This window comes from Ovis aries, chromosome 20, assembly GCF_016772045.2.
Source record: "Ovis aries strain OAR_USU_Benz2616 breed Rambouillet chromosome 20, ARS-UI_Ramb_v3.0, whole genome shotgun sequence".
In the NCBI taxonomy this organism is placed as follows: Eukaryota; Metazoa; Chordata; class Mammalia; order Artiodactyla; family Bovidae; genus Ovis; species Ovis aries.
In genome coordinates, this window is record NC_056073.1 from 27,715,819 (window position 1) to 27,828,630 (window position 112,812).

Here is a 112,812-nt window from a genome sequence, read left to right on the forward strand (position 1 = left end):
TCAGCTCTGTATTTTGGTGGTAAACTGTACTTATGTTTTCGGTGTTTTTCTGAAATTACATGTATCAGTTCAGTTCAATTCTGTTCAGTCATTCAGTCATGGCAGACTCTTTGCAACCCCATGGACTGCAGCAAGCCAGGCTCCCTGTCCATCACCAACTCCCGGAGTTTACTGAAACTCATGTCCATCTAACCATCTCATCCTCGGTTGTCCCCTTCTCCTCCTGCCTACAATCTTCCCCAGCATCAGGGTCTTTTCAAATGAGTCAGCTCTTTGCATCAGGTGGCCAAAGTATTGAAGTTTCAGCTTTAGCATCAGTCCTTCCAATGAATATTCAGGATTGACTTCCTTTAGGATTGGCTGGTTGGATGTCCTTGCAGTCCAAAGACCTCTCCAGAGTCTTCTCCAACACCACAGTTCTAAAACATCAGTTCTTCAGCTCTTAGCTTTCTTTATACTCCAATTCTCACATCCATACAGTATGGTGTGACTCAAGTACAGGTGGAAGAAGGGAAAAGAGATAAGGAGAGTGCAGGGATTAAAAGAATACCTTTCTTCCAGAGAAATACCCCCACCTCAGTCCCCACTCCACACACCCCCATACACGATGCTGGGGGAGGGGTGGGGCAGGGAGACACTAGGAAGGGAGAGCCCATCCTTAACTCACAGGGGCTACTGGGACATTGTCCACTTACTTGCTAAAACAGCGGGGACCACTGTGTCAGAAAGACTGGCCCAATGGCTTGGGAAAAGACCTGCCCAGCTGGTGGCCATGAAGATGGTTCCTGGAGACCAAAGGACAGGACCTGGAGGAGAGCCTGGAGGCCACAAGGGTGACAAGATCAGGCATGAGTCTGGGCCAGGGGTCCCCCTAACATTTTCCAGAGGCAGGAAAATGACCTTCTGCCTCCCTAGACCTACACTCAAGGACACCAAGGGTTGTTTCTCTCCTCTCCAGGCATCACACACCTCCCACCCTTTGAAGCTTGGAAGAGTATTCCTCTGCCCTGAGTCCTAAGAGCCCAGACCCCCAGCCTCCTGCCTCTTCATCCCCTTCGTGGACCTAATAGACAGAGACCTGATGTCTGAGTCCCTGAGGCCTGATCCCTCCGCTTTCAAATCCAACTCTGGCTCGGATAATGACACAGGGTTTGGGGTCAGGGGTCCCAGAGAAGGAGGCTCCCAGGCCCCCACAGGCCGCAGCTGAGCCAGGCCTCCAGCTGCGCAGAATCAGCCGATTCTGGAACAAAACCCGAAAAAGAAAAAACAAAAAACGAACAAAAGCACTGCAGGCTCCTCTTAGCCGCGGTGTGTGTGGGGTCTGTCGCAGGGGAGGGTGGCCTGGGGGAAATCCGCCTTTCTTGGGGGTCCTGCGCCTCCGCGGGCAGTCCTCTGCTCCTCCCCCTTGCAGAGCATCCCTCCCCCAGATTTTGGGTCAGAGGCAGGGACTCTGAGAGCAGCGGAATTCTTGAATTCCTAAAGCCTCTACCATCTGAATCCGAGGAGAAAATCAGCGCAGGCAGATCGGTAGAGACCCTAAAACCAAAGAAGGGCTCTGATTGGCTTCTAGAAACCAGAACTGGGAACTCGTCATGAGTATCCAGGCAGAAAGGCCCGACACAGTTTGAGAGAAGACAAAGTGAAACTCCAGAGAGGTGGGGAACCCCTCCCCCTACTCGACACTTGCCTCCCCATCCCCTAGACATCCCCTTCTGGCCTAGGATCCTGATCGCCTTGCTCGGGGACCTGCGACTTTGCCCTGATCCTGCTGCTCCTGCCTGGAGGACCCTGTTACACTGTCTCCCTGACTCCTGGCCCAGTGGCTGGGTAAGTCAGCAGTTTACAGAACTCGCGGTCTCAGAATCTGTCTATGGGCCTAGGACCTGGGACCTCAAAGACAATACCATTTATGAGGGTTACATCTGTGAACATTTACCGTGTTAGAAATATAAACAGAAATCTATTGATTCAACTATTATATTAATAACCCATTAGTGAAAAGACATTTTATGAAAAAAATCACTATTTTCAAAATAAAACAGTATAGTGAGAAGTGATCTTTTCTAGATTTTACATTCTTTCAAAAGTTTACATTCTTTTCTTGTATCTCATTAAAAGACTGAAGACTTTGCATATCTGCTTCTTTTTGATTGAGTATATTAAAAAATCTAGCCTCACACAAATAGGTAACGGAAGTATCTTGAATAACGTTTTCAGATAATTGTGGTTCCCACTTTGATACAACACTAAACAAGTGGTAGTGGCTTACAGGTAGCGTCTTATTTTCAGTGATAACCCGTAACTGTCTTGAGTATTTCCAAATCTGTTGCATACGAATATAAGGTCTGTCCTGAACATTGAATGAATATTGTACTAATGCGTGATTTTTTTTAAGTAGTGTATTGTTTCACCAAGTTGTATAGATTTTAAAGTGTTAACATTTAAGATTATCAAACAATCACATTTATTAATTTCACCACAGTTGACACTAGAAAAGTTTGTCAGTACTTGGAAGCTGTCAAGATTGATTTTCTCATGAGAGCTTGCACTTTATCATCGGCAAAAAATCGTGTGAGTTGCTGTTCTGGAAGGGAGAAGCTCCCATTCATTATGCCAAAATAACTAAATGTAAACAATCGTAGTTTTCCTGTTCTTCATTCTCAAGGTGAAAATGGCATTCCATAAAAAAAGAAGCTAATCAACTCAGAGTAATGATTTTCCTTGGGACATGGCACTTTAGAATATAGCAGAAGGACTTTATGTGTACTTCCCATTTCATCCTATCAAATATTCTAAAATGTGGACTTAAGATTGGTGACTGTAGCAACTTAATAATTTTTAATACTACAACCTGGATATTTTTCAGTGAAACTTGCTTTTCTATTCTGCAACTGAATGGTGGTGAAGAATACAATAACTGCTATTGCTGTTCGGTGAAATAACCCTTATTTCTGTTAAGTTTTACCTCGGGGCAAATGTCAGCCCAGTGAAAAAGGTAGGGGCTTCCCTGGTAGAGCAGTGGTTACTAATCTACCTTCCAATGATAAGGGACATGAGTTCAGTCTCTGTTGGGGAACTAGGATCCCATGTGCCACAGGGCAACTAATGAGCCCATACACTCTAGAGCCCAGGCTCTGCAACTAGAGAAAGCCCCAATGCCTCAATGAAGACCCTGTACAGCCAAAATATAAATAAATAAACTAAAAAAAAGGTGAATAAAGTTTTGGTAATGTTATGAAAGTAGTTTTGACCCATAATTGGATCTCAGAGACTTCAAGGTTTCCATATACCACACTTTGAGACTTTCTGTTCTGAGTAAAGCAGGGAGACTACAAGCTGGTGGCTTCCCTTGTAGCTCAGTTGGTAAAGAATCTGCCTGCCATGCAGGAGACCCAGGTTTGATTCCTGGGTCGGGGAGATCCCTTGGAAAAGGAAATGGCAGCCCACTTCAGTATTCTTGCCTGGAGAATCCCATGGACCCAGGAACCTGGAAAGCTACAGTCCATGGTAAACCGCTACCATAAGCTGCCACCCCCCTCTTTGCCTCCTCTTCACTTCTGAGAATACCTCTTCCAGAACTGGACTCCCTGCCTCCCAAACCTGTACTTATTAGGGCTCTGCCTCTTGGCTCTTCTAAAAGAGAACTTACCCCTAGAAATTTGATGCCAGAGTGTCTCCATATAGACAGGGAGTTGGATGACAGGTGTTTCCCCTTTGGAATGGGAATAGTTTGTGCCTGAAGACAAGAGAGAGAAATTCATTCATGACCCATTTTGAATTTGTTCATTTCCATTCAGTTCAATCACTCAGTCGTGTCCAACTCTTTGCGACCCCATGGATTGCAGCAGTACATCAGACCTCCCTGTCCATCACCAGTTCCCGGAGTTTACTCAAACTCATGTCCATTGAGTCAGTGCTGCCATCCAACGACCTCATCCTCTGTCTTCCCCTTCTCCTCCCACCTTCATTCTTCCCCAGCATTAGGGTCTTTTCCAATGAGTCAGTTCTTCACATCAGGTGGCCAAAGTATTGGAGTTTCAGCTTCAGAATCAGTCCTTCTAATGAATATTCAGGACTGATCTCCTTTAGGATGGTTGGATCTCCTTGCAGTCCAAGGGACTCTCAAGAGTCTTCTCCAACACCACAGTTCAAAAGCATTGATTCTTTGTGGCTCAGCTTTCTTTATAGTCCAACTCTTACATCCACAGATGACCAGTGGAAAAACCATAGTCTTGACTAGATGGACCTTTCTTGGCAAAGTAATGTCTCTCCTTTTTAATATGCTGTCTAGGTTGGTCATAAATTTTTCTTCCAAGGAGCAAGCATCTTTTAATTTCATGGCTGCAATCACCATCTGCAGTGATTTTGGAGCCCCAAATATAAAGTCTGACACTGTTTCCACTGTTTCCCCATCTATTTGCCATGAAGTGATGGGACCAGATGCCATGATCTTAGTTTTCTGAATGTTGAGCTTTAAGCCAACTTTTTCACTGTCCTCTTTCACTTTCATCAAGGGGCTCTTTAGTTCTTCTTTGCTTTCTGCCATAAGCGTAGTGTCATCTGCATATCTGAGATTATTGATATTTCTCCTCACAATCTTGATTCCAGCTTGTACTTCTTCCAACCAGTGTTTCTCATGATATACTCAGCATATAAGTTAAGTAATGAATTTGTTGATGCCAGCTTAATATTGATCCATATCCCAGACAGAAATGTGATCTGTGTGAGAAATAATATTGGCCCTTTGGTTTTAAATGGGTCTAATGCACCTTATTTGAATAGCAAAAATGATAGTGCTACGCAAAGTTCTAGGTCTGCACTTTCCATGTGGTCGGTGCTAGCTACTGAGCTACTGAGCACTTTAAATGTGGCTAATGTCACTGAGCAGTTGAATTTTTATTTAATTTCATTTAAATGTAAATAGCCACATGTGGCTAGTGGGCTTCCCTGGTGGCTCAGACGGTAAATAATCCTCCTGCAGTGCAGGAGACCAGGGCTCCACCCCTGGGTTGGGAAGATCCTCTGGGGAAGGGAATAGCTGCTCACTTCAGTAATGTTGCCTGGAAAATTCCAAAGACAAGAGGAGCCTGGTGGGCTACAGTACATGGGGTCACAAAGAGTTGGACATGCCTGAGTGACTTACACACACACACACGTGCCTCGTAGCTACCATAGCTGACAGAACATATCTAAGTGTTTTAGTTTCCATTCTCCCCAGATACTGTATGAGTCACAGATTGAAGTACACTGAAATTATCTTTATACATTTATTTTTGTGGGTCTTAGACATCACCTTGAAGTACAGAAGTCCAGAAAATTTAATCTGCCTGCAATGCAGGAGACCTGGGTTCCATTTCTAGGTTGGGAAGATCCCCTGAAGAAGGGAATGGCTACTCACTCCAGTAATCTTGACTGGAGAATTCCAAGGACAGAGGAGCCCGGCAGGCTACAGCCCAGAGGGTTGCAAACAGTCGGATATGATAGAGCGACTAATGCTTTCATTTTCTTTAACACCTAGAGTGCACAGACATTAACCAAAATATAATCTATAACTTCAAGTTCATCACTTTTCAAAAACACCCAACATTGGAGCCAATTTTGGTCTGTATTACAGAGACTCTTGATGTCATTTTTGCTAACCTGGTAAACATAAGCAAGCACTTATGTCTTCACTTAGCCACAAGAAAGTACTTATTGAATACCGCATTATAAAATACTCTGTAGGTCCTACATAGTTATGAAATATAAAGCAGAAGATGTAAACCCTAGACTTCCACGACCTTAGAATTCTTCACCTGTTATTCCTCCCCATAGTGTGTGTAAAGTGGTACCTGCCCCCAGTTTCAGCTTTTTGTTTCCTTTCACCCTTGGACACCATCCTCCTCATCATCTCTATTTAAATGAAAATATACATATAGAATTTTCACAGTTGTAGAATGAAGAATTTCCTAAGCCTGTCCCAAGGATAGAAGAAAACCACCAAGAAAAAATAAACTTTCTATGGCAACTACAAACTTACAACCATGCAAACACGTGTCCATAATGAAATTCAAAGACACATAAAAAATCCAACAGACAAAAGGTTAGCATGTGCCGATATTTTTCAGCCAGAGACCGCCAGGAACACACCCAGTTGAACACATTGTGTTTACTACTGATAAAGCAAAGGAGGGCACTCATCGTGGGAAATCATAGGGCATTTTAGAATGAAAGCATAAGAAAGAATGTGTTATTGTGGAATTTGGGCTTTGGTTGGATAAAAGAAAGGTTTACTCTAAATTGAGTATTGCCAGGAAGCATGGTCAGTTAAAGGACTGGGGGTCCTAATCAGTCTTATCTATAAGGAGGGCAGACTAGAGCAAGGGAAAAGCAGCAACTGGTAAAGCAGCAGCCGTCACTCCTGGTACCCAGGACGGGATGTTCAGTACTTTGCGAGCTGCACTGTACCCTGTGTTCTCTGCTCTTAAGCAAAACTATGTATAGTCTTGTCTTATTTTGTGTCACTTTATTATGGTTTCAGTGTATCCCTGTTTGATATTGGTATTTTATAAAATAGTTTATTCCAAAGAGAATTACATGGCCAGGCTGTGAGCACCAGGCTAGCTTCAAATAACACCGAGGTCTAGCTGTGAGTGTCACATCTGTTCCCTGGGGTCAGGAGGCTGATTTTTCTTCTTCCTTAAATTCAATATTTTAAAATTCTTACATTGCAAGTGAAAAATAAAATTATAAGCAAACAATTTGGAAAAGAAGAAATGCAAATACCAAATAATTTATTATTAATAAATGGGAAAAATGAGACTATGAAAGGAAAAGTGGAAAGAAAAATTAAAATCTTTCAGCTTGGCAAAGATGAAAGGAAGATAAAGGCTTAGGACCTTTAGAGGGTCTCCTTGGGAAAGTCAAGGGAGGGCAGGGTAAACAGATTAGGATTGTCTGGTATGAATAACTTCAGCAGGCTTTGGGTTGGAGGTGGTCTTTAGGTGTCTGGTACCTGGCCCTGGGATCATTGGTGGTGGTGGTGGTGGTGGTTTAGTTGCTGAGTCATGTCTGACTCTTGCAACCCTGGCGTCTGTAGCCTGCTAGGCTCCTCTGTCCGTAGGATTTCCCAGGCAAGAATCCTGGGGTGGATGGCCATTTCCAGGGGTCACACCTGGGGCTCCTGCATTGCAGGTGGTCTCTTGCATTGGGGGTGGCCTCCTACATTACAGGTGGATTCTTTACTGACTGAACCATCACGTGGCCTCCAGGTCACAGAGGCAGAGGAATATTGCCTCTTGGGGTCCAAAGGCCAGACAGGGGAGGGAGGGCTCTGGATCGATTAGTTTGCATATCAAAGGCTTGCTCCTGGCAGGGGAAAGCAATCTCTCCTCTGTGGGAAAGGTTTTTTAAAAAATTAATTAATTTTTCCCTTTCAGCTGGGTCTTCACTGCTGCACATGGGCTTTCTCTGCTTTCAGAGAGTGAGAGGGCTGCTCTCTAGCGGCAGTGCACTGGCCTCTCCCTGCCACGGCTTCTCCTGTTTCGGAGCACAGGCTCTGGGTCCAGGCGCTTCAGTAGCTGCAGCACATGGGGTCAGGGGCTCTGCGGCATGTGGACTCTTTCCGGATCAGGTATTATAACCGCTGTCCCCTGCATTGGCAGGGAGATGCTTACCCACTGTACCACCAAGAAAGTCCCTCAACAAAACATTCTTATACAACTGAGCTATCAGAGCAAATCTCCCCACATCTTGAGCCCAGGAGTTTAAGTATAGGAAGTTCTTTGGCACCTCGCCTCTGCTCCCATGCCTTGAGAATGCTGGATTACATGAGTCTTGATGAGACCATGTCTTATTACAGAAGCTGAAAACATACTTCCCTCACCTTTTGTTGTTGTTGCTGGGGCACAGGCAGGCATCCTATACTCTGGCAATCTGGTGCACTTATGCCAGATTTTGATATAGGAGTTAGTTCCATGAAGAACTGGGGCCTATTCCATCCACTAATTTCCTGAGCCCATTCCCTCCTCAACTCTTCATTCTCATTTCTCTATCCAGGAAAAGTATACTCATCAGTTGGGTCTGTGAATCCACCGGGATAGCTACTGCCAAACACACCTCTGGCTCCACTCCCATCTATAATAATCACTTCTTCATCCTCTGCTCCCTACCCGATCATATCCACTCTCCATTGGTGTGGATTTATGCATGTCTTCTATTTATATGCTGTCAATCCCTATGATCCTCTCAAGTCCTGCTGAGTCTTCCACCTCCTCCCTCCTCACTGCAGCTCCCAGCTCTCTGGGGGTCATGTGGACCCGCCTCCAGAATTTGCAAGCTGGCAGGCCCACGTATCCCTCTCTCTTTGCACTCCACATGCCCCAGTGATGTTTGACAAATTTCCTGTGTTCTAAAATTAGCCAAATTTGTTTTCTGCTGCTTATAGGTAAGACTGCTAATTTAATACTAAGCTAAGTATGTATCTGTACCATCTCAAAACACAGCTGACACAAAATTTATTTCAGAACCAAATGATTTCCAAAAGCTCACATACACCTGAACCTCACATGGCTTCCCCTCGCTCCTTCCTATTGCAAAAATTATCAGAACATGGCAGATAAAGGAAATTGCACACCAGACATCTCCAATCTCATAGCATATCAAATGTGGAACAGGTATGAATTGCCAAATGTTTCCCGTTTCCTCAGCTGCTTAGAAGGATGACAGGAGAAATGATGGGGCAGAAAAGGTGCTTTAGAAAGATCGGGATGGAGGTTGTCATCAGTTACTATTCGTGTCAGGGGCTGAACTTCTATGTAAAGTCACTCATTCTCATACGTTTATCTCAACAACAGATGAAAAACCAAATCAAAGGTGACAGAAGGAATTAATTAATAGTAAACACACATTTTAGCAAGTACTCTAAAGACACTCCAACCATTCCCCTTAGAGAAAGAAGATCAACTATTACCGTCTTCATTATTGAGACGAAGCAGTGAGGACAGGAGACGCCTCACTCTGCCGGAAGGTTCTAGTCGTCTGAGAGCTTTCAGAAACCTAGCGGGATGATCCAGCTGAGGCAGAGAGCTGGGAACAATGAAAAGGAACAAAGGCTAAATGAAAAAAACCTGGGGCTAGGCCAGGAGGTCTTCCTCAAGGTCTCAGTGTAAGTTTGGACCTCCTGCAGTTAAGCCACAGGAAAGGGAAAATTCTCCCGGTGAAGGCAGATGAGAATTCATAGATGAACTCCTGAGTTCCGGCATTGGTAAAGGTTACCTTCCCACCATCATGATCCAGAGCAACTCCAATCTGCCAGGGGCAGTAGGACAGGATCTAGAAGGGCCCCGGGCTGCTGCATATAGACACCCCAGCTGAGGACAGCTGCAGAGTCCAGACCCTGCCTCGGGGTGAAGCTGAGAAATCCCCTTCTCACCACTGACTCTCTTGCCTCCCCTACCAGGCAGAATTTTGGCTATATTCCATTTTCCTGAGACCATTTTTCCTCCAACTCCTCATTCTCCCCTCCATATCCAGGAGAAGGATACCCATCAGTGATGCGTGTAAATCCACCAAGATTGCTACTGCAGAACATGCCTCTGCTTCCAGCCCTGTATCTCATTGTCTCTTCTTCCTCCTCTGCTTCCCACCAGATCCTGTCCGCTTCCACTTCCCAGTACACTCTGCCCCATGTGAAGCCCTGACTGCCCAGCACCCCGGGCTCTGGATCCAATCGCTGACCACACTGGCGTTTGTCCATCCACAAGCCAGTGAACACCATACTCTTCCCATCCGGAGACACTGCGAGGTGGCCACTGGCTGGCCGGGAATTCAGGATGCTCCTCACTGTGGGGCCAAGGAGACAAAGGTGTGGCCTCACAAAAGATGCAAATGAGATTTGTTCCGCAGGTTCTGGGGCTTTCATGACAACGGTGGGAGGCTCCTCAGGGGACCAGGACAAAGACTGCTTTTGACCTTGTGTTCAGACTATTAGCAACCATATCTAGAGAGTGTAAAGAACATAGAAAATTCAAGGCCTCAGGCAGTGCGATGAGACTTGAAAGGGAAAGTGATAAGGCCTGGGATCACTATAGCTGGGCAAATCTGATTTTGAAATCAGGATAAAGCATTTGGATACATTAGTTACACGAAGATCTTCCTTTTTAAAACAGAATTGCTGACCTTGAGTAATGGACCTTCACAGGAAAGCTGCGAACTTTAGCCACTATCCCCTCCAGATACTCACTTGTCTTATATTCCAGATCCGTCATCAGTTTTCCTCGGAGAAGGCAATGGCATCCCACTCCAGTACTCTTGCCTGGAAACTCCCATGGACGGAGGAGCCTGATGGGCTGCAGTCCATGGGGTCACTGAGTCAGACACTACTGAGCGACTTCACTTTCACTCTTCACTTTCATGCATTGGAGAAGGAAATGGCAACCCACTCCAGCGTTCTTGCCTGGAGAATCCCAGGGATGACGGAGCCCAATGGGCTGCCGTCTGTGGGGTGTCGGACAGAGTTGGACACGACTGAAGCGACTTAGCAGCAGCAGCAACATCAATTTTCCTACAGAAAAGAACAAAAGGACAGTGAGCAATTCTTTCTTGTTTTTTTTTTTTTTTCTTTAGCCACACCACTTGGCTTGCGGGAAGACCAGGAATTGAACCCAGGCTGATGGCAGTGAAAGCATGGAGTCCTACCCACTGGACCACCAGGGAATTCCCAACAAGAAGCAGTTTTAACACCACAGCCTCTAGGTCAGGTTCTCTTACACTGGCTCATGTAACTTTAGATGATGACAGGGCACCATGAAAGTTCAAGTGAATCAGAGAAAGCAATTCAGGAGACACCAGAGCTGTGCAGTCTAAACTGGTTATTGTAAGCATATATACCAGCAAGTGCTGAACCCACCTGGTGCTTTATTATAGAGTACTTTGGCCATACCTCCACCTGTTGTTAAACTAAGTCCAAAACTTCTAGTTCTAAACCACACTGTTTCTCTCCACTCTCATAGATACCTCTTTAAGATTCTCCCAGTATTCTTTAAATTGCTAAAAAATTTTTATTGTGGTAAAAGCATATGATATTTACCATCTTTATATTTTTAAATGTATAGTTCATTACTGTTCAGTTTAGTCACTCAGTCGTGTCTGACTTCTTGCAACCCAAAGGACTGCAGCATGCCAGCCTTCCATGTCCATCACCAACTCCCGAAGCTTGCTCATACTCAGAGTCATCAAGTCCGTGATGCCGTCCAGCCACCTCATCCTCTCTTGTCCCCTTCTCCTCCTGCCTTCAATCTTTCCCAGCATCAGGGTCTTTTCCAATGAGTCAGTTAATCATTAATCATTAATGTTAAGTATATTTAAATAACTATGCAATTGATTTCCAGAACTTTTCCATGTTGAAAAATTGAAACTCTGTACCCATTAAACAGCAGCTCCTCATTTCCCCCTCCTCTCTAACCTGGCAACCACTAATCCACTTTCTGTCCCTATGGATTTGACTACTTGAGAGACCTCATATGCATGGAATCATGTATCACTTGTCTCTTTGTGACTGGCTCCTTTCACTTACCCTAATGTCCTCGAGGTTCATCCATGATAGAGGATGCGGCACAGTTTCCTTCCCTTTCTCAGGTTGGGTGGTGTTCCAGTGTCTGCATGTGCTGCGTTCTGTTTCTCCATCATCATCCATCGGTGGGCATGTGGGCTGTTCCTGCATCCCATCTGCAGTGAATAATGCTGCTATGAACATGAGAGTGTGAAGATCTCTGAGATTCTGCGTTTAATTCTTTGGAGTGTGGGAATGCTACCATGTGGTAATTATATTTTTAATTTTTTGAGGAAATGCCTCACTCATACTCTGAATGTTTTGAGACACTCTCCCAATGTTCTTTTTACCTCACTGTTAGATATGAAATATCTTTTTACCATCTGGAGACCTCTGGCTGTGACTGTATTTTAGTCTAGGTTCAGTTCTTAGACTATCATGTGCTTTGGACTTAGATTCCCTCCCCAGCGTCCCTGCCTGGTGTGAATGACACACAAAGAGCAAGGAACTCTGAGAAGTCACAGCCACGCTCACAACCTAAGGACACATTACAGAGAAAGAACGAAGGTCTCTAGGGTCAGAACCCCCTCCTTTATGACTGACTTCTCTGAGTCCTTTTTCTGAAGAAAGAAGTATATCTGAAAGTTCTTCTGCCCAATTTTTGATTGCAGGACTGATTGGCTTTTCAACCCAGAACTTCTTCCAGGGTATCTAGAGATAATGACATCACAGTGAGAACTCCTGAGAGAAAGGTGTGATTTCCCACCATCACCGCCTGCACATGCACACAAGCACTAACAGTAGCCCAAAGATGAAGAGAGGAAAAGATGGTTTTCCAGGTGGTCAGTTTCAAGGTCAGAGTACAAGAGTAGTATATAGAGTTCTGAAGAAAGGTCATGATCCAAGGATTCCCTATGCACCGATATGTCAATTATAGACAGTATTCAAAAAGAAAGAAAGGCATTTTCCACCTTTGAAACTCTGAAACATGCTACTGATACTATAGGCACTAAACAAATTACCTGAGTATATGAACTAGACAAATTAAAATTAAGCTTTAAATATACATTTTTTAAAAGCATTACATTTACAATTAAGGTATAGCTGGGCAGATATATAAACTAATTATAAAATGAAAAAGGTCTGAGATTTTGATCTTATTATCTAACAGGATTAGATTCAAGGCAAAAAAATATTATGAAACAGAGGCTATTTTATGGATTTAAAGATTATAATAATCAATTAAGATGTAACCTACCTTAAGGATCATACAGGGGAAAAACATCAAAATATAAAAAGCAATATGCGTGCATGCAAAGTTGCTTCAGTCGTGTTGCTCCTTGCTACCCTATCGACAGTAGCCGGCCAGGCTCCTCTGTCCATGGGATTCTGCAAGCAACAATACTGGGGTGGGTTCAGATGCTTTCCTCCAGGGACTGTTTCTGACCCAGGGATCGACCCTGAATCTCCATGTCTTCTAGATTGCCAGGTGGGTTCTTTAGCACTAGTGCCACCTGGAAAGACCATATATATATATATATATATATATATATATATATAAGGTTTATATCATTTCCTTTTAGCAGTGAGTTTTTGCCCATTTTTCTTGTGTTCTCATAGTGAGAATACACTATGAGCAAAAGCTCATTGCTAAAAGGAAACTTTGGGTGAGTTTTTTCTAGTATCAGTTCAGTTCAGTTCAGTTCAGTTCAACTGCTCAGTCGTGTCCGACTCTTTGTGACCCCATGAATCGCAGCATGCCAGGCCTCCCTGTCCATCACCAACTCCTGGAGTTCACTCAGACTCATGTTGATCAAGTCCGTGATGCCATCCAGCCATCTCATCCTCTGTCGTCCCCTTCTCCTCCTGCCCCCAATCCCTCCCAGCATCAGACTCTTTTCCAATGAGCCAACTCTTCGAATGAGGTGGCCATAGTACTGGAGTTTCAGCTTTAGCATCATTCCTTCCAAAGAAATCCCGGGGCTGATCTCCTTCAGAATGGATTGGTTGGATCTCCTTGCAGTCCAGGGGACTCTCAAGAGTCTTCTCCAACACCACAGTTCAAAAGCATCAATTCTTCGGCACTCAGCCTTCTTCACAGTCCAACTCTCACATCCATACAAGACCACTGGAAAAACCATATCCTTGACTAGACAGAACTTAGTCGGCAAAGTAATGTCTCTGCTTTTCAATATGCTATCTAGGTTGGTCATAACTTTTCTTCCAAGGAGTAAACGTCTTTTAATTTCATGGCTGGCTGCAGTCACCATCTGCAGTGATTTGGGAGCCCCCCAAAATAAAGTCTGACACTGTTTCCACTGTTTCCCCATCTATTTCCCATGAAGTGATGGGACCGGATGCCATGATCTTCATATTCTGAATGTTGATCTTTAAGCCAACTTTTTCACTCTCCTCTTTTACTTTCATCAAGAGGCTTTTTAGTTCCTCTTCACTTTCTGCCATAAAGGTGGTGTCATCTACATATCTGAGGTTATTGATATTTCTCCTGGCAATCTTGATTCCAGCTTGTGTTTCTTCCAGTCCAGTGTTTCTCATGATGTACTCTGCATATAAGTTAAATAAGCAGGGTGACAATATACAGCTTTGACGGACTCCTTTTCCTATTTAGAACCAGTCTGTTGTTCCATGTCCAGTTCTAACTGTTGCTTCCTGACCTGCATACAGATTTCTCAAGAGGCAGGTTAGGTGGTCTGGTATTCCCATCTCTCTCAGAATTTTCTTAGTCTTAAATTTTCACAGTTTATTGTGATCCACACAGTCAAAGGCTTTGGCATCGTCAATAAAACAGAAATAGATGTTTTTCTGGAACTCTCTTGCTTTTTCGATGATCCAGCAGATGTTGGCAATTTGATCTCTGGTTCCTCTGCCTTTTCTAAAACCAGCTTGAACATCAGGAAGGTCACGGTTCACATATTGTTGAAGCCTGGCTTGGAGAATTTGAGCATTACACTACTAGCGTGTGAGATGAGTGCAGTTGTGCGGTAGTTTGAGCAATCTTTGGCATTGCCTTTCTTTGGGATTGGAATGAAAACTGACCTTTTCCAGTCCTGTGGCCACTGCTGAGTTTTCCAAATTTGCTGGCATATTGAGTGCAGCACTTTCACAGCATCATCTTTCAGAAGATCACCAGAACATAGACCTCAGTTTTCTTCCTGTCCCCAGCAGGGGGCGCCACTCCTGGCTCACAATAGGTTCTCCATCAGTTCCCTCCCTTCTGGAAGCTGTTTCCCAACAACTAATTATAGACTGTGTTGCATTTACATCTCATTCCACCCTGCTGTGCATCCCTTGGTGTGTCACTCACTGAGACCCAGTACAGAGCCTGACGTATAGTAGCAGCATAACAAATGATGAGCAAATCAGTGTGGGGTTTTCTTCCACTAATACATACATTTAAAAAGTTCATATGACATAAAGGGTTACAGTGAAAAGTAAATTTCCTCCTCCATCCCATCCAAAATCTTTCTACATTCCCTCCCTGGACAAGGTAAGTGTTACAGTTTAGATAGTATTCTAAGGAGAGTCCATTATGTAAGATGGTATTTTTCCATACATTCTATCTCAACTTTGTTATCAATTAGCAATATACTCTGAGACTATTCTATTTTTAAAATACAAATCTAATTCAATTTAAGATATTGATAATAGTGATTCTCCACTGCTGATTTTAAACATTTAAGTATAGGAATAATCCTCCATCTTCCATAATAATAGAATTTTTTCTAGACAAAGTCATCCAGATTTAAAATATACTCATTCTCCAGTCTTTCGGAGACTACTTGTCTTCATGGTTAATTTCTGGCTAATATGATGAAGCAGATGTAAATTTTTGAATTTTGATCTTCAAGGGAAGAAACTTTTCCTCCTTCCCTACTTTCCCTGGTTGCTCCCAAACCATGAACGTGGTCTTAGGTTCCTCGGTCCATGCCAACAAGGGCAACGTCCCAGGGAGAGCAGAGAGGAAAGGTCACGGGGACCTGGATGCCTGGACAACCTCGTGCTGCAGGGCTGCCCTAAGATTAAAGTGTCAGCTGCTCAGTCGTGTCTGACTCTTTGCGATCCTGTGAACTGTAGCCCTCCAGTCTCCTCTGTCCATGGGATTCTCAAGGCAAGAATACTGGTGTGGGTTGCCATGTCCTTCTCTAGGGGATCTTCCCAACCCAGGGATCGAACTTGAGTCTCCTGCCTTGAGGGGTCGTCTCTCTATCACCTGAGCCACCAGGGAAGCCCACGCAGCCCTGCAGGGCCCCCCTAGCAGCCCTGGAACTCCCTGCCTCACTGTCCTGGGAGACACACACCAGCTGCCTTCCTGTGAGACCAGTGTTAATGGGTTCGGCTGCACACATTAATACATATCGGGAGAACAGGATTCCCAGGAGTGTGTGTTCAGTATTTACAGTGTCACCCTTGGCTCCTGGGACATTACTGTGAGCTGGAGGAAGGTTGAGCAGGGCTGGGGTTGGGGGGCAGCACAGGGAGCCTGGAGATGTTACCTCATCTTCCCAGCCGTGGGGTCTGACAGGGGAGGGTTTGGTCACCAGGCATCCGTTTGGGGGCGTTTGTCTCTTCACTTTCTTTCCTTTCCTGTTTACAGACAGTTTCCTTCACATTCCAGACAGGATGAGAATCTCTGCTGGTGCTCCCTTCCTCCTCATCCTCCTGTCTGAGGGCAGGGCCTGCGGAGGCTGAGACCTAGAGGAGGAACTTCTCAGGGAGGAAAGGGATGCGGGTCACTCATCCTCCTTCTGGAATCTCTGCTTCCCCAGCCTGGCCTGCACAGCCAGTCCTGAGACAGCTAATCACGGGTCCCTCATATCTATTTTCCCTGTGATCCCAAAATGTACATTTATTAATCTCCTAATTGTTACCAAAGAGTCACTAGTTCAGCTTATGTTCCAAAAGTGAGTATAATGCAGAGGTATTGCTACCAGAAGAGGGAACATTGGGAACACCTTAGATCTGCCAAGCACAGGATGACTTTGGGATCATCTGACCACATGGCTTCTCACAGAACTAAGGCTAGGAATGCAGACACCAAAATAAATAGAGAGTTCAAGTCCAGGGTTTTGGGTCTCACTCCACAGGTATCCAGATCAAAATTATGTTCCAAAAATACTAGTGCAATATTCCAGGTTATTTGGAATTAAAAGAGAGGACTTTGTAGGTAGAAACATAAAGGTAGGAAATGGAAAGAAAATAGCCAGGCTGAGAGTTACAACTGTCTCATTATCACTGGCAACTATCATGCCAGTTTCTGCAAGAACCAGTGGAGAATTAACTGGATATGAAGTGAACACCACGCTTGCATCCTGTAAGTCTTTGAGGATGACATTAACGTCTTTCATTATCCCCAGGACACAGTATTGCTTTTAATACTCTGTCTTGGCTGAGCTTTGAAGGCTTTTTCAGGGTCTTCCACTAAACCTTTCTTATTAAAAGTTTTTTTTTTTTTACTACACACACACACACACACACACACACACACACACACAATTCAACATGCGGGTTCTTGCCAACACTGAAATCCTCTATACCAATGACTCTAGGTGGAGAAATTGGCACCAAGAGGATGTATAGATTCAGAGAATCCATGAGATATATAATGGCCCTAAGACAGGATGCTCATTATTTTCTGTTCCCCATATGCCTCACTTATACTGGGGATTCATGATTGCAGGCAGGTATCAGGGTCAAATCTGACTTGTATCCATAGACCTAGAACGATCTAGATTTTCCCTTTCATCAGCGAGTGAAATAAGAACAATGGCCATTGGCACCCACATGGAATGCTGTGGGGAATTACTGTTGAACACAACTGCTCCGTATTGCAGGGTATGTCCTCAGGGTGCTTAGGTTCTCTTCAGCAAGTGAGTTCTGGGTGTGAGAATTGGCTCAGGTCTGGAAACTGGAAAAGGGATGGGAACTTTCTATTATGCAGCTGACCTCAGCCTTCAACTCATTCATTTTGATCTATTAATATAATACTAAGCAACATTATTGCTGCATGTCCATCTACCTTGCCCCTAGAAACATCACCATCTATTAAGTTAGAATATCCTGCTTCTATGCTGACATTGTTTGTTAACTCAAAAATTTGGTCCTTGTTTCTGCCTTGCTATCACCTCTTCCCCTGCTTTCTGGGATCCTATTATCCCCGCTGCTGCTGTAGTTTTATCACCTAGATCAGCTCTGCCTACACAGGACAGCAAGGTTAATACTGCTCACTTGTTCATTCCCTATTGCCTGATAAACACTTTCCTTTTGGAAATATATACCTGTTTTTTTTTTTTTTTTCATACCAGCATGCTCACTGCTCTGAGTTTTTTCATGACTTTCTGTACAATCGCCATGGTGGTTCAGGCATCAGTGCTTCGTTTATCATGAGCCATAGCACTTGCTGTGGCAGAGGGGCTTGAAGTGAAGCCATGAGCCATGCTGTGTAGGGCCACCCGAGATGGATGGGTCACTGTGGAGAGTTCTGACAAAACGTGATCCCCTGGAGGAGGGAACGGCAAGCCACCCCAGTGTACTGCCATGAGAAGCTCATGAATTGTATTAAAAGAAAAAGTGTATGACAGTGAAAGATGAGTCCCCCAGGTTGGAAGGTGTCCAATATACTACAGGGGAAGAGCGGAGACCTACTAATAGCCCCAGAAAGAATGAAGTGGCTGGGCCAAAGCAGAAGTGATGCTCAGTTGTGGATGTGTCAGGGGATGAAAATAAAACATGATGCTGCAAAGAACAGTATTGCATAGGAACCTGGAATATCAGGTCTATGAATCAAGGTAAATTGGACACGGTCAAGTAGGAGATGGTAAGAATAAACATAAACATCTTAGGAATCAGTGAACTTAAATGGACGGGAAAGGGCAAATTTAATTCAAATGACCATTATATCTACTACTGCGGACAAGAATCCCATAGAAGTAATGGAGTAGTTCTCATTATCAACAAAAGAGTCTGAAATGCAGTACTTGGGAGCAACCTCAAAAATGACAGATAGATCTCAGTTTGTTTCCAAGGCAAGCCATTTACATCATGATAATCCAAGTCTATGCCCCTACTGTTGATGCTGAAGAAGCCGACGTTGATCAGTTCTATAAAGACTTAGAAGACATCCTTAGAACTAACACCAAAAAAATGTATTCATCATTGGGCATTTGAATGCAAAAGTAGGAAGTCAAGGGTCACCTGGAGTAACAGGCAGGTTTGACCTTGGAGTAGAAAATGAACCAGGGCAAAGGCTAACTGAATTCTACCAAGAGAATTCACTGGTCATAACAAACACCTTTCCTTCAACAACACAAGAGATGACTTTATACATGGACATCACCAAATGGTCAAACTGAAATCAGATTATATTCCTTGTAGTTGCAGATGGAAAAGCTGTATACAGTCAGCAAAAACAAGACCTGGAGCTGATTATGGCTCAGATAATCAGCTTCTTATAGCAAAATTCAGGCTTAAGCCACAGAAAGCAGGGGAAAACCACTAGGACAGTCACATGTGACTTAAATCAAATCCCCTATAAGTACGCAGTGGAGGTGATGAATGGATTCAAAGGATTAGATCTAGTAAACAGTGTGCCTGAAGAACTATGGACGGAGGTCTGTAATACTGTTCAGGAGCAGTGAACAAAACCAACCCAAGGAAAAACAAAAGCAAGAAGGCAAATGGTTATCTGAGGAGTCTTTACAAACAGTTGAAGAAAGAAGTGAAAACTAAGGGAGAAAGGGGAAGATATACCCAACTAAATGCAGAGTCCCAAAGAATAACAAGGAGAGACAAGCAGGCCTTCTTCAATGAACAGTGCTTAGAAATAGAGGAAAATAGTAGAAGGGGAAAGACTAGAGATCTCTTCAGAAAAATTGGAAATATCAAGGGAACGTTTTTCCCAAAGATGGGCACAATAAAAGAGAGAAATGGCTGAGAGTTAGTAGAAGCAGAAGAGATCAAAAAGAGATGGAAAGAATACATGGAAGAACTGTACAAAAAAGAACTGGATATCCATGATGATGTGGTCAGTCACCCAGAGCCAGACATTCTGGAGTGTGAAGCCAAGCAGCCCTTAGGAAGCACTGCTGTCAATAAAGCTAGTGGATGTAATGGAATTCCAGTAGAGCTATTCATATCCCTAAAGGATGATGCTCTCAGTGTTGCTCAATATGTCAGCAAATCTGGAAGACCCAGCCATGGCCAGAGGACTGGAAGAGGTCGGTTCTCATCCCACTTTCTAAGAAGGGCAGTACTAAAGAATGTTCAAACCGTCGGACACTTGCACTCATCTCCCATGCAGATGTTCAGGCTGGATTTAGAAAAGGCCGAGGAACCAGAGGTCAAAGTGCCAACATCCACTGGATCATAGAGAAAGTAAGAGAATTTCAGATAAACATCTACTTCTGGTTGATTAACAACGTTAAAACCTTTGACTGTGTGGACCACAAGAAACTGTGGAAATTTCTCAAAGAGATGGGAATACCAGACCACCTGACTTGCCTCCTGCAAAACCTGTATGCAGGCCAAAAAGCAACAGTTAGAACTGGACATGGAGCAACAGACTGGTTCCAAATCAGGAAAGGAGTACATCAAGGCTGCATATTGTCACCCTGTTTATTTAACTTATATGCAGAGTACATCATGTGAAATTCCAAGCTGAATGAAGCACAAGCTGGAATCAAGATTGACGGGAGAAATATCAATAACCTCAGATATGCAGATGATACCACCCTATTGCAGAAAGCAAAGAGGAACTAAACAGCCTTGTGATGAAGGTGAAAGAAGAGTGAAAAAGCTGATTTAAAACTCAACATTCAAAAAACTAAGATCATGGCATGTGGTCCTATCACTTCATGGCCAATAGATGGGGAAACAACGGAAACAGTGACAGATGTTATTTTCTTGGGCTCTAAAATCACTGCAGATGGTGACTGCAGCCATGAAATTAAAAGATGCTTGCTTCTTGGAAGAAAAGCTATGACCAACCTAGACAGCATCTCCAAAAGCAGAGACATTACTTTGCCAACAAAGGTCTGTCTAGTCAAAGCTATGGTTTTTCCAGTAATCATGTAGTGTGTGAAAGTTGGACCATAAAGAAGGCTGAGTGCCAAAGAACTGATGCTCTCAAATTGTGGTGTTGGAGAAGACTCTTGAGAGTCTCTCGGACTGTAAGGAGGTTAAACCAGTCAATCTTAAAGGAAATCAACCCTGAATATACATTGGAAGGACTGATGCTGAAGCTGAAGCTCCAATACTTTGGCCACCTGATGCAAAGAGCTGACTCATTAGAAAAGACCCTGATGCTGGGCAACTTGAAGTCAGGAGGAGAAGGGGATGACAGAGGATGAGATGGTTGGATAGCATCACCAACTTGATGGATATGAGTTTGTGCAAGCTCCGGGAGATGGTAAGGACAGGGAAGCCTAGCATGTTTCAATCCAAGGGGTCACAAAGAGTCAGACACGACTGAGCAACTGAACAACAACCCAGGCTAGTAAGGTCATGTTTAAAATCTTGCATGCTAGGCCTCAGAATAATGTGAACCAAGAACTTCCAGATGTCCAAGCTGGGTTTAGAAAAGGCAAAGGAACCAGACATCAAATGCCAACATTCGCTGGATCACAGAGAAAACAAGGGAAATTCAGAAAAACATCTACCTCTGTTTCATTGACTACACTAAAGCCTTTGACTGTGTGGATCATGACAAACTGTGGAAAGCTCTGTTGTCACCTTGTCACACTCTCTCAGTCCTGAGCCACTCTGTTGTTCTACGCAGCCTTCTAATTGTTGCTTCTTGACCCGCAGACAGGATTCTCAAGAGACAGATGAGGTGGTCGGTACTCCCATCTTTTTAAGAGCTTTCCATAGAAAGATTTCCTCTTCTCAGGCTCAAGAATCACTGCTGATAGTGACTGCATCCATAAAGTCAGAATACAATTACTTCTCGGCTGGAAAGCTATGACAGTCCTACAGTGTGTTGAAAAGCAGAGACATCATTCTGCCAACAAAGGTCTGTATAGTCAATCTATGGTCTTCTCAGTGGTCAGGTATAGTTGTGAGAGCTGGACCATAAAGAAGGCAGAGCGCCAGAGGATTGATGCTTTTGAACTGTGGTGCTGCAGAAGACTGCTTTGAGTCCCTTAGGCAGCAAAGAACAAACATAAAGTCAATCTTAAAGGAAGTCAACTCTGAATACTCATTGGAAGGATTGAGGCTGAAGCTGAAGCTCCAGTATTTTGGTCACCTTATGTGAACAACCAACTCATTGGAAAAGTCCCTGATGTTGGGAAAGATTGAGGGCAGAAGGAGAAGAGGGTCTCAGAGGATGAGATGACTGAATGGCATCACTGATGCAATGGATTTGAACTTGGGCAAACTCCAGGAAATGGTGAGGGACAAGGAGGCCTGGCATATTGCAACCCACAGGGTCATGTAGAGTTGGACACGACTAGGTGACTGAGCAACTACAACATAGCTTTTGTTAGAACAACTTTCAGTGAAAGTTGTTCAGTCATGTCCGACTTTGTGACCCTATGGACTATACAGCCCATGGAATTCTCCAGGCCAGAATACTGAAGTGGGCAGCCATTCCTTTCTCCAGGGGATCTTCCCAACAATATTGAAATATAATTCACCCACTGAAAAGAATCAACTATAGCGTATTCACAGAGAGGTCTGACCATTGCCACAATCAATTTTGAAAGGTTTTCATCACCCAGAAGTGTTTTTAGAATATTGTTATCCAGGTACCAACTTCCCAGGTGGCTCAGTGGTAAAGAATCTGCCTGCAGTGCAAGAGAATCAGGAGACATGTGTTCAGTCCCTGGGTTGGGAAGATCCCCTAGAGAAGGGAATGGCAACTCACTCCAGTATGCTTGCCTGGAACATTCCATGGACAGAGGAGCCTGGCAGGCTACAGTCCAAGGGGCCTGAAAGAGGTGGACATGAATGAGGAACTGAGCGTGCATGCAAGCATTGCTGTACCATTTATTCCTGGGCAGTCAGCCCCTATTTCCCTTCAACATTTCCCTCATCTCTAAACAAACACTAAGCTAATTTCTATCTAAAGGAATTTGCTTATAAAGCCTATAAATAAAATCCAACAATTAATAGGATCTTTTATTCTTGTTTTCTTTTGCAGAGCATAATGTATTCAAAATTCACCCACACTAGGCATCCACGTACTAGACAACTGTACTTCCTTCTTTTCATTTTCAAGTAATTTTCCAATGCGTGTTTGTACCGCTCTTACTAATTCATTCATGAAGGGATGGAGATTTGAGTTTTTCCTGCTGTTTGGCTATCATGATTAACGCTGCTGTGAATGTCAGCTACAAACATGATAGTGTAGACTGCCATTTTCATTTCTCCAAGGTAAATACCTAGGAATGGAATTTGAGTCCTAGTGCAACACTAGGTTCAAACTTGGAGGAACTTCCAGACTATTTTCCAACACCATTTTTATTCTCATTAGCAGGTTCCATGCTTCCAAATTCTCCACATCCCTCCGAGGATATGAATCTTGGTTTCTGGATTTTCAAGGAGGGGATGTCACCTATGCTCCCCACATGAACAAGCTCTGGGTTACGTTTCCTATTACAGCTCATAAGCTTGAGCAAATCAAAGGGAAGATTGTCCCCAGATTTGCCTAATGCCCTAAGGGTAAAAACAACATCTCCCTCTGAAATATTGCCCACATTTATATTTTGGCCTAAACATTTATTCTCTTGGTGCTGTACTTATGGAAACTTTTTATGCTTAACCTATTATTTTTATTTGCTTTCACTGGATAAATAAGCCTTAAAACCAGGCTAATCCATGCTACTAAAAATGGAATCTCCAAGGCCTATTTTTTCAATCCTGCTGTTTTTCTGGCACCAGGGTAGTTGTCAGAATACAAGTCCACCCACACCAATGATACTTTATGTCTTCTGTGAGCCAGTGTTGGTTTGTGACATGCTTGTTATTGGATCACAATAAGAAACATGCAGACATTGAAAGTGAGCATAAGCAAGTAAACTACCTTATCTTGACCCAGACTGGTAATTTCCAGGAAAAAGATGAGCATTTTTATGATGTCCTTGGATCTGCTAAGACTGTTGGATTATTAGTCCTCATGGACTAGAGATTATAGCATGGTTTCTAAACTAGTACTTTTAAAAGACATTTGTGTGGGTCACATGTAAATTGATCAATTTTATATACACTTTCCCCAGCAAAATGCATATATAAAGAAATACAAAAGTTCAGTTCAGCCGCTCAGTCGTATCTGACTCCTTGCAACCCCATGGACTGCAGCACAGCAGGCTTCCCTGTCTATCACCAACTCTCGGAGCTTACTCAAACTCACATCCATTGAGTTGGTGATGCCATCCAACCATCTCATCTTCTGTCGTCCCCTTCTCCTCTTGCCTTCAATCTTGCCCGGCATCAGGGTCTTTTCCAATGAGTGAGTTCTTTGTATCAGGTGGCCAAAGCATTGGAGCTTCAGCTTCAGCATCAGTCCTTCCAATGAATATTCAGGACTGACTTCCTTTAGGATGGACTGGTTTGATCTCTTTGCAGTCCAAGGAACTCTCAAGAGTCTTCTACAACACCACAGTTCAAGAGCACCAATTGTATGGTGATGGGCCTTCTTTACAGTCCAATTCTCACATCTTTACATGACTACTGGAAAAACCATAGCCTTGACTAGACAGACCTTTGTTGGCAAAGTAATGTCTCTGCTTTTGAATATGCTGTCTAGGTTGGTCATAGCTTTTCTTCCAAGCAGCAAATATCTTTTAATTTCATGGCTGCAGTCACCATCTGCAGTGATTTTGGAGCCCCCCAAAATAAAGTCTGTCACTGTTTCCAATGTTGCCTCATTTATTTGCCATGAAATGATGGGACTGCATGCCATGATCTTAGTTTTCTGAATGTTGAGCTTTAAGCTTACTTTTTCACTCTCCTCTTCACTTTCATCAAGAAACACCTGTTCCTCTTCACTTTCTGCTGTAAGGGTGGTATCATCTGCATATTTGTAGATATTGATATTTCTCCTGGCAATCTTAATTCCAGCTTGTGCTTTATCCAGCCTGGCATTTCGCATGATGTACTCTGCATATAGGGTGTCCCTGATAGCTTACTTGGTAAAGAATCCACCTGCAATGCAGGAGACTCTGGTTCAATTCCTGGGTTGGGAAGATCCCCTGGAGAAGGGAAAGGCTACCCACTCCAGTATTCTAGTCTAGAGAATTCCATGGACAGTCCATGGAGTTGCAAAGAGTCGGACATGACTGAGCCACTTTCACTCTGCAAGTAAGTTAAATGAGCAGGGTGACAATATACAGCCTTAATGTACTCCTTTCCCAATTTGGAACCAGTCTGTTGTCCATGTCTGGTTCTAATTGTTGCCTCTTGACCTGCATACAGGTTTCTCAGCAGGCAAGTCAGGCGTTCTGGTATTCCCATCTCTTGAAGAATTTTCCACAGTTCTCTGTGACCCACACAGTCAAAGGCTTTGGTGTAGTCAATAAAACTGAAGTAAATGTTTTTCTGGAACTTTCTTGCTTTTTCTGTAATCCAATGGATGTTGGCACTTTGATCTCTGGTTCCTCTGCCTTTTCTAAATCCAGCTTCTACATCTGGAAGTTCTAGGTTCGCATACAGTTGAAGCCTAGCTTGGAGAACTTTGAGCGTTACTTTTCTAGCATGTGAGATGAGTGCTGTTGTGCAATAGAGTGAATTTACTTTGACATTGTCTAACTTACAAAATTAACATGCAATAAAATGTCAGTATATATGTATGGGTCCATGAAGACTTATAGATCTCTTTTCTAAGCCTGGAAAGAGACAACGGCAGCTGGAGGACATTTTGAGTAATCATTTCATCACTCAGAAGTGCACTCCATTTATCTGAAAGTATAAACTAGATTAGACAGAAACTGGCCCTCATAACGCAAGGTCACAGAAGTTGAAAGATATGATTCATTCACCCAACCTGACTGGTTACAATGGAGCAGACCAAGTTCTGATCTAGATCACTGCTCACAGCGATTGAAATTTGTCATTCTTTTCCCCTCCCTGACTCTCCTTCTCCAACCCCAGAATCTGTACCCTCTTCCCAAATGAGGGGAATTTCACACTTGATGATCTTGGTGGAAGGCAGACACCTTCCTGCATTAGACAGAAAACCTTGCTTCCTAAATATTCCTGCGGGTAGAAAGAGGCTGAGGGTCCACCAGGCAGGTTACCACATGCTGGACTCTTCCTTAGGACGTGGTGCCACAGAGAGACTGGAACTGCACTGAATGCCTTAGGCGCATGTGGCACACGGGGCAGAGGTGGCAGTGTGCCGTCCAGGTGTCAGAAGCAGCAGAGAGCAGGTCTACCACAGGGTCCATTGTCCAGCATCAGGGCTGACAGTGCTGTGAACAGTGATGTCTGTGCTCAGCTGCAGGGGAAGGGGTTCCTGTGTGGGACCAGACCCAGGTGGGATTGAGGATGCTGTTCCCTGCCATGGCCTCAGGGCTGTTCAGTGGTTTTCCCTGAAATAAACTCAAAACCATAAGTGTGCCTCTCTGTTCCATTTAGAATAATTTGAAATCTTTTTTTTCCTCCCAGAACCACCTAAGAATACCATTCAGGGAAGTCTCAGAGAGCAAGGATTCAGAGACTTTTCCTTCTGCTTTATTATGATTGATATACAACATTGAGTCAGTTTATGGTGTACAGTTGTTGATTTGATACATTCTGTACTGCAAAATAATCGCCACCATAGCTTTGTCTGACAACTGAATCATGTCCCATAACTACCTCTTCTGCATGTGTGGAGAAATTTTAGATCTACTCTCTTAGCAACTCAGGGACTCTCTTTATGGTGAGCTGATAATCACTTCCTAAATTTTCAGCCTGGCGATAGCACACGGCAGAAACAACATGTAACTTGCACCAAATGTTTTGTCTTTTTCCTCTCAGGAAAAATACATTTAAATGTGTGTTTAAGACCCCTCCCCGCCTAAATCATTCTCTGATCTTTAATGTCAGTGGATCCCAATCTGCTCAGGACTGCTTGTAGAGATTGTTACAAAGTACTCAGGACTCTTCCCGATCCATCATCTAGAGTGTAGGGCTCAGATTCCGGGAGTCTGTTATGAACGAGGTGTACAGGGAGGCACAGCAGGGTGGGAATCCAGATCTGTGTTCCTGCTATGAAACCCGTGATCTGAAGATCAGCACCAACCGTGCTATAAGTCTATTCCAGACTTTCTGTCTCTAAGAGGAGTGCAGGTGAAGGACATTCCTTCATGTCCTTCAGGACCCTTTTCCATGTGCCATCTAGAGGTCAGAATGGTGCCATCTGCTCAGGTGTGTGGTCTGATCAGTTCCCATAGTGCAGGGGATTCAGGATTCAGTCCTCGTCCCTCTGCTTCTGTAGCCAATTCTCCCTCATCTGTGACCTCATCTGTTCTCAAGGCTTAGAGCATCATTTACATGGTGTCACCTCTTCCATCTATTTCTCCAGTCAAGTCATCTCACCCAAACCCTAGACTAGTAACCCCAACTCAGTGGCCACTTTCTTAAACCAAATGCTGATGGTGATGCCTCCTCAAACATGCTCCTTCCAGAGTCCCCTCATTTCCACAGTAGGCGCCCCACATGCTTACTTGCAAATCTCAAATTTTGCGGTCCTCCTTCACCCTTTCTCATAACTCAGATTTAATCTACTAGGAAATCTGTAAAATGCATTTTCAGAATAGGTCCAGAACCTACTCATTCACCATTATCTTCCCTGCTCACACCCCAGAGAAGCAGCAGCCTCCCCAGCCTGGACCCTGCGCTGTTTCCCTCAGGCTCCTCTGCGCCTCCCTCGCCCTTCACCTCCTGCCTCTGCACAGCAGCCTGGCTGACGCTTCCAGAGAGCAGTCACAGCAGGTCCTCCTCTGTTCAAATCATCCTATAACTCCATAGCTTACTGAGATAAAAATCTACACCCTTCTAACATCCTGGAGGCCCACAGGACCTGGCCGGACATGGGAGCTCATCACAATTCCTTTTCCTTCAGCCCCGGCTGCCTCCTGGCTCTCCCTTGAACACAGACACTCTCCTGCCCTCTTGCATTTGCCCTGGAGGCTCCTCTGCCTGGATAGGACCTCCCCTAGACCTCCTTGTGGACATTCCTTCATGTCCTTCACATCTTTACTCCAAGGTCACTTTCTCAATGAGGCCCCTGTCCACCCTAGTAACACAGCCACCTTCACTGTCCCCACACACTCATACCTGGATCGCCTTCCTCAGAGCACTTACCAACCTGTAAGGGAAACTCTCCCTCACTCACTAGGCTCATAGTCATGCTCTGCCCCTTCCCCCTAGAACACACTGCACAAGGCGGACTAGGTTTGTCTGGTGTTAGTTCACTGAGCTCTCCTAAATGCAGAAAGAGTGTGTTATGTCTCCGTCACACAACAAATATCAGTTGAATGAATGGTCAGTAAAGCGCTTCCCTATTCCAGAGTGTTTTATTGATGTGACCTCAGGGCACTTGCTGTCTCGTGGCAGTTACAGCACAACCTCCATTCGCACTGACCTCAAGCTGCTTATATTTTACTCACAAAGGCTGATCTTCCTTCCCTCCCCCACCAATCAGCCTGCACACCACACACAAGGCTCTTTATTTCTTCAGAAAGGAAGATCCTTCACTTCTGGGTCCTATATTCAACCTGCTGTGTTTTTATTAGACTCTGCTTTCTAAATCCATGAGTTGAGATGATGTGGGGGCGGAAGAGGGGGCAGACTGCAGAGAAGTCCAGCAGGAATTAAGTCAAGATATGAAACTATGCAAGTTCCAGCATGTGGTTTCTTTAAAAAGATGGAGAAAAGTTGGAAAGAATCCAGCAAAATCTCTAGAAGGAGGGCAAAAGCTGTATGACTCTGAAATTTCTCTCTTGACCCCACCGAGATTCCTGTGTGCATGGACCCCTTGCACTTGTGGGGACAATGACAAAGTGACCCCTGCTGCTGTCAGAGATGGGTTCACCCAGAGACAAATGATACCAGGGCTCTACATGTGAAAAAGAACAGCTATTACACCAACAATAAGAGCAATAACTAAATAAGCAAAATATAAACACATTCCAAAATGATAGGAGCCAAGGATTGGACGAAGGCCTGATCCTAGCTTACCCATTTAAGAAATGCACCCTGCCCATGGTCCTGGAGATACAACAAGGCCCAGGTGACTTCTGAATCCTTGATCACAGGTCCTTGGTGGGACAAGGATTTACTGAAGGGACAAGGACAATGGAATGCAGATGAGGACCCAGCCCAGGAGTGACCATGGGCAGTGCATGGGCAGTGCATGCATGCCCACCAGGCACTGATTCTGGGCACAGCCCTGTCCACACTCAGCTCCTCACAGCCTCCGCCTTTCCTTCCTGCAGCTGACTCAGCACAACAAATGTGGATGGATCTGGAAGGTTCTCGGTTTTTCAATTTATTTCCTCTTTGAAATTTTAAGAATCCTTACCTTTATTATCTGATCCCCCTTCATGGCACCAATTAGAAAAAACAAATTCATACATACAGATTTTATTTTCAATAAGGAAATAAGACATCATTACTCAGTGCATACGAAGCAAAGACAGGGATGGAGACGGCCCAGCCCTGTCTCTGCTGGAACAGGACAGTGGATCAGGGAGGAGAACACAGGTCAGGGCAGGAGGGGGCGCGGTGGGCAGGGGTGAACGGTCTCCCCAACTCCTCACGTTATGCTACTAGGAGCACAGACACGTGCAGATGCAGCTTCAGAAAGAGGGGTCCGGGGATCTGATGGCACATAGCGGGATGCAGCATCACTGTCTCACACTGTGAGAGAAAAGAATCAGGAACCAGTTAGGTCAGTCATGTAAGCACTCATATTCTCCACAGCCCCCCACATGCTCACATGTCCCACTCAAAGATCCCCACCACCCACTGTGTCCCCTCTGTTCCAATTCCCCTTCCAATATAGTCCCTCCTGGGTCTCACCTTTATGAACCGTGAGAGACACATCAGAACCCTGGGCACTGTCATTGCCTGGGGGAGAACAGGACCAGGACGTGGTCAGAACCCACAGATGAGAAACTAGAGAAGGAACTTTGAGGAGGGTGAGTACCCCATGGCCTCCTTCTGCACCCTCACAAGGGTCTCAGGAATCACCCCCTCCATACTTACTTGAAGCCTGGGTATAGGTCCCTCTTTTTTCACCTGTGAGAAGAAAATATCATGTGAGAGGCCAGGGAGAAGGCTGAGTCATGAGATCCTAGAGCAACCCCTAGTCCTGGACCCCAGAGAACATTCTGGAACCATGGTAAAAACTCATGCTAGGATCAGGAACACAGAGAAGGGAGACGTGTAAGGATGGGGCCATCTGCCCTCCTGTCCTCAGCAAGGACCTCCCTCTCACCTTCAAGTGCTGGAAACTTGGTCCCCAACTAGAATTAGGAAGGTGAAAAATTTGTATTTCATTTTCACAATGCTTTAGAAAAGAAAAATGTTAGCATTAGCTCCAGATTCCACATGTGTGTGGAGGGTACTTTCCAGTAACCAGGCAGGTAAACTTCTACCTTGGCTTGAAACCCCCAGTGAGACAAGAAAACTCAGATCCCTCCCTCCCTTCCCTACCTGAGCACTTCTTCCTCCAGATCACAGCTGCAGCCACCACAGCCACCATGACGAGGAGAACCAGGCCAACAATGATGCCCATTGAGGAAGTGAGGAAGGAGGTCTGAGGAGGTTCTGTGGAGGAAAGGGAAGGGGCCCTGACCTCAGCTTGAGCCCTGACCTTGCTGAACTGAGTGCTGAAGGGCTCCTGCTTTATCTGAGAGGATGCTCCATCCCATCCCCCTCCTTACCCCATCTCAGGGTGAGGGGCTCCTGAAGCCCCTCATGCTGCACATGGCACGTGTATCTCTGCTCCTCTCCAGAAGGCACCACCAGGGCTGCCCACTTCTGGAAGGTTCCATCCCCTGAAGGCCTAGTCTCCACAAGCTCCATGTCCTGCAACTGGTCCTCCCCATTGCGCTGCCAGGTCAGTGAGATCTCCTCAGGGTAGAAGCCCAGGGCCCAGCACCTCAGGGTGACATCATGGCCAGAGATGGGGTGATGGGTCACATGTGCCTTTGGAGGGTCTGAGGAAGAATCAGAAAATTCAGTTTGTGTAACCTCCATGGGTCACTGAAGCAGCATCATGTGACCATCCTGAGAAAGGACAGAACAGTGATTTTTCCCCCAGCTTTACTGAGGTATACTTCACAAAAATTGTACACAGAGTGTACTACATGTTTCTTTGATATATATGTACACTGTGAAGGTAATTAATATATTCATCAACTTACCTTATGTGTGTGTCTGTTTAACAGAGATGATGAGAATGATTAAGATCAATTTTAAAGTATATAATACAGGATTATTATTAACTATAGTCACCAGGCTGTACATCAGATCCCCAGACTTATTATAAACTTTTTACCCTCCGAGCTACAGAACATTCAGGACCATGGTTCTGAAAAAACAGCACAACAGCTATATAACAGCCTCATCTTAGAGATCTATATTAGTTCTTGGAACTTTGTAGAATGAGAGACTAAGACAGGAGCTCTAAAAATGTGAGCGGGAGAATACAGACTAAAGGTCCTGACTCTGGTGGAGGCTGAATGACTCAGAAAAGCTGGCGTCAGGCCTCCTAAGATGCTCTCAGGGTGAGAACAGGCCTTGAGAGAGAGAGTCATGGATCACAAAATGGTGGCCAGGGTCAAAGGGCACCGCTGACGAGCTATTTCAGGGATGGTTTGTTTCCTGCTTCTTCCTCAAAGACACTGGATTCCTTGATTGTCGTTCAGAGAAGTGGGGTCACTGGTGACTGTCTTGTACAGAATATGAAAACCCGGGCGCATTCCTCCCTCTCCTGACAAGAACCTGGGGCGCTGTTCCCACAGGGACCCCACTTTCTTCTCCTCGTGGGAAGCCAGCTCCAGCCCGAGGGGAGATCAGGGCGGCCCCGCGCCCCTCGTACCTGCGCGCTGCAGCGTGTCCTTCCCGGTCTCCAGGTATCTGCGGAGCCACTCCACGCACCGGCCCTCCAGGTAGTTCCTGTCTGCCTCCGCCGCACCTTCCTTCTCCCACTTGCGCTTGGTGATCTGGGCCGCCGTGTCCGCCGCGGTCCAGGAGCGCAGGTCCTCGTTCAGGGCGATGTAATCTCTGCCGTCGTAGCCGTACTGCTCATACCCGCGGAGAAGACGCCCGTCCGGCCCCACGTCGCAGCCGTACATCAGCTGCCAGGTGTGAGACCCTGACCCGCCCCGACCACCGCGGTGATTAAACCCAAACTGAAACGAAACCGGGTCAAGCCCCCCCCCCCCCGTCTCCTCCCGGGTCGGGGGTCGGGCGGGTCCCGCAGTGTTGGGGTGACCCTCGGACCCTCAGACTCGGGCGACCCCGCCGGTCCCTGGGGATGGGGGCGAGACCCGGCCCCGGGCCCGCGTCGCTCACCGGCCGCGCTCTGGTTGTAGTAGCCGCGCAGGTTGTTCAGGCCCACTCGGAAACTCTGTGTGGTGTCCTTCATGTTTCGAGTTTCCCGATCCCAATACTCCGGCCCCTCCTGCTCCACCCACCGCGCCCGCGGCTCCATCCTCGGATCCGCGGCGTCGCTGTCGAACCGCACGAACTGCGTGTCGTCCACGTAGCCGACGGCGATGAAGCGGGGCTCCCCGCGGCCGGGCCGGGACACGCCGGTGTAGACATACCTCATGGAGTGGGAGCCTGGGGGCGGGGAGGGGTGAGACGCGGCCCGACCTCCTCCCGGCGCGGGTCCCGGGTCCGAGTTGATAGACCCAGTAGGGAGGAGGGGGCGTAGGGCCAGGGAGATGGAAGAGGTCGAAGACCGGCCCGAACTTCCGAGGGGGGAAGAGAAGAGGGGTCGGGAACCAAGGGAGGGACAGGCCGGGACCGGGGAGGGGGCGGGTCTGGGCAGGGGCGTCGGGGTCGCTCGTTCCCTGGGATCCTGCCCCCCCAGACTCCCGGGAGATCCCCTTGCCCCTGCGCGCAGAGGCCGTTCCCTCCCGACCCCGCACTCACCCGCCCGGATCTCGGTCAGGACCAGGACTCCCGAGAGCAGCAACAGGAGGGTTCGCGGCCCCATGACTCGCATCCTCTGGGTCTGGGGAGAAGCAGAGTCCGGGCGGGTCGGTGGAAACTTTATAACCGGGATCCACGGAGAAGCTGATTGGTTTTTCTAGAAACCGGGTACCCAGTGGCAGTGAGAACTGGCGCCGCATCACGAGTGTCCAGGCAGTAGGGCTAAACACAGGTTATGAGAGAGAAAGTGAAACTCGAGGAGACGGGGAATCCCCAACATGGAGCGAGCGTCCCAGCCCCAGACAGCACCCTTGACCCTGAAATCCTGAACCGCTCGCCCTCCAGGAACCTGGGACTTTGCCCTAATCCCTCCCATCCTGCTGGGTAGAATGTTCAAATTACTGAATAATTGCACTCATCTCACATGTTAGCAAAGTAATGCTCAAAATTCTCCAAACCAGGCTTCAACAGAACCTGAACCCTGAACTTTCCGATGTTCAAGCTGAATTTAGAAAAGTCAGAGGAGCCAGACATCCAAGTGGATCATGGAAAAAGCAAGAGAGAAAACATCTACTTCTGCTTTATTGACTGCCAAAGCCGTTGGCTGTGTGGATCAAAAAAAAAAAAAAAAGAAAGAAAGAAAGTGGAAAAATCTTCAAGAGATGGGAATACCAGACCACCTCACCTGCCTTCTGAGAAATCTGTATGCAGGTGAAGAAGCTACAGTTATAACAGGACATGGAACAACAGACTGGTTCCAAATTGGGAATGAGAATGTCAAGCTGTCAGACACCACTGAGCAACTGAACTGAATTGAATTGATGTCATGTTGTGTATTGTCACCCTGCTTATGTAACTTACATGCAGAGCACATCATGCAAAATGCTGGGCTGGATAAAGCACAAGCTGAAATCAGGATTGTAAGGAGAAATATCAATAACCTCAGATATGCAGGCGATAACCACCCTTATGGCAGAAAGTGAAGAAGAACTAAAGAGCCTCTTGATGAAAGTGAAAGAGGAGGGTGAAAAAGTTGGCTTAAAACTCAACATTCAGAAAACTAAGATCATGGCAATTCGTTCCATCACTTCATGGCAAATAAATGGGGAAACAATGGAAACAGTGGCAGACGTTATTTTGGGGGCTCTAAAATCACTGCAGATGGTGAGTGCAGCCATGAAAGTAAAAGATATTTGCTGCTTGGAAGAAAGCTTATGACAAACCTAGACAGCATATTAAAAATCAGAGACATTACGTTTTCAACAAAGGTCTGTCTATTCAAGGCTATGGTTTTTCCAGTAGTCATGTATGGATATGAGAGTTGGACTATAAACAAAGCTGGGTGCCGAAGAATTGATGCTTTTGAACTGTGGTGTTGGAGAAGAGTCTTGAAAGTCCCTTGAACTGCAAGGAGATTCAACCAGGACATCAGAAAGGAAATCAGTCCTGAATATTCATTGGAAAGACTGATGCTGAAGCTGAAGCTCCAATACTTTGGCTACCTGATGGGACAAACTAACTCATTGGAGAAGACCCTGACGTTGGACAAGATTGAAGGCAGGAGGAGAAGGGGATGACAGAGGTTAAGATGGTTGGATGACATCACTGACTTGATGGACATAAGTCCGAGCAAACTCCAGCAGATAGTAATGGACAGGGAGGCCTGGCGTCCTGCAGTCCATGGGGTTACAAAGAGTCCAACACGACTGAATAATTGAACTGAACTCCCCTCCTGCACCGAGAACTCTTTGTTCCACTGTCTCCCTGAGTCCTAGCTCTGGGGCTGTTTGCCATTTTGATTAAAATATCTACACAATCTTACAAATTAATGAGGACCCCAAGGATAGTATTATGTGACCACTTCAATGCATATTTTCCATACTATGAATAATACACTAAAGATTTTTTTTACTTATTTAGAATAATATTAATAACCCATGCATTTAATATGAATAACTATTTCCCAAAATAAACAGGGTAGTGAGAAGTATGGAGAAGGAAATGGCACCCCACTCCAGTATTCTTGCCTGGAAAATCCCATGGACAGAGGAGCCCATAGGCTGCAGTCCATGAAGTCGCTAAGAGTCAGCTGAGCGACTTCACTTTCACTTTTCACTTTCCTGCACTGGAGAAGGAAATGGCAACCTACTCCAGTGTTCTTGCCTGGATAATCCCAGGGACGGGGGAGCCTGGTGGGCTGCCATCTATGGGGTTGCACAGAGTTGGACACGACTGCACAGAGTTGGATACAACTGAAGCGACTTAGCAGCAGCAGCAATGAGAAGTATAGAGCTTTTTACATTTTTTCCAAGTATCTTTCCTGTCTCTTTCACTAGAAGACCACTGGATTTTCAGGTTTGCCTCTGCATTCAATCTGTTATTTTGATTGTAGTCTGTGAAAGTGAAAAAGCCTTCACATATATAGGAGTAGTATTTTGTAATAATCTTTTCAGATAATTGTGTATGTTCATCTTGGATACAAAAGTAAAACTATACAAATTGTAGTTTCTCAAACCTGAAACAAACCTGAAATTGACTATTTTCTATTCTGTTACATTAAAATCCATAAGTCTGTTTTGCTCATTGAACATCTCTTGTACTAATACAAGATTTTTACAAAGTAATACATTGTTTCACTAAATTATACAGATCTCTCTGCTCATTCATTCTTTCAAGAACAGTTGTTTTCCATGAAAAAGAGGGTAGTTCAGATCACACAGTTTTTCCTTGGGCCGTAGGACTTTGAAATGTAGAAGTGCTCGATGTGTACTTTCCATGTCATCACAGAAGATACTTTTAAAATGTGTATTTAAGAATGATGATTACGAAACAAACATTTTTATTTATTTTATTTTTTAAATTTTATTTTATTGAAGGATATTCGATTTATAATGTTAATTTCTGCTGTACAGCAAAGTCATTCACTTATACATGTGTATATATATTCTTTTTCATATATTTTTTAAATTTTGGTTTATTAAGGACAGAATTTTTAATGTGTCATTCTGAATGTTTTAAAGCAAACCTGATTATTATTTTTCTTTTTCTGCAAGAAAGTTTTGGCGAAAATAATTACTAGTGCAGCTTGGTACCATAGTCTCTGTTACTGCTGTTATACATCAAAGCAAATGTCAACATAGTGAGAAGTCAAATAATATCTGAGTGATGCTATAAAAGTAGCTTTCACCTCAGGGATCTCATGAAAGGGTCTCAGTGACATCAAGGGTTCCACAGACCACACTCTGAGAACTGCTGTTCTGAATGAACCAGGGCATCTCCTTTCTGATGCCTGCCTTTGCCTCCTCTTCATTTTAGAAAATCCTTTTTTCCTGAGCTCACTACCTGCCTCCCCAAACTTAACTGAGGGCCCTGTGCCTGGGCTCCTCTAGGAGAGAACTCACCCCCTAGAAAGTGATGCCAGAGATGTCCTCAGTCTGGGAAGGGAGGCGGGGGGACAGGTGTTTCCCCTTTGGAACTGGGAACAGTTTGTACCTGAGGCACCAGACCCACTCATAACCTAGTTTGATTTTGCTACACACCAGCTTAATATGTATTCATATCCCAGACAGAAATCTGATGTAGTGTTTAAGAAAAATAACATTGGCCCTTTCAACTGACGTGGTCTAGTGCACATGACTCGAGGCCCACAAACCATGAAGAGTAGTCCATTCCAACAGAACATTCTGTGGTGAAAGAATTGTTCTATGTTTGTGCTGTCCACTCAGTAGCCAGTAGCTACATGAGGCTATTTAGCACCTTAAAGTGTCTGTTGTGCTGAGCACTTTTATGTATTTTAATTTGAATAGCAACATGTGGCTACTAGCTAGCATATTGGTCAATGCATGTCTAGAATGTTGTTAATTAATCTCCCATCTCTTTTCCCTAAAAGATCCTGTGTGACTCATAGGTTGATGCATACTAAAATAATCTTAATACTGAAGTCTGTGGATTTGTCTGTGCAGGTTTTAGACATAGCTTTAAAATACAGCATGCTCTGAAAGTTCCTTTAACGTGTATTTTAACAGATAGAGTGTTCAGACATTAGCCAAACCATGGTTTATCACCTTAAGGTCGTAAGTGTTCAAAACTGCCCATCACTGCTAGTTGTCCAATAGTGAGAAATGGGTATAATCCTTGATCTCTTGGTGTTTTCCTTAAACTGGTAAACATAAGGACACACAGAAGTTATCAACTGCACACAACAGATATCAATACTTCGTAGGACTTGTACATACTTGTAAAGTTATGAAGTAGAAGATGTAACATTAGAATCCATCACCTTATAACTTTTTACTTACTACTCCTGCTATACTTTCTCTCCAAATTCCATCAGTTCTGTTTCCCTTCACCCTTGGACCCCTCTCTCCTAGACAAAAATATACATGAATTTTTTACTCTTGTGGAATGAAGCATTTTATGACCCATAGATGAAAAGCCATCAAAACACATAAATCTTCCCTATGTCAAGCAGACACTCATAAGATACAAACATATGCCCCTATTCTGATGGAAAGACACATAAAAATTTTGGCAAACAGGTAACATGCCTCAATGTTCTTCAGTCAAAGACCACCAGGAGCAAATCTGTGGGCAATCAAGTTGGATTTATACTGGATACAGCAAGGGAGATCACACAGCATCAGGGACCATGGCATCTCTTGTGATGTGTTAGAACATATACAGCAGGGGGTCCCCAATCTCTGGGCTTGGGCTGGTATCTCCTGTCAGTGCCAACATTAGATTAGAAATAAATGCAATGTGCTTGAATCATCCTGAAACTATTCCCTCCCTCCCCTGGTCCATGGAAAAATTGTCTTCATGCAATCAATTCCTGGTGCTAAAAATGCTGAGGACTGCTGACATACAGGATGTGGACTTTGGCTGGGTGATTTTGAGGGGCATCTATGCAAGACTGCTTCCCTCATAGCTCAGCTGGTAAAGAATCCGCCTGCAATGCAGGAGAACCCTGTTCAATTCCTGGGTTGGGAAGATCCGCTGGAGAAGGGATAGGCTACCCATTCCATTCTTGGACTTCCCTTGTGGCTCAGCTGGTAAAGAATCCACCTGCAATATGGGGGACCTGGGTTTGATCCCTGGATTAGGAAGATCCCCTGGAGAAGGGAAAGGCTACCCAAACCAGTATTCTGGCCTGGAGAATTCCATGGGCCATGTAGTCCATGGGGTCGCCAAGAGTTGGACTTGACTGAGTGCCTTTCACTTTCACACGCAAGACTGGCTCACTTTGATTGGGTGTTGTTAGGAAGTGGGGGCATTTCTATGACTGGCCATCTCAGTGAGTCGTCCCTGTAGGGAGGGCAGACTAGAGTGAGGATACAGATGTGATTAGAAAGAAGCAGCGGTGACTAGTATTAGCACCAGGAGAGGTTTGGTACATTGTGAGGGGCACAGGGCTACTTCTTTGGTCTGTGCTTAGAGTGATGTCATGGTCTTGTTTTCTCTGTGTCACACACTCAGATGTCCTTGTCTGATGCTGATCTTCTGTGAGATGACTTATGTCCAACAAGAGAATAACACAGCCATGTGGTGAGTTCCAGCCCAGCTAGAGGATCAGAATGTACATCCTAATGTATGAGATGAAGGTGATCTGTCCAGTGTTTCCAAATGTAAGGGATTTTTCAGTTCAGTTCAGTTGTCGTTCAGTCGTGCCTGACTCTTTGCAACCCCATGAATTGCAGCACGCCAGGCCTCCCTGTCCATCACCCAATCCCCTATAATTTTTGAAAACATTATTTACCAGCACACAAGAGAATTGAAAAGATACTTAAGAATGTACAAAAATAAATAATTCATGTTCTTCCCCTCATTCCCCATTCACTCACATCCTCTCCTCAGAAATGATTGCAGTTAGAAATTTCTCACTCTTTCTTCCCAGAAAAATCTATCTGTTCATTAATGAATATTGTTATATCAGTAAAAGAGTTCAGGCCATAGCTTGGGTGAAATTATTGCAAATTTACATATCTGATAAAGGACTTGTTTTAAAATGCACAGAGAACTCTTAATCACAACAAACAATAACCAGTAACCTTTTAAAAATAAAGTCTGAACAGATACCTCTTCAGAAAGACATAACAATGGAAATGCATATGAAAAGATGCTAAACATCTTATGTTTTAGGAAATGTAAATTTAAAAATGACAGTAATGTATCATCACACCTATTAGAATATCTAGAATCTAAGAACAGGTGATGCCAAGTGCTGACCAGGATGTGGTGCTGCAGAAACCCTTGCTCACTGGGGCACTAGAAACGAGTCAGCAGTTTCTTATGAAGCTACTCAGAGACTCTCCATCCCTCTGTTCATCAATCTAGTACTTGCTCAACTCATTTGAAAACTTATTTTTGCACAACCCCCTGAAAAACTTGTTGATAGAAGAGCACCCCTTAAGTGTGGGCTGTGTATGGTGACTTCCTTCTAAAGACCACAGTGTGGAAAGTGGGGAAGTAAAAATAGAAGTTCATAAGGAGAAACCTGGGAAATGCTACCTTAAGTAGGTGATGAGGTGAACTGATTAGTGATATTTGAGTGGACAGTGTATACCCTTGGTGAACTGGAGAATGTCACTCATCTCTGTGGTCCTCTTCCCCAAAACCCTTTGCCCCAGTCAAATCAAAAGATGTTCTACTGTGTCTCTGAGCAGTACTACCCAAAACATCAAAGTCATCAAAAACAAGAGAAGTCTGTGTGACTGTCACAGCCAGAGAAGCCTGAAGGAGACACGATTCCCAGACTTAAGGGATGTGTCTTTGATGGGATCCTGGATCAGGTTAAAGGAAAACTAATGAAGTTCAAATAAATTCTGGAGTTCAGTAACACTGTGTCAATATTGGTCATTAGCTGTGACAAATGTATGATGGTGGTATAAGATGTTCCCATAGAGACACTTGAGTGTGGGATATACAGTAACTCTCTACTAACTTCGCTACTTTTTTGTAAATTGCAAACTATACTAAAATTAAAACATATTTTAATATCAACCAGAAACAAACAGGGAGTGAAGAATCAATTACTGACTCTGAGATTTCCAGGGTCTTTCATCAGTGAGCTGCAGAGAGGAGACAGAGAGAGAAAAGACGGAAAGCTGAGATACAGGGAGGGCTCCAGAAACCCTGAGCCTGACCCCAGAGCTGCTCAGAAAGCACCTTTACCCCCTCACTGGACCAGGGCAGCCATCTCTGTCTGACTCAGACCACAGTGCATCCTCTGCCTTCCCTGTACAGATCTGGAGAGGAAAAGTGGTCGTGCCCCCGTGTGGACACAGGGCTGATGACTGGACACCTGAGCTCCTCTTTGACCTCCTTACCAGAGACCTGCCCAGGCTCTCCTTGGGCTCCCAGCAGTGGGTCAGTGCTGTGCACACAAGCTGGTGTCCATCCAGTGTCAAGTTCAAAGTGTGAGTTGTTATCCACAATACACGCTGACATGGATGTTTCTCTCTCCACTAAACAACCAAAGACTTTGGCCTCAGAGAGGATCAGATATCAAGGCTGTAAAACCTGGTTCCCAGGTCCAGGGTGGAGCTCACAAACATACAGGGAGATCTAGCTATCAAGGGATGAGACCTTGAACCCCAAGTTCTTATCACTTCTTCCAGCCACTGACAAGGTTATAGACTCTTCCGCCAGGGAATGAACTCTGGAACCTCTATCCCTGGGATGGGGTGTAAGAATTGGGGGGTGAGGAAGAGGAGGAGGGGAGGGGGGAAAGAGGAACAGGAGGAGACCCCCCCTAGAAATATGGGGAGGCTCCTGGAGAAGGAGGAAACAGTGACATTATGGGATGGAGGCCACAGGAGTGGAGGGGAGGAACCAGAGAGGAGAGGTGTGAGGGAGGGTCCTTATTGGACACGTGTGCAGGGAGGTGGCAGTGTGTGGGGAGAGACACAGGGGCTTCTCGCCTGAGCACTGGTAGAGGCTCTATTTTCCACCTGGATGATAATCACAGTGTCAACTCCATATTTTGCTGGGAAATTGTACTTATGTTTTTGGTATTTTTCTGTAATTACAGATATGACATGACTCAAATACATGTGGAAGAAGGGAAAAAAGAGAGAACAGAGGGGGTTAAAGAAAGTCCTCTCTTCCAGAGAAATACCCCCACCCCAGTCCCCACTCTACACCCCACACACATGATGCTCAGGGAGGGGGAGGGACAGGGAGACTTAAGGAAGGCAGAGCCCATCCTCAGCCCACAGTCAGGGGCTACTTAGACATCCTCTTTTTATGAGCTGAGACGGCAGGGAGCACTGTGCCAAATACACTGGCCCAAGAGCCTGGGGAAAAGACCTGTCTGCTGCTGGCCATGAAGGTGCTTCCTGGAGATCAAAGGACAGGATGTGAACTGGAGCCTGGAGGCCACAAGGGTGACAAGGAGATCAGTCATGAGTCTGGGCCGTGGGTCCCCCTAACATTTTCCTGAGACATGAAAAAGGCATTCCTCCTCCCCAGACCTACACCACCATACCAAGGACACCAAGGGTGGACCCCCCTGTCCAAGCATCACCCTCTCCACCCTATGAAGCCTTCAGGGTGCCTTCTTCTCCTCCCAGGCCTAAGAGCCCAGGACCCTAGCCTCCTGTCTCTTCATCCCCTTCATGGACCTGACAGAGAAAGACCTGCTGTCTGGATCCCTCAGGCCTGATCCCTCCACCTCCAAACCATCGAATTAAAAAGTTCTGAGCTCCTGTACCCAAATCTAAATTCTGGCCCCGAGGATGACCCAAGGTTTGGGGTCACGGGTCCCAGAGAGGAGGCTTCCCAGGGCCCCACAGGCTACAGCTGACCCAGGCCTCCAGCTGCACAGATTAAGCTGGTTCTGGACTAAACCCCCACCCCTCATCCCCCCCACCCCCCCACCCCTCATCCCCCCCCCCCCCCCCCCCCTCATCCCCCCCACCCCCCCACCCCCCCACCCCTCATCCCCCCCACCCCCCCAAAAAATAGAACAAATCGCTGCAGGCTTTTCCTAGCCCAAGTAAACGTAGAGTCTGGGCCGCGTGCGGCGAATTTATCTTGCTTGGAGGTCCTGCGCCGCAGCAAGCAGCCCCCTGCTCCTCCCCCTGCAGAATTTCCCTCTCCCAGATCTTGGTCAGACCCAGGGACCCTAACAGCAGCGGAGTGCTTGAGTTCCTAAAGTCCCTACCGTCCGAACCTGAGGAAAGCAGTCGGGGCTGGTCGATAGAGACCCTGAAGCCAGGATTGGACACTGATTGGCTTCTAGAAACCGAATACTCAATGGGAGTGAATACTAGGATCTCGTCATGAGTATCCAGGCAGAAAGGCCCGACACAGTTTGAGAGGGGAGATAAGAGACCCTAAAACCAGGAACGCTGGTGACGTTGATTGGCTTCTAGAAACCGGATACGCAATGGGAGTGAGAACTGTTATCTCGTCATGAGTATCCAGGCAGAAAGACCCGACACAGTTTGAGCGGCGAGAAAGTGAAACCCCAGGGAGGTGGGGAATCCCACGAGGTTTGACTCCCTCGCCCAGACCCTGAGAGCCTTATCCGGGGACCTGGGACTTTGCCCTGACCTCTCACCTACTGCCTGGAGGACCCTGTAAGTCAGAAGTTTACAAACTTTCGGTTTCCGAATCAATGTATTCGACTTGGGACCTCAAAGATAGTATCACTTATGTGTGTTGTATCTGTGAACATTGGCCATATTAGAAATTGAAACAACAGAAATCGATTGATTCAATTGTAATATTATTAACCCATTACATTAAAATAAATAATTTTATGAAAAATCTATTTTCAAAATGAAATAGTATAGTGAGAAGTGAGACTTCTAGATTTTACATTCTTTCAAAAGTTTACATTCTTTTCTTGTATGCTTCGTTAGAAGACTGAAGTATTTGGATATCTGCTTCTGTATTTAATTTTTTTTTATTAAAGTAAATTAAAAAAATCCAGCCTCACACAAGTATAGGTAAGGCAAGTATTTTGAATAACATTTTCAGATAATTATACCTACTCATCTTTGATATAACACTAAAACTACACAAGTGTTAGGTTTCATGTGAAACTTGAAACTATAACTGAATATTTCCAGATCTGTTGCATAAGAGTCCATAGGTCTGTTTTGTACATTGAATGAATATTATATCAATGCATTTTTTTTTACAGTAATGCATTGCTTTACCAAGTTTTATAGATTTTAGAGTGTTGACGTTTAAGATTAGCAAACAATCACATTTGTTAATGTCACCACAGCTTACACTAGAAAAGTTTGTCAGTACTGGGAAGCTGTCAAGATTAATTTTCTAATGAGAACTTGCATTTTATCATTGGCAATAATACTGTAAGTTGATTTCCTGGAAGGGAGAAACTCATGTTCATTATGCCAAATAACGAAATCTAAAAAATCATGTTTTCCTGTTATTCATTCTTAAAATGAAATAGTCTTCCATAAAAAAAGAAGCTAAGTCAGCTCAGAAAAATTATTTTCCTTGGGACATAGTACTTTAAAATGGAACAGAAGTATTTTATGTGTACTTCCCATTTCATCCTATCAGAGAGTCTAAAATGTGGACTCAAGAATGATGACTGTAGAAACAATAATTTTTAATACTACGACCCGGATATTTTTCAGTGAAACTTGCTTTATTATTCTGCAATTAAATTGTGGTGAAGAATTCATAAGTGCTATTGCTGTTTGTTGAAATAGGCTCATTTCTGCTAAGTTTTACCTCAGTGTAAATGTCAACACAGTGAAAAAGGTAGGGGCTTCCCTGGTGGAACAGTGGTCATGAAATGGCCCTCCAATGCAGGGGACAAGGGTTTGATCCCTGCGGGGGAACCGAGAGCCCATGTGTCAAAGGACAACTAAGCCTTCAAGTTGCAACTGCTGAGCCTAAAGGCCATGCTCTGCAACTAGAGAAATCCCTCATGCCTCAGTGAAGACCCAGTGCAGCCAAAATAAGAAATACATATTTAAAAGAAAAAGGTTAATACATTTTTGGTAATGTCATGAAAATAGTTTTAACCTCATGGATCCCATAGTAGGGTCTCAGAGACTTCAAGGGTTCCACAGACCACAGTTTGAGAAGTACTGTTCTGAGTAAAGCAGGGAGACTGCAAGCTAGCATCCACCTCTCTGTCTCTTCACTTCTAGACTCCCTCTTCCTGAGCTGGACTCTGTGCTTCCCAACCTTTATGTATTAGGGCTCTGCCTCTTGGTTCTTCTAAAAGTGAAGTTGCCCCTAGAAATTTGATGCCAGAGTGTCTCCACCTAGGAAGGAGTTGGGAGACAGGTGTTTCCCCTGTGGAATGGGAATAGTCTGCGCCTGAAGGCACAAGAGAGAAATTTATTCCTGACCCATTTTGGATTTGTTGGTACCAGCTTAATATTTATCCATATCCCAGAAATAAATCTGATGTAATCTGTATGAGAAATAGTATTGGCCATTTGGTTTTGAATGGGCCTAATGTACCTTACTTGAGGCCCACTAATATCATCAATAATAGTGCTACTCAGAGTTCTGGGTCTGCACTTTTCACGTGGTAGGTGCTAGCTCTATGTGGCTACTGAGCACTTGAAATGTGGCTAACATCACTGAGCAGTTGAATTTTTATTTAATTAAATTTAAATTTAAATAGCCATATGTGGCTAGTAGCTACTGTATTTGACAGAGCATATCTAAGTGGTTTAGTTTTCATTCTCCCAAGATACTGTATGACTCATAGATTGAAGTACATTGAAATTATCTTCATACATTTGGTTATGTGGGTCTTAGACATTACTGTAAAATACAGCAGGCCCAAGAAAATTTAATCTGCCTCCAGTGCAGGAGACCCAGGTTTGATCCCTAGATCCCCAGGAGAAGGGAATGGCTATCCATCCACTCCAGTAATCTTGCCTGGAAAATTCCATGGACAGAGGAGTCTGGTGGGCTATAGTCCATGGGTTGCAAAGAGTCAGACCCACTTTCACTTTCTTTAACATTATTAATCTAAACATAATTTATCACCTCAAGGTCATTAGTTTTCAAAAACACTCATCTTTGGAGCTATTTCTTATCTATATTACATTGAGACTCTTCATGTCATTTCTGTTTATCTGGTAAACATAAGCAAGCACTTATATCTTCACTTAGCCACAAGAAAGTATTTATTGAATATCCCATTATAAAATACCCTGTTGGTCCTACATAATTATAAAAATACAAAACAGAAGATAAAAACTTTAGAATCCCCACCACCTTTGAATTCTTTACCTATTATTCCTCCCCATAGTGTGTGTAAAGTGATACTTGCCCCCAGTTTCAGTTTTTGTTTCCTTTTACCCTTGGACCCCACTCTCCTCATTATCTCTATCTAAATGAAAATATACATAAAATTCTCACAGTTGTTGAATGAAGAATTTTCTAAGCATGACTCAAAGACTTAAGAAAAAAACACAAAGAAGAAATAAAACTTTTCTATGGCAACCACAAACTCACAAGCATGCAAACACGTGTCCATAATCAAATTTAAAGACACCTAAAAAATCTGAGTACATCATGAGAAATGCTGGGCTGGAGGAAGTACAAGCTGGAATAAAGATTGCCAGGAGAAAAATAACCTCAGATATGCAGATGACACCACCCTTATGGCAGAAAGTGAAGAGGAACTAAAAAGCCTCTTGATGAAAGTGAAAGAGAAGAGTGAAAAAGTTGGCTTAAAGCTCAACATTCAGAAAATGAAGATCATGGCACCGGTCCCATCACTTCATGGGAAATAGATGGGGAAACAGTGTCAGACTTTATTTTGGGGGGCTCCAAAACCACTGCAGATGGTGACTGCAGCCATGAAATTAAAAGACGCTTACTCCTTGGAAGGAAAGTTATGACCAACCTAGATAGCATATTGAAAAGCAGAGACATTACTTTGCCAACAAAGGTCCGTCTAGTCAAGGCTATGGTTTTTCCAGTGCTCAGGTATGGATGTGAGAGTTGGACTGTGAAGAAAGATGAGCACTGAAGAATTGATGCTTTGGAACTGTGGTGTTGGAGAAGACTCTTGAGAGTCCCTTGGACTGCAAGGACATCTAACCAGTCCATTCTAAAGGAGATCAGTCCTGAGTGTTCATTGGAAGGACTGATGCTGAAGCTGAAACTCCAATACTTTGGCCACCTCATGTGAAGAGTAGACTCATCTGAAAAGACCCTGATGCTGGGAGGGATTGGGGGCAGGAGGAGAACGGGATGACAGAGGATGAGATGGCTGGATGGCATCACTGACTTGATGGACATGAGTTTGGGTGGACTCTGGGAGTTGGTGATGGACAGGGAGGCCTGGCATGCTGCGATTCATGGGGTTGCAAAGAGTCGGAAACGACTGAGCAACTGAACTGAACTGAAAACATCTGATAGACAAAATATTAGCATGTGTAGATATTTTTCACCTAAAGACCACCAGGAACACATCTAGTTGAACACATTGTGTTTTCTACTTGATACAGCAAAGGAGAATGTATACTGTGGGGAACCACAGTGCATCTTAGAGTGAGGGGATAAGAAAGAATGTGTTATTGTGGGATATGGGCTTTGGTTGGAGAAAAGAGGGATTTACTTCAAACTGAGTATTGCCAGGAAGCATAGTCAATTACATGATTGGGTGTCCAATCAATCACATCTATAAGGAGGGCAGACTAGAGCAAGGATAAAGGAGCATTTGCAACCATCAGTCCTGTTACCCAGGATAGGGAGATGTTCAGTACTTTCTGAATTGCACAGTGCCCTGTTTCTCTGTGCTTAAATGAAATTATGTATAGTCTTGTCTTACTTTGTTTCATTTTATTATGATTTCAGTGTATCCTTATTTGATGTTTCTATTTTATAAATGATTTATTCCAAAGAGAACAACATGACCTAGCTGTGAGCACCGGGCCAGCTTCAAGTAACTCAGGTCTAGCTGTGAGTGTCACACCTGTTCCCTGGGGTCAGGAGGCTGATTTTTCTTCCTTAAATTCAATATTTTAAAATTGCTACATTGAGATTGGAAAATAAAGACTATAGAAAACAATTTGGCGGAGAAGGCAATGGCACCCACTCCAGTACTCTTGCCTGGAAAATCCCATGAATGGAGGAGCCTGGCGGGCTGCCGTCTATAGGGTCGCACAGAGTCGGACACGACTGAAGCGACTTAGCAGCAGCAGAAAACAATTTGGAAAAGAAGAAATGTAAATACCAAATAAATTATTAATAAATGGGAAAAATGGGAATGTGAAAGGGAAAATGGAAAGAAAAATTAAAATCTGTCAGCTTGGCAAAGATGAAAGGAAAATAAAGGCTAGACCTTTAATAGGTCATCTTGGGAAAGTCAAGGTGTAGGGCAGGGAAAACAGATTAGGATTGGCTGGTATGAACAAGTATCACCAGGCTTTGGGTTATAGTAGTGGTCTTTGGTTGTCTGGTACCTGGCCCTGGGATCATTAAGGCAGAGGAATATTGCCTCTTAGGGTACAAAGGCCAGAAGGAGGAGGGAGACGGGGTGGGGGGTAGGGAGGGTGGGCGCGGTGGGGGTCTGGGTTGGTTAGTTTGCACATCAGAGGCTTGCTTCTGTCTGGGCTGTAGTCTGGGAAAGTTGTCTCTCCTCAGTGAGAAAGATTTTGTCTTTGTTTTTTAATTATTAATTTTTATCTTTGCACTGAGTCTTTGTCTCTGCGCATGGCCTTTCTTGCTTGCAGAGAGCAGGGTCGGGGCCGGGGGGGTGTGGCCCCTTTCTAGCTGCAGCGCACAGGCTTCTCACTGCACGGCCTCCCATGTTGCAGAGCACAGAGTCTGGGCCCAGGGGCTTCAGTAGTTACAGCACATGGGATCAGTTGGTCTGAGGTACTTGGAATCTTCCCCAACCAGGGTTGAATCTATGTCCCTGGGTTGAACCTGAATACAAGGGGATTCTTATCCACTGTACCACCAGAGAAGTCCTTCAGCAAAACATTTTTTTTTTAATCTTCAGAAATATTTAATGACGTGGGCAGATGATCAGATATGACATTAAAAGTGTACACTATGAGAGTACATATAATGCAATTTCAGTTTTGTAAAATAAGAAATATGCAAATTTTTACACCAGAAAAGGTTAGTAATATACCAAAATGTTAACAGAGAAAATGTTTTGTTGACAAAAAGACTATGGGATTAAAAAAAAACACCTCTTCGTTTTTATAGTGAATTTATATTCAGTTTACAATCAGAAAAAAATTGCTTTTTTTTCTTTTCTTTCTTTTAATTATAGGCTAATTACTCTACAATATTGTGATAGTTTTTGCCATACATTGACATGAATCAGCCATGGGTGTACATGTGTTCCCCATCTAGGCCCTCCCTCCCACCTCCCTCCCCATCCCATCTCTCAGGATCATCCCAGTGCACCAGCCCTGAGCACCCTGCCTCATGCATCAAACCTGGACTGGTGATCTAGTTCACATATGATAATATACATGTTTCAATGCTATTCTCTCAAATTATCCCACCCTTGCCTTCTCCCACAGAGTCCAACAGTCTGTTCTTTACATCTGTGGCTCTTTTGCCGTCTAGCGAAACATTTTTAAACGACTGAGCTATCAGAGCAAATTTCCCCACATTTTGAACCCAGGAGTTTAAGTATGGGAAGTTCTTTGGCAACTAGCATGCGCTCCCATGTCTTGAGAATGCTGAACTACACGAGTCTTGATGAGACCATGTCTTATTACAGAAGCCAAAAACACTTTCCGTTTTTGTTGCTGGGTACCGGCAGGCATCCTATTCTGGTGTGCTTATGGCAGATTTTGATTTAGGGGTTAGTTACATGAAGAACTAGGGCCTGTTCTGTCCACTGATTTCCTGAGCCCATTCCTTCCTCAACTCTTCATTCTCACCTCTGTATCCAGGAAAACTTTACCCATCAGTTGAGTCTATGAATCCACCAAGATAGCTATGCCAAACACGCCTCTGGCTCCGTAAGTGTTCTTACATCTTCCTCTTCTATTCCCCCCCAAACTATATCCACTCTCCAATAGCTTGGACTCATGCATGATGTCTTCTGTTTATATCCTGACAATTCAACAATCCTCTCAAGCCCTGCTGACTCCACCTCCTCCCTCTCTCACTGCAGCTCCCACCTCTCTGGGGGTCACTTGGACGTGCCTCCAGAATTTGCATGCAGACAGGCACACCCCTCCCTCTTTGCATTCCACATGCTCGTGATGTTTAATTAATTTCCCTTTTTTAAAAGTTAATATTCCTTTTTCTAAAATTAGGCAATTTGTTTTCTACTACTTATATGTAAGATTACTAATTTAACATTAAGCTACATATCTATTTCTACCATCTCAAAACACAGCCGACATTAGACATGACTTCAGAAGCAAGTGACTTCCAAAAACTCATATACACCTGAACCTTATATGGTTTTCCCTCTCGCCTTCCCACTGCAAAAATTATCAGAACGTGGCAGATAAATAAAGGCATTCTTACGCCAGATATCTCAGATCTCATAGTGTGTCAAAGGTTAAACAGATATGAACTGCCAAATATTTACCGTTTCCTCAGGCCGCTTAGAAGATTTGGAAAAGACCCTGATGCTGTGAAAGATTGAGGGCAGAAGGAGAAAGGGGTGACAGAGGAGGAGATGGTTGGATGGCATCATTGACTCAACGGATATGAGTTTGAGCAAACTCTGGGATATGGTGAAGGACAGGGAGGCATGGCGTGCTGCAGTCCGTGGAGTTGCAAAGTGTCAGACACGACTGAGTGACGGAACAACAACAACTGCTTAGAAGATGGCAGGAGAAATTATGGGACAGAAAAGGTGCTTCAGAAACCAATATGGATGTTGTCATCAATTACTGTTTGTTGCAGGAGCCGAGATTCTGTAATACGGTCACTCGTTCTCATACATTTTTCTCAGTGGCGGGTGAAGAACCAAGTAAAAGGCAACAGGAGAGATAAATTAGTTAACACACATTTTAATAAGCACATTAAAGACATTCCAACCATTCCCCTTAGAGAGAAAAGATCAACTATTACCATCCCCATTTCAGAGAGAAAGCAGCGAGGACAAGAGAGTCATGACTACCATAAGGCTCCAGTTGTCTGAGAGCAATCAGAAACCCAGCAGGACCATCCAGCTGAGGCTGAGAGCTGGGAATGATGAAAAGGAACAAAGGGTAAATGACAAAACCTGGGGCTGTGCCAGGAGGTCTTCCTCAGGGTCTCAGCGTAAGTCTGGATCTCATACAGTTAAGCCACAGTAAAGGGAAAATTTTCCCAGTGAAGGCAGATGAGAATTCATAGAAAACTCTTGAGTTCTGGCATTGGTAAAGGTTACCTTCCCACCATCATGATCCAGAGCAACTCCAATCTACCGGGGGCAGTGGGACAGGATCTAGAAGGGCCCCGGGCTGCTGCATATAGACACCCCAGCTGAGGACAGCTGCAGAGTCCAGACCCCTCCTCGGGGGTGAAGTTGAGAAATCCCCTTCTTACCACTGACTCTCTTGCCACCCCCACCAGGCAGAATTTTGGCCATATTCTATTTTCCTGAGACCGTTCCTCCTCCAGCTCCTCATTCTCCTCTCTGTATCCAGGAGAATGATACCCATCAGTGATGCCTGTAAATCCACCAAGATTGTTACTGCCAAACACACCTCTGCTTCCAACCCTGTATCTCATTGTTTCTTCTTCTTCCTCTGCTTCCCACCAGATCCTGTCCACTTTCACTTCCCAGTATACTCTGCCCCATGTGAAGCCCTTACTGCCTAGCACCCCAGGCTCCAGATCAAATTGCTGACCACGCTGGCATTTGTTCAACCACAAGCCAGTGAACACCATACTCTTCCCATCTGGAGACACTGCGAGGTAGCCATTGGCTGGCCGGGAATTCAGGATGCTCCTCACTGTGGGGACAAGGAGACAAAGGTGTGGACTCACAAAAGATACAAATGAGATTTGTCCCGTAGGTTCTGGGGCCTTCATGACAACGGTGGGAGACTCCTCAGGGGACCAGGACAAAGACTGCTTTGACCTTGTGTTCAGACTGTTAGCAACTAGAAAGTTTCTAGCAATCTAGAAATTATAAACACAGAAAATTCAAGGCCTCAGGCAGTGCGATGAGACTGGAGAGGAAAAAAAGATAAGCACTGGGATCACTACAGCTGAGCAAATCTGGGGAAATGTTTATGGTTCTGAACTCAGGATAAAGAATTTGGAAAAAAAAAAAAAAAGAATTTGGATACATTAGCCACATGAAGACCTTCCTCTTTAAAACAAAGGAGCTGACCCATAAGTAATAAAAGCTTCACAGGAAAATGGTAATTTGCAAACTTCAGCCACTATCCATCCTCTCCAGATACTCACTTGTCTTATATTCCAGATCCCTCATCAATTTTCCTAGAGTAAAAGAACAAAAGGACAGTGAGCAATTCTTGTTTTTTTTTTTTTTCTTTAGCCATACTGCTCGGCTTTCAGGAAGACCAGGGATTGAACCCAGATCGATGGCAGTGAAAGCACGGAGTCCTACCCGCTGGACCACCTGGGAATTCTTGACAGGAAGCAGCTCTGGCACCACAGCTTCTCAGTCAAACTCTCTTATGGTATCTCATATAACTTCAGCAATTAACAGGGGATCAGCAAAGTTCAAATGAAACAGAGGAATTAATTCAGGAGATACCCACAGCTGTCCAGTCTAAACAGTTTCATGTGAATATCCATGGCAACACGTGCTGAACCCTGTTTTAAACTAAATCCTAAACTTTTAGTCCTAAACCACTCTATTTCTCTCCACTCTCAAAGAAACCTCTTTAGAGTCATTCTCTCACTATGTAATTTTATTTCAATTGTGGTTAAAACACATAACATTTACTGTCTTTACCATTTTTAAGTGTATAGTTCATTAATGTTAAGTATATCTAAATTTTTGTGCAACCAGTTTCCAGAACTTTTGCATTTTTTAAAACTTAAACTCTATGCTCGTTAAACAGCAGCTCCTCATTTCCCCCTCCTCTGTAACCTGGCAACCACTAATCCACTTTCTGTTCCAATGGATTTCACTACCTTCAGTTCAGTTCAGTCGCTCAGTCGTGTCTGACTCTTTGCGACCCCATGAATCGCAGCACACCAGGCCTCCCTCTCTATCACCATCTCCTGGAGTTAACTCAGACTCGTGTCCATCTAGTCAGTGATGCCATCCAGCCATCTTATCCTCGGTCGTCCCCTTCTCCTCCTGCCCCCAATCCCTCCCAGCATCAAAGTCTTTTCCAGTGAGTCAAATCTTTGCATGAGGTGGCCAAAGTACTGGAGTTTCAGCTTTAGCATCATTCCTTCCAAAGAAATCCCAGGGTTGATCTCCTTCAGAATGGACTGGTTGGATCTCCTTGCAGTCCAAGGGACTCTCAAGAGTCTTCTCCAACACCACAGTTCAAAAGCATCAATTCTTTGGCGCTCAGCCTTCTTCACAGTCCAACATCCATACATGACCACTGGAAAAACCATAGCCTTGACTAGACGGACCTTAGTCGGCAAAGTAATGTCTCTGCTTTTGAATATGCTATCTAGGTTGGTCATAACTTTTCTTCCAAGGAGTAAGTGTCTTTTAATTTCATGGCTGCAGTCACCATCTGCAGTGATTTTCGAGCCCCCAAAAGTAAAGTCTGACGCTGTTTCCACTGTTTCCCCATCTATTTCCCATGAAGTGATGGGACCGGATGCCATGATCTTCATTTTCTGAATGTTGAGCTTTAAGCCAACTTTTTCACTCTCCTCTTTTTAGAGACCTCATATACATGGAATCACATAGTACTTGTCTCTTTGTGACTGGCTCATTTCACTTAGCATTTTGTCCTTGAGGTTCATCCATGTTAGAGTATGTGTCACAGTTTCCTTCCTTTTTTAGGCTGCTGCTGCTGCTGCTAAGTCACTTCAGTCATGTCCGACTCTGTGCGACCCCATAGATGGCAGCCCGCTAGGCTCCTCTGTCTCTGGGATTCTCCAGGCAAGAATACTGGAGTGGGTTGCCGTTTTTAGGCTGGATAGTATTCAATTGTCTGCCTATGCCTCATTCCATTTCTGCATTCATCCAGTGATGAACATTTGGGTTGCTCTACTTCCTGTTCATTGTGAATAATGTTGCTATGAACATGAGAGTGCACATATCTCTTTGAGTGCCTGCTTTTAATTCTTTGGGAATTGGGAATGCTAGATCATATGGTAATTATGTGTTTAAAATTTTGTGGAAATGCCATACTGTTTTCCATAGCCTCCCAATCTTCTTTTACCTCATTGTTAGATATGAAATATATTTCTATCAACTCTGAGAACTATTAACTATGATTCTACATTATGGAACAGTCTTAGACTATCACATGGAAGCCTCCATGGTTTGGACTTAGATTTCCTCCCCAGTGTCCCTGCCTGGTGTGAATGACATGCAGGAACTCTGAGAAGGTGCAGCCACGATCAAAACTTAAAGAAACATTTCAGAGAAAGAAAGGAGGTTTTCTAGGCTCAGAACTCCCTCCTTTACCATGGAATCCTCTGAGTCCTTTCCCTAAACAAAGACATTTATCTGAAAATTCTTCCATCCGTTTTCTGATTGCAGGACTGACAGGCTTTTCAATCCAGAACTTCTTCTGAGGGTATCTAGAGATAATGAAGTCACAGTAAGTACTCCTGAGAGAAAGGCATGGTTTCCCACCGTCAGAGTATACTCATGTGAGCAAATACCAATAATGGACCAAAGAGGCAGATAGGAAAAGCTGCTTTTCCAAGTGGCTGGTTTCGACATCAGAGTGAGAGAGAAGAATATAGAGATCTGAAGAAAGGGCCATGATCCAAGGAGTCTCTATCCACCAACATGTCATTTATGGTGGTTTAGTTGCTAAGTTGTGTCTGACTATTGAGACCCCATGGACTGCAACCTGCCAGGCTCCTCTGTCCATGGGATTCTCCAAGCAAGAATACTGGAGTGGGTTGCCATTCCCTTTTCCAGGGCATCTTCCCAATTCAGAGATCAACCTGCAGATTTTTTTTTTTTTTTTTTTTTTTTACCACTGAGCCACCAAGGAAGCCTAAAATCCTAGAGCTATACCTAAACAGGGACTTAAACAGATTAAAAGTCTGATGTTTGACCTACCGACTGAGCTATCTGGGCCCTCTTAAGTATCAAAACAAAATACTTAAATAACAAAATTACTAAGGAAAACCTCATGGAGATATATCAATCCTATTCCAAGAACACAAAGAATGTACCTTATTTTCAAGTGCATAGAAAGTGAAAGTGAAAGTGAAAGGGGGCTTCTCTGGTGGCTCAGAGGTTAAAGCGTCTGCCTGCAATGCAGGAGACCTGGGTTCGATCCCTGGGTTAGGAAGATCCCCTGGAGAAGGAAATGGCAACCCACTCCAGTATTCTTGCCTGGAGAATCCCATGGACAGAGGAGCCTGGTGGGCTGCAGTCCATGGGGTGGCAAAGAGTCGGACTGTCCAAAAATTTAAAACACACAATATAGAAAGTCTTGATAAAGTCCAAAATAGTAGAAATGGCAACACACATGTCTGATCACAAAATATAAAAACTATGAAACATAAAGCTGTTAGAAAAACAAAAACACAGCACCACTGACAGATGTCCTCTTTTTTAAACAAGTCTTATATGAAATAGCAAATGAAATTTAAAAATTTAAAATATCTAGAAAACAACAAAAAATACTATGGACTAGAAATTATAGCATATTTCAAAAACAAGGCTCCTAAATATATACACACAAAAATATATTAAAAATAGAAAAAAGAGAAAGGCAAGTAGAGAAGGCAAAAATAGATATAAACAAAACATATTCAGATATAAACAATAAAATGTAAGGATATTATTTGTCAAACACTGCAGATACTTTTTAAATTACAAATGAAAGTGGTGGTTTTCCAGGAGCTATAAATACTAAATATTCCAATTAAAAAGTGTCAGATGAATTTATTTTAAAAGAAAACAAAATTTTATGTTGCTTATAAGAGATACATAAAAGTAACAGCCCAGATAGGTTGAGAGTTAAAGAATAAAAAGTTCAATAGTATGCAAACACTAATCAAAAGAAAACTAGAATAACTACTGATATCAGACAAAATACTCTAGGGCAAGAAGTCTTACACATTCTGTAACACCCTCATTTCTTATATAATTACTCATCTCCGACAGTCTCTGTCTGGTCTCCCCAGCTAGAATCTGGCAGCCTATCTCCTTTCCCCACCTGGTAACTGGTCCATGGTAAATACTTAGATTATGCCAACAGTCCTGGTGTCTCTGGAATGAACTGTGTATTCTCAAAATACTTGGCTTTTATCTCTGTTCAAAGCTTCTGCCTATCGTTATGAGTATGGTTTTTGAAAACTGTCAGTGTTTAATGCCTAACACATTGCCTGAGAACCACTGCCAAAGAAACCATTATCCCTGTGACTCATATAAGTGTCTTCTTCTTATGAGCCAGCAGAGAGCAGGAAACCATCACTAACAAGCATGGAGGGCAATCTGATGAAGAAACGTGCTCTACCAAATGTGAGGGAGAGCAGCCAGGAGAGGGGGCTGGGAACCAAACAGGAATAAAAAGAACGAAAGAACACTGGGTCTTAGCAACAAATGTGTATTTTAAATTTTTTCAAATACTCTGCCACAATCTCCTTCATTTCAACTCTGCCTATCCTCTTACCATCCTAAGTTTCAAGACAATTTTTCTAGGACATTCTGTGGAATACCTTTCATATTACACTTTCTAGAAGAACCTCTCTTCTTCCAAATAACCCCTTTCAGCCCTTGCCAAATTTCAATAAGTTACAGTGACAGAAAGAAAAAACAAAGGAACACCTGAGTGGTTAAAAACATAAAGCAAGCAGCACTTACCTGCTTGTTATGTCACTTGGGTCCTAGAAAGGAAGAGAAGACAGACTGTCATGGAAATAAGGTTCCCAGGAGCTGACGCCATTCCTTATGATGAGCTCGCTGGGAATGGGTACACAATAGGACTGAACAGAGAATTTTCTGGTGGGCTTGGACCTGTGCTATTCTCCACTGTGGTATCAGTTTATGGGGACACGTTTCCCCTTCCTTTCCTCCATGTGAGTCTAGAATATCCTCTCCAGGAAAACTTGCTTGATCTGTTGACTTCTATTGTCTATCAGATTAAGACTGAAATCTCAGAATGCCTTTGAAGGCCTCTACTCAGCTGGCTCCATCTTACCTAGCCCATCTTCCCTTTAACTTCTTCTTCACTTAAGCTGACTCCTCCAGAAAGGGAGCCTCTTTCACTCTATGTACCTTCCTATCTTCCAAATGCTCTTCCTCAGCACCTGCAGGCTTCCCAGGTGGCTCAGTGGTAGAGAATCCTCCTGTCAGTGCAAGAGCCACAGGAGACTCAGGTTCAATCCCTGGGTCAGGAAGATCCCCTGGAGGAGGAAATGGCTGACCCACTCCAGTATTCTTGCCTGGAAAATCCCACGGACAGAGGAGCCCATGGGCTACAGTCCGTGGGGTCACAAAGAGTCGGACATGCACGCTGCACCTACACCCACCTTTTTATTATCACACTCATTAAGTTTATTATCACATTCATGTGCTTCATTTTAACCAATGCACCTCCACAAATGGAATGTTCAACTCCTCTTTCCTGCTAACACAAATCTTTACATTTTCCTCAAGGCTATCATTAAGAGCTGCTTCATCCATGAAGCCTTCCCTGACTAGCCTTTTCCAGAATTCCTGTGGCTTCCAGTCTGATCATAAGATTTAACACTCAATTATTTCTTATAATTATAAATGTACATGTATGGATGTGAGAGTTGGACCATAAAGAAAGCAGAGCATTGAAGAATTGATGCTTTGAACTGTGATGTTAGAGAAGACTCTTGAGAGTCCCTTGGACTGCAAGGAGATCAAACCAGTTAATCCTAAAGGAAATCAGTCCTGAATATTCATTGGAAGGACTGATGCTGAGGCTGAAGCTCTAATACTCTGGGCACCTGATGTGAAGAACCAACTCACTGGAAAAGACCCTGAAGCTGGGAAAGAATGAGGGCAGGAGGAGAAGGGGACGACAGAGGAGATGATTGGATGGCATGACCAACTCAATGGATATGAGTTTGAACAAACTCCAGGAGTTGGTGATGGACAGGGAAGCCTGGCGTGCTGCAGTCCATGGGGTTGCAAAGAGTTGACCCGACTAAGAGACTGAACTAAAGTGACTGACAGATCTTACTATCTCAGTGTAACATCCGTGCATATTGCAGTCTCCTGCCCACTGTGATTTGAGACTTACAACCTACAGGTTTGCTAATTAACCTGTCAAGAACTCAACAAATGAGAACAAAACCTTGTCTCTCCTGACTCCTGGCCCAGATCTCCTGCTAATGGAGCAAGAGGTACAATTTAACTGGTCCCTCACCTGCAAAAGTTCAAGTGCTGGCTGCCGAGCCTTCTTCTCTAACTCAGAAATCAGGGTCTCCAGCCGGATGACCTCCGCAGAGCCCTTGGCGAGGTGGCTGTTCCTCCCTCCAGTGAGCTGTCGCTCCGTTCCCTCCAGCCACTCCAGCAGGCACTGCCCCCTTTCTCTCAGGAACTGATGGCCCTGCGCAAACACTGCTGCTCTGCCTTGCTTGTAGCTCTGGAATTTTGCCTACGGTAAAGGCAGAAAGACAGAGAGGATTTCTCCTGAGAGGCTGGAAAACACCAGAACATTTGTGAATTCTGGGGATAAGTTCAGAACAAGAATCCCTTCTATCACACTCTCCTTCTCCTCATCCCTCATTATGCCCCCTCCCCTCAACATACATACATACACACACACACAGACACATACACATACACTCTGTCTCCCACCGAACACAGGTACACAGAACATTCACCCGAAACGTCTCATACCAGCAGGGCCTGAATCTCATCTTCTCCTGTAGACTGAAAATTCTGAATCCTGTCCCTGTCTCCCTTCAGAATCTTCAGATGGTTTAGAATTTTACCTTGTGGGGGTGGGGGGAAACATGAATAATCTCAAGATGAAGATGAAAATGCCCTCAAAAGACACCTGCAAAATGATTTCAGAGTGAAATCAGATAGTCTTTGATCTTATATAGTATTATAAGATAACTAGGTTGGAATAGTTTTCATTCTGGTTAATGAAGAAGAAACAAAGTGAATGCTATGTTAGCTTAGAGTAGCTTCTCAGAAGTGAGATAAAATGCATGTTAAACTTATACTGTACTGTATGTCAATTACATCTCAATAAAACTGGGAGAAAAATAAGTGAGATAAAATAAAATTTATTATCATTACAGCTACTAAGACTTATAGTGTAGTTTTTATATTTACAGTCTTTCCACCACAAATATAGATGATTTATATTAAAATTAATTGATAACATAGAAATAAAAAAGAAAACCACAAAATAATGAAGGAAAATATATATACTAACTCCAAATCACTGAGTAAATGACTAAATTGATTTTAAGAGTCCTGTTAACCAAGGACAAAAGGGAAATAGCGATTCATGTAATCCTTTCACAGACAGGAGGAAAAATACTGGTACATCAGAAAAAAATAATATTTTCCCTGAGATTAAATTCTGAAAGGAAATTCATACATGATGCAATATTCTCAAAAATATTTTTATAATACAGATGAAGCACACACTTTGAAGCTAAGTATCAAGACAGCTATCAAGAGCACTGGTATTCCATCCATACTGCTGGTTGAGGCTTGATCAGATGTTTCAGAAACTAAAACATCAAGGCAGTGGGACAGACTTGCTATTATAAAAGATATGAAAACAAACCAGTTTATTATTCAAATTAAAAGAATACATGTTGCCAAGAACTTACCATGCTACAGAATTTGAACCTTCCCCTTACAATTGTTAGAATGGCTATTATTTAAAAAAATGAAAGATAACAAGTATTGGTGAAGATGTGAAGAAAAGGAAACCCTGGTACACTACTAACAAGAACGGAAACTGGCACAGTCATGGAAAACACAACAGATGCTTCTCAAAAAACTAAAAATAGAACTGCCATATGATCCAGAAATCCTATTCCTAGGTATTTATCTAAAGAAACTGAGATCAGGGTCTTGAAGAGACATCTGCACTCCCAGGTTTATTGCAGCATTATCCTCAACAGCCAAGCTATGGAAACAACCTAATGTCCAAGGGATGAATGGATAATGACAGTGTGGCATATATATACAATGAAATCTTACTCAGCCTTAAAAAAAGAAGAAAATCCTGCCATTTGCAACCACACAGAAGGACCTGGAGGATATTATGCAAAGTGAAATAAGCCAGGCACAAAAGACAAACACCATATCATCTCACTTGTATGAGGAATCTAAAACTCGAAGAAGCAGAGTAGAATGGCGGTGCAGCTGGAGGGGAGTGTAACGGGGAGGCGATGGTCAAAGGGGAAAAGTTTCAGTTATGCAAGATAAGTAAGTTCTGAAGATTTACTCTATATCACAGTGCTTACAGATAACAATACTGTGTTGTATAGTTAAAATTTGCTAACAGGATAGATCTTACGCTGTGTTCTCTCTCACACACACACACAGTAAGACAATAATAAATTGGGTGGGAGGAAACTTTGGGAGGTGATGAATATGTCTCTGGCCTTGATGGTAGTGACATACTTATCCCCAAACTTAAGCTGCATACAGTAAATATATGGACAGCTTTTTGTGTGTCAATTATACCTCAATAAAGTGTTTATTTAAAAAATTTTGGACCTTGTTCTGAAGGTACAATAGAACTTTTTTGGCTCCAAGAACAGAGCTGGGGTCCAGCAAGCTTCTTACCCGATAAGGCTGCGCAGCCTTCTCCAGCAGAGCAGCAGCGTGGTGCCTGTGCTCCCGGGACTCCCGACAACGTGACACACAGTATCCGCTGGTCATCCTTGCAGTAGTAATGCAGCTTCTCCAAATGCTGCCCGCACAGCTGCTCCGCTCTCTGCGCGAGTGGTCGGTCCTCCCTGGGTTGTCTCTCCTCATCTGCTTTCATCCTCCAGGTGTTCTCCGCTATGCTGGCCATCTGCCACACATGGCAGATATTCTCTTTCTCAAAGGCTGTCTTGCAGAGAGAACAACATAATGGCTGCTGAGCAGATTCACAGACCTTAATGATGCGGTGAGAGCAGGAGACGTGACCACGGTCGATGGTAACGGGCTCTTTCTAGTAGTCAAGACAGACAGAGCACAGCACCTCGTCCTCCAGTTTCCTCAGAGGAGAGGCAGGGGCCAAGACAGCAGCGCTGGAACCCTGCAGAGCGCTCCTTCTCAAAACAAAGAGTGACCTTCTAAGAGGATACGAAGGAAAACCAGAAACTGTGAATTTTTTCAACATTAAAATGGAACTCATGAGAAAATAGTTTTTATGTTCAAACTGTTCCCATTTCCCTTCAAATCCAAAGTTCCTTCCAGACCACTATTCAGAACAGATTCCAGCCTGCAAAGCTACCCTGGTATTAGTTTCAGGCAGTCAGCTTTTCTGTAAACATTTTAAAGGGTACTAATACGTGTGAGTATTCTAGAAGATTATAGTATTGGGAAAGTAAATACCTAATAAAGTCTAAGGAATTTCCCTCACTCTAAGTAGATCAGCTTTAGTAAAAACCCGATAAGGCTGCGCAGCCTTCTCCAGCAGAGCAGCATGATTCAATAGTAAAGATTAGTAAATAGTAAATGATTCAATAGTAAAGAATAGGAATTACAAAAATTTAGGGCTTAGGTCCAGTGGTTAAGAATTTGCAGTCCTACTGCAGAGGGCATGGGTTTGTTCCCTGATTGGGGAACTAAGATCCTACATGCCACACAGTGTGGCCAAAAAAATTATAATTATAAAAACCTTAGGGCTATATTTTAAAACTCATTTGAGAACATGAGACTTAGATTATTAGAAACCATTAGGTTCAACCATAGGTCTTTTATTCATATGCTGCCTTGTAAACCTCGTTATGATTTAAACTGATGGTTTTCAAACATTTCTGGAAACATCACAGTTAGAAACGCATTCACATCCCAGTCTAGCAAATTAACACATGCACATACATGCGTATGCACACACATGCTAAAGCACGAGTTTTGTTCAATATCATTTACTGACTTTTAAAACTGCAGTCCATCTTTAAAATGCTGGTTATAACCCATAAAATTGATGCCATGATATAAGCTATTGCAATCGATAATTTGAAAATCCCTAATTTAAGCCACACCAACTTTATCACTAACCCTGACCTCTACCCAGAAATGCAAACTCTAGGGAGCCACAGAAGCCTATTGAGTCACCACTTGCAGCTTAAATTCACATCTCCAATTGCATTATTTTCCTCATTGTTCTTATTCCTTGGTAAGAGCTACCAACAACTACCCCATTACCCAAGCTAAAACCTAGGCGTGATTTTAGACACCTCATTCTTTCTCTACCACCTCCCATATCTGGTCACTGAATTAATAGAATATCTGACATAAAAATTTCACTGCATGGCCTAACAGTAGAATGCAGATGACAGGAAAAAAAAAAAAAAGTCAATGAACTTGAAGAAGGTGCAATAAAAATTTTATATCTTATTATAGAATTTTTTTCTAAAAAGCAGAAACTCAGTAGCATATGAAATATCAAAAGGTCTAACGTTCATGTCATTAGAGTACCAGGAAAAGAAATTGGTAAAGGAAAAAACAGAGAAAAAGTTAGCTGAACACTTCTCAAGTATGTATGGCAAAAGACACAGATTTACAGATTCAAGAAGCTCAGCAAATGCCAAAAAGAATAACTTAAAGAAAAACCACCCCAAATACACCATCATCAAACTGCTGTAAAGCAAAGATGAAGAAAAAATTCTTGAAAGCAATCAGAAAAAAAAAAAAAACATCACAATGAGGGGAAGGATGATTCAGATGCTGGCACATTTCCTGTTAGAAGCCATAAAGGTCAACAGACAGTGGGAGAAACATCTGGAAAGTGCTGTGAAAAGTCCTGTCAATCCAGGGTTCTACAGCAGTAAAATATCCTTCAGAAATGAAAGCAAAATATAAATATTTTCAGATGAAAGAAAACTGAGAAAATGTTATCACCAGTAAACCTGCCCTGAAAGAACTGCTAATGCAAGTTCTTCAGGCTAATGTGAAATTCCACAGGGACATTCGGAACTTCAGGAATAACAAGAGAACAGAAGAAAGGGCAACAGAAATGGTAAACATTTGGATAAATACAGTAGCTTATTTTACACCTCACAAGTTCTTTAAGATATGTAGGACAGTTGGAAGCAAAAATTGTAATATCATTAGAGAGATTATGTAGATGTAATACATAAGACAATTATAGGGAAAGTCTATATGGTTGTAAGGCTTCTTTTAGGTTGTAAGGCTTCTTCAACATTTTATTTGAAGTTGCAAACTTTTAACTCTGCTTAGCTTTTTAACTCTAAGGTCTGTATACTGTAACCCAGAGACCAACACCGAAAAATACTATGAAGAGATATAGTCAAAAGCTAACAGATAATTAACTTGGAATATTTAAAAGTATTAGAAATAAATGAAGAGAAGGCAAGAAAAATGAAGTAGAAGTGTAAAAAAAATAGGGTACAAAAGAAATAATAGAATAGTGGGCCCAAGTTCAACAATGTTAATAATTACATTAAATATGAATAGTCTAGATACACCTACTAAACAAGATTGTCAAAATGGTTTATAAGAAAGACAAAACTATGTTCTATCTCCAAATAGAAAGTTAAATGTAGTAATATAGATCTCTAAATATCTATATTATTGTTAGATACTAAATATAATAATATAGATCTTTAAAAGTAAAAGAATTGAAAAAAGTGTACCATCTAGCAAACTCTAATCAAAATAAAGCTGGAGTAGCTATGTTAATATTAAATAAAGTAGACTTCAGAACAGGCTATGTTACAAGGGATAAATAAGACTATTACATAATGATAAAGGGGTTATTTCTCCAAGATAATATGCTAATCACAAACGTGTGTGCAACAGCACCACCAAAAGAAACAAAATCTGAATTGTTGGTGTTCCAGAAGGAGAAGAGAGGGAGACTGAGGCAGAAAAACTATTTAAAGAAACAAGGTCTGAAATAAACAAATGGGACCTAATTAAACTTAAAAGTTTTGGGCAATGAAGGAAACTATAAGCAAGGTGAAAAGACAGCCTTCAGAATGGGAGAAAATAATAGCAAATGAAGCAACTGACAAAGAATTAATCTCAAAAATATACAAGCAGTTCCCGTAGCTCAATTCCAGAAAGATAAATGACCCAATCAAAAAATGGACCAAAGAACTAAATAGACATTTCTCCAAAGAAGACATACAGATGGCTAACAAACACATGAAAAGATGCTCAACATCACTCATTATCAGAGAAATGCAAATCAAAACCACAATGAGGTACCATCTCACGCTGGTCAGAATGGCTGCTATCAAAAAGTCTATAAACAATAAATGCTGGAGAGGGTGCAGAGAAAAGGGAACCCTCTTACACTGTTGGTGGGAATGCAAACTGGTACAGCCACTATGGAGAACAGTGTGGAGGTTCCTTAAAAAACTGGAAATAGAACTGCCATGTGACCCAGCAATCCCACTGCTGGGCATATACACTGAGGAAACCAGAATTGAAAGAGACGTATGTATCCCAATGTTCATCACAGCACTGTTTACAATAGCCAGGACATGGAAGCAACCTAGATGTCCATTGGCAGATGAATGGATAAGAAAGCTGTGGTACATATACACAATGGAATATTACTCAGCTAGTAAAAAGAATGCATTTGAATCAGTTCTAATGAGGTGGATGAAACTGGAGCCTATTATACAGAGTGAAGTAAGTCAGAAAGAAAAACACCAATACAGTATATGAACGCATATATATGGAATTTAGAAAGATGGTAACGATGACCCTATATACAAGACAGCAAAAGAGACATAGATGTAAAGAACAGACTTTTGGACTCTGTGGGAGAAGGCGAGGGTGGCATGATTTGAGAGAATAGCACTGAAACATGTATATTATCATATGTGAAATAGATCACCAGTCTAAGTTCAATGCATGAGACAGGGTGCTCAGGGCCAGTGCACTGGGATGACCCTGAGGGATGTGATGGGGAGGGAGATGGGAGAGGGGTTCAGGATGGGAAACACATGAACACCCATGGCTGATTCACGTGAATGTATGGCAAAAACCACTATAATATTGTAAAGTAATTAGCCTCCAATTAAAATAAATAAATTATTTAAAAAATAAAATTAAAAAAATAAAGAAAGAAACAATGGCTAAAACTTTCCCAACCTGGGAGAAATTTGCGTATTCAAGTTCATAAAGCTATTAGATCACCCTATTACTTCAGTCTGAAACGATCTCCAAGATACATTATAATAAAACTGCCAAAAATATAAGACAAGGACAGAATCCTAAAATCAGCAAGAAAAAAGAAGACTCTAAACTACAAAGCTGCTCCTATTAGGCTAGCAGTAGATTTCTTAGCAGAAATTCTATAGGCCAGGAAAGAGTTGGATGATATATTCAAGAATTAGATGTCAATTACATATTGAGAAGTCTCTATCTGACAAAGTTGTCCTTTATTAAGGAGAAACAAAGACTTTGGGCTTCCCTGGTAGTGCAGCAGTAAAGAATCTGTCTGCAATGCAGGAGATGTGAGTTTGATCCCTGGGTCAGAAAGATCCTCTGGAGAAGAAAATGGTACTCCATTCCAGTATTCTTGCCCAGAAAATCCCACGGACAGAGGAGCCTGGCAGGCTACAGTCCATGGGGCCGCTAAGAGTTGGACATGACTTAGCAACTAAACAACAACAAAAACTTTACCAGGTGGTTTGACAGAAAACAACAAAATTCTGTAAAGCAATTATCTTTCAATAAAAAAATAAATTAAAAAATAAGTAAAAACATAATTTACAACAAAAAGGAAAAAAAAGACTTTACCAGATGGGATTTCTCTGATGGTCCAGTGGTTAAGAATCCACCTGCCAATGCAGGGAACATGGGTTCAATCCCTGGTTCAGGAAGATCCCTCATGCTGCGGAGCAACTAAGCCCGTGTGCCACAACAAGAGAGACCACTGCAATGAGAAGCCTGCACACTTCAACCAAGAGGAGCTCCTGCTGGCTGCAACCAGAGAAGGCCCACGCACAGTAACGAAGACCCAGTGCAGCCCAATAAATAAACAATATAATCACACAAAATGTTTACAAAACACTATTTAAAAAAGAAAGACTTCACCAGACAAAAACTGAGGGAGTTTATCACCACTAGACCTTCCTTCCCTTGTAGCTCAGTTGGTAAAGAATTTGCCTGCAGTGCAGGGACCCCAGATCCCTGGGTTGGGAAGTTCCCCTGGAGAAGGAAATGGCAACCCACTCCAGTATCCTTGCCTGGAAAATCTCATGGACAGAGGAACCTGGTGGGTTGCAGTCCATGGGGTCGCAAAGAGTCGGGCACGACTGAGCGACTAACACAACACAGACCTTCCTTACGGGAAATGCTAGAAGGAGTTCTTCAAGTTGAAATGAAAAGATGCTAATTAGTAATATGAAAACATACAAATACATAGAACACATAGGTAGAGAGTGAATAAATAGTCAAATTCAGAAAACTCTCATACTGTAATATGCTAGTGTGTTGGCCACTTAACTATAGCATAAAGGTTAAATGACAAGAACATTAAAAATAACTACACAGTTACTATAATTTCTTAATAAATACACAATACCAAAAGAGGTAAAATGCCGGGGTCCAGCCCCGGTGGATCCAGGGTGATTCGAAGGTGGGGACGGAGTCGGCGTCCTGGAAAAAACTTATTTAATTACAGATATAGAGGGAGATTAGAAATAGATAGTGTAGTAGGAGAATTAATGGAGAAAAGAGGCTGAACAACTGGTTTACATGGAATACTAATCACCACCTACGTAGGCCACAGGCGTCTTTCCATTCTCCCGAAGCAGAGGAGGCACTGAGGCCTCCCCGGTCCAATCTCAGAAGCCCAGGCAGAATTAGCAGGCTTGGTGAGTACCCACATTTCAGATGGGAATTCAGCCAGGAAAGCGGGGAGCAAGAAAGAAACGACACAGGGGAATCAGTCTTTCCAGAAACTGATCCAATTTCTTTATTTTTCAGGTTTGTTTATATACCTTTTTGTTATACACAGGGATGAATACAGAGTCATGCGGGGGTCAGCAGACCTGACCCTTGTCACAACCAGGTGCTTCATATAAAATTATACAAAGGTCTTATGAGTTTCATCATCTTCTAGCCATGAGACCTGCTGACATTTTATGGCCCTTTCTGATACCGGTCAGTTAACCAGAAAACTTATTTTTCCAGGGGTGATTTTTTTTCTTAAATCAGGTGCCACCCTCCAAATAAAGTTGCATTCCTATAGGGTGAGGGTGTAGTGAGTTACAATCAAGAAAGGAATTTACTTAACCTAAGGTTTAACATAATTAATCTTAAAGGTTAATACTTATTTCTCCTATATGCTAGTTATATTCATTATAAGGGCAGGAATATGGAGATTTAGCAGCAAATATTGGCTCAACAAATGTAAACCGTTCACCAATGTTCCCCTTAAAATCTTTTTTGTCTTAAGATAGTGATAAAGTTACATTTTTACATAGCATAGTGATTTATAACAAAGTACAGGGATCTATAACAAAAGAGAAAATTCATTAACTCAAAAAGTCTAGTATTGCTAACATCAAAAAACTACTATATTTCCTATTCTATATTCCAAATACATTGATTAATACATTCCCAGGTGCCTAAGGATATGGAGGCCTGATGGCAATCATTGACTCATCAATGAAAAAAGCCCTACGCTAATACTCCAAACTCTCTGTGCTGTTTATGGTTGAGAGGTTGTCACATGAGCTAGTCTGTCAGCAGAGAGGTTTGCCCTGAGACATCCTTGTCACACCCAGGGCAGGGAATTAGCAGTAATTATTGGCACGACAAATGAAGAAAAAACCCTTCACCAATATAATTCCTAATCAACCCACTAATACTATACTAATGATCTTCTAACTTCTCAAAAGAGTCTGTATTTAGAAAGTTTTAAAACATCCCGTGGGGCAGCGACAGCTGGCTCCTGGCTCCCGGCTCCCCGCCGTTGAGCCGGGGAGAGAGCCTCCCGCCTAGCGGCCAGGCACCCGGCCGGATGACGCCCAGCGACCCGGGCCCCTCCGCGGCACCGCGTTCACCTCTGGGAGGCCACAGGCACCCAGACCCGAACTCCAAGATAGGAGGCAAACTGAGCAAGAAGAAGGGGTACAATGTCAATGATGAGAAGGCCAAGGACAAAGACAAGAAGGCCGAAGCAGCCGGGACAGAAGAGGAGGGAACCCCAAAGGAGAATGAGACCCAGGCAGCTGCCGAGACCGCAGAGGTGAAGGAGGGCAAAGAGGAGAAGCAGGAGAAGGAGGCCCAGGATGCCGCCAACAAGCCCGAAGACAGGAAGGTGAGAAAGACGCCGAGGCGGCCAAGGAAGACACCCCGAAGGCAGAGCCTGAACCGACGGAGGGGGCTGAGGGCAAGCCGGAGCCCCCCAGAGATGCTGAGCAGGAGCCGGCGGCCGCCTCAGGCCCCTCCGCTGGCGGCGATGCCCCCAAAGCTTCGGAGGCCGAGGCAGCGGAGCCCGCGGCCCCCGCCAAGGATGACAGGAGCAAGGAGGGAGGGGACCCCACAAAGACTGAGGCTCCCGCCGCTCCTCCCAGCTTCAGATTCAAAACCCAGCAGCACTGAGGCTGCCCCATCCTCCAAGGAGACGCCGGCAGCCACGGAAGCGCCGAGTACCACGCCCAAGGCTCAGGCCCCCACAGCCCCCGCAGACGAGGTCAAACCTGCTGAGACCCCGGCAGCTAATTCCGATCAAACCGTAGCAGTGAAGGAGTAACAAAGGACAGCCTATGGAAAAAAAAAAAAAAAAAAGAATACAGCTTAACGACGACCTGTCTCTCTTGTCTCTCTCTCTCTCTCTCTCTTGTCTCTCTGTCTCCTATACTAACTTGTTTCAAATCAGAAGCAATCATATGTATTGCCCAAGAATAAGGATGTGGTCCCATCAAAGGGAGGGAGGGGGTGGGGAGAATCCAAATAGTATTTTTGTGGGGAAATATCTAATATACCTTCAGTCAACTCTACCGATCAGCCCTGGATTTTCAAGATCAATGTCTGAAAGTGCAGTACATCTTTTGTACCTGAACTTGGGTCACATGCGATCCTGCCTCTAAGATCTGAACATCCTGTCTTTCTGCAAGGGGCAGGGGGTGGGGAGTGATGCAGGGCTGTGCCAAGGCAATCAGATGTTTATGAAAGCAGTATTTTCTGTGTTTTCTTTTTCATTTACAGCCTTTCTTATTTTGATATTTTTTTAATGTTGTGGATGAATGCCAACTTTCAGACAGCCCACCGTAGCCTGTCCACATGTATCTTGATGCCAATACTCCATTTTTCCTCCCCTGGTCTTTTTGGGAATAACAAACATTCTCTCATCCTACTTAGCCTCCCTAGATTTCTCATGACGAGTTAATGCATGTCCGTGGTTGGGTGCACCTGTAGTTCTGTTTATTGGTCAGTGGAAAAAAAAAAAAGTCCGCGTTCATTGCAGTTCCAGTTTTCTCTTCCATTCTGTGCCACAGACACCAACACACCACTCACTGGAAAATGGAAAAACATAAAAATTAAAAAACAAAAAAAATGTACAATGGACGCATTGAAATTATATGTAATTGTATAAATGGTGCAACAGTAATAAAGTTAAACAATTAAAAAAAAAAAAAAATCCCGTGCCTCTCACAGTTGGGAGGCTGTAAACAATCACATGCGGCCGGACGAGCCTGATCAGGCAGGCCAGAGAACCTTCAGAGTTCGTAAGGTGAAACACTCTTGTCACACCCAGGAATTTTTATTAACTGGAGCTGCAAGTTAACTCCTTCACCGGGAGAAATGGTTATGGGGAGAGGCCCCTGTAAAGTACTCTGGTTTTGGGGGTAGATGCTCGGGAACAGGGGGTTTCCTGAGGCTTGATCACACCTTTGCGTATGCCAAGCTTCCTTCCTCATGACCTTTACCATGGGCGGAGTTCCTCACGCTGGTTCCCAACAGTAAAATTTGACATTAAAAGTGTAAATAGGTGAGAAGTAAAAGGGTAGAGTTTTTGCATGTTAGTGAAATTAAGTTGCTCTCAGTATAAAATAGACTGATAACATCTACAAGAGGTTTTATGTAAGCCTTGAGGTAACCATAAAGAACAAAAAATTAGAGTAGATTCACAAAAGATAAAGAGAAGAAAATCAGAGCATACCACCACAGAAAATACCAATTCACAAAGGGAGGCAGCAAGGAAAAAAGGAACTGCAAAACATCCAGAAAGCAATCAATAAGATGGTATCAGTAAGTCCTTACATATCAATAATTACCCTAAAGGTAAACATATATAATTCTTCAGTCAAAATGTACTGGATGGATTAAAAAAATTCAACTATAAGCTGCCTGCAAGATACTCACTTTCAGCTGTAAGTTCACTCATAGGCTTAAAGTAAAGGGGTGGAGAAAAAATAGTCCACGCAAGTAGAAAACAAAAGAGAGTGAAGGCAGCTTTACTTGTATCGGAGAAAATAGACTTTAAGCTGAAAACAATAATAGATAAAGAAGGTCATTATATAATAATAAAGGGGTCAATTCATCAAGTGAGTGAAAATTGCTCAGTTGTGTCTCTTTGCAACCCTGTGGATTACATAGTCCATGCAATTCTCCAGGCCAGAATACTGGAGGGGGTAGCCTTTCCCTTCTCCAGAGGATTGTCCCAACCCAGGTCTCCCATATTGCAGGCAGATTCTTTACCAGCTGAGCCACAAGGGAAGCCCAAGAATACTGGAGTGGGTGGCCCATCCCTTCTCCAGAGGATCTTCCCAACGTAGGAATTGAACCAGGTGGATTCTTTACCAACTGAGCTATCAGGGAAGCCCAATTCATCAAGAGAATACAGCAATTATAAATATATAAGCACCCAACATCAAAGCACCTAAATGTGTTAAGCTAACAGGTCTGAAGGGAGAAATAGACAACAATAAAATAGTAGCAAGGGATTTCAATATTCAAGCAATGAACAGACATCCATCTAGACAGAAAATCAGAAACATTGGACTTCAACCATACTTTAGTCTAAATGGGCGTAACAGACGTGCAGTAGCAGCTGAATATACATTTTTTTGTTTGCCATGCTGTATAATACATCCCAAGAACTTACATATAACTGGAAGTTTGCATCTTTTGACTACCTTCATGCATTTTGCCCACCCTTCTCTCACCTCCGACAACCACCAATCTGTTCTCAGTATCTATGAGCTTGGTTTATTAGATTTCTCAAACAAGCAAAAATAGAACTACCAATAGATCCAACAATCCAACTTCTGGGTACATATTCAAGGGAAATAAAAACAGGATATCAAAGAGCTATCTGCACTCCCATGTTTTTACAGTATTATTCCCAATAGGCAAGATATGGAAACAACCTAAGTGTCCCTCTATGAATGAATGGATAGAGAAGGTGAGATATATATATTAATGGGTGTATGTGCTCAGTTGCTCAGTCATGTCTGACTCTTGGTGACCCATGGACTGTAGCCCACCAGGCTCCTCTGTCCATAGAATTTCCTGGGCAAGAATACTGGAGTGGGTTTTTCATTTCCTTCTTTAGGGGATCTTCCCAGCCCAGGGATCAAACCCACTTCTGTGTCTCCTGCGTGGGCAGGCAGATTCTTTACCACTGAGCCACCTGAGAAGTCCTCCATATATTAATATAAAATTTTGTTGTTGTTTAGTAGCTAAGTCATGTCTGACACTATTGTGACCCCCATGGACTATAGCCCACCAGGCTCCTCTGTCCATGGGATTGTCCCAGGCAAGAATACTGCAGTGGGTTGCTACTCCCTTCTCCAGGGAATCTGCATTACAGGTGAGTTCTTTACCACTGAGTCACCAGGGAAGCCCTAATATACAGTATAATATATCTAATAGGATATTATTCAGCCATGAGAAAGAAGGAAATCTGCCATTTGTGACAACTTGGATGGACCTTGAGGGCACTATGTTAAGTGAAATAATTCAGACAGAGAATGGCAAATACTATATCACTTATGTGGAATCTAAAAAACACAACCCACAGAAATAGAGTATAGAATTGAGGTTACTAGGGCCTAGGAGAGTTGGGGGGGATCAGAAAGATGTTGGTCAAAGGGTACAAACTTCCCGTTAGAAGATGAACAAGTTCTGGGAGCCTAATGCACTGCATTGTGATCACAGGTAACAGTACTGTACTGTATAACTGAAAACTGCTAAGAGAGTAGATCTTAAATCTCACCACAAAAATTAAACAGTAATTATGTGATGCAGTGGTGGTGCTAGCTAGCAATGATGGTAATCATATTGTAATATGTTTCAAATCAGCACGCTGTACACTTTAAACTTGTGCAACTCTTTGTGCAACTCAGTCGTGTGCAACTCTTTGTGAACCCATGGACTGTAGCCTGCCAGGCTCCTCTGTCTATAGAATTTTCCATGCAATGATACTGGAGTGGGTTGCCTTTTCCTACTCCAGGGGATCTTCCCAACCCAGGGATCTAACCTGTGTCTCTTGCATTGGCAGGCAGATTCTTTACCACTGTGCTGCCCGGGAAACCACTTTAAATTTATATATCAATTATAGCTCAATAAAGTCTGGGGGCAGGGTGGGGGGGGGGTAGTAGAGAAGAAAATGCCAAAGATCCTACAAAAATGAAGCAGAATAAATGAGTTTTACAAATTAATATACACAAATAAATGGACTAGTGAAGACTGACAATTTTTTAAAAGTGCATTTACAACAGTACCATAAAACATGAAATAAATACAAATCTTACAAAATATGTGTAAGATCTTTATGCCATAAGCTAATAAATTACAAAAAACATGAAAGAAATCTAGGTAAATGGTGAAATACACTATATTAATAGGATAGATAGGCTCAGTATTCTTAAGATGCCATGTTAAACCATGGAAAAGCCAAAGGGGCACCACTGTAAAGCTGTTCTTAGGGCATCAGTTGGCCTTAACCCAGCCATGAAGCTCTCCTCCAGCACCACCATCATTCCCATACTGGGAGATAATAATAATAACCCGTACATCCCAGAGGACTGCAGAAAGGATTCAATGAGGTCAGGTAAATAAATGAAAATCACTCTGGAAAGCAAAATACCCTACAGAATGCTGGTTCTCTCTCCTCTGCAGTGCACCCACTGGCACAGCATCTGGCCCACCCCACCCTCGGCCCCTCCGGCCCAGCCCTGCACTCACTTGGGCCGCCTGCCACTAGGCAATCACGGACAAGACCTCAGTAACTGGGCTCTGCTGGAGCCTCTGCGACCACTGCCAGGCCCTTCCAGGCAACCCCAGCCTTGCCAGTGCCTCCGGGCCTCTCAGTCTCGCCTCTCGGACCGTCCGGAAAGGCCTCCACTGGGCAGACAACTAGGTGTAAGGGTTCCTCAGGGACCTCCGTGTCCGTGGACTTGACTCTCGCCCAGGTCAGCTGGGGAAAAGGAAAACCCAGACACCAGGGGGATTCACTGGCTACGAATGCTTTTAAAATAAGTTGTTTGGGGGGGCCTACGCTTGTTCTCTGTCTAGCTGTGACCGGCTGAGGAGGCGCGGCGGCATAGGGACGGTACCCTTGCCGGGCTACTACAGCACTAGGGTGTCAGTTGGTCCCGCCCAGAACACTTCAGTTCTGCCCTGGAAGGATATATTTAATAACTGATTGGTGTGTCCCTTGAATACAAGAAAATGGAAACTGAACAGCCAGAGGAAACCTTTCCCAACACCGAAACCAATGGCGAATTTGGTAAACGCCCTGCTGAAGATATGGAAGAGGAACAAGCTTTTAAAAGATCTAGAAACACTGATGAGATGGTTGAATTACGCATTCTGCTTCAGAGCAAGAATGCTGGGGCAGTGATTGGAAAAGGAGGCAAGAATATTAAGGCTCTCCGTACAGACTACAATGCCAGTGTTTCAGTCCCAGACAGCAGTGGCCCCGAGCGCATATTGAGTATCAGTGCTGATATTGAAACGATTGGAGAAATTCTGAAGAAAATCATCCCTACCTTGGAAGAGGGCCTGCAGTTGCCATCACCCACTGCAACCAGCCAGCTCCCGCTCGAATCTGATGCTGTGGAATGCTTAAATTACCAACACTATAAAGGAAGCGACTTTGACTGCGAGTTGAGACTGTTGATTCATCAGAGTCTGGCAGGAGGAATTATTGGAGTCAAAGGTGCTAAAATCAAAGAACTTCGAGAGAACACTCAGACAACAATCAAGCTTTTCCAGGAATGTTGTCCTCAATCTACTGACAGAGTCGTTCTTATCGGAGGAAAACCTGATAGGGTGGTAGAGTGCATAAAGATCATCCTTGATCTTATATCAGAGTCTCCCATCAAAGGACGCGCTCAGCCTTATGATCCCAATTTTTATGATGAAACCTATGATTATGGTGGTTTTACAATGATGTTTGATGACCGCCGTGGACGTCCTGTGGGATTTCCCATGCGGGGAAGAGGTGGTTTTGACAGAATGCCACCTGGTCGGGGTGGGCGTCCCATGCCTCCCTCCAGAAGAGATTATGATGATATGAGCCCTCGTCGAGGACTCCTCCACCCCTCCCGGACGAGGTGGCCGGGAGGTAGTAGAGCTCGGAATCTTCCTCTTCCACCACCACCACCACCTAGAGGAGGAGATCTAATGGCCTATGACAGAAGAGGAAGACCTGGAGACCGTTATGATGGCATGGTTGGTTTCAGTGCTGATGAAACCTGGGATTCTGCAATAGATACATGGAGCCCATCAGAGTGGCAGATGGCTTATGAACCACAGGGTGGCTCTGGATATGATTATTCCTATGCAGGGGTCGTGGCTCATATGGTGATCTTGGTGGACCTATTATTACTACACAAGTAACTATTCCCAAAGATTTGGCTGGATCTATTATTGGCAAGGTGGTCAGCGGATTAAACAAATCCGTCATGAGTCAGGAGCTTCGATCAAAATTGATGAGCCTTTAGAAGGATCCGAAGATCGGATCATTACCATTACAGGAACACAGGACCAGATACAGAATGCACAGTATTTGCTGCAGAACAGTGTGAAGCAGTATTCTGGAAAGTTTTTCTAAGACTAGTGAAGAACTGAAGGAGTCCTGCATCTTTTTTTTTTTATCTGCTTCTGTTTAAAAAGCCAACATTCCTCTGCTTCATAGGTGTTCTGCATTTGAGGTGTAGTGAAATCTTTGCTGTTCACCAGATGTAATGTTTTAGTTCCTTACAAACAGGGTGGGGGTGGGGGAGGGTGTGCAAAAACTAACATTGAAATTTTGAAACAGCAGCAGAGTGAGTGAATTTTAATTTTTGTTCATTGTTGGTGGTTTAAAGAAGTCCCCCCATGTAATTATTGTGAACACTTTGCTTTGTGGTCACTGTAACATTTGGGGTGGTGGGACAGGGAGGAAAAGTAACAGTAGTCCATATGTCCCTGGCATCTATTCAGAGCAGTGTGCAGAATGTAACGCTCTTTTGTAAGAAACGTTTTATGATTTTTAAAATAAATTTAGTGAACCTAAAAAAAAAAAAAAATAAAAATAAAATAAAATAAGTTGTTTGTACCGTGTTGTGATCCTCAACAATCCTGTGAGGCAGGGCTCAAAGACACTGGTAGGCCTATTTTACGAATCAGTCAGAAGAACAAAAGTAATGCAGCGGAGACTGGCCAAGAAGGCGGCCCTCACGTCTACCAAGTCCCAGTGGGCTACCTCGGGTGAGCCCTGTGGTCGCCTGGCAACGCGGGACCCCGTTGCTCCCAGGCAGGCCTCCGGTTTCCTGGACCTAAAAGTGAAGATCTTTCCCTTTGTACTGCGGAGGTAGGTGTGGGGGGCTCGGGGCGGGGTTCATCCATCCAGAGGCAGGTGCTTCTTGCGTTTTCACCATTCATTTACCTTTGCCCCTTTGAAAATCCCAGCATTTTGAAGAGCTCATGGACCACTGGAGTCCCACCAATCTGGACAGCCATACCCATATCCCAGAATTTGATATTTTTCCCTGAAGTCTTAGTGCCTTCATATGATGCCAGGCACCCCATTATTTTTTACCTCAGACTAAGCATGCATGTTGGTGATGGACAGGGAGGCCTGACGTGCTTCAATTCATGGGGTCGCAAAGAGTTGGACACGACTGAGTGACTGAACTGAACTGAACTGAAGCATGCATGTTGGCAAAGTGCAGTGTCCCCTATAACCAACTAATCCTGTCTTGTCACATATAACCTCCCTAATCGAATTCAGATTTGTGAGGACAAATATGAATCCCAAAACCAAATAGGGGCACAAAAGATAAAAAAGATCAGAGTAGTCATGAAGAAACATTTTTGCATGAAACTTACATCTCTACTACTTTTAGACCAGACAGCCTAATCAAGTTCTGTGAAGCCAGCATTATCCTGCCACCAAAGCCAGATAAAGACTTGACTACTTATATTCCTCTGCATTTTCTTGCATTAGAGAAGTGGCCCACTCTTCCCTGTTATGGGCTGTCCTCCTGGTGGTGGGTTGAATGGTAGCCACCCCCCTCAAAAAAAAAAAAGACATGCCTACATTTGAATCCCCAGAACCCGTGAAGTTTAACTCATTTGGAAAAAATATCTTGAGATGAGACCATCCTGGACTACTAGGGTGGACCCTAAATCCAGTCCAAATGTCCTTATAAGAGAAACACGGAGAAAAGGAAGAGGCAACGTCAAGACAGGCAGAGCTTCAGGTGACTCAGTCACTATTCAAGAAACACCTAGAATCAATAGAAGCTGGAATATACAAGGAACAAACTCCCTCCTAGAGCCTCTGGTTAAGGCTGGGTGGGCCTCATGTGAAGATAAAACCCGGGGTTCTGTGTCTTCCTTAGGGGCCATTTAAATACAGCCCAAAGAGACATTCCACAATCCAGAAAGGATAAACTGTTAGCCCTACAGACTCCAACTGAAAAAAAAAAAAAGCGCCCTTACCCTCCTCCCAGTATCTGATTAACCTGTTTAGATATTGGGGGTAGCACATTTCTACCAAATTCCCAGATAAATAACAAAGTTTGAAGGGGACTCTGGTATTAATAACAAGAAGTTGCAAAAGCAACAGTAAAGGAGTGCTGAAACTTCCCTGGCGGTCCAGTGGCTACGACTCTGCACTCCCAGTGCAGAGGGCCCAGGTTTGATCCCTGGTCTGGGAACTATAGATCCCTTACGCTGTTACTAAAGATGCTGTGTGCCACAATGAAGATTGAAGATCCTGCCCAGGGTAGCCAAAAAAATAAATATATATTAAAAAATAAAAAAGTCCTGCCATTGGTCTCCCTGCCCTGTTCAGGCCTCACAGAACGTTGGGCATCTGTAACCAACCTCCCCAGAGTCTCTGGCAGTGAGATTCTTCCAGCACCTGCCAGCGCCCAGCCTTTGGACCCCATGAACTTTCTCCCTGTGGAGCAGGACAGGCCTTTGCACAGCAGCTGCCAGCTGTCCATGGGCCACAAGGAAGGCTGATCCTCTGGTCAAAGGGAAAGTTGTCCCTCTCCAACTTGGCGTTCTCATCCTGCTATGTCTTAGTTCTACTGTGGTGGGAGTATAGACTTTTTAATTTTTAAATCTTCCTATAGTTTATTCATTTTCTTTGTTTAAAAATTTTGAATAGCAAGGGACTCACATGATTCTAAGATCTGATGGTACACATATAAAACCACAGAAATACAGAGCTTATGAGGAAAATAGGGTTTTGCCAAACAGCTCAGAATCTCCACATTTTGGTAACCATAACAGTAACAAAACAATCTATAACAATCCAAATAAAAACACTGGCATCGTTTTAAAAAAAAACTCGTTAAACAGCTAATAGACAAAGGTTATAATATGAGGTAAAGGACTTTACCATTATTGGAAAAAAAGGGGGGTAAAGCTACTTTGACTAGGTGAGGAAAGATGGAAGCTGGTGGTTTATGGAAACAAACTAGGGGGTCATCACCAACAGAAGCTGCAGGATAAGCAGCTGAGACTTTGCATAAAAAGCAGGTGCCAATGCTGGTGACATTGGCTCATTGTGGTTGTTTCTTTTGCACTAGCATTTCTGGGCTGTCTTACTACCTTTTTCATTTAGAATCCCCTTACAGAGTTCCAAATACAATCTTCTCCCACAAAGCACAGACTACACCACAATCATCTTTTCTATCACTGCAAATGCATCTCAGCAGAAGACACCTAGAAAAGCTCTTGTAAGGCAGCCTGATGACATTTTTCTCCTGTGCTTTTGAGGAGTGCATCAGCAAAAAAGTTGTTGCCGCTCCTGCGTAGAATCAGACTGCAGCAGCACCTTACTAATCTTGTCCTCAAAAAATTCTTGAAGATGAGGATAATTATTTCACAAGCACTTCAAGACAGAGAGTGAGTCCAACTAAGTGGAGAGGAAGGAGATGCCATGATGAACGGCATCATCTAAGCATCATACTCCCTCAGCTTGTTCTGTTCTATCGCATTTGGAACTTTGCAATCAGCTGCTGCTACTCAGCGCAAAACATTCACATACTGGGACAGATACACGCAACACAATGCAGATTCCACATTATGCTGACACCATTCCCTTGTTTATTTGCCGGAAGAAGCACTCTGCCACAGTAGAGACACTGAAGGGTCTTGCTTACAATCCTGCCCACCATCTCTCCAGTTCAAGCCTCAATCCCAAACAGGAAACCACCTTCTTTACTTTCTTGTGTACTTTCTCGCTATGAAAATATCAAGAGATTCTTGGTTCCCATCTCTCTGTTTTTTTTTTTTTTAACACAAAGATAACCTATTCTACACAGTTCTTCACCTTACTCTTTTCACTTGCAATATATCTTTGAGATCTTACCAAAAGTACACAGAGAACTCCTGCACTGTGATTAGTTTTTCACTGCATAGTATTCCTGTGTGTGTGCGTGTGTGCATAAAATTTTAGCCAGTCTAAAACTGATGGATGCATGGATTATTCCCAATCTTTTGTTAAGACAAACTGCAGTGAACAAAATTATATGTTTTGCATGTATACAAGCATATCTGTAGAATGAATTCCAAGAAATGGAACTGTGGAATTGCAGGGTTTAAGGGTATATACATTTACAATTTTGACATGCGCTGTCAATTGTTTTTCTAAATGTTTGTCCTAAGTTGGATTCTACAAGCAATAAATGAAAGGAGGGCTTGTTTCTTCACAGCCTTGCCAATCAAGTACATGCCAAACTTTTCAATTTTTGCCATTCTGACAGGAGCAAAAAAAAAAAAAAAATCCTTGTGTAGTTATTTTATTTGCTTCTTCTTTATTATGAGTTAGGTTGAGCATTTTTTTCATCTTTCAGGCCATTTTGTTTTCCCTTGCTGTGTGAACCGTCCATAGGGCTCCTTTATCAACACGTAGCATAACAAATATTTAATTTATATTTTGTCCATTGTTTGTCTTCCCCCAGTTGAATGCTAGCTCCCCTGAAATTTTTGTCTGTCTTGTTCTGCTGGAGCCCCAGCATCTATGAAAGGACTCAGCACAAAGTAGGTGCTCAATAAGTATTGGAGAATAACTAAATGGATAAACAGCATATGATTAGAGCTGGCAGTGGGGCAAGGAAGAGCTATGCAATAGATGGTCCGGGGATAATCAGATACCATCAAGGAAAGAGAGAAACAAATCCATATCTTGCTCCAAACATAAAAATGAATTAATCCAGATATACTAAAGTCTTAAATTTGAAAGATAAAACTTTTAAATTTTATAAAATAATATTGGAGATTATTTTTGTGACCTCAGGAAAGAATTTATTAAACTAGACACAGAGTCCACAACATAAAGACTGATAAATTTGGCTACTTTAGAATGAAGAACTTCTCTTTGTCAAAAAAAATCAAGACAAGCCAGAAACTCTGAGAAGTTGCGTGTAACAGGAAGCCAAAATCTTTTTTTCCTGCAATGACTCTCTACTGCCCTCTAGTGCCAAAGCTCTCTGCCTGCTGGCAAAGGGAAAATATTTAAAGGGCTCAGGTGCATTTTGGAGCTGAGAAACAACAAATTCATAACAAATCCCATGGGGAAGGAGTGACGAGCATGACAATACCTGAACCTTTCATCAAACTTGCCATCATTCAAAGTGGGGTGGCGGTCATATACCTCTTTGTGTGCGGCAGTAGGTACAGGAGCACTTATGAAATATTTCTTGCCTTAATAAATGGGACCCAAATCTGACAGAGCTTCTAGATCTAAGAATGAGCTACAAGAAATACAAAAGACAGAGATACAAGTTAATAGACATTATGAGGAATCCAGATAAATGCAGACTGGAACATTTTACAGGAGAAATGAACTGGTTTCTTCAGCAAATTAATAGTATGAAACTAGAGGGAGGGTGGATTGCTATAAATAAGAGGAGGATTAAAAGACATAATAATAAAACACAATGTATTATCAAAGTATAATTTTTAGAAACTTAAAAATAACGGTCCTATACTCATATCAAGTGAGCATTTATCAAGGAAGGATAAAGGGAACCAGTAAAAAAGAATTACTGCAAAAAGAATTCAAGACTCAATACACATGGGCACTGGACATACATCTTTTACATCTCTACTGACCAATATTCATTTACATTGCTATTGACCAAGAAGCATTTGCATCTGTGTCATTTTTCTATAAATTCACATCTACCCTTAAAGAGTACACTATATACTCTAAAATAACAAGTCACAGTAAAGATACACTAGAGAATGAGATCATTCTTCCATGGGCCTGTTGGAAAACACTCCAGTGTTACATAGAAAGGACACACGGTCATCGGTTTGCCTATGTCCAAGTTTGGGATTTTTTTTTTTCCTTAATAGTATGGACTTTGTTTGCATCTAGTTTCCTGCAACTCAACTGCCAAAAAACACCTTTGAGAAAATCAAGGAGTTTAAATATGGTCAAGTAAAGTAAAACATGTCTATAATTTGCTTTAAAATATTTGAGTTAAAAAAGAAAGTAGGGGGAAGGAATAGATAAAATAAACGAACATGTTGATAATTGTTGAGGTCAAGTGGTTCATGATATTTCCTCTATTTTTATGTAGATTTGAAAAATTCCATAATACTTAAAAAAATGTCATGATAGTATTCTATTTCACACTGTGAGGTAACTGCATCCTCACCACATAAGATTTAGAATCTTCATTATAAAGTTAAAAGTTGAATTTCTCATTGTTTACTAAACAGGATATTTTTACTAACTTTTGAACAAAAAGATGTTTATATAAACATACCTAATATATAAATATAATATAAATGGAATATAAAGTATTTTAAAGAACTACTCAAGTCAAATAAGAGATTGGCTCAGTCTACACCTTCTTTCTGTTCAAAACCCAGCAGTTAATGCTATAAGGATTCAAAATGCCTTTTTTTCCTTTGAAAAGGGACAGTGATGCCTGTGGTTTTTTAGCCTGTAGCCAGGTCTTAGTACAAAAGCAGTCAGTTGTTAGCACATATTTATTTCTTTATTCGTTAAACCTTTGCTAGAAACAGACATCTAGGCTTAAAGCCCTGTTTAGTTGACATAACTTTTAGCTTTTCCTTTAGATATGTCATTTATTCATGATACGTCATGGCCCTGATAACAAGGTATCCTTCATAAAAAAGGTTCAAATTCTTTGCCTCTTAACCCATGGGAGCTTCATATTTTTAAGTATTCTGGTTTAGAGGCTTCTTTCCAAGCACTCTAATATTCTTAAGACCTTGAGATTTCTGAAAGACATATTTTCACTCAATAAATACTGTAAATAGTAGGAACATATCTACTAAATTATCTTGCTTAAGACTCTCATTTCAAATGCAAATAGTGATATCCTTTGCACTAGTCAATACTTATTGCTTCACAGGCTTTATATGTTATCTCATTTAACCCTCACAATGATTCTATGAAGTGGATATAATTATTATATCTATTTTTCAGAGAAAGAATCTATTGCACATAGAGGCTGAGCAACTTCAAGAATCATGAAAAAAGTGGTAGAGAGGAGGATTTCTGCTCATGCAGAGATTTGACTTGAAAGCCAAACTCCTAACCAGCCCCATATGATGCTTTGGTCTCAGGCAGTATGGCTGGAGATCTGGAGGAAGGAATTTTGGCTCTGCTTTCAGACACTCGAGGGGCAGTGAGTTTGAGCAGCTAGCAGCTACAGGGGCAGTTATCTCTGTGTGCTGCTTCAAAACTGCCATTGACTACAAAGCAAGCCTTGGAGGGACTTCCCCGGTGATGCAGTGTCTAAGACTCCACATTTCCAATGTAGGGGGCTCAGGTTCCATTCCTGGCTGGGGAACAAGATCCCACATGCTGAAACTAAGAGTTTGCATCTTAAAACTAAGGATCCTGTGCAAATAAGCAAATTAATTAATTAATAAAAGCAAGTCTTGGAGTCACTATTGCCCTTACTTGATCTTGAGTAGCTGCATCAACCAAGGTGTAGTGTGGTGGGAGCAGGGAATGTGTAAGCGACACTGCAGCCAAGCAGAGCCACAGGGCTTTAGAAAGCTTCCAGAAATGCCCAAGCAGAGCCCATTCATTCACCATGTGTAGGGAACACAGATGATGTCTCTACCCTCATGGCTTACATTGGTGGGTTGGGGGTGAGTGATAAAGAAATGAACAAGATGCTTTCCTATGACGACAAATGTACAAAGAAAGTGAAACAGAATGCTGTGTCATGACCTGATTTAGACTGGGTGATGGAGGAAAGCCTTATGGAGATGCCAGCTGAGCAGAGACATGACTGACAGGAAGCTGGCAGCCATGCCAGGGGCTATGGCAGAGAGTTTCAAGACTAGATAGGTTGCAGCACAGGGACTTAGGGAGAAACGGCAAGAGGGAAGTCAGAGAGAGAAGCAGGCCGGTTGTGTCAGCCCCCCAGGCCCTGCAGAGGCCTTCCTGCCTCTCTAGGCTGGGAAGATGCGGAGGATTTTAAGCAGGAGAAAGGACCTCTGTGGCTGGAGGATGCACAGAATGGCCTGTGGGTGGGGCAAGTACCTCCTCGAGGCAGAAAGTGAAAGTGAAGTCGCTCAGTCCTGTCCGACTCTTTGCGACCCCATGGACTGTAGCCTACCAGTTCCTCCGTCCATGGGATTTTCCAGGCAAGAATATTGGGATGGCTTGCCATTTCCTTCTCCAGGGGATCTTCCCAACCCAGGGATTGAACCCAGGTCTCCCGCATTGTAGGCAGACGCTTGACCGTCTGAGCCGCCAGGGAAGTCCTAGAGACAGGGAGAGGACAAATTAGTAGCATGAAATCATTTAAGGAACGTTTTAAACATGTCTTCCAAAACACTAACCAAAAGAGTAGGTAGTTGGAGGGCCTATGTGCTGACCGCGGTGACTGTCCCGCCAGCCCAGGGGAGATTGTGCCTGGGACACAGTAACGGCTGCATAGGGGTCGCTGCACAGCAGTGGAGCGAGCGGCCCGGACCCTGGGGCTGGTCAGCTTCCCTCCCTGGCTGCGGGGTGGACTTGCATGAGCTTCTAGGAAATCTCCCCACCAAGGATCCTGGGACCCTGAATGCCCGTCCGTTTTTCAGGCTCTGTGGTTTCTGAATCCAGCACCAAAGAGGGAAACAGCTCAGGCCCCTAAGCTCTTGGAATTTCAGTTTTCCCTTCTGTCAAATGGGGACAAAAATGCCTGCCTGATTTAAAGATAGTTCATGTAAAAGCGTCTTACTCCTCATAGACACCTGGGACTATCCGTTTGCTAAGATCCTGCCTGGTGCAGGAAGCAAACGTAGGCCAGGTTGGGTCAGGGAAGTGCAGTTGCTCAGTGTACAACTCTTTCTGATTCCATTGATTGTAGTCTACCAGGGGATCGAACCCAGATCTCCCGCATTGCGGGCAGACACTTTACCCTCTGAGCCACCCAGGAAGCTTTAGGGTCAGGAAGTCCTATTTAATGTTGAGCACCTGGCAAACGAAACTTGTATGCCAAACGCCCTCCCGGTGGGGCGGGAATCGGGAGGAGGGGAGGGTTTCATCCATTGCAGAGTCCTACAAAGGGGTCTCATGAGGCCTTAAGTTTCGCTTCCTTCCACCCTGCAGGGCAGGTGCGCGCACCACGAGCCAAACTCAATACAGCAGCCGCTAAACCTAGGCTCCGCACCATTTCAGTTTCGGTTTCTCGGCCCCTGCTGCCCCACCCACCGCGACGGCCCGGGGATTTGCCCAGTGATCAGTGACGTCAGGGAAATAAGGCTCCCATTGGGAGGCGGCGTTCAGCAGCGACCAATCCGGGTGCTGGTCCGGGGGGGAAAATCTCGGTGGAGGGCTCCGGAAAGCCGGGAGATTACCAGGCCGGGACGCGCGGTTGCCCAGGGTGCGGGCGGAGGAGCTCGACCCGGAACTGACCACTGCGAGAAAGATCGACCCCAGCTCGGGATTCGCGGCCCGGAGCTGGGGACCGGTGAGTAGGGGGTGCCCGGTGAGAAATGCTGCAAAGCAGCAGTCACACATAAGCCCCGGGGTCCGAGCGGCCGGATGCAGCCGCGCGGGCAGAATGGGGCCGGGCCGCCTGGCGCGCTCGGGAGAAGGGTGAAGTTCGCGCCGTCCTCCCTGCCGGCCTAATCCTCCTGCTTGCTTGGGCCTCCATTCGCTCTCTCCTCGTGGGTCTTCCTCGCTTTCGCGTGTTCAGCCCGGGCACCCATCCATTCTTGTCTCCAGAGCCGGAAGTAATGGGGGCCAGATGACGGTCTCGTTGCTTGGAGCCGTGTAAACTGCCAGTCTGGCCCCAGGATCAAAGTCGTGGTGTTTTTTGTTTTGTTTTTTTAATTGGTCAGAATAAACCGGTTTAGCCACGTATACCTGGAGCTTTGCATTCACTCCTTCCTCTGGCCCATTAGTAATTGAGCATTTTCCCTGCTGCTTTTCACCCTTAGAAAGTGTAAATTCATCTTTGTGGAGCAAATGAGAAGCAAACACCTCCAAATTCTCAGTACATTCCAGAGTTTGGCACTACGACGGTTTGTGTGCGCTTCCTGAGAATGATATTGGTTCATTCAACAACAAATATCAGTGTCAGGGACCCTGAGCTAAAAATCATGATTCTTAGAGTTACTCCTGCCCCGAGTTTAAAAGCATCAACTTTTTTAAAAATTGACTTTATTTTGTACCTCAAATTGCAATTCCGTTTTTTTTTTTAATAAACTTTATTTTTTAGAACAGTTTTAGATTTACAGAAAAATTGGGAAGCTAATACAGAGTTCCCAGTACCCCCAAACCTTTCCCCCATTCATTTATTAACATCTTACATTAATATGGAACATTTCTTAATGATTAGTGAACCTGTACTGATACATTATTATTGGCCGACATACATACTGAATTCACATTTTTATAGTTTTTACCTAAGTACTTTTTTGTCTCATGATTCTACCCAAGTTACCATATTCCAATTAGTTCTCATTATGCTCCCCTTGGCTGTGGCAGTTTCTCAAAGTTTTTTTATAATCTTGAGAGTTTGGAGGAATACTCCTTATATATATCATATTATGTTACATTATAGGCTGCCCCTGATACTGGCTTACGGGTTGTTGGGAGGAAGACCACAGAGGTGGATTGCCATTTTCATCACTTCACATCAAGGGAACATGCTTTATGACTTGATGCTGGTCTTGATTACTTGGCTGAGGTAGTGCTTGTCAGGCTTCTCCATTGTAAACTTTCTCCTTCCTGCTCCCCCACTCCTCCCTTCCATACTGTACTCTTTGGAAAGTAGTCAGACCCTGTGCAGAGAAGTGGGGAGTGTGTTCCACCCTCCTTACGGGCAACTCTGTACCTGTGTTATTTGCAATTCTTCTGCATGAGAGATTTGTCTCTTTTGCCTGATTTATTAAGCTATTCATTTATTTGTATCAGTGTGGACTCATGGATATTTATTTTATACTCAGGGTTATAATTCAGTACTACTTCGTTTTGTTGCAACTTTAGCCACTGGGAGCTCTTTTTGGTTGGCTTCTCTGCTCCTTTCTAGGATGTATTTTTGTAGCGTATTTTGCTGTTGAGAACACTTTTCACTTGTGTGACCTCGCATGAAGTCAGCTTGGCAAACTTGACATTATTCTTTCTTGTTAAGCGGTAAGGAAACTGAGGAGCATAAAGTGGCTTCTTAGATGTCACTTCCCCCAAAGGGAGGAGGGAGTAACAGGCTGGGCTCAGACTGTTGGAGAAGACCTTATGACTGCTAGTGGAGAGTCCATAGTTGGAATCGAGGCTTCTTGGGGTGACTTCAGACTATGCTCTGAATAGAAAAAGACATGGAGAATGGGAAGAAATTAATTTTGGAAAACAAAGGCTTATTGGCTAGCATCCAGGATGAAGGACTCTGCCTGCAATGCGGGAGACCCAATTCGATCCCTGGGTTAGGAAGATCCCTTGGAAAAGGAAATGGCAACCATGGCAACCCACTCCAGTATTCTTGCCTAGATAATTCCATGGACAGAGGAACCTGATGGGCTACAGTCCAGGGGGTAGCAAAGAATTGGACACTACTGAGCAACTAACACTCACTCACTCACTCAGAGTGAGTTCAGATTTGCCAGGTTGGTAGAAGTGACCCTCTTCACCCCCCCACTCCCAAACTATATGCGTGAAGAGAGGAAGTCTGGGCAGTGTTTGTGGCCAGGAGTGTCTAATTGGAGGGGAGCCCTTGGAGCCTCCTGCTGAAATGAGATTGCAAAGTGGGAAGAGGAGTGTGTTGATGGGAGAATGAAGAAGATATGGGACTCTGGAATCATAGGATAACATTTAGCTTCACAAACATTTACAGACTTTGTGTTTGATATTGAAGATATGGAAAGATCAGTGAGATGTGACCCTTGGATTCACATCCTGGTTGGGAGAAAGATGGGTAAAATATCAGTTAGGAAGCAGTGTGACTGTAGCTATAATAACAGCATCTGTAGGAGCTTCCTGAGGGAGGGAATTCATTCAGCTCAGAGGTGGGATGGTCACCAGAAGGACCACAGATACTGGGGCATATCTAATTCAGGCTTTCAAGGATGAGCTGGAGCTGACAAACTCATGTACAGGAGCATGGGGTGGGAGTGGGGGTGGTGAAGAAGGGGCTGTCTTTCTGGCTCATTGTCTCTAACATTAGGCTGAAGCAGGATTCAGGGCTGGTTGTTAAGTGGGGCCCAGATTCTAGGGGGCCTGCGTGTCCTGCAGTACAGCTTTGACCTCAGGAGTTTTGAAGCAGGAGGGTGACAGGATGAATTGCACATGTTGGATGACCCTGGCAGTACTTTATACAAGATAAACGCTACATTTCATCAAATCTGTGATGTCATCCATTGTTTTGTTTCACATAGAAAAAATCTTTGCCAGTTATATTATGGTATGTCATTGACCACATTTGAAAGATGCAAACATGTGATGACATAGGTGTCTCAACTTTGATGTAAAGTAGTAACTCTCTAGCTGGTGGCTTAGGGCCCTCCTGCCTCTGGAGGTTGAATAAGACTGTCTTCATCTCACTAACCCATAGTTGTTGATTTCACTGACTCCATTTATGATCTTGAAAAAACTAAATTTGTTAAACTGACTTCTTCCTGCCTAATAGCCAGTTGGCAAAACAAAAGAAACCAATTTGGTGACTCTTGATCTCAGCAGTGACTTTATGTTGCACAGTAAAAACGCTGGTGTCTCCAGTCCTACCTGGTTGGGTGGAATCATAGCCAGCTTCCGGTTTATTGAAGGGACAGAGGACCTGTCCACCCTGAGCAGAGGTGAATGGCCTCTGGTAGAAGGTAGGTCATGAAATGACTTCCTTAGGTTTCAGAATCCTCATTTAGGTAAAGGGAGTAGGGTGGACCATGTCATTGTGAAAACTTTTTCTGGCTCTTATTTCTGTGGTTCTGCCCTTCCAAGAGCCAGGAATAGCAAGGAGAGTGATAGTTTTACCCCTTACTGTGGAAACCTGTTGAGATCATCAGGCTATGTTGAAGGCACAAGGGATAGAAGGGGTAGAGTCACAGGGGAGCGTGATAAGCTAGGGAGGGGTTTGCGAGAGGGTCAGTTTTGCGTTGGCTCGAAAGGGCTGGCTATGAGGTGTGAGTAGGTGTTCAGGTCCACTCACTCTTGTACAGGAACCACACTGCCTGTCGAGTATGAGGAGAGGGTGCTTTTACTCAGCATCAGCAGTAACACGTGCCCCTTGACTTCTGTCAGCACACTCCTGTTTACAAAGCCCTTCCATTGAGATGACCTCATCGGCGCCTCCTGACAAAGGAGCTGGTATTAGGGCCAGTTTTGCAGTTTGCCTGGGCGAACAAGAGAGTGTATGGACTGGGCCGAGGCATCAGCACCAGACACTGCATCCTTGCCATGTGCTCTTGGGCAGGTTGCTTCCCTCCGTGAACCTCAGTTTCCTGAGAAGAGGATCCTGAGCGTTAAATAACGTGAGGTGTGTAAATGGCCAGTAAGGTGGGTCCTACAGAAATACTGTCACCAAGACGTTGTCAGTCACCAGGCTGTTGAACCCAAACCCGAATCTGGATTTAACCCAAGATTTACACCTTGGATCTTACATGTGTTCAGCAATGCCAGAGTAAGCTGTCTTTAATATTCGTTATGCATTTGCGATGGAGCCTATATAATGAAGCAATGGGATTGAACATGGAAATGTACCGTGTTTCTTTTATTTCAGCAGACTGTCAAACAAATGCATGTGCAATTAGCATTGCCTTCCTGTCCTCTGAATCTGATCGTTTGTTCAGCACCTGTATCTTGAGCTTCCACAAGTGTCAGACACAAACATCTCTCTATTATGATTTTCAGGGTCTTTGGTAGTTACAGACCCTTGTACAGATGACTTTAAGACGGATGGAAAATTCTAGCCCCTCACCTCAGAATTTTTCTGCCTTTTATTTTTTCTTGTTGAACTATTTAAAAGCAAGTTGTACTGGTGTTATATATATATATGCATGAGTGTTCACTCGCCCAGTCATGTCCAATTCTTTGTGACCCCATGGATTGACTGTAGGCCACTAGGCTCCTCTGTCAATGGAATTTTTCAGGCAAGAATACTGAAGTGGCTTGCCGTTTCCTCCTCCAGGGGATCTTCCTGACCCAGGGATCGAACCCGCATCTCTTATGTCTCCTGTATCGGCAAAGTTCTTGGCGGGTTCTTTACCACTGGCAACACCTGGAAAGCCCCTGTGCAGTCCTAAATCCTGCAGCATGCATAGCCTAAAAATACGGACATTCCCATACATAACTTGAATAAATGCCATTAAAAATCAGTAATAATTTTTCAATATGATCCGATACCCAGTCTTTAGTCAAGTTTCTCCTAATTGTCCCCAAATTATTTTATAACTTTTTTTAAAAGCCCAGATCCAATCAAAGTATTTGCATTTGGTTGTTATTTCCCTTTAGTCTGTTTATATCAGGAACAATCCTGCTTTATTTTTCATAGCTTGACTTTTTAGAAGACCATGCCAGTTGTCTTGGGGGAATGTCTCATGTTCTCTATTTGATTACTTCCTGATGATGTGGTTTATAGCTCATCTCTGTCCCTTGTATTCTTGCTAAACTGAAAGTTAGGTCGAAAGATTTGATTCATTGTCGTCAAACATTTTTGGCAGGACTGCTGCAAAGGTGACATTTTCAATTCGTGTGGCACCACATTGAGAAACATATGCCAGTCTGTCCCATATGCTGGATTTGGTCACTGGCTGAAGCCATCACCAGATCCCCCTTATCAAGGTACGTTAGGGAGTAACCCACTGGGTGGTACCTTGGCACCATGGAACCATCCTGTCCCCTAGTACCTTTCATCTCATGGTTTTAGCATCAGATGATGATCCTTGTCTTATATAGTGGGGGTTGCAAGATGATGTTTTCCTAATTGTTATCCCTCCTACACTTTTTCACTGGTGTTCTTCCATAATCCCTGGACAGGTTTGTTTGTCTAGTACATATGTGATCATTCATATAATGTTGGGGGTTTAAAGATGCATCAAAGTCCAGCATGGATCCTGGGTGAAGAACCCCTGCTCCAAGTGATGAGGGTATCAGGTTTTGTGTGGACTGGGAGCCATAGCTAAGCTCTTCATAGTCATTTGCAACAGAATTAATTTCCCAACCCTGAAGATAAACACATGCCATCCCCCATTACAACAAAAGAAACAAATAACCTCAACCTTTGAACTTTCAAGGCCCTAGCAAAGTGATTGGTGAAGGGCTCCAGTGCCCACAGGAATCACCAACACTGCCGCCCACCGGTCCCAACCTTGTGTTGGGACAACAGAGGATGAGATGGCTGGATGGCATCACCAACTTGATGGATGTGAGTCTGAGCAAGCCCCAGGAGTTGGTGATGGACAGGGAAGCCTGGCATGCTGCAGTCCATGAGGTCGCAGAGAGTCAGACATGACTGAGCAGCTGAACTGAACCTTGTGTTACATTTCCGAGTGCTGGGTTAGGCTCACTTCCTCAACAGACAAACCAGGGAGTTGCACCAGGCAATTCCTAGACTTTTTACCATCCTTATTAGCATACTAAAAACTTTATTACCTGCATTTACCAGTTAAATTCTTTATAATTATTTCACTTGAGCTTTGTAGGTACAGGTCTTTTCCACACCCGTTACATCTCTTAAAGTCACGCATCTCTAAATCTGTTGGAGCTTCTGGTTGGAGTTCATTGTCAGTAGTAAAATAATGCCTTACATTTGTACAGTACTTTCCGTTTAGAAAGCACTTTTTATATATTGCTGCATTAGATCCTCAAGAAATAGACTTTGTATTTCTGTGTTGTTTTCTCTTTGGGGCTTTATTTCTAGCTCATTCATGTCAGTACATGAAAGAAATTGAAGGCCACTGAACTCTGTTGTAATGGACTTTCACATACATAATAAGTAATCAGATTGATTTGCCTGTGGTTCCAAGGGCTTCATTCCAGCCTGGCAGTTATCTGTGTGCCCTGTCTACTGGCTGTCTTCCCAGAGACTGCTCCGGTGGCCTACCATGGGTCTCTCCACGAGACTTTAACTTGGAGCCCATGTGTCACCGTGGCGTTTCATCCTTACTTCCTCTCTTGCTGCCACTTTAAATTTCCAGTCTTGCTTTACTTGTGCTTTGAATACTCACTGGATTTGGGAGCCAAGGGTTCTGGATTCTCTTCTAGATTCCCCCTCAATATCACGCTTATGCCTAATACTTCTAGCATAATTCTTTTACTCAATCCATGTAGGAACCCCTTGAAGGTAAGTATGACTCTCCCCATTTTATGGATGGATAAACTGAGGCTCAGAGTACTTAAATGAGTTTTTTCTTGTCACACAGTGTAAGGGCAGGAGGCAGCTGTTGCTTTAGGTGTGCTGAGGCTCCTAACCTCAGACAGGAGGTGTGCCAAGGCTGCGGAGGTAAACAGAACTAAAGTCCTCTGTGCTCAACTTATGTGTTCCCTCTGAGGGCCACGCTGTCATCCACACATCCCTGTCAGAGCCACCTGAAGGTTCCTCCCACGTTGGTTTCAGTCACCCGTGTTAGCAGTAGAGCGGCCAGGCCAGCTGCGTGGAGGGGCACAGCTGAGAACGAGTCCATTGTGGCCCGGCAGTGCTCTGCCAGCAGACTGAGTCTAGGTAGGGACCACCTCTCTGGGGCAAGTGAACCCAGTCAAAAACTCACACAGCCCAAGGAAACATCTATAAAGGAGGACACCGGAACTCAACCTCCTGATGCTCCTTGAGTCTCGGTAAAGAACCTCAGTGCACTTAGTCTTTGCAACCTGAAGTCTGCAGGGCAAACAGAGGAGTCTCTTGACTCTGTCAAGGCCCCTCATGAACAGTTGTGCAGGCTATGTGCAGCAAAGTCAGGGAGCACTGTGCACATAGTAGGTGTTGTGGATTTGTATATTATGACAGTTCAGCAGGTAGTTATCTGGGGTCTTGTTCTCATAATCGCTACATTAGAGCAATTTTCCAGCAGATGGAAGGACAGGGTCTGGAGGTAGGAGTGTGTTCCCAAGAGTACGGCATGGGCTGGTACCTGCGCTACTCTCCCTTCTTCCAAGCTACACACTCTGGGCCTCAGTTTCCTCATCTGTAAAATGAGGGCATTGGACTTGAGGATCAGTAAGGTCCTTTCCCTCTGATTCTGGGGGAGCCTCATAGGAGCTGCGATTGACTGGTCGGTTGCTTGGGCACGCAGCCCCATGTGCGGCTGCCACTCCCGCCCCTCTGCTGGGCCTGCTGTTGACTCCATGTCTGGTCCCCAAGGAGGAGAAGTCCCAGCCGGTGAACAGGGGCCCCTCTGAGCTCGGGATACCATGGCCGCGTCGGCACCGCTGCGGAGTCTGGAAGAGGAGGTGACCTGCTCCATCTGCCTCGATTACCTGCGGGACCCAGTGACCATTGACTGTGGCCACGTCTTCTGCCGCAGCTGTACCGCTGACATCCGCCCCATCTCAGGGGGCCGCCCTGCCTGCCCCCTGTGCAAGAAGCCTTTTAAGAAGGAGAATATCCGGCCGGTGTGGCAGCTGGCCAGCCTGGTGGAGAACATTGAGCGGCTGAAGGTGGACGGGGGCCGGCAGCCGGGGGAGGCGGCCCAGGAGCAGGCGGAGGCGAGGCTGTGCGAGCGGCACCGGGAGAAGCTGCATTACTTCTGCGAGGACGACGGCAAGCTGCTGTGCGTCATGTGCCGGGAGTCCCGCGAGCACAGGCCGCACTCGGCCGTCCTGGTGGAGAAGGCGGCCCAGCCCCACAGGGTAAGCCCTCCGCTCCCCCGCAGGGAGGGAAGCTCTGCTCGGCGCCCACCCGCAGGCGAGGCCTCGCGCAGGCCCCTCGGAAGGCTTCTCGCTGGCCCGGGACTCGGCCCGAGCCCACCCTCCTGCCTCAGCCCAGAGCATCCCCACTGCTTGTCTTTCTGCAGGAAAAAATCCTGAACCACCTGAGTACCCTAAGGAGAGACAGAGACAAAATTCAGGGCTTTCAGGCCAAGGGCGAAGCTGATATCCTGGCTGCGCTGGTAAGTGAGGCTGTCGAGGGAGAGAGCCCTGAGGCAGGCAATCGGCTGTGCAGAGCAGGAGCTCTTGAGCTTGTAGAGACACAGCTGGGCGGCCACTGGCTCCCTGGGAGAGGAGCCCTGACCGGACTGGCAGTGGGAGACCTGGGTTTTGGCCCACGCCCTGCCAGTCTGAGGTCTGCAGGCTTGGCCTGCTTCCTCATCTCGCAAGTGAAGGGGTTGCCTGGATGTCGGCTAAGGTCCTTCTTCTGTGATTCACCTCAGCTGCAGGGCCTGTTTGCTCAGCAGAGTCAGGGTGTGAGGAACTGAGGAAGGCCTGGCTTCATGCTTCCTTTCAAAGAGCGGGAGAGAGACATGATTCCTGCGAGTGAGGGGAGCCAGAGGGTTTGGAAGGCGGGAACTGGCTCCAAGAGGAGAACTGAGAGGAGTGGGCTTGGCCGGGCCTGACCAGCTGTGAGGACGCTGTGTGTAGTGAGTCCATGGTTGCCTGTAGTTAGGAAACAGAGACAGCGCATAGAGTGCTTGGTTAGAGAGGCGATCAGGAAGGGAAAAAACTGATAAAGATTCCAGTTTTCTGGGGCAAAGTCTGTTGGGGAAGCGGGCACTGGAGGGTGGAGGGATGTTGGGGCCAGTCCATGCGGTGAGCTCATGGGCCCCGGGAGAGGGACGGGGAGGCAGGACATGGCCCAACCCGAGCAGTGCCTTCAGGCGCCCTGTGTGCAAGGATGCTGACCAGGTCCCAGCCTGGACTCAGCAGGAAGATTGGGAGACAAGAAAGGACATGGTCCCGGTCGTAGACCTTCCAGAGTTTCACTGAGGAAAGAGGAGATAGTGGCAAGGATAGTATGCACGTATTTTACACATGCTGGGGAGGATGCTGAAGAGAGGGTTAGTTAGGCTTGAATAAAATTAATCAAGGGAAACGTCCTGGAAGAGGCAGCACACACCAGTTGGAAACTGTTGGCTCATAGTGTCCTCAGAGGGCCCTGGAACATACTGGTTTACCTAGAACAGCTGATGGTAGGCACTCATGCTTCCAGTCCCGTGAGGGGACTGACCTGGCTGACTTACCTTGTCTTCCCTGAGGAAAGGAGGTTGCCCCAGGAAGGCTCCAAGCCCCTTCCAGCCTGGACACTGTAGAACTCATGAATGGGGTCAGCGAGGGCGAAGAGCCAGCGTGTGCACCCCACGCCGGATCCCGGAGGGGAGGGCGGCAGTGCCACCCCCTTCTCCCCCTTCCCTCCCTGCAGAAGAAGCTCCAGGACCAGAGGCAGTGCATCGTGGCTGAGTTTGAGCAGGGTCACCAGTTCCTGAGGGAGCGGGAGCAGCACCTGCTGGGCCAGCTGGCGAAGCTGGAGCAGGAGCTCACAGAGGGCAGGGAGAAGTTCAAGACCAGGGGCGTCGGGGAGCTTGCCCGGCTGGCGCAGGTCATCTCCGAGCTGGAGGGCAAGGTGCAGCAGCCGGCTGCGGAGCTCATGCAGGTGAGAGACCTCCCCGGGGCAGGGAGCCGGGAGACCAGGACGGCGGGCATGGCCCTGCCTCTCCCTCAGGGGACCTTGGAGAGTCTTTTCTTCCCCGGGCCTCCGTGTTCTCATCTGAAGCATGGAGACGATGCTCCTTATCCCCACCACTCACTGCAGCGATTGCATGAGCGTAAAATGAGACCGTTGGCACGGTGTCCCTTCAAAAAGTAAATCTATGAGCAAGAGTTTATAGTCTTAAGAAGTGCTGTAGAAATGGAAGAGAAGCTTATTAGTATTTTCATTACTATCCTCCATTCTCATTACTGCCGGCACGAGCCTGTCTTCCAAAGTCACTGGCAGATGCTGGTCCGGGGAGGCTTTTTATGGTTCTGGAGATGAAGAAGCCTGTGGGGTCGGGGGTGGCTGAGGGATGGCTGAAGGGCGGCTTCTCTTAAGAACCCAGAGGATCTGGAGGAGATGGGCAGCTGGGGAAGAGAGTCAGAAGACAGAAGTTTTCTCTGAGCCTGTGGCATCAGCCTCAGAGAATCGGGTGGCAAGCAGGCAGGGTGCCTCTAGGGCACCTGCTGGAGGAGGCAGCTTTGATGCTGAAAAAGGGAGGGTCATGGATTGGAATCAAGGATGGTTGCTAAGTTGAAATGACACCACGACCCCCTCCACCGGGAGCCTCCCAAAGGAGTCACACTGCCTTCAACAGGGCTTTGAACTGCCTTTGGGTGGAACATGTGTGATCCCTCAGTCTCCCGCCCCACAGGCCAGGAGAAGGCCTGTATAATGAGCTCCTCCACTTGCATGGTGAGGGGTGGCTGGGACCACCCAGGACGTCTAGGGAAACGTTGGCCCTGGCCCATGGCAGGGCAAGCCGGTTGCGGGACCTCGGGGGAGATGGTGAGGCCCCCAGGTAGGTGTGCCGCACAGGTGGCCTCTGCCTGCCTCTCTGTCATTGTGGATTCTGACTCAAGCTTTGGGAACTCTTCCGCTCCAGCCCTCAGTGATGAAGTCTCAGAGCACCAGAGGGTGGAAGAGTTCGTCCCAGGCCATGGGGCAGATCAGGAAGTGAGTCAGAGCTCCAGCCCGGGCGTCCTGACTCCCAGGCCTCCGGCCTCTTGCTCTTCTTTTCTCTCACTTTGTCCAGAATGTCTGTCTGGCTCCTTCCTTTCCTCCTCTGTCATTCTGTTCCCTCAGGTTTGTCTCTCTGACTAGGTCACTTGCTGTCTCCCCTCTCCCTCTCTCCCTCCCCTTCAGGGGTGCACATCCTTCCTCTCCCCGCAGCCGCCAGCCCCTGCCACAGTGTGGGTGGGCACTTGTAGAACAGAGGGGCACAGCTAGGGTGCTGGGGGGCGGGGATCCGGTTGCGTCTGCCCAGAGGGGAGCTTCTCCCCAGTCTATCTGGAAGAGCTTTGTGGACCGACAGAGGCCCAGCCTTCAGAGCCTCTGAGACCACTCAGATAGAGGGCACCCCTGGGGCTGGGTGGGAGGAGAGAGGGAGAGAAAGTGGGTGTCTGCTGGAGGTCAGCGCGGGAGTGTGGCACTGGTGGGTTTTGTCGGTGTCTGTTTGGGTCTGCCTTTGCTGAAGGGAATTGGACAGCTAACTCCTGCCCTGGTGTTAGTATTTCTCCAGAGATTGACTGTCAGTGGACAGTAAGGATGAGGCCCTACTAAGATGGGAGTCCTGATGCAAAATGTGGTAGAGAAATACAGGTGAGGGACAAGCAGCAGGACAGGAGATAAATACAAGGCCTTTTGACAGAGGTGATAGAACAGGAACGATCTCTTGAGCAGCGCTGTCAGGAGGAGGTTTAAGGGAGCTGGGGGAGTGGGGAGCACCTCGAGGGTACCAAGAACCAGCTCCTTGGTTCAGTCCAGGGTGGGCCTTGTAGGGTCGAGTGGCAATTGGCGACTCTGCCTTCCACTGTTGGGCACCATCCACACCCATGAAGAACCTTCGGATTCTTACTACCCAGCATTGCTGTGATTCCTGCCCCAGGCTTGCTGCTCTGACTGCCTCTTTCACCACAGCCCCAGGAGCTGGAGGTGGTGCGGGAGGCCTCCGGGAGCCATGGGCAGGTTGCTTCCCTGTGGAGCCCCGGGTGTGAGGCTGCAGGTCATCTCAGGACTCCCAGGTCTCTCCTTGTGCAGCCTTTGGGAGTAGGGTTCCTGCACTGGTGCTCTGGGTCCCGTCCTCTCTGGGCGGCTCACAGCCTGCCCTTAGATGAGCCCAGTCTCTCTCTGTGAGACTGCAGTAGTAACTCCTGTGTCCCACCATCCACCCTCTTGGCTCCCTAATCTTGCCCACCTCCTGCCTATTTATTTACCTTTTTATGCCGCGTATCCCTTGTGGCTCAGCTGGTAAAGAATCCTCCTGTAATGCGGGAGGCCTGGGTTCGATCTCTGAGTTGGGAAGATCCCCTGGAGAAGGGAAAGACTGCCCACTTCAGTATTCTGATCTGGAGAATTCCATGGGCTGTACAGTTCATGGGGTCGCAAAGAGTCGGACACGACTGAGCAACTTTTACTTTCCTGGCAGAGTTGCTGGCATATACTGTCTCAGATTTATCACCACTCTGGAACTGGCTTGGACTTGTTTTGAGGGGCCAAGTAGAAGGGCAACAAGTTGCTTCATGGTGGCAACCGATGTAGCTCTCACCCGTTTGATGGCCTCTTGGCAGCAAGACCCCAAGTTCTTCCTGAGAATTTGCTGAAACAGTCCACTGTAGGCACAATTCAGCGATTTCCTTTGCTTCCCAGATTTCACTCTCAGAGGTCACTCTGCCCCCGCCCTTACCCAGTCCCCGTCCAGGCTCCTCTCTTCCTATAGCACTCATCTCTTAATGGCATCATCTAATGGATTTGTTAGGTTGATTCTTTGCTCTCTGCTTCCCCCTGTTAAGAGATTTGTGTGTCTTTTTTTTTTTTTTCTTGCTCTATCCCCACTTCTGGAGTGGCACCTGACACACAGGAAGCACTTAATATTTGTGGAATATGTGAAAGGAAAGCAAAAATTAATACAAAGTGTTATGGAGGCTTTAGACTCACAAAAAGGAAATGACCAGCCTCTCGCAAGAACCCCCTCCCCATTCTACCATGTCCCATCACTCAGGCAGCACCATTCTCCATCCTGCACAGACTGGCCTGTCCTTAGTTGTCCCTTGCCAGAATGCCCACTCTGTCCCACACCTGGCGTGTGCTGCCTCCCTGGCCACACTGCACTGCCCTAGTCAGGGCATCATTAACTCTTGCTGGTCCACAAAACAGTCTCCAGACTGCCCCCCATGTTGGCATTGCTTCTCTTAATCCATTCTGTACAGGATGGCCAAGAGCTTGATCACTTAGGATTTTGGCTAGCTACTATACCAAACAAGTTATTTCTCTCCCAGTGACAGTTCAGACACGAGGGGTCTAGAGCTGTCAGGGCAGCTGTCCATGTGGTCAGCCAGGGAGCTGGTTACGTCCATCTGGTGGCTTCACTAACCTCAAGGGATGTTGTCCTTAGCTGTGTAGCCAAAGTTGGCCTCACCCTTGTTTCCAAAACTGAACCAAGCAAAAAGAGGAAGAAGAATGGATTTTTTTTTTTTTAAGGACACAACCCCAAAATTATAGCCATTGCTTCCTTTTACATCCCATTGGCTAGAACTTAGTCACATGACCATACCTGGTTGCAAAGGGATCTGGGAAATGTAGTCTTCGGCAATGCTCTGCCCAGCTGTTATTTCACAGATTCTATTACTACAAGGAAGAAAGGAGAATGGATTGTAGAGGGTTCTTAGCAGTCTCAGCCACGGTGAAGCAGATCACATACAATCACTGCCCCATTTGAAGCTCTGGTGGCTTTCTTCTGAATGTGGCACAGAGTTTGAACTCCTTACTGTGCCTGCCCAGCCCTGCATGATTCGGCCCCTACCACCTTTGCCGAGCCCGTTCTCACCCTGCTTTCCGCCCACTCTTCACCTGGCCAGTACCTTCTCCTTCACATCTGAGCACAGTGTCATCCTCTCAGAGAAGCTGGCTCAGTCATCCCCTGGCCCCCCTCCATTCGCTCTGTCACTGTGATTATTTTGTTTGTTTTCTTTTTGTTTTATCCTTTGCTGCCGCTAGAATGTCAGCCTCATAAGGAAAAAACTGTATATGTTCATTGATGCTGCCTGGTCTCTAATAGTGTTGATACATATGAACGAAGTGTTTAATTCACACTGATGCTTGTGCTTTCTTCCCTTCCAGGACACCAGAGACTTCTTAAACAGGTAACAGAGTTCTGTTTTCACAGTGCACCTCATTCCCTTGTGCCCGTGTCCCTTCCCTTGTTGCTTGGCCATGATCCAAATTAGTAGCATGTGATATGGGGTCAGAGGTACCCACATCCCAGGGTTCATCACAATGACCTTGTCTCCTGGAATCAAGTACACATCCTTGAGAAGTTCTCTGTATAGTCTCCACTCCTGGGACCACTAGCCGCGTCTGTGACGGGATGGGATCGTGCGAGTACACACCTTGGTAGAAAAAAGGGCTCTGGATGTTGAGTCTGCTGGTGGTCGTGAGTCCTGGCTCAGCCTTGGACTGAGTACCTTTGAGGGCCTGTTTCTCTGTTACCTGGGATAATCATACCTTTCCCTCCTCCTTCATAAATTGTCGCGAAGATTGAGAGAAATGTAAGAGGAGCTAAGTAACAGGCTTGTCTGTCATCTTCTCAGGTATCCACGGAAGAAGTTCTGGATTGGGAAACCCATTGCTCGAGTAGTTAAAAAAAAGACAGGAGAGTTCTCAGATAAACTTCAATCTCTGCAGCGAGGCCTGCGAGAATTCCAGGGTAAGAGCTGGGGAGGGTCCTGTGGTGGGATCAGGATTGGGTGCTGCTTTGAGAAGACGGTACCTGGCTCCTTATTGTGTGTCTCTGACCTGATTCCTCTGAGGTCTCCTGGGGTTTTCTTTCTCTGTCTTCTTCACGGATGGACCCTTGGCACAAAATTAGTACTGACAAATACTGTGAGAAATAGGCTGCTAGGTTTGCTGAGCTCAAGGGTCATTGCTGTCCATTTTTCCTCCCCAGGGAAGCTGCTGAGAGACTTAGAATATAAGACCGGTGAGTATCCAGAGGGTTGTTCTCAGACAAAGAGTGCTCCCCCCACCGTGTCCTGCTGCCCCCGCCCGCCCGCCCTCCCATCCAGCAGGGCGGTCTCCCAGCCGCACATCTGCAGCCCCGCCTTGTATTTTCTGACTCGTCTGCTGCTCTTCAGGCGGGAGGAGAGGCCTCCGCTTGATAGTCTGGCCCCTCCTGCCCCAAGGTTGGTTATTTTGTCCTCGGAGGTCCTGCCACCAGGCCTTTGACTGAGTCACTGTGACTGACTTCTCATCTGCCTGATCACGTGGCTCCTGTATTCGGAGCAAACTGCCGTGGCTTTGTAAGACCAGCGACCTCTCTGCCCCAGGCCCCACCGTGTGCTCCCTCTGGCCCTGCCTTCGCTGCAGATGCACGAGGGGCCTGCTCACACTGCCGCAGGTGTGGCACATACCCCTTGGAGCATGCAGCGTGGCAGCCCTGCCGTGGAGACTGGGGTCCCCTCCCGGCCTGCTGGTGACACCGTTGCTTCTTCCTCTGTCCCCACAGTGAGCGTCACCCTTGACCCACAGTCGGCCAGCGGGTACCTGCAGCTGTCGGAGGACTGGAAGTGCGTGACCTACAGCGGCCTGTGCCAGGGCGCCTACCTGTACCCCCAGCAGTTTGACTGTGAGCCGGGGGTGCTGGGCAGCAAGGGCTTCACCTGGGGCAAGGTCTACTGGGAGGTGGAGGTGGAGAGGGAGGGCTGGTCCGAGGATGAAGACGAGGGGGACGAGGCGGAAGAAGGGGAGGAGGAGGAGGAGGAAGAGGAGGCCGGCTACCGGGACGGATACGACGACTGGGAGACGGACGAGGATGAGGAGTCGCTGGGGGATGAAGAGGAAGAAGCGGAGGAAGAGGAGGAGGAGGAGGAAGTTCTGGAAAGCTGCTTGGTGGGGGTGGCCAGAGACTCGGTGAAGAGGAAGGGAGACCTCTCCCTGCGGCCGGAGGACGGAGTGTGGGCACTGCGCCTCTCCTCCGCCGGCATCTGGGCCAACACCAGCCCCGAGGCTGAGCTCTTCCCAGCGCTGCGGCCCCGGAGAGTGGGCATCGCCCTGGATTACGAAGGGGGCACCGTGACTTTCACCAACGCGGAGTCACAAGAACTCATCTACACCTTCACTGCCACCTTTACCCGGCGCCTTCTCCCCTTCCTGTGGCTCAAGTGGCCAGGAACACGCCTCCTGCTGAGACCCTGAGCCCCAGCTCCCGCCCCTCACCCACCGACGCTTCTCTTCTCTGGAACCCTGGGCTCTGTGACCGGAGAGGCGGTGTCTGGCCAGAGTACCTGGTGTAGGCGAGGGAAGGGGCCGCGTGTCCGCTGCAGTTCCCTCCCCGTGGCTATGGTCCCTTCGGGCCCTCTTTCAGTGCTCCTCCATCCATCCTGCCCTGGGGCCCTTCTCCCTGCCCCTGGGGTTCCTGTGCTGACCTCTGACCCTGAAGTCCACGAGGGCTCCTCCCTCCTCCTCCCCACTGCCTTTGACCCAGCTCTGCCCTCCCTCGCCGCAAATGGCATCCCGTACCAGCTGTTCTTGGGAAAGACCAGATGACTGTTACCCCCAGGCCATTTTACGGCCCTCCAACCCCATGGCTTCCCCTTTGCCCAAATCCCCTTCTGCTGCCTGCCTCCGCAGCACTTTGAGCACGCGTACCGCCACCCCAACTCAGAGTTAAATGTACATGAAAATGTCCCAGGTCAGTTAAGCCGCCTGGAGTGCAAGTAGAAAGCATCTCCTTGTAAGGTACAGGGCAGAGTCCATGCTTCTCTGAGACCAGGGCTGAGGTTTCCATCACTAGGAGGCGGGGCTCCCTGAAGCCACCTGTGGTCTCCGGAACGAATCTAGATACATACGTCTTTGGTGTAACAGTTGTGGTCGGTGGTCAGTAAATTACCTCTGTGAGTTGGTCCTTGTGAGGAGAGTCTCTAAAAGAATCCAGAATATCCTGCTCTTGGTCAGTTCATATAGAAGCACCGAGGCAAGTATTCAGTCAAACAAAACCTCCCCTGCCTTGGAGGCCCTGGTGGGTGCTACAGCGGGATATTAAGCTTCTGTCACTAGCTTTCCTCGACATCCAGATTTTCCTAGGAGTGAGGCTGTGAGAAGGGCAACAAGGGTCCCCCACAACCCCCCAGGTCTGCCTGTCAAGGGAGGGATCTTTGCCCATGGGCCCAGTCCCCAGTCCCAGCCTCTGTCCAGGCTCCGCTCAGGCCCACAGTTTAGCACAACAAGCTCGTGCTCCAGCCGGATTACCTCGCAGCCTTTATTCTTATCCATTCCAGGCATTCTGCCAATCTCCCGCTGACTAATTTTAACCCCTCCCCTGCTCTAGGAGACTGTTCCCAGCTGCTGTGGATCTCGAGGTCTCTTAGCTGCCTCGTTGTCTGAAGTTGCGCTCTTTGTGTATTTCACATGCTGCCTGAGTCACGTGTACATTCTGGTTCTGCCTCTGGTTTTGTAAGCTCATCGAGGACGGATGCCATGTCTTCTACTTCTCCTGTATTCTCCATGACACCTAGTTCAGTGCTGTGCACAGAGTAGGTGCTCAATAAAAACTTGTTGAATGAACAGCCTGGATTCATATATATTTAATTGTGACTCAGATATCACCAGACCTTCACAGTCTGTGGCCACGCAAAGGTTCCACTGATAGCAGTAGGCCAGGGTTTTTCTAGGGTGCCCCTTCTGGGTTCTTTAAAACTCTGCAGCTTTGCTCACTGCCCTCAGCCTGCATGCACATGCTGTCATTGCTGGAAGTCCCCAAAGAAGAGCTTCGCCTGGGACACAGACCAGCCAATGCCAAGGTTCCAGCTTGTTCTTCCTCTCCTGCAGTGGTGACCCGGTGCTGAGATCCAGCTTCTGTAGAGCAGGGGCTCCCATGAGAAGGGTGACGTCCAGTACAGCACCCCCACAATCCTTCCCTGAAAAATAAGAGTGCCCCAACGGAGATATAACCTACAGAGCCAATTCTGCCTCCTGACATTCAGTTGTTTCACCATTTCTTGTCTGTTCTTTTTTGATTTTTTTTAAATTGTCATCTTAAAGGTAGGAAAGGGAGGATTACAGAAAGTACCTCTAAGATTATACTAAATGGCAAAGACCATATTTTCTCCTTGAACTCATGTGTGGACTCATTAATGTTTTTCGTTTTTAAAAGAATTTATTTTTTCTTTCTAAATACATATATGCAAAATGTCTTGATTACTAGAAATGTTATGCATTAATTATAGTAAAGTCTTAATTCACATTGGAATCTTGAGAGAATGTTAGTTTCGGGTGTGCAGTAAAGTGATTCATTTCAGTTCAGTTTAGTTGCTCAGTTGTGTCCAACTCTTTTTGACCCCATGGACCACAGCACTCCAGGCCTCCCTGTCCATCACCAAGTCCCAGAGTTTACTCAAACGCATGTGTGTGGAATCGGTGATGCCATCCAACCACCTCATGCTCTGTTGTCCCCTTCTCCTGCCCTCAGTCTTTCCCAGCATCAGGTTCTTTTCAGGGTCAGTCAGATCTTCACATCAGGTGGCCAAAGTATTGGTTTCAGCTTCAACATCAGTTCTTCCAATGAACACCCAGGACTGATCTCCTTTACAATGGACTGGTTGGATCTCCTTGCAGTCCAAGGGACTCTCAAGTCTTCTCCAACACCACAGTTCAAAAGCATCAGTTCTTCAGTGCCCAGCTTTCACATCCATACATGACTACTGGAAAAACCATAGCCTTGACTAGACGGACCTTTGTTGACAAAGTAATACCTCTGCTTTTTAATGGGCTGTCTAGGTTGGTCATAATGGCTGCAGTCACCATCAGTGATTTTGGAGCCCCCCAAAATAAAGTTAGCCACTGTTTCCCCATCTATTTCCCATGAAGTGATGGGACTAGATGCCATGATCTTAGTTTTCTAAATGTTAAGCTTTAAGCCAACTTTTTCACTTTCCTCAAGAGGCTCTTTAGTTCTTCACTTTCTGCCATAAGGGTGGTGTCATCTGCATATCTGAGGTTACTGATATTTCTCCTGGCAATCTTGATTCCAGCTTGTGCTTCTTCCAGCCCAGCGTTTCTCATGAAAGTGATTCAGTTATACATAAATCTGTTTTTCAGATTATTTCCCCATGTTATTACAGAATATTGAGTAGAATTTTCTGTGCTATACAGTAGGTCCTTGTTGATTATCTAATTTTTTTAATTAAAAAAAAAATCTTTTGGCCACACCATGCAGTATGGGGATCCTAGTTCCTCAACCAGGGATCAAACGTGCAGCCCCTACATTGGAAGCACAGAGTCTTAACTACTGGAACTCCAGGGAAGTCCCAGTTATCTATTTTATATATAGTAGCGTGTATATGGGAGAAGGCAATGGCACCCTACTCCAGTACTCTTGCCTGGAAAATCCCATGGACGGAGGAGCCTGGTAGGCTGCTAAGAGTGGGGTCGCTAAGAGTCGGACACAACTGAGCTACTTCACTTTCATTTTTCACTTTCATGCATTGGAGAAGGAAATGGCAACCCACTCCAGTATTCTTGCCTGGAGAATCCAGGGACGGGGGAGCCTGGTGGGCTGCTCTCTATGGGGTCACACAGAGTCGGACACTACTGAAGCGACTTAGCAGCAACTTAGCAGCAGCAGCGTGTATATGTTAATCCCAAACTCCCTAATTTATCCATCCCCATCCCTTCTTTAATAACCATAAGGTTGTTTTCAAAGACTATAAGTCTGCCTTTGTAAATAAGTTCATTTGTATCAACTTATATGCAGGTCAGGAAGCAACAGTTAGAACTGGACATGGAACAACAGACTGGTTCCAAATAGGAAAAGGCTGTATATTGTCACCCTGCTTATTTAACCTCTATGCAGAGTACATCATGAGAAACGCTGGGCTGGAAGAAGCACCTTCTGGAATCAAGATTACCAGGAGAAATATCAGTAACCTCAGATATACAGATGACACCACCCTTATGGAAGAAAGTGAAGAGGAACTGAAAAGCCTCTTGATCAAAGTGAAAGAGGAGAGTGAAAAAGTTGGCTTAAGGCTCAACATTCAGAAAATGAAGATCAATCATGGCATCTGGTCCCATCACTTCATGGGAAATAGATGGGGAAACAGTGGAAACAGTGTCAGACTTTATTTTGGGGGGCTCTAAAATCACTGCAGATGATGATTGCAGCCATGAAATTAAAAGACGCTTATTCCTTGGAAGGGAAGTTATGACCAACGTAGACAGCACATTAAAAAGCAGAGACATTACTTTGCCAACAAAGGTCCGTCTAGTCAAGGCTATGGTTTTTCCAGTAGTCATGTATGGGTGTGAGAGTTGAACTATAAAGAAAGCTGAGCACCAAAGAATTGATGCTTTTGAACTGTGGTGTCGGAGAAGACTCTTCAGAGTCCCTTGGACTGCAAGGAGATCCAACCAGTCCATTCTAAAGGAGATCAGTCCTGGGAGTTCATTGGAAGGACTGATGCTAAAGCTGAAAGTCCAATACTTTGACCACCTGATGCAAAGAGCTGACTCATCTGAAAAAACCCTAATGCTGGGAGGGATTAGGGGCAGGAGGAGAAGGGGAGGACAGGATGAGATGGCTGGATGGCATCACTGACTTGATGGACATGAGTTTGAGTAAACTCTGGGAGTTGGTGATGGATAGGGAGGCCTTGTGTGCTGTGATTCATGGGGTCGCAAAGAGTCGGACACAACTGAGCAACTGAACTGAACTGAAATCACATACAAATGATATGATATGTGTCTTCTCTGATTACTAGCATATCCTTGAAAATTTAAATTAATTTTGTTGGTTAATATGAACTGTCCCCTAAAATACACTACTAATCCTTTATTTATAAAGTGATTTCCTCATTCTCAAAATGCCTTTTATCCCCTCTTAAAAAGAGCTTTTATACAATGAGAGGCTTTTGAAACTTTCTACAGTGATTACTATATAAAAGCTAATACTTATTAAATAGGGAATATTTCCATTTGAGCAAAATATTAATGCCTTCAGGTCATTGTTGTTGTAATGAGTTAATGAGTGTCGTATGTCTAAAATAAACTATAGGAGATAAATTGTCAGTGTATAAGACCCTTGCAAAATAATAAAAATATGTGATAATAAAAATGTATGATGCCATCTTAGTACAGAAAGTTGCCAGCAAGATCTACTCAACAGATTGTTTTTGAATTTTTTAACTTTTTGTATTCTTACTTTTAAGTTGTTTTTTATGAAACAGTGCCTTGCCCTATTCCTCTCCCCAGTCACCCAGTTCATCCTTTTTGGCAGACTACTTCACTGTTCACCTTCATTTTTTGTAAACAGCATGGATTTGGGGCTCTATCTAGCTTTCCACTGTGGAGAAGGAAGATTTAGCTCTGTTCTCCTTGTTCGTCATCACACACACACACACAAACTCACCACCTATTCCCATCCCTTCAGTGTAGGCCTAGCATCAGTTAGATAAGCACTAACTATGTTCTTTATCACGTTATGTCCAAGCGATTCTATACCTGAGTCATAAGGTAAACAGAATACTCTCGCTTCCCATACAGGTTTTCTTTGATATTTTGATGTCTGAAATTAAACTGTGATGTCTGAAGACAATCTTGTACACACTTTGTTGTAATATACCCCTAATTAGTCACCATGTCCTTGTTCTACTAGAGAGTTAATGCTTCCTTCTGCTTCTGTCTCTGCTTATGGCTTAATCTCTGTCTCTGCTTATGGCTGCCTCTTGCATCACCTCCCTCTTCCTCCTGGGTTTAACTTTGCTCTTCCTGAGAGGAAAATGTTAGGAGATCTCTCAGCAAAGGTTTGTGGTAAACTACAGTTTCTTTTCTTATTCTGGAGCTAGAGTTTAACTGAGTGGTCATTTAGTTTAATGGCATTTCTTTCAGAAGGTCAGAGACTCTTCCGCAGACTCCCTTGTTGCTGTTGAGAAGTCTGCTGACATTTGACTTGCTTGCTCCTTGGGATATGTTCTCCTTCTCGCTGCTTTTCAGATTTCCCTGTCTGTCCTTTGTTCACGTTCTGTTCTAGGGGTAGGTTTGTCTTTGTCCTGTTTAGCACTTGTGTTTGTTGAATCTATGCTTGGTAGCTTTTATCAGTTCTGAAAAACTCACACTTAATGTCTCCTAAAATATTAACTTCTCTCAATTCCTCTTTTCTCTCCTCCCAGAGATGTCGACAAGTTACAAGAGTTCCGGGAGGAGAGAAATTGAGAGAAGTAATATTTTAAGAGACAATAAGTGTCAGTTTTCCAGAACCTAAAAGTTGAGAGTTACATTTTATTCTATGGGAATTTTTAGGACTCTAAGCCCGGGAGACAGGATCTCAGGTAACCCTGAGAAGACTGCTCCAGAGAGGCGAGGAGAAGAGCCAGGTTATATAGATAAGTTTTATAACAAAGGGCAAGTAGTCTGAACATCAAAAGATTATTGTTAATGAAAGAAAACCAGGTGTCCCAAGTTAAGGAATTTAGCACTCTTCTGAAGTAAAGAAAGATGCAAGAGTCTAGACTCATTGAAATCATTCCTTTGATAGACACCTCAGCTGTCTGGGGCCATTATCCCATTTTCACATCCTAAGCTTCCTTTCCTCAGGGCTCACTTCCGGGAGCGACTGTAGTCTGATTGCTGCTAGACAGCAGGTATTCTTCCTGAGTTCCTTTAGGGCTCACCAGCTCACATCTGAGGGCTGTAGTCACTGGTGACTGTGACATTCTTATCTACTGATATGACAGGAAATATTCCATTTCTCACAGCCACCAGGGATTTAAAGAGCAAAATGAAAATTCTTTGAGCATGTCAGTGTACTCATCTATTTTCTTGTGAAACTGAAAGAACAGTTCTAACCGACCACTTAACTCACAGTTCAACTGGAAGAAAAGTTATTTTTGTTTTCTTAACACAATGGTTAGCTTACAATATGGTGAAGCTCAGGGTGAGTTCTACTCATCAGGTGCAAATTTAAGATGAAAATTTCAAAAACTCCCATAGCAATTCCACAGTGCCCCTATGATCATGGTGTGTGCTCCAGGTGGGAGAGAAGGGGGCCTTCGAGGAACACAGCCCCGATAGCTCTTGACTTCCTTAGGGGGGAAAAAATGTTTGTTTGGTTTTTTTTTTCCCAACAGGTCTCCTTTATTGGAGGAAATACCCATTTTCTCAGTGCTTAAATTTTCTTTATTTCAATTGCCTTATCTGTAAAATGGACATCAGATTGTGGCTGAAGATAGAAGCCTGGATCTGATCATCCCTTGAGGTTTGTCCCAGCTCCAAGATTTTAAGTCATTGTTAGCAGCAGCAGGGCTTCCCCCTGCCAATGCAGGAGATGTTAGAATCCCTGCGGTTGGAGAGATCCCCTGGAGTAGGAAATAGCAACCCACTCCAGTATTCCTGCCTGGAAAACCCCACGGACAGAGGAGACTGGTGGGCTACAGTCCACGGGGTTGCAGAGTTGGACATGACTGAGCGCACACAGCAGCGTTGTTGACACTTACACTGCGCCAGGCAATGTGCCCAGCACCTTTACATGTATTGATTTCTGATGATAATCCTAAAGTGGATTTGAGGTAGGAGATAGATGGGCTCCAAGCTAGGTATTTACAGCTGGCCACCTGTTCACACCTGGGGTGAGAAGAAGATGAGTCCCAGGCTGTCCATTCATCAGCAGCCCCCTGTTTACAAATCCTGAAGCACTTCTGCTTCAAATGGGCACTAGGACTGTATAGTAACTGAACTCCTGTCTATATTTTGAGATCTATGTTGTGGTCTCTGCGGGGGTTGGAAAAGAATTTCCAGACGTGAGGCACAATGAGAGGAGAATAAAGTTTACTAGAGTGGGAGAGGCTGTTAGAACAGCAGGCCGGCTCAAAGGAGAGCTAACACTTTCAAAGACTTGCACTCAATTTTTATAGCCTCAAGACAGAAAATTTCAGATGATTGGTTAGGATGCTATAGGGTGGATAGTAGCATGGGTATTTTACATAATATGGGGTCAGGGCATTTGATCTGGAGGCTCATGGCAACTATTGCTTTGGGGCTTGGTCAGTTCCAGAGATTTTTATCCTGTGACCTTGGTGCAGCATTCCACAAGCTACCCCTCAATATAAAAACCAGCAACAGGGCCTTCCCTGGTGGCTGTGGTAAGGAAACCACCTGTCAAGGCAGGAAACGTGGGTTCAGTCCCCGGTCTGCAAAGACCCCACATCCCATGGGGCAACTAAGCTCGTGCACCACAACTATTGAGCCTGTGCTCTGGAGCCCAGAAGCCGCAACTACTGAAGGCCACACTCCCTGGAGCCCGTGCTCCACAGGAAGAGAAGCCACCGCAACGAGAAGCCTGTGTATTGCAACTAAAGAGTAGCCCTCACTGGCCCAACCAGGGGATCCATCTTAACTGAAGGATGCGTGAATATCCAGGGGAGGGTCCAGAGGCGAATTAACCATGGGGTCAAAAATATACAGTTGGCCAAAAGAAGACAAATACATGGAAGGCTGCCTCCTAATAAGAAATTTAAATTCCTAAAGGTGTGTCTCTCTCTCTCTGAGTTTGCCTATCTTTCTACAATATAATTTTCTTTTTGATTAACTTTCTACTTAACTCTTTACCTTCTGCCTCCTCACCTGCATTAGTTTTTGACAAAGCAGGCAAGAACTAGAGACTCACACCATAACTTCTGACCCCTGTGGTCCAGTGGTAAGGACTCCCGGTCCAGGGAACAAAGGTCTTCCAGCTATTGCTCGTTGCTGCTTGCCGTTGCCTACGTCTGAAATCAGGTTCTTGTTCCCAGTTTTCAGACCAGGAGTCTACAAGCTCAAGGAGATAAAGTAAACCTCCCTGAGGTCACACAGCTAAAACCTGAGTCAGGATCTGAATTGGGGTGTCCCTGTTTCTAGAACCCATGGATTTCACTGAGCACAAAGGTATGAGGTCATTGCTTTCCCAAGAGACCTAGAAGGAAGAATCTGAAATCTGTCCCCATTCCTATGAGAAACAAGGGGTAGAATCAGCACTCACTCTTCACTCCCTCAGATTGGCAGCTCCCTGGGGATAAGAGGTAAGTCACGAAGTCTCGGAAGGGGTCCCATTGCTCTTTAGGCCCTGGGCAAATCAGTTGATTTTTCCAAGGTTGAAGTCATTGGCTGAACCAAGACCAGGACAGGAAACCTTCACATTCCCTGGGTGGGTACCTTGACTTGTTTGCATTCACTGTTTCTTCTCTTCTTGGGGCCATTCCCCCAGTCTCAGAATCCCTATACAGAGAGACTGCTATGAGGGGATGATGCTGGAGGCAATGGCTTTATTGTCATCATAAGGATAATTAGCTCTTGTGTCTTCTTACTAATGAGGGGTGGGAGGGAGAGAATTTACAAAAATAATATTCACTGGTGATGTTACTGAGTCCAAACTTGCTCTGCTTGCCACACGACAGGCCATTGAATCCAAGAGACGAGGTGTTGAGGCAAAGAAGAGACTTTAATCCGGGGGCTGGCAGACCAAGAAGAGGGCAGGCTAGCGCCTCAAAATAACCATCTTATTGGAGTCTGGATGCCACGTGCTTATATAGATCAGAGAGGAACTAAAGAGGCAGAATAGAGAGGGAGATGCAGCGGGGAAGTAAAGTGAAAGGGTCTTCAGTCTTGCAGTGTTGTAGCCACGCTTTCCAAGAAACAAACTCACTCAGAAGGACAGTGCAGATAGTGGAGTGCAGTTTATTACACCGGTGGGCCCAAGGCAGATTCTCCTGTTAGACAAGGACCCCGACCAGTTTCTGTGAAAACCTTATGTACCCTAAGTGTATGTGCTCAAACCCACCTCCCCAAATTCTCTGAAACTAGTCTGAACAAAGGAAAAGAAAGATACAATCAAAGTTAACCCGTGATTCGTATGCCTTAAGCCTAGATAGTTAACAGTGGACAATTATCAATAGACCTGTGGTCATACCCCATAAGCAAAATAGAATTTATGATTCTATTCAGTTACACAGATTATTAGGGTATTCTTTTAAGTAATGGAGAGTCTAGGTACGAGCCCTGGGGCTCTTCCAACCTGGGGGTCTGATTCGCCAATTGGTATGTCATTTACGTAGATAATGGGCGTATAGCTCAAAGTCCACAGTCTGGCCCAAGATGGAGTCCTGCTTTCAAGATGGAGCCTGTTCTGTCTGTTTCCTCCTTCAATGCTATTTCCAGGTAGTGTCAGAACTGAGCCAACTTGTAGGACACCCAGCTGGTGTTCAGAGAATTGTTGATGTGTTGAATCCCCTGCTGCTACTTCACATTGCAATAAGGTTCCAGAATCATATTATATTGTTAATCCATTTTTAAATAAAATCTTTTTCACTTAAAGAGACTAAGATTCAGAGGCCTTAAGCAGCTTGCATCTGGCAGAATGAGAGTTTGGACTCTTAATAATGAAGCCAAAGGGCTGTGAACTGTACCAGGGACCTGGCTACAATGATTGGCCCTGAGACGGCTATCTTATTATTGTAGGAAAGTGGGGGGGGGGGGCCCTCCAGGGCCCCAAGAGCAGGCTCTTGTCTAACACTAGGAAAAGAATTGTCCGAGGAGATATGTGCTGACAAAGCAAGAGACTTTATTGGAAGAAGGCACCCGGGCAGAGAGCACTAGGGTAAGGGAACCCAGAACTGCTCTGCCATGTGGCTCACAGTCTCCGATTTTATGGTGATGGGATTAGTTTCCAGGTTGTCTTCTGGCAATCATTCTGACTCAGAGTCCTTCCTGGTGGCGCACGCATCGCTCAGTCAAGATGGATGCTAGCGAGAGGGATTTTGGGAAGTGGACGGACACGCAGCGTCTCCTTTTGACCTTTCCGGAACTCTTCTGGTTGGTGGTGGCTTATTAATTCCGTATTCCTTACCAGGACCTCCTGCTGTAAAACAGCTCGTGCAAATGGTTGCTGGAGAGTCTGGCCAGGGTGGGTGGTTTTAGTCAGCGTGCTTCCCCTAACATTATCAAGGGTCATCCAGACACACTCTCCAGTGACCTGCAATCTGGCACAAAAATCAGCACTGAGCCAATCAAAAAAGCCTTTCTCTGGAATTTGGAGTTTGAATAGCTCAGGTAGGACCTGAAGAGTAAGAGTTGTGATCTTGTGGTGATGAAAAAGACCTTAAAAACATAAATAGCAAAGTGAAAATGTATGAAATGTATTACCAAAACTCAAGATTTTAACCAAATGAATACCACCATTATCAGAGCTAATGAGTCAGTTTCAAGTCTAAAATGAGCAGGAGATGAATGTCTCAAATATGCAAGGAATTCCTGGAAATCAACAGAAGAAAGATGGAAAACTGAAAAATGAGTAGAAGACCTGAGAGAAAATTCCAGAAGAGATAGGCACCCTCGCATGCAGTCAGAAAATGAGAAAAAAAAAAAACAATAGTGAGAGATCACTTTACAGTCAGGAGATTTTCAGAAATTAGCACGTTTGATAGCACATGTTTTTAGGGTGAGGATGGGGGAGCAAGAATCTCAGAGCTCCTCCGGTGGAAGTGTAAACGGTTATGTTACCAAATCGAAGCTTGGTCTGCTTGCTGCAAGACAGGCCAGTAATCGGGAGATGATGTGTTGAGGCAAGGAATATCAACTTTATTGGAAAGCTGGGTGTCCCAGAAGGTTAACGTCCTAGAGTACCATCTTATCAGGGTCTGGACACCAGTCTGTTTTATAGAACAGAGCTGGAAGAGGTGAGGAAATATAAAGGCCATTAAGTCTTACAAAATATCTCCTGGCCAGACCAGCATAAAGGAGGGAATGTGTTGATTTCTTCTTTTCTGCAACCATTCACAGTTGGGCGGGTCTGAATGTCTCCCTGAGAGCTGAACAAAGGCACTTTAGCTTAACATTCAGGCAGAAGGGCTGGGTTTCCCAAAACAGGGCATTATGTATGTTTACAGCTATAGACAGCATTCTTTTAGTGGTTATAATAACAAAAGCAATGGAGAACAAAGGTTAAAGTGAAAAGGAGCAGATCCAACATGGAGTCAGATTTTGTTCTTTCCTGTAACAGATCTAGGGAGCAGTTTGGTGGTGCTTAAGAAATTAAGTGTGCAAATAGCAGCCATCCTCTCCTGGGCTATATCTGAGGCCTCTTACACAGGGAGGAGTATTAGGCTGTTCATCCCAGTATTGCTCCCCCACCCTCCTCCACACTGTGGCATGTAGGATCTTGGTTCCCTGACCAATCATCTATGGAAGCACGGAGGCTAAACCTCTGGACAAGCAGGGAAGTTCATCACACGTTGCTTATTGTCAAAAGCAGATGGAGGTAACCCAGAAACCCTTTGCCAAAACAGAATATGATAAAATATGGTACTGTGTATTATAGAATACTATTCTGCAATTAGAACCTATAAACTAGATGTATAAACAACAACATGATTAAACTTTAAAAATAATAGTACTGGGTTTAAAAAATAAGAAACAGATCTAGTACAGTACTATTAATATATTCAAAGATTCTTCTGTATCCAAAGATACATGGAAAACATTAGAGAGTAACTGCCTGCGGGGGTGAAGACAATGTGAGAATGGAGATACATAAGAAAATATAAATAAAACAAGAAGACCTTGCATGGGATGATTATGTTCCTAGAATGAAGGAATATGATTGCATTAACTCTGCACTGAAAGCCAGAAAAAAGGAAAGGACTGAAATGAGCAGGAAAATAAAGGACACGAGTAAGGACAGCAAGCCCCACTGGTAGGCTCAAAAATGGGCCCCACATGGAGACCAAGGCAAGAATCAGAGACAACGCATTGCCATGGCTCCTGTTCCCATCACAGCCAGCCCAGCGTATCACCATTCTTGGGCTTCAGGTTCCCTATAATCACCGCTCTAGTTCACTAAGGCACCTTGAGTGTACGTAATCCAGCAGCCTGGCAACCCTTTTGTGGGATATCTTTGTCTCTCTCTCTCTTTTTTTTTTTCTTTAGCCCAATCTCTCAATTATCCCGTGCCACCCTCTGCCCCCTTGGTATCCATACATTTGTTCTCTAGGTCTGTGTCTCTATTTCTGCTTTGCAGATTAGGTCATCTCTACCCCTTTTCTAGATTCCACATGTAAGTGTAAATATACGGTATTTGTTTTTCTGATCTACTTCACTCTGTATGACAGTCTCTAGGTCCATTCATGTTTCTGCAAATTATACAATTTCATTCCTTTTTATGGTCGAGTAATATTCCATTGAATATATGTACCACATCTTCAGAATGACCATCATCAAAAAAAATCTACAGACAATGAATTCTGGAGAAGGGGTGGAGAAAGGGAACGCTTGTACACTGTTGGTGGGAATGTAAATTGATACAGCCATTATGGAGAAGAGTATGGAGTTTCCTTCAAGAACTAAAAATAGAACTACCATATGATCCAGCAATCCTACTCCTGGGCATATACGCAGGAAAGAAAATCACAGTTCAAAAAGATACATGCACCCCAATGTTC

General features: G+C 44.7%; 3 protein-coding genes and 2 pseudogenes across 8 annotated transcripts; 3 read left to right on the top strand and 2 right to left on the bottom strand.

The window, feature by feature from the left end:
• Nucleotides 1–29,550: 29,550 nt before the first annotated feature.
• On the bottom strand, nucleotides 29,551–32,721 carry OVAR (MHC class I antigen; the record flags this gene model as incomplete). Its single annotated transcript, NM_001130934.1, is given in 9 exon segments — nucleotides 29,551–29,554; nucleotides 29,557–29,602; nucleotides 29,741–29,773; nucleotides 30,191–30,304; nucleotides 30,421–30,696; nucleotides 31,581–31,856; nucleotides 32,057–32,326; nucleotides 32,642–32,712; nucleotides 32,715–32,721. Coding segments are annotated over 9 exon segments (1,097 nt in total), but the record flags the coding sequence as incomplete, so codon positions are not given.
• A 9,431-nt stretch (nucleotides 32,722–42,152) lies between these two features.
• LOC114109649 (brain acid soluble protein 1-like) lies at nucleotides 42,153–74,345 on the top strand (annotated as a pseudogene).
• TRIM26 (tripartite motif containing 26) lies at nucleotides 42,153–100,915 on the top strand. Of its 3 annotated transcripts, XM_042237462.2 has the most exons (9): nucleotides 83,093–83,215; nucleotides 88,395–88,515; nucleotides 91,031–91,518; nucleotides 91,683–91,778; nucleotides 93,026–93,256; nucleotides 97,475–97,497; nucleotides 97,945–98,060; nucleotides 98,301–98,333; nucleotides 98,859–100,915. In XM_042237462.2, exons 3-9 carry the CDS (start codon nucleotides 91,081–91,083, stop codon nucleotides 99,545–99,547), a joined length of 1,626 nt encoding a protein of 541 aa, XP_042093396.1. In that variant the 5' UTR covers nucleotides 83,093–83,215; nucleotides 88,395–88,515; nucleotides 91,031–91,080; the 3' UTR covers nucleotides 99,548–100,915. The 3 variants fall into 3 exon arrangements, with proteins under 3 accessions (XP_060259320.1, XP_042093396.1, XP_027814193.2); XM_060403337.1 differs by lacking the exons at nucleotides 83,093–83,215; nucleotides 88,395–88,515 and adding an exon at nucleotides 42,153–42,222; XM_027958392.3 differs by lacking the exon at nucleotides 88,395–88,515.
• LOC114109595 (tripartite motif-containing protein 26-like) lies at nucleotides 49,581–82,945 on the bottom strand. Of its 4 annotated transcripts, XM_060403344.1 has the most exons (9): nucleotides 82,720–82,945; nucleotides 81,875–82,022; nucleotides 67,508–67,571; nucleotides 59,448–66,918; nucleotides 57,052–57,282; nucleotides 55,515–55,537; nucleotides 53,151–53,266; nucleotides 50,987–51,019; nucleotides 49,581–50,526 (listed from the first exon to the last, which is right to left on the bottom strand). In XM_060403344.1, exons 4-9 carry the CDS (start codon nucleotides 59,637–59,639, stop codon nucleotides 49,955–49,957), a joined length of 1,167 nt encoding a protein of 388 aa, XP_060259327.1. In that variant the 5' UTR covers nucleotides 59,640–66,918; nucleotides 67,508–67,571; nucleotides 81,875–82,022; nucleotides 82,720–82,945; the 3' UTR covers nucleotides 49,581–49,954. The 4 variants fall into 4 exon arrangements, 3 of the variants coding, with proteins under 3 accessions (XP_060259327.1, XP_042093392.1, XP_060259328.1); XM_042237458.2 differs by lacking the exon at nucleotides 67,508–67,571 and having other exon boundaries at nucleotides 59,448–59,714; XM_060403345.1 differs by lacking the exons at nucleotides 81,875–82,022; nucleotides 82,720–82,945 and adding an exon at nucleotides 67,793–67,833.
• Nucleotides 72,317–74,345, top strand: LOC114109556 (heterogeneous nuclear ribonucleoprotein K-like; annotated as a pseudogene).
• Nucleotides 100,916–112,812: the final 11,897 nt, after the last annotated feature.

Coding starts and splice junctions, on each gene's coding strand:
- TRIM26 (XM_060403337.1), top strand. CDS start 91,081: ATGGCCGCGTCGGCACCGCTGCGGAGTCTGGAAGAGGAGGTGACCTGC. Junction 91,779..93,025: donor CTGATATCCTGGCTGCGCTG/GTAAGTGAGGCT, acceptor CCCTCCCTGCAG/AAGAAGCTCCAGGACCAGAG. Junction 93,257..97,474: donor CGGCTGCGGAGCTCATGCAG/GTGAGAGACCTC, acceptor CTTCCCTTCCAG/GACACCAGAGACTTCTTAAA.
- LOC114109595 (XM_042237458.2), bottom strand. CDS start 59,639: ATGAGGAGAGACAACCCAGGGAGGACCGACCACTCGCGCAGAGAGCGG. Junction 57,283..59,447: donor AGGCTGCGCAGCCTTATCGG/GTAAGAAGCTTG, acceptor CCTTTACCGTAG/GCAAAATTCCAGAGCTACAA. Junction 51,020..53,150: donor AGGACTCAGAGGATTCCATG/GTAAAGGAGGGA, acceptor CTTTTACTCTAG/GAAAATTGATGAGGGATCTG.